General features: G+C 32.7%; 12 protein-coding genes, 2 long non-coding RNA genes and 1 pseudogene across 16 annotated transcripts; 9 read left to right on the plus strand and 6 right to left on the minus strand.

The window, feature by feature from the left end:
• The first annotated feature begins 13,047 nt into the window (after window positions 1-13,047).
• Window positions 13,048-15,832, plus strand: LOC107946896 (uncharacterized; annotated as a pseudogene).
• Window positions 15,833-18,299: 2,467 nt separating this feature from the next.
• Window positions 18,300-22,248, plus strand: LOC107946897 (calcium-dependent mitochondrial ATP-magnesium/phosphate carrier protein 2). The gene is made up of 5 exons (XM_016881387.2): window positions 18,300-18,667; window positions 18,797-19,368; window positions 20,467-21,252; window positions 21,406-21,496; window positions 21,586-22,248. The coding sequence occupies exons 2-5, from the start codon at window positions 18,921-18,923 to the stop codon at window positions 21,776-21,778; spliced, it is 1,518 nt and encodes a 505-aa protein (XP_016736876.1). The 5' UTR covers window positions 18,300-18,667; window positions 18,797-18,920; the 3' UTR covers window positions 21,779-22,248.
• A 13,031-nt stretch (window positions 22,249-35,279) lies between these two features.
• Window positions 35,280-38,314, plus strand: LOC107946900 (calnexin homolog). Of its 2 annotated transcripts, none has more exons than XM_016881389.2 (6): window positions 35,280-35,480; window positions 35,569-35,638; window positions 36,039-37,165; window positions 37,259-37,330; window positions 37,571-37,684; window positions 37,894-38,314. In XM_016881389.2, the coding sequence occupies exons 1-6, from the start codon at window positions 35,388-35,390 to the stop codon at window positions 38,032-38,034; spliced, it is 1,617 nt and encodes a 538-aa protein (XP_016736878.2). In that variant the 5' UTR covers window positions 35,280-35,387; the 3' UTR covers window positions 38,035-38,314. The 2 variants fall into 2 exon arrangements, with proteins under 2 accessions (XP_016736878.2, XP_016736879.2); XM_016881390.2 differs by having other exon boundaries at window positions 37,897-38,314.
• Window positions 38,315-38,943: 629 nt separating this feature from the next.
• Window positions 38,944-45,476, minus strand: LOC107946899 (ribonuclease TUDOR 1). Its single transcript, XM_016881388.2, has 17 exons — window positions 45,279-45,476; window positions 44,721-44,895; window positions 44,384-44,458; window positions 44,178-44,291; window positions 43,975-44,079; window positions 43,666-43,872; window positions 43,359-43,574; window positions 43,173-43,280; window positions 42,240-42,410; window positions 41,932-42,129; window positions 41,486-41,851; window positions 41,159-41,386; window positions 40,893-41,081; window positions 40,719-40,799; window positions 40,436-40,630; window positions 39,665-40,042; window positions 38,944-39,456 (listed from the first exon to the last, which is right to left on the minus strand). The coding sequence occupies exons 2-17, from the start codon at window positions 44,877-44,879 to the stop codon at window positions 39,262-39,264; spliced, it is 2,985 nt and encodes a 994-aa protein (XP_016736877.1). The 5' UTR covers window positions 44,880-44,895; window positions 45,279-45,476; the 3' UTR covers window positions 38,944-39,261.
• A 4,342-nt stretch (window positions 45,477-49,818) lies between these two features.
• LOC107946901 (uncharacterized) lies at window positions 49,819-50,944 on the minus strand. Its single transcript, XM_016881392.2, has 2 exons — window positions 50,419-50,944; window positions 49,819-50,150 (listed from the first exon to the last, which is right to left on the minus strand). The coding sequence occupies exons 1-2, from the start codon at window positions 50,567-50,569 to the stop codon at window positions 49,981-49,983; spliced, it is 321 nt and encodes a 106-aa protein (XP_016736881.1). The 5' UTR covers window positions 50,570-50,944; the 3' UTR covers window positions 49,819-49,980.
• Window positions 50,945-57,444: 6,500 nt separating this feature from the next.
• LOC107944411 (uncharacterized) lies at window positions 57,445-58,449 on the plus strand. Its single transcript, XM_016878248.1, has 2 exons — window positions 57,445-57,992; window positions 58,101-58,449. The coding sequence occupies exons 1-2, from the start codon at window positions 57,445-57,447 to the stop codon at window positions 58,447-58,449; spliced, it is 897 nt and encodes a 298-aa protein (XP_016733737.1).
• Window positions 58,450-58,863: 414 nt separating this feature from the next.
• Window positions 58,864-60,297, plus strand: LOC107944421 (uncharacterized). Its single transcript, XM_016878256.1, has one exon. The coding sequence runs from the start codon at window positions 58,864-58,866 to the stop codon at window positions 60,295-60,297; it is 1,434 nt and encodes a 477-aa protein (XP_016733745.1).
• An 8,147-nt stretch (window positions 60,298-68,444) lies between these two features.
• Window positions 68,445-68,780, minus strand: LOC107944434 (uncharacterized). The gene has a single exon (XM_016878267.1). It carries the CDS (start codon window positions 68,778-68,780, stop codon window positions 68,445-68,447), a length of 336 nt encoding a protein of 111 aa, XP_016733756.1.
• Window positions 68,781-75,157: 6,377 nt separating this feature from the next.
• LOC121211088 (uncharacterized) lies at window positions 75,158-77,107 on the plus strand. The gene is made up of 2 exons (XR_005906461.1): window positions 75,158-75,318; window positions 76,541-77,107. It is a non-coding gene; the product is annotated as an uncharacterized lncRNA (long non-coding RNA).
• A 20,631-nt stretch (window positions 77,108-97,738) lies between these two features.
• LOC107946902 (glutamyl-tRNA(Gln) amidotransferase subunit A) lies at window positions 97,739-102,268 on the minus strand. Its single transcript, XM_041084231.1, has 13 exons — window positions 102,005-102,268; window positions 101,397-101,479; window positions 101,202-101,298; window positions 100,828-101,052; window positions 100,658-100,740; window positions 100,461-100,561; window positions 100,072-100,195; window positions 99,934-99,976; window positions 99,589-99,732; window positions 99,298-99,468; window positions 98,866-99,090; window positions 98,280-98,513; window positions 97,739-98,122 (listed from the first exon to the last, which is right to left on the minus strand). Exons 1-13 carry the CDS (start codon window positions 102,185-102,187, stop codon window positions 97,985-97,987), a joined length of 1,851 nt encoding a protein of 616 aa, XP_040940165.1. The 5' UTR covers window positions 102,188-102,268; the 3' UTR covers window positions 97,739-97,984.
• A 2,636-nt stretch (window positions 102,269-104,904) lies between these two features.
• Window positions 104,905-107,065, plus strand: LOC107946903 (inositol polyphosphate multikinase alpha). Its single transcript, XM_016881397.2, has 2 exons — window positions 104,905-105,056; window positions 105,957-107,065. The coding sequence occupies exon 2, from the start codon at window positions 105,985-105,987 to the stop codon at window positions 106,900-106,902; it is 918 nt and encodes a 305-aa protein (XP_016736886.1). The 5' UTR covers window positions 104,905-105,056; window positions 105,957-105,984; the 3' UTR covers window positions 106,903-107,065.
• A 1,106-nt stretch (window positions 107,066-108,171) lies between these two features.
• Window positions 108,172-109,271, plus strand: LOC107946904 (germin-like protein subfamily 3 member 4). The gene has a single exon (XM_016881399.2). It carries the CDS (start codon window positions 108,340-108,342, stop codon window positions 108,994-108,996), a length of 657 nt encoding a protein of 218 aa, XP_016736888.2. The 5' UTR covers window positions 108,172-108,339; the 3' UTR covers window positions 108,997-109,271.
• Window positions 109,272-109,371: 100 nt separating this feature from the next.
• Window positions 109,372-114,511, plus strand: LOC107946907 (uncharacterized). 2 transcript variants are annotated; one of them, XM_041083308.1, is made up of 12 exons: window positions 109,372-109,671; window positions 109,766-109,876; window positions 109,961-110,084; window positions 110,326-110,459; window positions 110,541-110,685; window positions 111,159-111,337; window positions 111,408-111,648; window positions 111,855-111,953; window positions 112,183-112,328; window positions 112,504-112,611; window positions 112,935-113,023; window positions 113,943-114,511. In XM_041083308.1, the coding sequence occupies exons 1-12, from the start codon at window positions 109,603-109,605 to the stop codon at window positions 114,451-114,453; spliced, it is 1,956 nt and encodes a 651-aa protein (XP_040939242.1). In that variant the 5' UTR covers window positions 109,372-109,602; the 3' UTR covers window positions 114,454-114,511. The 2 variants fall into 2 exon arrangements, with proteins under 2 accessions (XP_040939242.1, XP_016736890.2); XM_016881401.2 differs by having other exon boundaries at window positions 109,380-109,671; window positions 109,754-109,876.
• Window positions 114,512-114,664: 153 nt separating this feature from the next.
• Window positions 114,665-120,764, minus strand: LOC107946906 (respiratory burst oxidase homolog protein C). Its single transcript, XM_016881400.2, has 12 exons — window positions 119,868-120,764; window positions 119,621-119,777; window positions 119,485-119,533; window positions 119,269-119,382; window positions 118,763-119,188; window positions 118,306-118,689; window positions 118,118-118,213; window positions 117,888-118,003; window positions 117,683-117,785; window positions 117,524-117,597; window positions 115,795-116,351; window positions 114,665-114,984 (listed from the first exon to the last, which is right to left on the minus strand). The coding sequence occupies exons 1-12, from the start codon at window positions 120,436-120,438 to the stop codon at window positions 114,875-114,877; spliced, it is 2,757 nt and encodes a 918-aa protein (XP_016736889.2). The 5' UTR covers window positions 120,439-120,764; the 3' UTR covers window positions 114,665-114,874.
• Window positions 120,765-126,866: 6,102 nt separating this feature from the next.
• LOC121211089 (uncharacterized) lies at window positions 126,867-130,893 on the minus strand. Its single transcript, XR_005906462.1, has 2 exons — window positions 130,709-130,893; window positions 126,867-127,090 (listed from the first exon to the last, which is right to left on the minus strand). It is a non-coding gene; the product is annotated as an uncharacterized lncRNA (long non-coding RNA).
• Window positions 130,894-144,179: the final 13,286 nt, after the last annotated feature.

A 144,179-nucleotide genomic window follows, 5' to 3' on the forward strand; every position in this document is an offset into this window, starting at 1 on the left:
ATATAATAATAATAATAATAATAATCTAAATTAAATCATAAAAAAAATCTTTAGATTTTTACATTGCTTTGCCACCTCATTTATGCTAAATGGCCTAATTCCCTTTTAGTCCTTTTTATTTTCTTTTAATCTATAATTAGACTTTTACCATTTATTCAATTTAATCTTTATACCTAATTAACCTCTATTCACCTATCCACAATCTAATTAACCTCACAATTAACTTCGTAAATATTTTTAATAAATATTTACGAATTCATTTTTCAGAAACAGAGACCCAAAAATACAGTTTTTTGATAACCGTAAAATTCGGGTCGTTACAAGTAATGTGTTTATATAAGCTATATAAGCTTAGAATAACTAACCTGAAACTGTTTACTGACTTGCTTAACTGACTAACAACCTGCTAACTATATGATCCTTAACAGATGCAGACACAGGACAATATTATGGTGGTAACTATGCTCTGGGCTGCAGCAGCTTTGATGGGTGTGGTAGCTATTATCGATGTTGTCGTTCATTATCGACTTAAACGTAAGGGAGAAGATGGCTATGAAGCAATTGGGATGTGAACGTGCTCTTATGAGCTCTACTCTGTAATGCACCTAAGAGTTCCAGTAGCTTTGTTGTCAAAATTAGTGGTATGTTCTATATTTGAGTAACATTTGAACATTACATTCATATGATATAGGCTTATGGAAGAAGCCATTTTACAGATAAAATTGAAAGATATAAATCATGGTTAAGGTATTTCAGTTGTCCAAAATACGATCTGGCAATGGCTCATCTCTTTCTGTGGCTTTTGCATATACAAATACTGTTGCAAAAAGTAAATAAGAAAAAATAAAAATAACATTCGTAAAAGACATCAATTAGGGTGGTTTAAATACAAAAGCAAGTATGCTATGCCAAAAATAATAGATTCTTCTTAAACATTTTTACGTTGTGTTGTAAAAGACAATTTTATAATAAGTTTTGTTTTTATAGTATAACTTTACACGTACAAAAATTATGTTTTTACTAATAATTATAATTTATTAGATATTTTTAAATAATAAATATTATTTTTTATTCACATTATAAATTATCAACAATTCTTCTTTAGCTTAAAATATTGGAACAAATATTATGCATACAAAATAGTATCTATCGATTTGATCTACGAAAGTAATTCAAACTTCTAATAATGTTGGTGTCTGAATATTAAACTACAACTCTTAGTATTAGAAGTGAAGACACACCGCACATTATATTTATATATATTTCTATCAAAGATTGTTCACTTTTAGCACTATTATGTCGATGTGCTTATCTTGTCCATAAGAAACATTTACAAGAGAGGTTCCCCTTTTGTTTATTGAAGCAACACTTCTTATGTTAATATAGGAAGGGTTCATTTATCGTCTCCATTGTCTTAGTATTTAAAGCATAGTAATAAATTTCATTAAAAGTATTCAAACTCGTCCTCTATATGTGATGGAATGCATTAGTTTTTATTAAACTTGTTTTAGATGAATTTTTAGTAATGTATCATATAAACAAAATGATAATTTATTTTTTATCCATTGAACTTCAAAATTAAATATTACTAATTAAAATTTAAATTCTGTCTAATAATATGATCAAAACTAATTTTAATTGATCAAACAAAATTATTTGCTATCTGATCACACTCATTACCTTACATTACAGATTGAATCTTTAATATATAATTAATTCACAAGCTAACATGTTTAAATTTGTATTTTACAACATGTTCTTGGAAATGCTCTGGCCACAACTTTAAATTCCATTAATATAGTTTTTAACCATTCTATTTCCATAACTTAAATTTAACTTGTAGTTGAATAAATTAATAGATTAAGAAATAATCCAATGACTTTTCTTTTAACAAAATAGCTAAATTTATTAGCTTATATAATTTCACAAATTATACCAAATCGTACTAACACTACGGTGGTATATATATATATTATTTCTATTAAGAAACCAACACACCCATCACGTGCAAATTCTTTTACTAAAAGAATTATTTAATTCAATAATCAAGATAATATATATTATATCATTATGTTCATTTATTAATATTTTCACTATTTGTAAGATCCTTGATATTATTGACATAGGAAGTCTCCAACTATTCACCCTACTAACATAACAACTCTTTGAAATATTGAAAATTTATTTATTTATCAACTTAAGATAAGAACGTATAACCATTCTCGAAACAAAACGTCAATATTTATAATATAAAACTATATTTATATTGTAACAATTGACACATCAATATTTTTACCAATAGACACTTTTTTTTTTATAACGAATACACCACACAATCATATTTATTTGACGTTTAATCAGTTGTAACAAAACAATAAATAAATATATTGTTTAGTAATTATTCCAACAGAAGGACAACTCCTTGCTTATAAATTTTCAATTCGATATACTTTGTCATATCCTATTTGTTCAAAGTTCACCTAGCAAATTATATATATAATTTATCAACGTATCTATCAATTTAACCGACTCAAACTAATAGTAGCAAGATTAGACATATATTATAGAATAGTGGTTATAAGACAAATATTTATTTACTGACGACAACAAACATCTCCATAAGCATAAAAATTATTGATAAAAGTTTAACGGTGAAATGGGATATTGCAACGAAATATATGTCATTGTTATAGTAGTCGTTAAGGAATTAGAATTTTAGTCTCATAATTACTGTGATTTTAGGCAATTTTTTTTGCTTCAAATTTGTTTAAATCAACCTAGTTCTAGAAAGATAAGAATTTTTACGAAAATTTTTTAAGGCACTGAAAAAATAGTGTAAGCAACTCAAAACGAAAGAAACTTGGAAAGCTACAAGAAAGTAATGCACACAAGGTGTTTGAGTAAATGCTCTTAACATATTCTTTAATTGAAAAATTTTCATCAACGACTGAAATTAGTACCTCTATAAGATGAGAGTCCTAAGGATTTAAACTCTATAAAATCTTTATCTTTTAGAATTTGCAATAATTACTTTGGTAAGTTTAGTTTTATTAGAGTGTTTCACTAGGCCACTAACACTTTAAATAGATAGACTTTTTCATCTATTCCACGAATCGGACCAGTTTAAGTGGAACAAATAAATCTCATTTAATCTGTTGATCTCCATGGGACGCTTTGTGTACATTCATCATAGGTTGTGATCAGCAGCCTGTGAAGTCACTATAACAACGTCATATTTTTCGTTGCAATATGCTATTTGACCACTAGACTTTTATAAATAATTTTTATGTTTATGGAGACATTTTTATCCATCAGTAAAGGTGAAACTAGGGGGCTAACAAGGGGCCCCGGTCCCCCTTAAAATAGAAAATTTTTCATTTAGGTTGTAACACCCATATACTCAGTCTGACAATATGGACCCGATATAAGACTATTACATTTGGTGTCAAAGCGGTTTTGGCTAGACACTATATAATTTAAACATTTACCCCATAGTGTATTAACTTATTTAACCCAAAAATTATTAATATAAACATCTGAGATCATTGATGGATGATCCATTGCATTTGGAAATGATTTAAAAGTTATTTTTACTCAAAACAGAGGCAAAGTATAGATACTTAAACAAAATGTATCGATACCTTATAAAAGGTATCTATACCACTACACAAAATCAATACCAAAATAGCATTTTGTAACTCCAAAAATTGTATTCTTGATGAAGGTATCGCTACTTGAGGCCTAGGTATCGATACCTAGCCTTCAATATCGATACCAACATAAAAAACGATACCAAAATTATATTTTGTTTTAGAAATTTTAAGTTTCAAAGCCTAGGTATAGGTATGCATCGGTACTTTAAGTAAATTTTGATAAAACTCAGCTGAAAATTTTGCTAAAAATCCCCTGTAAAATTTTTAACTCTTTATAACACTTAAAACCATTTCAAAATGCCTTCAAGCTATCTAAAACAACTCCGAATCAACCAAATCATCGCATTTTCAACCACAAACGCAAGCATACATATAGCCATCAACAATTCATTTTATGTAGAATCAAAATACTTCAGTTTAAAATACCAAAATAGATAAAGTTTAAAGAGTTTGCATTTTAGTCCATAACACTTGGGAACACATTTGGACTACCTATGTACATGCCATTTTAACTCAAAATGTAGTACCTACATTCGTTGCCTTTGAAGATGTGATGAGATGAAATGACTCCTAACTCTAGTTTAGCTCTTCACGTCTAACTGTACCTATGCGTTGAAATAAACGCGTTATGCCGGTGAAGACTTAGTATGCACTACAAGAATAAATAGGTAAATGAATCATAACATAATGTTTAATCTTATTCAATTAATACATACTTACACACATACAAATTTCTACAACTATACCTTAATTTAACAAAATTCAACCTACCTTTGAAATGTATTAAACTTACCTCAAAACTCTGATGATTCACTTTTGTTTACATTTCATATCCTTAGCCCATAGTTGACTTTTATAGAACATACCAGATATACGGAACAAATACAGAGGAGCATTATTATGCACTAATGAACAGAGAGCACTAAGGTGATATACAAAGAGCACGAATGTGCTAATAATTGGAGAGCACGTTAAAGTCCCTTAATGGCATGCCACTAATATCCTAGTAGTTTTACATTCTGTCTACTTGGGCATTAAAATCGGATTTAGTACAATTTCTCATAATAATTATATTGTAACACCCCTAACCCGTATCCGTTACCGGAACAGGGTTACGGAGCATTACCGAAATAAGCAGATCAAATACAGACATTTTATATCATTTCTCATTTATATTAGAAATCAATCATATTGTCCATTATATGAGCCTTCAGGGCCTAAAATATGGAATAGAAATAAGTCGAGACTAATCAAGGTACTCAGAGAATTTTTCGTGAAATTTTAAAATTTTTCCTAGGTGTAGGGCACACACAGATCTTATTCACATATAAAAAGCATAAGACTAATTGAATATTAAATATTAAACATTAAATGTACATTATTAGTCATACTACAAATACGAATCATAACTCAAAACTGTCTGAATCCCTATCAATCATAGAATTATATTCGCACATTAATAAGCATACCTAAAAGTCATACATAACATTTTTGGCTATATAAATATATACACAAATCATATGCTCATTATTAAAATAATATTTGAATACTTAATAAATAATCAAACATTTTAACTTCATAATTATACACATACAATTAAAAGACCAAACAAATCATATCACAAAACTTTATGTCCAATATCATATGCCGCATTGGTCATGGTCATACATTTACATATAATTCATTTAAGCAAATATGATTTAAGACTGATCTTACCTCTTTTCTAGTCACAAAACCATGCGCATATGACCATATTAATTTAAACCATTTTGAGAACAAATAACAACTACGAGTACACTCAATTCACATGCCAATTTACCATACCTAAATTACAAATGTATAACCAAAACACCAACCAAATTTTAACCATAATTCTCGTCCAACTTTAGCCATTAACTATGTACCAAAGTAACCATAAGCTTCTCCATTAATTCACATCCATTTTACTATTATACCAATCACCATTTTCGATCACAATTAATAAGTTCATAATATATTTAGCTTACTAGCATACTATTTTAACATACACGACATATAAGACATGTACATTTATACATATATAATACATATAAAAGGGACTTTAAAACTAAAATAAATATACATCTTTTATTATTACAACTTTATGCATATAAGACCATATCTATTTGGGCTATTTTCGAACTCCTATACTCAAACAATACATGCCAAAAACTAATTTTTCATACCCATCAACTTGAACCTAAATCCATAGCCGAATACTCATGTACATATTATCTATTATTTCCATCACATAAATCATGCCATAAAATGCTTTTAAAACAACTTACCATCATAGCCAAATATACATTTAATGAACATTACTCATTTACCAAATCAATTAATAACTATCACAAATACAAAACATATCAATATGTCAAACTCATTACCTCACCTATTTAGTCAAGCCGAATAATAATATCATTCACACTTAATCTATCCCATTATCTAATTTTTATCTAAAATGAACTAACCATAATACCGATTGTATATTATACCTAGCATTTCTCATTGCCAAATCACAAAACCAAACACCACAAGCATATTCACCATAAAACATATCTCCAAAATGAGTTGAAAACACAACCAAATAAACACAAACATTGGCATTATGCTCAAGCCATTTTCGCATGGCTAAATATATATACATACTTCAAGTTCAAACATACTATCTAGTCTATAAATGCCATAAGTTCAAAGTTCAAACTTATAGAATACCGAAAATCGATCGATAGTGTGACGGATTTCCTTGACAATCCCCGAGCTCGTAACCAGCTTCCAAAATCTATAAAACATTAAACAAACACATACTGTAAGCTTGAATAACTTAGTAAGTCATAAGCAAACAATTCATCAAATAAACATTAGCATTGAAATCTACTAGGCCGAATATGAACAATCTCAAAAAAACGTATATAATTCACTCTTGTATTAAACATATTTCATATCTTCATTACAAGTACTTTACTTACCTTAATTTCATAATCATTTACCTTCATACGTACTTGAACCATTTAGTTCGTTTTCACATTCGATCCTAACTCGATATTGCTCGTTGAACCATTCGGAATTAATAAGGATACTCGAATAGTCAAAAAGCTCTTACAACGCCAACATCCCAGACAAGGTCTTACATGTAATCACATATCAATACCACTATCCCAGACAAGGTCTTACACGGACTCATATACGATGCCAATGTCCTAAACATGGTCTTACACGTAAATTACAAATCGATGTCAACGTCTCAGACGTGGTCTTACACGAAATCACATATCAAAATCCTATGTCGTGACATATGTATCCTAACTATTCCTAAGGTTCATACAGGGCTTTCGAACATCGAAACTCGATTAATTTAAGCTCGTAAATATTGCTCCTATGTTTAATTCAATTCGGCATATACATATACACAAATAATAATTCAATTTGGCACTATTAAAATATATACAATCGAATTTAACAAGATTTATTTACTTATGAACTTACCTCGTACGAAGACGAATAGACCGAGTTGACTATTCATCAACTTTAGATTTCCCCTGATCCAAATCTGATTTTCTCTTTTCTTGATCTAAATTAATATAAATTAAACTTATATAATAAAATATTCAATCAAATTCATCCAAAAACACATAAATAGGAAAATTACACTTTTGCCCCTAACATTTCACTTTTTCACAATTTAGTCCTTATTTCACAAAACACAAAATATTCAAAATTTGAATACACCCATAATAGGCCGAATTTACCCCTAGTCCATATAAGCCCATATGTTTCATTTATTTCACATTTTGACCCCTCAATTTGCAAAATTTATAATTTAATCATAAACAGACATTTTTATCAAAAATCACTTAATTAAACTTGACAATCTAACAACATATATTTATTTTTCATTATCAAACATAAAAAAAATCATCAAGTTATCAACAATGGCAATTCATGAATACATCATCAAATTCAAAAATTCAAGTATGGGCTAGCTAGTACTCAAAGCAACGATCTCAAAAATGTAAAAATTATCAAAAACCGAACAAATTACATACCTAATTTGAATAACACAAGGGCCAAACCTTTAAAACTCTTTTCTTTCTCTTTTTATTTGTTATATTCGGCCAAAAGATGAACATTTGCATGGCTATTTTAATTTTTGTTTTCTTATAACATTATTAATTGGCATTTTTACCATATTAACCTTTTAAAATTAATAACCAAACTATATATTTCATGTCTAATACCGTCCATGCATGATTTCAAGGGTGTAATTTCATCTTAAGGACTCCATATCATAAAAGAAATAGCTATGTAGCACTTTAATAATTAGCTAGCCACTTTTACATTTTACGCGATTAAGTCCTTTTAATTAAATCGAGCACACAAACAATAAAAATTTCACACGAAATTTTCACACATATCAATTCACATATAATAAACATCAAAAATAATATTAAAATATTTTTCTGACTCGGATTTGTAGTCCCTAAACCACTATTCTAATTAGGGTCTAAACTAGGCTGTTACAGTGTAGCTCACACGGTTGAGAGACACGCCCATGTCACAGGCCGTGTGAGCATTCGAAATAGGGACACACAGCCGTGCCCCAGCCTCTATCTAAATTAGGGTGGTTACTGGCTTGGGTTACACGGTCAAGCCACACGCCCATGTACTAGGCCGTGTGAACATTTTAATTTATATTAAACTGGTGCAAGGGCTACATGGCCAAGTCACACGCCCGTGTGCCAAGCCGTGTGCCACATGCAGTTGAGACACACGCCCGTGTCTCTACCTGTGTAAAAATACCTGAGCATTCTGTTTTGCAATTAAAAAGATGCAGGGGACACACGGCCAAGATACAAGTCCATGTGCTAGGCCGTGTGTCACACACGGCTGAAACACATGCCCTTGTCTCTGTCCGTATGGACAAAATAAGGTCATTTCCAATCCTTATTTCTCACCCAAACTTGTCTTCCACCTACATTAACACTTAAACACAATCTCAAGCCAATTTTTAATTTTCAAGTCAAGCCAAAAACTAAGTCCTATGCATGATATATTATCACATTTATTCAAGTATTCAACTTACCAAGTTGACCATATAATCATTTAAGCATGTTCATAACTAATATACCAATCCAACCAATTCAAGCACATACATACCAAACATAATATAGTCTCATAAATATATATTCATCAAAACATGTCATCACTAGCCATTCCAATGGCTAATTACAACCAAAACATTCATTTATCAACATTAGTTCGTTAACCTATACATGCTATTATGCCCAAAGAAAATTTTGCTATTTATACCAAAATGAGCCAATAGATAGTGTGATGTATCTCTGACCAGCTTCCAACTTTCACGAGTTTCCAAGTACTATAAAACAAAGGAAATAGAACAAAATAAGCATTTGATGCTTAGTAAGTTCGTATAACGGGAAATTAACTTACCATTTATTTACATTTAAATTAAGCATGCAAAAATTCATCTAAAGAAATTTTGCAATAAGCCTAATCACATATAATCTCAAGAAACTTGTTAGTCATACATTTCATGTAAACATCAAGAATCAAGGATGAGCTCATCATGTAATAATTTTCATATACATAGCTTTTCCATAATAATTCATCTCAAGTTTAGATTATTCCATATTAGAACTTTACTTGTTGAATTTATTAGAAATATCGATGGATACACAGGTAATACACTTGAAGTGTACATACTATAATCTGTCAATTCATATTCAAGAGTGCTCATTAAAGCACATAATCGGGAAGTACTCTCTCAAGCCATATAACGGGAAGCTCATGTAAACTATGTAACGGGAAGCTTTTTCAAGCTGTATAAAATAAACTGTATAACGGGAAGCTCATAAGAGCCATAATCAGGAAGCTTATGCGAGCCAATAACAGGTAGCTCCAAAGAACCTCGGAAAGCTCCGGATAGCCATATATAGGGAAGTTCAAGCCAGCCATATCGGGAGAAGAGCCATTAACAGGAATCTTACAAAGAGCCATTAACAGGAATCTCACAAAGAGCCATATAAAGGGATGCTTATAAGAGCTGCAGCGTGTCCATAACACATGCAGGATCACAACCGATCAGAATGCTCCAAAGAGCTATTAACGGGAAGCTTACAAGAACCATATAACGGGAAGCTCGAGAAGGCTAATAACGAGACGCTCTTTCGTGCTATGGTGTGTCCGCAACATATACATGACCACAACCAATTCGGGAACCTTGTATCTATTGAATTTCATTTATTCAATCAAGACTTAATACTTGTCAAGCATTATCAGATATGTGATCGATTTTCATACATCTAAATTATACAATACAGATACATAACATTCAATTTAAACATATAAATGTACACAATTTAGTTACACGAACTTACCTTGACAAACGTTCATGTATTTGAAATCTACTAATTCGACACTTTTTTTTCCACGATTTAACTTTGTATTTGAGTTTATCCAGATCTAAACGAATAAATTTAACTCAATTTAATATAATTCAAAATCAATTCAATTCAATTCACATCCTAGGAAAAATTACCATTTTTCCCCTATACTTTTAATTAATAATGATTTCGTCCCTAGGCTCGGAAAATAAAATTCTTACAATTTAATCATTATTCGAAGCTTAACTAATTTTTACATATAACATTTCCACCCCATATATTTCACAAAAATCAAAACTTTTCCATAAATTTTATATCTTTTCAATTTAGTCCCTAAATCACAATTTCATGAAAATTCACTTTACAAAAGTTATTTATCTATCAACAATCTTTCATTTTCTACCATAAATTTCATAATTCATGCATATTCATCCATGAAAAAACTTTAATAATTTGATAACTTTGCAAATTAGTTCCCAAATAGCTAGATTAGATTATTACGATCTCGGAAATATAAAAATTATAAAAACGGGATAAGAATGCTTACCCAATTAAGCTTGCTTGAATTCTTTTCTCTTAGCTAGGGTTTCCATGAAAATAATTTGGGAAAGATGATGAAGTAAGATGATATTTTGTCTTTTAATTAATTATCATCTTTTATTTTTTTCACTTTTCAATTTAGTCCTTTTCTTTTCTTAAATTTCCATGGATGAATCATCAAACTTATCTACTAACTCCTCTTAATGGTTTATTTGTCATATAATGACCTCAAATTTTGAATTCCATAGCTATTTGATCTTTTTAGCTATTAGAATTTAACTTTTTCATTTTATGCAATTTGGTCATTTTCTCAATTAATCATGAAATCGATAAAATTTTCTTAAAAAAATTTTATTCGACATTCCTATTATACGATAGACCATAAAATAATATTAAAATAAATTTTCTTTTGAACTCGAATTTGTGGTCCCAAAACCACTATTCCGATTTCACTGAAAACGGGCTATTACATATATGTCTTGAAAATTTTTTCACATTTTTCCTATTTCACAATTTAGTACTTAATAAATAAGTCACATGTATAACATCTTTTTCACACATATATTCTTTCACAACATTATTACTTAGTATTCAAATAAATATACTATTTCATATTCTTCCCCTATAATTCTATTTACAAATCTCATGATTTTATAATTTAACCCTTTATTTAATATCTATTTATAAATATATATAAAATATTTCTATCCTAAGAAATTTCATATTACAACATAAGCATTTAAATAAAATAAAATAAAATCTTATAGTACTTACAACAAAATGATTGAGATGATGTATTTTCTTTTCTTCTCACTCCTTGGCCTTTTCTTTCCCTTTTTTTTCAACTTGATCCTTTCCCTTCCTTTCTTTCTCTTCAATTTTATATAAAACATATATCATTTATAAGTTAAAACTAATATCATATAACTTTTCTATGTTAGTTAATGAAAATAAATATGTAAGACATGATAATCTCATCATGTCTTACCTTAACTCCTTGAAAACCCAAAACTCTAGCTTGTGCTTTCTCTCTTTTAACACACTTATGGAAGTTTTCTCATGAGATTAAGATGCTCATTAGCCTTCTTTATAGTGGCGGAGCCAATGGGGGATTGGCAAGGGCCCTAGCCCCCTCCCCAAAATGGAAATTGTCCATTTAGGCATTTTATAATTTATAAAATTTTAAATTAGTAATTATAAAAATACACTTTGGCCCCTAAAAATGATAAAAAATTGATTTAATCCTTTAAAAATTATAAAGATATAGACTATTAAAATAGTGAAATTACATTTTCACTATCATAAAAATATATAATTTAATTCCGAACCACCACCTCAAAAAATTTTCTAGCTCCGCCACTACTTCTTTATAGTTTTTACTAAAGAAATTTCAAAGAAAAAGGTTTTGAGCTTGAGAACGATACAAAGGGAAATAAAAGAAAAGTTTGATAGAAACTTGGGGGGTGAGTGATGGTAGGCTTGGTGAAAAGATGACAACTTTTCATTTTTTCTCCATTTTTACACCATTTCATAAAAATATCTCATCTTTTTTGTATTGAAAAAGGTCAAATTGTTAATAGGTCCTTAAGTCATTCGTCTTTTCACTTTAGCCCTAATTATTGTCTAAAAATATCTACTTGGCTAATTATCATCTTATCCTTCTTCATCTTTTATAATTCCTAGGACGACTCATATCTCACCCTGGTTAAATTTATTCTTAATCCTTCCTTTCTTTCCACCACTACTATGTATCTCCTAACTTTTTATTTTTCCTTATTTGGCCACAACAAATTCTCTATTCTTTTAATTAAATCAATACTTTTAATCTCCTACTCGGTCAAAATACTTCCTAATTAGATACTCAAAATTCCTATTTGTTCTATTTCAAAAATTTTGCACTAATTTCTGATCCGATCCATTACTGTACTTAACTTCGAGTTAAAATGCGAATGTTACGTAGGCCCTTTAAAAATTTTAAAATTTTAAATTAATAAAAGTAAAATTACACTTTGTCCCCCTAAAAATATAAAAATTTGATTTAATCCTTTAAAAATTATAAAAATATAAATTATTAAAATAGTGAAATTATATTTTTATCATCATAAAAATTATAATTTAATTTCGACCCCTAATTTTTTTTTAATTTCACCCCTATCAATCGGTAAATAAATATTTATCTCATAACCACTATTCTATAATTTATGTATAATCTTGCTACTACCGTTTGGAGTTGGTTAATAGGATTATAAACTAATTTAGTTATCTTGGTTATATATGAAAACTTCAAATAAATATTAAAAAAGAAAATCATCCGAAAAACTATTATCTTGATAATAGTCCAATTATCCCAAATCGTCATGGCTAAATCATCCGAAAAACTTTAAATAAATATTAAAAAAGAAAATCAAATTATTGGCGTCATAACTCATAGCTTATGTTTGCATTTTGTTACGTACAATTTCCCAATTTCCCATTCCCATCCCATATCGATGTGTATGATATTCAACTTAAATATGTGAAGAGAAACGAGTGGCTCGTGGGGTAGTGGCTGAAGGGCAAGTAGCAGTAAACTCAGAACGCTTTGGTAAGCTTTGTTTTGTTTGATCGTCCCTATTTGTTTCCAGGTTTTCTGAAGATTTGCAGCTTTAAATTTTGTTTTCCTTCTTTGGGTTGTCTTTTTCATTTGGATTGATTTCATGTATGGATTTGGTAGTTGCCCTTGTCTGTATTTCTTCCCCCCAATTGCACTTACTCGTAATTTGCTGAAATCCCCAGTGGAATTTTCCAGTTTGGGTGGTTGATTTCGTTTTCATTAATAGTATACACACAGGCATACTGATTCAAAAATATTGCTTTCAAAATTGTTCCTCAGAACTATCAAAATAAACTGGGTGAAGATGAATAGTTATCAACTGACTATTTTAAAATTTTTTTATTGCAATGAACTGTTGCCAAAAACTATGTTGCTTCTGTACTTAGATATTTAGGTCGGATACATGTATATATCTGGTACGAATGATTACATCACGGGCACTGGTGACTACAACGTAATCTTATTAACTTGCTGATAATTCATCCCCTCCCCCATAGAACTAACTCTTTGTCTTATTACATTTATTTTTTAGTTCAAATACGTGAAATATATAGTTAGCTTTGAAGAGATTGTATGGTTTGACTCAAGTTGTTGAAATGACAGGGAAATGGCAAGTTATAATTCGGGATGGTTAATTTTGGTTGGGATTTTGGTGACGTTAAGTTTACCATATTCACATGCCTTTTGGGGAAACGAAAATAAGATACATACTGCTGTTTTCTTGTCACCCGAGTTCGTGCTCGGACCAGGATCCGTGGAAAATAGGTTCTATTTCAATGTCGACTTTCCGAAAGGTCATATTGCCTTGAAAAGTTTTGATGCAGAAGTAATTGATGAGGCCGGGTATCCTGTTCCACTGCACGAGACGTAACTGCATCATTGGGTTGTTGTTAGATACTATGTACATAAAGGCGTGGAAATATCGAAGTTGGATGACCTTAAAAAGCTTAACAGGTCGGACTATATTTCTGGGGGAAACAGTGGGATTTGTCAGAATGGAATTCTTAGTCAGTTCTTTGGCCTCGGGTCTGAGACACGGAAAACTTCAACTCATATTCCCGATCCATATGGAATAGAAGTAGGTAATCCTGCTGAAGTTCCTTCAGGCTTTCAGGAGCAATGGATGCTTAATGTTCATGCAATTGATACAAGGGGTGCGGAAGACAAGTTGGGATGTACAGAATGTCGTTGTGATCTGTATAGTGTTACGGTCGATGAATATGGAAGACCTTTGAGGCCATACTATAAAGGAGGATTGTTATGTTGTTACGATCGTACACAATGCAAGGTGAAACATGGGTTTGAGGCTGTTAGAAGAACCCTTTACGTTAGATACACTGTGAAGTGGATTGATATGGATAGGTCCGTCTTGCCTGTTAAAATTTATATATTTGATATCACTGATAGTTGGAAAAGGACCCCTAGTTCAACGGAGATTAATGCAGAGCACAAGTGCAAGGTAGATGAACTGTCTTGTTTATGTGCTGCAACACCATTTCTGTTTTGTCAAAAAAAATTTCTAGTGAAATCTCATCATTGAATACATTTGATGCAGATTGAATATGATATTGAATCTTGTGATGCCACTGGATTGGGCAATGATGGATGCATCGACACCAAAAGGATAAGCCTTGACATGCCATTTGGTGGTTATCTCATATACGGTGTTGCACACCAACATTCAGGTGGCACTGGTTCTGCTCTTTATAGAGAGGTATTGAAATGTCTTATTTCTGCGCAACACTTCTATACCATTATATAATTTATATGTATATGTATGTGTGCATACATGCGATCTGATGATGACGAGCTGTGTCTGTTTGATTTTGGTGAATTTCAGGATGGCCAACTTATGTGTTCTTCATTACCGACTTATGGGGAAGGAGAAGAACCAGGAAACGAAGCTGGTTACATTGTAGGAATGACCACCTGCTATCCTAAACCCGGAACTGTGGAGATATCTGAAGGGGAGACTTTGATTTTGGAGTTCAATTACAGTAGAATCAGACATCATACTGGTGTCATGGGGCTGTTCTACATTTTGGTTGCAGATGACTTGCCCAAGCCAATGCATAGCTTGCGCACTGTTGTTCAAGTAGGTTTCCAACTCCCAAATGGTGAACATTGACGAAGAAAATCCATTAGTCCAACCAGATGATCATTCATTATTTCAAATATACAAATGTTTAACTTCGATGAAACCAATAATGTTTTAATGAAACAATCATCTGATGCAGACACAGGACAGTATTATGGTGGTAGCAATCCTTTGGGCTGCGGCAGCTTTGATTGGTGTGGTAGCTGTTATCGCTCTTGCCGTTCATTATCAATTTAAATGCGAGGGAGAAGATGGCTATGAAGCAATTGGGATGTGAAGGTGCTCTTATGAGCTACGCTCTGTATTGCATCTAAGAGTTCCAGTAACTTTGTTGTCAAAATAGTGATATATATGTATCATATATATTTTAGTTGTCAAAATTGTTAAGAGTACAGCTGCAAATCAGTTAGGCAGTTCAACTTGTTAGTAGGTTGTTACTATTTGGTTAATAGCAGTTAAGGTCATGTACCTTAGTATTAATCAACAATAATCAAATCATGAATAATACACCAAATGATTCAGAATACAAGTATTCAATTGTTACCAGTTTAGCTTTAATAGTTTCTTTCAAAAATAGTGATATGTATTATATATATATATACATACATACATACATTAGCAACTTTTGAACGTTATGTTCAGATGAATTGTGCAAATCATGCAGAAAAAAATTTCTGGAAAATCACGCGCAAAATAAGGAGAGCAAAACAACGTTTTATAATTAATGAATTTAAATAGTAGTCCAGTGGATCTCAATCGAGCTCCTGTATCAGGATTTTAAGCTCAAGTTCAGTTTGAAGTTCGGTTTACCTTTAAAATTATAATTTTAGAAGAATATTTTATAATTTTAAAACATCTAATTTAAAATTTTTTTTTGAAACTTTTAGAACATTTTGTGATTTTTAAAAAAAGCATTTAATGTATTTTTTTTAATAATCTTAGCATTATTGTAACTTCAGAATAAATATTTTTTAACTTTGTAAGAAATATTGATTTTTTTTATAATTTATGAATTCTTTTAAAAAAATATTGTTGGATTACTGAGACATAAGCTTTTTAATAATAAAAAAATTTGATGGGAATAACATTACAAACAAAATGAAAGTTTATAGTGAGTGAAAAAAAAAATAGTTCTCTTACTCGTTTTAATATAAACTAAAATATTTTTTAAATAGTTCAATATTGTAACTTATAATTGTTAATTGATAAGTTACTTCCAATAAGTAACTTTTAAAATGATTCACTTTTTAAAATTTTATTTGGAAAGAGTAATCATGTTTAACTAATTAATAGTCACGCCATTATTGAATAATGGAAAAAAATTGAAAATATTTTAATAGATAAAAATTATAATAAAAATATTTTATATTATGTAGATTTTATAAATTTTGAACGTAAATGAAGTTGGAATTTTTAAGTATTAAATTATGATTTTAGTGGATAACAATAATTTAATATATAATTATAAATTTTTAACCTAAAATATTTTGTTTCAATATTAAGGTAAATAAATGTGCATAAAGATTATTTAGTGTTAAATTTTGAACATAAATCTAATAATAATTGATTTTATTTTTATTAAAATCTTTAATTATTTTAAGATTGATAAAAGAAACAAACAAATTATTTCTTTTTAAATATTTTAATTCAAATGTTAAAATAAATAATAACAATAATTTTAGCCCAACACCAACCTCAACGGTTACAAATCACTAATAGTAAAAACTCCAATTTACTTTCTCTATCTAGCTCATTCAAATAGATATTTAGACAAGTGTGTAACTATTCAAACAAATGTTTGAACACAAGTAGTAAGCAAATAAGAAAATAAAGAAATAAACATAAGAGATTTATTAATATGGCTTTAATGATTTTTATTCATAATATTCTAAATTATCTATTAATTTAAGCCCATTTATTTAAAAAAATTAAAAAATCAAAAATTTCCAAGTGAAAGATCACTTCAAGTAAAAATTTCAAGTAAATTGAAAATTATTTTACTAAATAGATTGGAGAAATTGTGAACCTTTTATTACTTTATGAGAATAAAATTCAAATTAGCTTAAGGGATTTGGACCCTACTCCATTACTTGAACTTATTTGAGAAATGATTAAAATATTAATATGTTTACAAATTAAATTTAAATTTAAACTTAATTCTTTTAATTTTATTATTTTAAACAAAATTTAATTTAATTCATTTAAAAAATTAATAAATATTTTCGTTCGTGTCATAACGTAGTATTATTTATTTGCTTAAAATTCATCTGAAACGTTTACAATTCATTTCCAGAAAAATCATCCAAAAGAAAACGTATCGTAATTAAATGAAAAAAAAAACCCTAAGATTTCATTAATTAAATTGAGAGTGTAGTCAGCCCAAATTATCAGGATATTAAACTCGAATTTGATCAAGGATGGTAACAACACGGGTGAGCCATTTTTAAGCTTAAAAACTCCTACTACTTTATTTATTTATTTATATTAGTGTCAAATTTTTAAAATTAAAATATATTTTAAGCCATTTTTTAAAATTAGTTTACGCACTCATTCCTTTGTATTATTGAATTAAATAAATCATTAATCAATTTTCTATCCTAGTTCAATTGGTCTATATTAGTTCATGGATTAATCAGTCTGATGTCTTTTTTCGGATTAATACATCGGTCAAATTTTAGTTTGATTGACTTGTTTGGTTCAAAGAATCATGACTCTAAATTTCTACAAAACTTAGTTCTCTTATTTTTATTTTCAATAATTTAATTCTTTAATTTTTTATTTAAAAAATCACTTTTAAATTATATATAATTACACAGTATTTTAATTGAGAAGTTAACGAAATTAAAAAATACATGAAAAAATCAAGTAATATATTTCTAAAATATTTAAGCACAGAGCAGCTGGGGTGGTTGTGTTCCTGGAAGGCAAAGCCCAGATATTTTAATTTTATCCCGACTAAGTTAATGCTCTCAAACTCCATAAAAAAAATAGAATTTAATTAATTTTGAATGTTTAAAGAGCTTTTGTGGGGAATTTGAACCATGCTCTTTGTTCTGCCTTCAATAATCTTGCACGTGTATTTTCCCAATTTCTCTTTCTCTCCCTTTCTTAGAACCGCCCTCTTTTTCCTTCCTTCATTCAATCCCGCTCTATTATTGTTTTCTTTGATTGAATTTGATATTTGGAACAGAAAAACAAAACACTGCATTCAAACTACTTGGAATTCATCTCCATTCTTTTTGATTTTATAAGCCTGTTCCTTTCGAATTTAGACTCTATTTTTCCTTCTTTTTTGACCTCCCTTACCCAAAAGAAAAGTCTACCTCTTTTATTTCTCTCACTAATTCCAGTCAATTTTTTTGTATCCTTTCCTTAATTGATTCTTGGGTATATTATTTGTACCCCTTTTTTCAAAAAAAAAAAGCAGGAAAAAAAAATAAAGGTTACTTATTTATTTATGTTGTTTGTTTCCGGTTTAATAAAAAAACAGATCTTCCCTTCGAAGCTCCATGATTGCAGAGAACAGTGCCGAGATACAACAACATTCACAGAAAAATAAGTGATTTTTGGATTAAAGGTAAATCAGAAACGTCATCGTTTTGCTGTTTGTTGTTATGCCTGGCGCAGCAGGGCAGGGCGTGGAACATGTAGGCTTGCCTAAAATGGAAGCGAAATCCAAAGCTGGATGTAGCAACCCCGTCAAAAAGAAGGGACCCGTCTCAATGGATCACGTTCTTTTGGCATTACGCGAGACGAAGGAGGAAAGGGATTTAAGGATTCGGAGTTTGTTCAACTTTTTCGATGCAGCCAATGTGGGATTCTTGGATTACGGTCAGATCGAAAAGGGTCTCTCGGCTTTGCAGATTCCGGCCGAGTATAAGTACGCCAACGATCTGTTGAAAGTCTGCGATGCAAACAGAGATGGGCGCGTGGATTATCAAGAGTTTAAAAGGTATATGGATGACAAAGAGCTTGAACTTTATAGGATTTTCCAAGCTATTGATGTGGAGCACAATGGGTGCATTTTGCCTGAGGAGCTTTGGGATGCGCTTGTTAAGGCTGGTATGCTATGCTCCTTTTTTTTGTAGTATTTTTTATATTAATTTATTTTTCTTGGTTTTGTTTTCTTTATCTTGACATGTTTGATTGGTGTGGTGAGGTAGTTGCATTAATTGGGGTTGATAGTGAAATCATTATAAAGTTTGCTTATAAATTGATAAATTGTATGTTGCTTTCAATCTTCCTATTGCCCCTTTTGCTCTAAAAACTTGCCATCATTGTGAGATTGGAGAAATTGCTTTTGCAGTGTTTTGTAAATCAAACCGCAGTTTGGTACCTTTAAGGAAAGTAGATAGCCTTATTCATCCAAATGCATTACTTCGGTTGGCAATTTGAATTCTTCCGGTATGTTTGTGTTGTTGGGGATAGGTTACATTGCGAGTTGTGGGAATGCGTTGTCTTGCTCAAATTTCTAAACCGAATTTGGAGTAACTTACAGTTAGGTGTTAGGAAGCTGCCTCTGCGGGTTTGTTATGTAAAAGCCCATGTTTGCAATGGTGTATCTTGGGACTGTTCAAAACCCGTCTAATATTATGAGAGGTTATAAAGCTTCACATGCCCGATGTGTTTGTCATGGTGTTGATATATTGAACTTTCATATTTTAGTTCTTAAATCAACAGAAACAAAAAGAAGGTAGTTGGGAATTTTTTATTATTATTATTTTGATGTTCTCTTGTTCAAGTTTGTGTTCTTTTTCTTACAAATTATTCTGAGACAAAGTTTTGCTGAGCTGAAATCTGAACGGTTTGTCCATTCTATTTTAAAGGAACTTCTAAAGGGTGTTTTCTTTCCTCCAAAATCTGTCAGACCAGAATCTGCATCTTTTTTTTTGTTTATATTTCCTTTATGAATGCATCTGCATTTGTTGAGGTGCCTCGGCAAATCCTACAGTCTGGCCGGTAAGGATCTATGCAAGCTTTCAAGAGAGTTTGCCACCATTTAAGGAAAGTGTTTGTCTGGCTTGATATCAAGAGACAGTTTCTTGTCAGTATAAAAGTTGTGTCAGTTTGTTTTTGCTGGATGCTGAGGGGCTGGTTGTTTCCATGGTTGTAATAACAGTTGTTTTCATCTTATAAGCCCTGGCAGTTTGTATTTTGCAGGGATTTGTATCGATGATGAGGAACTTGCACGATTTGTAGAGCATGTTGATAAGGACAACAATGGAATTATAACATTTGAAGAATGGAGAGATTTCCTTCTACTTTATCCTCATGAAGCTACTATGGAGAACATCTATCATCATTGGGAAAAGGTTTGCCTTGTAGATATCGGAGAAACAGCTGTTATTCCCCAGGGCATCAGTACACATGTTAAGAGAAGCAAGTATTTTATTGCAGGAGGAATAGCCGGAGCAGCTTCTCGCACTGCAACTGCTCCTCTCGATCGCCTGAAGGTTGTTTTACAAGTGCAAACGACAAATGCCGATATTCTACCAGCTGTAAGAAAAATATTGAAGGAAGATGGTATTTTGGGGTTTTTCCGTGGTAATGGGTTAAATGTTGTGAAAGTAGCTCCTGAAAGTGCTATAAAGTTCTATGCATATGAAATGTTAAAGACTGTAATAGGAGACAGTAGAGGGGATAAGAAGGGTGATATAGGTGCTAGTGGGAGACTTTTTGCTGGTGGAGTAGCCGGTGCTGTGGCACAATGTGCTATCTACCCAATGGATCTCGTAAAAACTCGATTACAGACTTGTGCTTCGGAAGGTGGAAAGCCTCCAAAGCTGGGGAAATTAACTAAGGATATATGGGTTCAAGAGGGTCCTCGAGCATTTTATAAAGGTCTTGTGCCATCTCTTCTTGGGATTATCCCATATGCTGGCATCGACCTTACTGTCTATGAGACCTTGAAAGATTTTTCGAGGTCATATATTCTTCAAGATAGTGGTATTTATACTATCTGTCTCTCTTATTTTATGCTTGTTTTTTGCTCTTTTTCTTATATCTTCTTTTCGGGTTTTTCATATTTCATTAATTTGTGTGTTTCTTCTGAATTTCTTACCCAATTTGCTTTCTGATGACTCTTTCTCCATCTTATAGAACCCGGTCCTCTTGTGCAACTAGGCTGTGGAACAATTTCTGGAGCTTTAGGAGCAACATGTGTTTATCCTTTGCAGGTTATTCGAACGAGGTATGATTATAACATGTAGAAATTCTTTTTGTGGTCATTCAGGTTCATCCGTACATCATCGTAACTTGTTTCTTTTTTTGTTCTCACAGAATGCAAGCTCAACGCACTACCTCAGGTGTTGCGTATAATGGAATGTCTGACGTATTTTGGAAAACCTTTCGGAATGAAGGTTATAGAGGTTTTTACAAAGGACTATTTCCTAATCTTCTCAAAGTTGTCCCAGCTGCAAGCATTACATATTTGGTTTATGAGGCTATGAAAAAGAGTCTAGAACTTGACTAGAGTCCACTGAAGTTCTGCAGTCGGGTCTAGCTGCCTTATATTTATCGCAGAACCGAAGTTAGAGTTGACGAATACAATGATAATAAGATGATTAAATAAGTAAGATGATTATTTTGAGTTAGGTGATAATTCCCCTTCAGAGAATGAGGTGCATAGTTTTGTAGTAAAATTTTTTTAGACCAGGTTTATCAAAACGAAACGTTGAGAATCGGGTTTAGTTTATATGACATAATTATGTCGGTCTTCGAAATCAATAGGTATGATACTGTTCAATTTTTTCTTCTTTTGCCCCTCTTGTTCAAATATTGTTCAAGGCGGATGCAGGAGATGAAGGGGATCTCTCATCTCATAGAAATTGATTTATTGAAGTTATAGGTTATGAAATGGATTGATCTGTATTTGATATGCATTCTATTTGTTAAGAACATAGCTTTTTCTTAATGATATTGTTGACTATATAACTGATTTTATGGCTGTTTTAATCACAATTTTTTCCATTTAACATGAAATCAGATATTGTTAGATTTCATGAAAAACACCCAACATGCCCGGACGAGTCTCTGTTTAATTTGTTTTGTTGAGGACGAGTAGTAGTTAAAGAGAAGCGAAGAGTTAGAGCAAGAATTCATGTCTTTTATAAACGAAAGAGTGGAGATTTTGTCTTGCACATTATAGCCGGCATGAGTATCTGCTAACTTATGTAAGACTGAACTGACAATTAATGAACCTGACGATGTTTTGTAAGATTTCATGTTTTGATGAAGAACAATTTATTCATAATCTGAAACATTTCAAACCCACCCATTTTGTCAGCTGAAAGAAATTCAAGCAATGAAGCACTAATTATTCAGATGAAATAGCAGACGTATAACCAACCATTTTTGTTCAACAAACTTTGAGGGGAAAAAACATAAAACAGCTTGGAACAACCAATTAATCTGCTACAAATTTGGACTTTCTTCATGTGTTTTATGCTCATTTTGATCTGAACTCTGATTGAAAACAAAGATGCAGAAATGAAGATAAAGACACAATAAAGTAAAAATAGAAAGAAAGGCATGGCCTTCCCTTTGCCTCAAATGACTTGCCTTTTAAGCCCCCTTTCAAATCCTCTACGAGGAGTAAGCAGAAGAGGGATGGTTACTAATGGTTGCAGTGTTCTTCTTCTTCTTCTTCTTTCTTCTCCACATGTTTTTGGTCTCAAAGTTTGAGCTCAAAACTCAGACAGAAGAAACAAAAACAACTTATTGCATTGCATTGCCATTGTTTGTGCAACAACCTGTATATTTATATACACCTTTGAGAAGTGTTTAAACCTGTGTCAGAAGTCCAACATTTCAGGTTTCTTTGGATTTTATTTTATTTTTAAAAAAAAGGAAAAAGAATAAGAGGAAAAAAGACAAAGGAAAACAGATCAAACCAAGGTGTCAAATTTGCTGTGGTCCCCTTTGGTATAATTCCTTCATTGGGTGATCTTATCTTCCACTAAGAATATTTACTTTTCTCTTGCTTTTGCATAAATCATGGTGAGAACTTCATGTTACATGCATAGCCTCCTTGGATTTACTCTTTTCTTATATTAGTTTTGTTGAGGGTTTCAACTCTAGTATTGTTGTTTTCTCTTAATTTTGTTGAAAATCTAAATGCATGAAGAGACAAAAAAATTTATGAAGTAAAAATATCTCGTCAAGTACTTATCACTTGTTGAAAGTACAAAACTTTGATAATGGTTTATACATATTAATCAGGTTTTTCACTTTTTTTTATGCTTCTACATATACCAGCTTATTATAATTGTTCATCACTAAACATGAACATAATTTTTTTAAGTAATGACTAGGAAAGATATAAAAGCAGCAATATCATAAAAAAAATGTAAAATATCATAAATATAATACACATTTGAAAAATAATACAAATACCAACTCAAACGGCCGGCCCAGTAATTAAGCAAATTTATCTTTATATTCATGTAGTGAGTTGAAATGGCTAAAATTATATGGTAGTAACGTGTGAGTTGTATAATAATATGTAAAAGATAGCTGAGAAAAGGTTCTCTCTCCAATGAAGAGGTCCAAAAAACAGACTGAAACCATAAACAAATGGAAAAGTTAGTTAAAGCAAAGTCATGGCCAGAAATGAAAGAATATGTATAAAAAAATGTAAATATATAATATACAAGTCTAAAGGGGAAAAGAATATTGAAGGAGATATGCCCTTTTACTTTGGACCGTCCACTTATTAGTTTTAGTCTTACCCTATCTTGGAAAATGGTGAGATCTGAGAATCTTTGTGGATTGGCACTAATCCAAAATTAGTGGGAGATTTTAACAAATAATATTTGAAAATATAAAACAACTTTTTTCCCTTCATTATTTAATTCATTTGGCTGGTTCCTTGGATTAATAATTGAAGTTTGAAGAGCTTTGGATATATTCTTTTTTTTCCTAAACTTAATAGAGGTGGTATATATTTTGTAACTACTCGAATTTTATGGTTATTGGAAAAGTATATCATTAGATCTTTGTTTTTGGAAAATGAATTTATAAATATTTATTAAAAATATTTACGAAGTTAATTGAGTGATTAATTAAATTTTTGTGAGTGAATTTAGCTTAATTTAGAATAATTAATAAAAAGAACTAAATTAAATAAAAGGTAAAAGTTTAATTATAGATTAAAATAAAATAAAGGGGATTAAATATGAAATTATGTCTATTTCATTAGGTGAGCGTCAAATGAGAAGAAAGATTTTTCTTAGATTATATATTATTATTAATTATTATTATGGTTTTATATTAAATTATTATTATTATTAAATTAATTAAGATAGTAACAAATGTATGGTAATGATAATAAACATGTGTAAAATACATGAAAATACACTTGCAATATATTGGTATATTTTCTTAAGTAATAAGTAAAAAATATTTATTAAATATTATTATATTATGAAATAAACTAAATTGTGACAAATGGATGGTAATGATGATATACAAAATAGTGATATATAAGTGTACATTTGTAATATATCTATTTATTTACTAAATAGATATTTATTATAATAATTATTATATTAAATTATTATAAAACTAACTAAATAAATAAAGAAACAAAGCAAAAGAAACAGAGAGCATTTCGGAGGTAGAAGGAAAGAAAGGAAAGAAGAAAAGAAAGGGAAATTAGGGATTTCAAGGTTCCAAGTTTAAGTCCTAACGTTGTTTCGAAAAATCTCGGCTAAGAAAGGAAAAGGCAAAGGCAAAGTCAATGAGGGTTAGTTCGAAAATTACGGTTTGTATTTTTATAATCCGAATTTAATTATTAATTGTTATATTTTAATTTAAATGTTTATGGTAAGAAAATTAAGGTAAGTGTAGTATATTTGATATTGAATTGAGTGTTTATGAAATTATAATTTATGTGATATTTGAGCATTGGTATTGAATTTAAATTGAATTGGTATTTAATCCGAATTTTAATTATTAATTATTAATTATTAATTATTATATTCTGGTTTATATGTTATTGTATGTAATTAAGGTAAGTATTAGTAATTGTTATTGAATTGAATTTATATGGATATATGTGATTGATGTGAAAATTGAATATTGGATGTATGTTATATTTGAAAAGTATATTGATTGAGAATGTGATGAATTAATATGAACATGTGATTATTGTGAAATTTGAATATTTATTATTGAAAAGTAAAGTGAATTGTATTGAATTGAGAATATATGTGATTAATTGAAATGTGTATTGGTTGAAAAATTGAAAGTGAATTGAATACCCTATTAATAGTGTCGGACTAAGTCGGCTATAGTTGGCATGCCATAGGATTGGAAGTGTTCAGGAATACGTCGACCTTGAGTCGATGAGGCACTATAAGTGTCGTACTATTACTTCGACTTCGAGTCGATGAGGCACCATGTATATCTTACTGCTACTGTAACTTTGGTTTAATCCGATGAGGTACTGAGTACCATACTGTTACTGTTTACTTCGGCAAAGCCGATGAGGCACTGAGTGCGGTACTGGTGTGTTGGTTGGATCCGTATATCCGTCAATGTCCGAGTCATGTTAATATGGGTAAATAAAGGTACTGAATGACTAATTGTTACTGAATGATATTGATAAATTGATTGATATTGAAAAATATTGACTGATATTGAGCTTGGAATAAAACGGATTATTGATTGAAATGTAAATTGTTGAATATTATATGTTGATAATGAACAGTGAACTGAAACATGATTGAAACACATGAATTATGTAACTCTAAATGGGATATAAGTGAATAATATTATTGTTCAAATGAATTGTGAACATATTGTGGAAAATTATACAGGTTAGTAGATGAAAGAATTGATTCAGTTTGTAACCCCCCTACCCGTATCCGTCGCCGGAATAGAGTACGAGGCATTACCTAGGAGTACGAAACACTTACAGATAATTTAAATATGTTTTCATAACAACTTGTCTCGATTTCATACTATTTCATATTTAAGCTTTATTCACCAAAGTATTTGAAATATGATCTTTATGCAAATAGAACACATGAGGTACATAATTCCATAATTATGAATGAACACATTTATCAAACATATTCCAATTCATATATCAATGTCTCATGTCTCTATATATCAATAACCATCATTTTTCTTGTTTTTCAGATAATTATATGTAGCCATTTATAAGCATGCAATTCACTGTTTCTTCCTATCAATCACAATTTCAAATGACAAATTCATGTGAATGAGCTCAACCTCATTAGGTGTTTAAATTCTGTCATTTTGATTCACATACTTATAATTTACTAACATATCCTGTCAAACACCAATCTCTGAATGACGAAATCACATAATTGAGCTTAATAATAATAATGATAACATTACTTGCATTTCTTTTTCCACACGTTACATTTACGACTTACCAACTTGTCCATTCAAGGAATGGCTTACGGATTTGAGTACATCGTGATCTGAAGCCCGAAGTCTAGCTAAAGCACATGTGCTAAGCGGAAGCCCGAAGGCTAACTGAAGCACACAAGTGCTAGACAGAAGCCCGAAGGCTAACTAAAGCTCATCAGAGCTGAACTGAAACCCTAAAAGGGTTAACTGAAACTCATATGAGTTAACGAAAGCTCGTAAGAGCTAAACGGAAAGCAAACACGAGAATTCGTAACAAATGCTGAATCTCGGTTTACTTGGGTAATTTACCGTCAATTCATCTTTTTCACTGAAAGATCATACTCATTTCTTACGTTCCGTTCCTCCGAAATACTCAGTTCAATTTCATAACTTTTGTACATAATTTACTTATTTTCAACAATTAACATACGTAAATATTAATCACCATTCATAAAATAATATTGAAATTTAATAAAACAAATGGTCACTAAAATTTAGTTATATAAACTCACAAGTTCGATTTTTGTATTATAGAGATAATCACAATTTCATAATAAATATTCCAAATAAAACATTATATCATTTCTAATTCAACATTTATCAATTATAATCGGGCATGTGATCAATTTATACACAAGTCATTCATATATATATATGTATATTTTCCTCCTCCTCCTCTCCATCCACATCCTTAGTATAAATAACACACTTGTAAGTAATATTATCCATAACTTTCACTATTTACTTATGTGAATATTCAAGCTATCCATCCGTGTCATAGTCACTAAATTATTTTTATCTTGAACTACAGAACTCCAAATTAATATCCGTTAATTTTCCCTGAAACTAAACTCATGTATCTTCTTACCATAAAATTTTCATAATTTTTGGTTTAATCAATAAGTACAGTTTATTCTTTAAAATCACCCTTGTTCTGCTGTCTGACAGTTCCAACCCTTTTTCACTAAAAATTAATTATCTCACCGTATAGGATTTTAATGATGTTCCTGTTTGTTTATCTTGAAAATAGACTCATTCAGGATTCTAAACATATAAATTTAAGCCCCTAATTATTTTTATTAAATTTTTTATGATTTTTCAAAGTTAGAACAGGGGACCCGAATTCATTCTGACCTTGTCTTACAAAATTTATTATATCTCATGATTTACAATTCCATTGCTATACCGTTTCTTCTATGAGAAACTAGACTAAATAAGATTAATTCCATATTTTTTCATCTTTTAATTCGATTTCTAAAATTTATGGTGATTTTTCAAAGTTAGCTTACTACTGCTGTCCAAAACTGTTTTAGTGGAAGATGTTTATTACCATTTTTCCCCTAAGCTTTTAATAAATAATAATTTCGTCCCTATTCAATTAGCCTCTCAATTGAGCTGATTTTTATTAATTAACACTTTATGCTATCACTTTAAATTACTTTATAACCTTTTGGAATCAAAACTTCAGCACTAGACTTTAATTCCAAACATTTTCACAATTAGGTCCTAAAAATCAATTTCTATTGAAATTACCTAATAAAATCATCTCATAAACAAATTAAAGCTTCAATTTCATGCTATTTCATCATAAACTTACAGAACTCAACCATGACGACTTTTAATTTCATCCATGAAATCAAAAACTAATGAATTTAATAGTAGGACCTAGTTGTAAAAGTCTTAAAAATACAAAAATTATAAGAAAAAGGCAAGGATTAACTCACTTGGTGCAAAAATTATGGAATACCAGCTTATAGAACCCCTTCTATGGTGTTTTGGCTGATGAGAATGAAGAAAAAATAAACAGAATTCTAGATATTCCAATTTGGTCCAATTTTTATTTAGCTAATTTTGGTAATTTTCCAATTTTTCCCTTCTTTCACCCTTTTCCTGATTTTTGCTCAGCTATTGCCGCCCAAAATATCTCCTTTGGGCTTATTTGCACTTTAGGTCCTTCCTCATTTGACAATTGAGCTATTTAATCCTTTTAGCAACTTTTACACCTTTTTCAATTTAGTTTTTTTTTTAATTAACCATCCAACCGTCAAAATATTCTGACGAAATTTTAATACTACCTCACTAACACTCCATAAATATTTTTAAAAATATTTATGGCTCGATTTATGAAGTCAAGGTCTCGATACCTCATTCTCGAACCAATTTACCTAATTAATTCTTTTAAATCACCAAATTCATTAATTCAAAAATACTTCTATATTCACATTTGACTCATAGATATTAATTTATTAAATTTTTTACTCACTCGTCGGATTTAGTGATCTCAAATCTCTATTCCTGACACCACTGAAAATTAGGCTGTTACAGAGTTATAAAGAATTTATCTATGAATTGAACAATTATATAATTGTGAATGTTATATGATTTTTAAGTGAACGTTATATTTTTATATTATTATGTGTTCGGATTATAGAAATACCACTGAGTTCATACTCAGCTTACGGTTTGTTTCCGTGCGCAGGATAAGTTAAAGTCAGACCGTTGAATCAGCATCCTAGGCCAATCCCGAACTCAACGTGAAGAGGTATATTAATTATTGGTAATGGCATGTACCTAAAATGTCTATATGTTTCATTTTGGATTGTCAATGTAAGGATGAAATAAGTAAGTTTAGATTTAGTAACAGTATATGGTAAGAATTGGCTTATTTGGAAAGAATTTGAACTATTTAATAATGTATGTGAAATACTTAAAAGATTCATCATATAGGCACATAAAATATCTAATTTGACATGTTTTAAGTAGGTTTGAATGTGATTTAAAGTAATTTAATGAATGGTTATTGGAATGTTTGGTATCTTAAATTGCAGGGTTGGTAAATTTGTTGTTTAAGGCTCATTTCGAGTCCACACGGCCTACCACACGGGCGTGTGGACTGACCATGTGAAAGCTGCACCTTAACACTTTCAAGTCAGAGAGTTACACGGGCTCTCAACATGGCCGTGTGACCTAGCGACATCGCCGTTTGATCTAGTGACACAACCGTGTGAGTCACACGGGCAATCCACACGGGTGTGGGGGTACTGTTCATAAGGAAAATTTTGAAATTTTGAGAAAAAATTGTAGTGATTTTAAATTAGTCCCGAATTGATTTTACTGTTCATATTGGGCTTTGTGGGCCCATTAAAGGGACGATATTAAATTTATGATAAGTGTAAACAATTATTTTAATTAATGACCGTAATTGAACTGTATTGACTGGTAATACCCCGTAATTCCTGTTCCGGGGACAGATAGGAGTTAAGGGGTGTTACACATTTTACATCCCTAAATTGTGTAATGATAAGCACCAACATGTTTTAACTTATTTTATTGTAAAATATTTAATCATTTAGTCGTATACAATAATCACACACTATAACAACATTTCGATGTAATAATAAAGGATTGAAACTTATGAAAATTTAATAATATGCTCTAAGAGACTATATGTAAGGGAATGAAAAAATAAAATTGATTCTTTTGATTTTGATTTTTGAAAATTTCTATTATGTATGGAAACATTCTTGATGAGTGTTTGTATCAAATGAAATCTAGTTATTTGGAGTTGGTGGGGAGGAAATAGTCTATAGAGCTATTGCAAATGAAAAACTAGTGCAGAAAAGTGGTCCTTCAACATGGGTGTTGATACCTCCTTTAAAAAATAGATTTTAGTTATTGTTGTAACATTTAGGTATCGATATTTTGAGATATGTATCAATATCTCTAGAGCATGTAATGATACCACATGAACAAGTATCAATACCCTTGCCTTTTGTTTTGTTCTATGACTACTGATTTGCCATGTATCGGTACTTGATCAACAAGTTGCTTTAGAAACACTTAAACACTTAAACACTCTAAAGTAACTTGATATTAACTTTAAAATATTTGGTGTAAGATGAAGCACATTTAAAACATGTTTCGAGTATTATAAGGTTTTGAAAATTTTAAAAGATAGTTTCAATAATGTTTTCATTAAATGTCTTAGTAATAAAATTTATATTAAATATTGTTGTATAAAAATTTAAGATATCAAAGCTAACACTAGAGAACAAAAGAAGAAGCATGAATTATATTTTTTTACTATGAATAAATTAATACCGAAAACTCAAATGAAAGAAAGGCTAATTTTAGCTTGGTATTTTTTTTCTTTCTATTTACATGGAAATGTAACTTTTCTATTAATTATTAAGAGAATAATTTTTTATTATTTGTAGGAAAGTAAATTCCAAGAGCGATTGGTTCATTGAATGTAAAATTATTATTATAATAGTATTACCAAAATGTAAGATTATTTAGTATATTAGAATGTAATGTAATTTCTTTTTATTTGATTGATTGAAGGTAAGATTATTTAAAAGCATATTTTACTAAATAAGAATGAAAAAAGTTATTAAACTATATTGAAAGTGAAAATTAACCATGAAAATATAGAAAAAAAAAAGATAATAATTTACAAAATGTTAACTTTTCTCAACTAATAAATAATTAATAATGAAAACACACTTATAATAATTAATTAAAAATTAGGAAAATATAATCGATAAAATGTAATACAATAAACAAATGTATAATTTTCTTAAATAATAATTATGGTTTTCGTTATCATATGTTATTAGGTTCTAAAGAAAATGAATTTATATCTTAAATAAAAATAATTCCAACTTAATAAATTGCATATAACATGAATTTAAGAGCCAACCTAAAAAAAATTTTGGGACCAAAATTAAATCGTATATTTTTATGATAGTAAAAATTCAATTTTACTATTTTAATAACCTATGTCTTTATAATTTTTAAATGATTAAATTAATTTTTTTATCATTTTTTAGGGGACCAAAGTATAATTTTACCATTACTAATTTAAAATTTTATAAATTATAATGAGTCTAAATAATAAAAAAATCATTTTAGGGGTTGGTGACCTTCCAACCCCTAAATCCGTCCCGGCATGAATTGAAAAAAAAATTAGTTATTAAATTTTAATATGGTAAAAATTAAAAAAAAAACAAGAAAATTATTAGAATAACTAAATGAATTGCATTTCACAAATGAGGAGATAAATTGCAAATACTTGAATTTAAATTTAAATTTAAACTTAAAAATAATTATATTGTATATTTATATTAAGCTTTTAATCGAGTTGGTATTACAAGTTAATCGGGCATTAATTTAGTTGAGAAATTAAAAAAAATTATATATCTATACATATATGAGCTTCTAATTAAGTTGATATTACAAGTTAACCGGGAACCAATTTATTTGAGAAATTACAAAAAAAATGTCATTTTTTATATACAAAGTAACAAATATTAATATGAGGGTGTTTTTATCTTTTTTGTATTTTTTCAATAAAATAATACAATGATAATATTTAAACTTGACACACATTTTTTTTGAGAGGTGAAACACATAAGTTTTAAAGTTTTAATTTAACAATTTCAATAGAGCTTAACTTGGTTGTAATAAAATTGTTATAAATATAATTTTTACATAAATTATTTTCATCCATATAATCCAATATTGAATAAGGAGATAAACCTTAAAAATAATTGCATAGCATGTTAATTAGGGGATAAATATATGATTTAATGGTAAAATGATAAAAATTGAAACAAAAATACCAATCATTTTAGAATCTTACATTAAAATATGGTAATGAGATTATTCCTATATTAGGGAATCCTGACAATCCTATATTAGGGAATCCTGACAAACTCAAAATAATTTTTGAAATGCACACACAAAAAACATATGATATAAAAATTCTTAAACCAAACATTTAATTAAAAATAAAAATAAATCACTTTTTTACAAATCTAGCATTAAAATCACATTTTAACTCATAAATTAAGAGGTCGATTGAGTTTTATCTTAGTTAGTATCAGCATTGTTGTCAGTAGACCTGTTCATGGGTCGGGTAGAGCCCACTCAAAAAGTGGGAGAGTTTGGAAAAAATATAAACTCGAAAAATAGGTTTGGGCAAAAAAATAAGGCATGTTTTAAAAATTAGTCGAGCCTCGGGTAAGACTTTTTTGCCCGAGCCTAGCCCAAATTTACTAAATGAAAAAAAACCTGCTAATTTTTTGTTATTTTAATGATATTTTCTTGTTGTTTTCTTCCTATTTTGCTACAATTTCCCTATTATGCTGTTATTGTTTGGATATTATATAATGCTTGTTTTATTATTAATTTTGTTATTATTTTAGAGACATTTTCTTATTAAGTTGCATCTGTCTTAGTATTATTTAAGTATACATATTTTTTTAAATTTATTTTCAATTTGTTCAAAAATATTTATTTTAATATTTTTAGTATTTTTTATGTATTATATATATTTAAAACTTATGTAAAAATTAATATAATATAAAAAAATTAATATGAGCGAGTTGGGTTGGGCCCGAGTTTTAGCATTTTTATCCGGTTTGGGCTTGGGCAAACTTTTAGGCCCATTTTTGGGTCAGTCAAGGCCTGGGCCTAGCAAATGGGCCTAATTTTTTTGTTGGGACCCAGCTTGGCCCAGCCCATGATCACCTCTAGTTTCCAGTATAGGAGGACGTAGGTTCGAGTGCGCTGAAGCACATTATCCTCCTATTTAAGAGTAGGGGAGGGGCTATGAGTAGTTCTAGGCATTGTATAACAAAATAAAGACTAGGAATCGTGATGTTACATTTATATGAAAGGAAGTAAATAAAAAAACAACAAATAATAAATTAAGAGTATATAACCTAAGTAGCCACTAAACTTTTACCATGTTTCTGTTTTGGTCATCCAATTATGAAAATTTTCAATTTAATCACCAAACTGTTTGGATTCGTTTTTTTTTTTTTGTCATTGTGCCATTAAGTCTAAAATGATTGGATGACACGGCCATTTATTTCTTAGATAAACTACATGAATGGTCACTCAACTATGAGTGTTTCTATTTTGGTCACCCAACTAATTCTTTTTGCGATTTAGTCACTAAAGTTTTCGAAATTAAATTCTTTAATTTCCATGGCATTAAATTGATAATAAAAGTTTGATGTAACATTTTTTATTGGCCTAATAACAATTTTTTTCCTTTAATATTTATAGGTTCTATCAATTTAGTTATAATACTCTAGAACTTCGTATTTTTATATGCTAATTGCATGTTTTTTTTTTAGTATGATCCTACTAATTTGGGCTACTTATGGTCTTTTCTCTTTTAGGGACTAAAATGAAGGTAAAAGTAAATTTAAAGGAGAAAAGCGTGAAATTAAAGATGAATTGGGCCAACATGCGAAGTAGGAGAAAAGGGTGGTGCCGAAAATGTAAACATAGAAGACCTAAGGACAAAAATGCAAAAGAAGAGATTTTATAGCACAAGAATCTATTTTAATTTTAATTATATTAGGATAATTATTAAGGATTTTATTTAGATTTAATCTTATGATTTATTTTCATTTATATTTATTTATCCTTAATTATCTTTATTTATTTATATTTATCTTTTAGAATTTAATTAGGAATAAACTAGGTTTTCTAGTACTATAAATAGGGGATGGAGTGGCACATATTTGATATCTCTTTTTTTATGTAAACACTCCCTCTCCCTCAACAGGGTATTCATTGCTTCTCCGCATTACGGGGCTGACGTTTCCGTCCATGTCCCTTAATAGGTGACCTTTTCAACTTGTGCAAGGAACGGCCGCTGTGTATGTTTTTGGAAGGTTGCACAGTCGGTTCGTTGGCTTTCTGCGTTAGAGGTCGGCGAATCCAAGAGACAAAATGGTGTGGTATTCGCCGTTGGGAAGTGATGATCTAGCAGAAGATAGTCCCACAAAAGCGATTATTGTCTAACGTCAGGTTTCGCATTAAGTCTAAATTTTTGGAGCTAAAAGTCGTAGGCGTCCTCTTCCAGTATAACTGGCTTATCCTACTCGAGAAAGGTTACTTAAAAACCAAAGATTGAACCCAAGAATTTGAACTAAATTGATAGAATGTATGAATATTGAAAGGTTAAATTTGTTATTAGATTAATAAAAAAGGTTAGGTCAAACTTAACAATTTGATGATTAAAAATTTTAATTTATTCGAGAAATAAAGAGACATGTCATCTAGTAGTTTCAAATTTAACCACACAATAACTAAAAATAGATTCAAATAGTTAATGATTAAATAGATAGTTTGATAACCTAAACAGGAACACAATAAAATCTAATAAAATCTTAGTGACTAATTTGGTTGTTTACCCTAAAATCAATTATCATACCAAATGTTTTCCTAAACAACGTGACAAAATGTGGGACCAATTTATATATATATATCGAAAAAGCAAAACAATAATAAGCGAAGAATCAGGAAATGTGTCGCTTTCGTGGTCCAATCAACTTTCGCCAAATGGGTCGCGACCCGAACCTTTTCCTCCTCTAGATTGGGTCAAGCTCCGAAAAACAATAATAATAAAAAGGTTTCCATTTCCAAGGTAAATTAAATATAAAAAAAGTTAAACCACAGATTAAAATCGTACATAGCGATTAACGAAGTTGCATGATTTGCTTACGTGGCGAAAAACGGTTGGTTGATTTCATGCAGCACGTAATATCATTGCATCACTGTCACGAAGATCTATAAAAACGACACGCAATTGAAGTTCTGATTTTGATTTCCAAATTTTTTTGAAGTAACAAAGGAGTATTTTCGATCGTCTTTAGAACAAGGGTTCTTGGATTGATATGATGATGGGGCGTTTTGCTCTTCTTCTCTTAGCTTTTGCGTCACTGCAGCTCTTTTGCGTCGCCGATGATGACAATAATGACGATGATGTGGTATTTTTTTTAAAAAAAATCTCGAATTGGTGAAGAATATTTTGATATGTAAAATTTGAAAATAAGATTTCTTCTGTTCTGTTTTTAGGTTTTTTATGAATCATTTGAAGAGTCATTTGAGGGTCGATGGATCGTCTCTAATAAAGATGATTATAAAGGTGAGATTTTCTTATTTAATTTTATGGAACTCTTCATTGGGATGTTTACTTATGGATTGATTTTTATCATTTTATAGTCTGATTTCTTCATGTTGTTTGTCCTGAAAAACATATGCATAAAACCAAGATGAAAAAATTGATCTTTGGGAAACTAGAGGGTACTTAATGATTTTTATAATCTAACATTTATGGGATCCTTAATTTTGTTTTTAAATCATAAATTTGATGATCTCATTGACAATCAATATGTGCGTTAGGGAATTGCTAATGGAAACTAGAAAAAGTATATGCTTTGTGATATGGATATGGTTTTAAAAGATAGATGGTTGTATGATGTTCATAATATATGTAGGGCTGGTAGCGTTGGGTGTAGATATTGATGTTGTTTTTGGAGCTGCAGGTTTATGGAAGCATTCAAAGAGCGAGGGCCACGAAGACTATGGTCTTCTGGTGAGTGAGAAGGCAAGAAAGTATGCAATAGTGAAGGTGGTTGATGAACCGGTGAGTCTGAAAGATGGAACCACCGTGCTTCAGTTCGAGACTCGGCTCCAGAGTGGACTCGAATGTGGTGGTGCCTACATTAAATTTCTTCGTCCTCAAGAGGCGGGTTGGAAGCCTGAGGAATTCGACAATGAATCCCCTTACTCCATCATGTTTGGACCTGACAAATGTGGGACAACAAACAAGGTGCATTTCATATTTAAGCATAAGAATCCCAAGAATGGGGAGTATGTTGAACACCATCTTAAATACCCACCTTCTGTCCCATCCGACAAGCTCACTCATGTCTACACTGCAACCTTAAAACGCGACAAAGAGGTTAAAATTATGATTGATGGAGAGGAGAAGAAGAAGGCAAACTTATTAGTAGCCGAAGATTTTGATCCTCCACTTATCCCAGCCAAGACAATCCCTGATCCTGATGATAGGAAACCAGAGGATTGGGATGACAAAGAAAAGATTCCTGATCCAAATGCTGTGAAACCGGATGATTGGGACGAGGATGCACCGATGGAAATCGAGGACGAGGAGGCGGTGAAACCAGAAGGATGGTTAGACGATGAGCCTGAGGAGATAGATGACCCTGAGGCAACCAAGCCAGAAGATTGGGATGATGAAGAGGATGGTGTGTGGGAACCCCCAAAGATGTATAACCCAAAGTGTGCAATAGCTCCTGGTTGCGGTGAATGGAAGAGGCCAATGAAGAGTAATTCTGCTTACAAAGGGAAATGGTCTCCTCCACTAATTGATAACCCCAATTATAAGGGTGTTTGGAAGGCTAGGGAGATTCCAAACCCCAACTACTTTGAGCTTGACAAGCCTGACTTTGAGCCTATTGCTGCCATTGGTATTGAGATTTGGACAATGCAAGAAGGAATACTGTTTGATAATATAGTGATAGCTAAAAACGAGAAGGTTGCCAAGTCATATCGAGAGACCAAGTGGAAACCCAAGTTTGAGATTGAGAAAGAAAGACAGCAGGCTGAGGAAGAAGCTTCTGGTTTAGACTTCCTTGCAAGCATCAAGGTCATGCTTTTGCAAGTTTATTTATGGAATTATTTTTCGTTTACTCAATCTTGTAACATTTTAACTTAAAGTTGGTGATTTCTTAATCTGCAGAGGAAGGTGTTTAATGCCCTATATCAGATTGCTGATATTCCTTTCTTAAGCAACTACAAGCCTCAAATTCTCGTAAGTTCACGTAATATGCTGTTTCTCATATGCAATATCAGTTTTTCATTGGTGGGGAGCGGAGAAAATTAAATTATAACTTTTATGATAGCTACAATGTAATTTTTAAAGGATTAAATAAAATTTTTTCATTTTTAGATAATTTACTAACTTAAAATTTTAAAAAATTTAAATGGTAGAGCCTGCCAGCCCCCTCCTAGATTCGCGGATGACATCTGAATTTTGAGTTTTTCATTTTAGGATCACATTAAGAAGGCTGAGAAACAACCAAATCTCACCATGGGAGTCCTAGTCTCTACTGTCGCCATTATCCTCACGATTTTCTTGAAGCTCATTTTTGGTGGCAAGAATCAGGTTGGTTTATGTTTCTCTTTTCTGCCGCTGTTTGTATATATGTTATTCAAGTTCGGATTTGATATTTATCGGGAAATGTGCCCGACATGGATATGTTTAATCCCCTTTCAAGAATGCAAGGTCCTTTGAAAATCCTTGGAAGATTATATCCGTAATGGATACTTTAAGAACTAGGGTTGTTCTTATTCCCTTGGTTAATATTTGTGCAGCAGTGCCCAAGAATAGAAACAAAACCAGTACCCGTGGTCGCTGAAACATCAGATGATCAAGGAAGCGATGGAGAAAAGGTTGAAAAGGCAGAGAAAAATGAAGCTGCTGCTGCTGCACGACGAAGGAGGCGTGAAACATAATATTAAAAGGAAAAAAGTCTTTAAAACAGAGTGGTCGGTGATCATCAGTACCAATTTCGGCTAATTTTTGGGCTTTTAGGTGGTTTTCTCTTTGTAGCTGAAACATAACATCCTTGGTCCTTGGTTTTTAACTTTTTGGATATTAGAAATTCCTTTATATTTAACATGTAATATCTTTTTGCTGTCGAGTTCAATGACATGAGGAATCCCCAATTAGGAAAGGATCGTTGGTTAGTTATATGAATGTTTTCTAAGTGAAACAGTAACTTACAAAATGGCTGAGAATTTGATGTAAATGTAGAGCACTCCATACATTGTTACTTTTCAACTAGATTTTTTTTTTAAATCTAAATTTTCTTTGTAACGACTTTTCACCAAATTGAGCTTTCCGAAATAATATAACTTCACAAAATTTTTAGCTCGTCAATTTATTGGTATAACTAAAAATTTTCGGGGTATACGAAAGGAAGAAAATTTCGGGTAACTTGCTGAACCCAACAGAAAAGAATGAATTAAACTAACTATCAGATCAAAATTTCGCCTTTTGATCCATGAATATGTAAAAACTACAGAAACCTTTATTAGGAACAAGCACCCCCCACCCTCTCACAAAAGATAATTTATATTCTAAAAAAACACTCTTCAAGACTTCAACCTAAAAACTATATGTTGGTAACTTTTAAAATTAATTTTGTGCTCTTGGTAATCACATGTCAGTACTATTTTCGTGTTTTTAAAATTAATAAATCTACTCAATTCACAATTATTTGATCAATGAGTTTCCCGCATTGACCTATTATCACATGACAATTAAGTTACTCTCGTCGAACTGTTACGTTGACTAAATGCATTCTGACATTCAAACCAATACTTACAAATAATTAAAAAGGAATTTCCGTACCATAGAAATATCCAAAATAAACATAGATTAAAAACTCTATCCAACGGGAATTTAAAAAAAAAAAATTGTTCTTATCGGTCTCCCACATGGAAACCAAACAGAAATGCTACAGTTCACCTTATTTAAACATGTATTAAAAAAATTGTCTCTCGTAATGTAAAACAAAAAGATTTTTAAAAAAAAGTGTCAAAATTTAAGCATGTTATGGTTGAGATTTTGCATTCGGGGAGCTCTTTAACTCTTCAAACGAGAATGATCCACACCTATAACTTAGAACTCTTTAGATGTTTAACCCCAAAAAGTGATTGATAAATATATTACAATACCTAACGCCGACCTCCGGTTTTCTTAGCCGCAATTGGCGGAAGTAAATCCTCATCATCCGACTCCACATCTCCATACTGCCACATTCCACGCCGACCAGTTTTCGCTTCCTCCTGACACTCTTCCAATTTATTAAGCATCAATTTTCTCTCCTTCGATTCCCATTTCTTCCTTTTCTCCAACCTAGCAAGACCGTCCTGCAAATAAAACAAACAAATAACACGCCTGTAAGATTAAAGAAATTCGATGCAGAAAATAGTAAATGGTTGACACTGTTTTGTCACAGCAACGATGACCTGGATATGACCCTCTAAATTCATGAAAATCAAACCTTTAAACATATCAGGATTTTTAACAGAATCAGAGGTTGAGTAGAACAGAGAAGGGATAATATATTGTTCAAACCTTCAGCATTGCTGCATTGATGCTATCCTCCGGATCCTCGGTAAAGAGGGTTACAACGAGACAAGTACCAGTTCCCTGTCCCTTGACTTTTCCCCCGGAAGTATCCCTTTCCTCTATCACTGCCTTGAATTGCAGTGAACTTCCTAGTGTCTGCTCACTCAAAAACTGGGCAGCCTCAGTACCAAATTCATCATCGAGGCTTGGAACTTTCACAAATGCAAGACTGCATAACTGAGCAAGCCCAGGTGTTGCTGATAATGAAGCATCAATAGGCCGTAATTGACTGTAGGGAACCAACTCTTGGTTTCCATAATCGAGATAAAACACTTCAAACCTGTCATTTGAAGACTGAACTCCTCCTCGAGGTGCATTGACAATCTTCACACGTCAAACAAGATGCATTCAGTACCAAAAATGAAAAGAGAAGTGAAAGGTGAAAGCACAAACATGTCAAATGGCACACGAATATGCATAATATGAGGGACAACCATGATTCTTAATTTTAGAACATTGAGAACCATTGTTTCACAATTTCTCCTGTTAGCTTCAAAATATTTTAGAATGCCTTTAGTATTTAAATCTTGTTATGGATTCAAAATTAACTGTGCCAGACGGACTTTAGGAAAATTTTGGCACTCCTCACCCCCACCATTCTTTAAACAATAACAGGAGGCACAATATGAAACCAGTTGAAAATTCTGCAGCCAAAACCATTCACATAAAGGATTACAAAAAAGAGAACATATTCAGAATCAAGTTTACTGAACTAACCAGTGCACGATTCCATGAGTTATCCATGCTAAACTGAGCAAGGACAATGTCGCCCTTCTTAGGATTAAAAGCACCAATCACAGGAGCCTCTTGGATATTTAAAGATGCAAGCTGTTTCTGAATAGAAGATACTCTCTGATCTCCAACTGTTTGGACGTAAAATTTTCCACCATTCAATACTTCAGTAATAACAACCTGAAAATAACAAGAAGAATAAGTTATTTCTAGTTAAGTTCATGATTAAGTCAGATAGGTATTATTTTTAGTTAAGTTCCTAGAGCACCTCCAGCAATTCCTTTTGTTTGTTCTCTACAGGGGCAGATCCATTGGAAACTTCCTCCCCTTCAACATAGTTCTCCCAAATCTGCATTTAGAAGTTCAAAGATAATAAAGCCAAAAAGTTCTATTAAGCACCAAAAGAATATGTGTGATAAAGATAAGTCCATCAGCTACTTACTTTCAGTTTCTGCCTCTTGGCAGATTGTTCAGCCTGTTCGAGAAGATGAGCATCAGGAATCCAGTCAGCACCAAATGAAGTTTGTAGCTTTGCCAGGCCAGCTTCAACTAGTGTCACAGCCATATTGGTTCTGGACTCCCACAAAGACCCCAAAAATGTTCCAGTTCTATCGACAGTTTCCACTTCAATCTATGTAGAAAAACATACATTTGTAAAAAGGGAAAAACAAGATCAAGGCAGACAAGCAATTAAAACAGAATCCATACCTCCACATCTCTCTGCATGATCTTCCGTCTCATTACTGCTATGGCTTCATCTGAATATGGTTCATCACGACCAGGACATCTGACACCAGAAAATGAGAAGGCAATGCTACAAGTTTCCTTAGGGATCAACAACTTAAAACGATGACCGCTTAGGACATATTCCACAATAGCTGGTATCCTCTTGTGAAGCAGGAAATGCAAGAAATCTCTAGCTTTCTTGGCTGGTGCCTGAGAGTAGGGAAGACAGTATATGGATATTAGAATTTAGATTAGAAATACAATATACAAACAAGAAAATGAATAACATAAAGAGACACAATTGCCAACCATTGTGAGGTCTTGTATGTGCGTGACTGGAGGATCCTTGGCAGAATGGATTCCTTTCTTTCCAGAAATCGCACGTGATTCAGCAGCCAAAAGGGCATCATAATAGTTTGATCTTTCCTCAAAATCCCTATGTCTTATCACTGTGCCAAAGCCACGTCCAACCACCAACTCTGCAACATTCAAGCCAGGTGGCTGACTACCAGCTGTGGATGGGAGTGCGGCAGGCGCATCATCACCATCACCCTTAACAGAAGACATTAGGAAGACTGAGCCAAAATCCATTACCCTTGAATCTGCAGGTGCAGCAGCAGCTATAGCACCATCAGCCATGGGAACCTTCCTTGAATATTCCATTTCTACAGTCACCTGAGAAAAGTATGTTGACATATGATGAATAAAGGTTCCTAACAGATAACAAAATAATATTTTAAAGAAAAATTACTAACCTGTTTTCCAGTAAGGCGTGTTCTCAAAAACTCTCTTGCTTCCCGGGCATAAGCAGCCGGCTTTTCATCTCTACGAGGATTGCCAATTTTTGGACACCTAATGCTTGAAAGATTGACTCGGCGCTCTGCAAGAGGACTGCCATATGGGGCAGAATCATCAGCCACAACAATGCAGTCCCCGCTAACAACCTCCACAACCTAAGTTGAAAAGTCATACTGTTATAAATAGTTACAAAAAAGCCAAAAACCATATACTAGTGGTACAAGAAACTTGCATGAAAAAGTAATTAAAAAACTGCTGCTGTTACCTTTCCTGTGAAGTTCTGGTCACGGATTGCCTTTGAGTTTGTAGCTGGGGGTACATAATTTGTCCAGATCCTTAGCCGAGTCTTCTTGGCTTCAAGCTCTGCAGCCTTCAACCGCCGTTTGGCATCATCTTCCATCATATTAGCACTCCATTCAACATATTTTGCTAGACCCTTTATTGTGAGAAGAGATTGTAAGATTCAGAAAGGAGGGGTGGGAAGCAAGCATAAAAGAATTCAATCATTCAGAATATGTAAACAAAAATTCAATATAAAAAGGATGCACATAGTGTTTTATACCATTTCTGGTATGAAAGAAATCTGCTAACCAAAGAAACAGTTTAATTGATTATATGCCCAAGGCATCACATAAAGTAGTATCATAACTACACTAAGATATAGGTACAGATAGCTTCTAACTTTAAATTTGCATAGTGGATAGGAAAAACAAAGTAAGCTAGAGATTTAAAACAGCTCATTGGAGAAAACAGCTAAAGAAATATTTAAGAGAGGATTAAAGATATAGAGAAAACCAATCTCAGTAAAAGATCTGAAATCAAGAAAATATTCTTTTAACAATAAATCATGACCAACAAAATGAGATAGAAGAGAAAAAAAGTTCATTGCACATAAACACTTAAGACACAGCCCCAACAACAATCTCAAACATAAGAAATCTTTTCTTTAACAAATAAAGGTGATCTTCTGAAGATAGTTCAAGCGTACAAACTTCTCCTCGAATGGAGAACTGCCAAATTATTATCAAGAAACTAATGTTTTGGAAATAAAAGTTTTTACAAGCAAAAATAGAACAAAAGAAAATTAATTCAAGTCTAAAACATGAATAATAGAAACCCTATAGTTCAGTACTCAATGCTAATATAACAGATTAAACATATTTTAGGCATGCACAGCAAAAGAAATCCAGGAACTTACATTTTCCACAAGCTCCAATGCAAGGTCTTTCGCAGTTTCACCTTCAGGATAATAAACTGATCCAATCAAATTGCTAAATTTGTCAACACCTTCAAGAACAATGCGGACCTACAACATCAATCTTGACTTTAGGATATCTATACAAAATGTACTCACACAAGTCGACCTGAAGTCTTTTTCACTCACATCTCTATTCAAGCAGCGAACTTCTGTAAAATGTTTAGCTTCTGGCCCAAATGGATCAGGGGACACTTCAGCAGCAGCTGCTGCAGACGCAGAAAGCTTCTGTGCAGATGTTAAGGGAGCCCGTGGCTCAGCTGAAGCATCTCCATTTTGATCATCGGAGGTCAAATACGTTTCAACAACAGTTTCTGCAGCAGCCCTTCTACCCATTGAAGGGGACTACACGAACAGGGAAAAGAAGGTAAATATTCACGAAGACAAATTAACATGCAATTAAAATAAAAAGGCAGAACTGCAGTTTATAGTGCACCTGGATACCAGCAACAAACACTTGCACAAACTGAAAATCTGGGAGCAGATAGACTCGAACAGTACTACCATCACGAACCTGCTCCACAATACCTTCCATTGGCTTACCCTTATTTGCAGCCAGAAGACCCATGGCATCCAAGTTACTAGGATCACCAATAGCAGATGGAGGTAGATCCCGGATAGAAGCCTCAGCAGCACCAGGCACCTACAACCATGATAAACGTTTTCATTTGATAGCTACTCATTGTTTCTAGGTCAGTTAGATGCCCAAATATAATTGGGCGTATAACAAGGGGAAAGAGATTACCTTGCTCCATCGACCCACACCTTGTTGTTTGGCCTGTTCCTCAAGGCGTAGCAGTTCAGCAAGAATAGGGCTTGCTTCACCTTTCTGCTGTCCTTGCTCCCTGACCTGCACAAGCCAGGCTCAGATAACCTAAACACCAATTTTTTTAAAAATTGCTGAATCACTTTCCCCAGTATCACGAAAAAAATTGACAAATGAATTACCTTTGCCCAGCCTTGAGAGACAACCAAAATTGCAGCATTTTTGTCACCGAGGTAAACTGAGCCAAATTCTCGACCTATGCTCGGTACAGCATATTCAACTCTGAAAGTGACTTCCTGAGTAAAGAACAAATTTGTTTAGGTCACCCTGATTTTAAGCAATATCATCAATAACTAAAATTACATGAATCATTCGAAGGGAACAGCACCTTCCCTATGCAGAGCTTCCTCAAAAATTCTCTGCTCTCCCAGGCAAATGGCTCATCAATACCGCCTCTACGTGCCTGTTAATAAAATAAGATGGAAAACATAAACACAAAGAAAAGCACCGACTGGAAGTTTGACTCAAACAGCTTGCAACAAAAAGTTTACAAGTTAGAACTTAACAATTATGAAATCAAGATACCAACCTACTCAAAAGTAACTCCCAGAATCATTATCCGAAACCAAAACTAAATTAATCAGCAAGAAAATGCCAAACAGATATTACAAATAAATTTAAAAGCGACCAAGGGAGACATAAAAGGATATTTAAATGAGTTTTACCAGTCTGGGAGCAATGAGAGATGCCAGGGTAATGGTCTTCTCGGGTGGAGGTCCAGGTCTGTTACTGGCCATCGCCGTTACCACCAAGGAATCCCCCGATGGAACTGCTTTGACTCTCCCTTTGTACCATCCCGTTCTCCCAGCTGCTGGTGCCGCCATTCTCAACGGCTAAGATCTACAACAAAATTGCCAACCACTTCACTTTCAAAATTCAATATTTCCGCAAACAAGCAAAAATATCGGTAACATTCTAAAGAAACATAATTCGAAATAAATTCTCCAGATCTGTAACATATGATCCACAGGAATTTCAAAACGATCTAAAATCCATCCTTTGAATATTCTAAAACGCTACATGCATCAACGGAACACTAAAATATTAATAACAGTATCAATTCAAAAGGTCTTGATCTATTAATTTCATCGAACGAGACCAATGAAAAAAATAACAAACAGTTTGAATAAGAAAGAACAAAATCGAAACAATTTCATCTAAAATCAGATTAAACAATGCCAAATATAATACCAGAATCGAAAATTATCGGTCTTGGCTTTTACCTGGATCAAACGAGGAAAACTCCTTATTGGATCTACCGAAGAACGGAGAATGAGAGACTTTATATAATGATGATAAGCTCCGTTATTCTGTATTATTTAAAAAATTAAATTAAATATAAAAAAAAACTCAGAGTAGGAGAGAGAGGGCGGCGATCAGAGACAGAGAGAAGTGGAAGATTGTGCGCGTAAGAGCCAATATATACACGCAGAGGAAGGCGAGTTGGGTGATAAAAATAGTCTCCGTTTTGGAATAAAATTACATGAAATGCCACGAGAAATACATACAATATGAAGTTGACAAAATTGATGCTGATTTCTGCTTTTAGAGATCTGTTAGATTTAGATTTTTAGTTATTTCTTCTGACCCATTTTGCCCCTGTTTCTTAACTATTTCTAAAATTGAAAACTCCGCCACTTTGACATCTCGTATCGCTCTACTATTTCCTTTAAAATATATGTAACTAATGTTCAGGCCTAAGACCGAATTTTTTAATTCAACAGTAATAATAATGTAAACAGCGTGCTGCTACAATTAATATCAAATTAATATTGCCAATTTTGTTTAGGAACATAGCCTTAAATGACCCGTTCGAATAGTTGGTTTACATATATTTTTTAAACTAAATAAAATATAATTTTAAACTCAAATGAACAAAAATATCTTATATTAAAAATGTATATTTATAAAATTATTTTAATAAATAATTATAGGTGGAATAGTAATATATTTTTATTTAAATTTGTTCATCTTATATTTAATTCTTAAGTAATATTTTGCAATTATTTTATTTTAAATATTTATCATATAAAAGTATGGAATAATAATTGTAATACTATTTTTTTAACAAACAATAATAATACTAATTAATTTTTAAATTAAGGATGTTTTAATAATTTTATAACTAAATTGATGTAGAGTCATGATATCAACTCAATCATTTTATATATAATATGGATTATAATTATTTTTAATTTAAATACTAATATAAAGATAATATTTTTATTTTTTAATTTATATTTGAAATAATTTAATTTAATAAAATTTAACAAAATTTATATTATGCTTTATATCATCGAAAATCTCTAAACAAAAATTAAAGATTTCAAAAAATAAAATGAATAAGTTAATTTAGCTACTATTAAACTATAAATATTAGCATAATTATTTATTATTTATTATTTATATGCATATTAAACAAAATTAAAAGAAAAATAAACCATTTTCATGCATGTATAATATATACACAAATATATATCCTTGAGGTAATTATATATTGTTTTCTTAAATATTTTACTTACTAAAACTACAAAAAATTATTTTAAAAATCATATGAAATTTTGCTAAAAGTCTAAGTTTATTTTATAAATTTTCAAGATAAAGTAAAAAATTAAAGATATACAACATATAGCAATTTATACAAATTTCAAAATTATATATAAATATATATATATACTGTTATTAAAACTTCAGACTGAGTAGGTATCAAGAATCAACTATGCACCAATTCAATTGGAAAATTACGATAATGTCTTTTTATAATTAAAATAAGGTATATTGTTCAATGACACTTTAATCTTTTTTATTAAAAAATCAATAAAAATAAAATGGATTTGAACTCAACCAATTGTTTTAATAAAACCTTGAATTCATCACTCAACCAAAGTTTTATTTTATCATATTTAAAACATTTTTATTTTAATATGCACAATTTATTATGTCCATCAATTGTATATTTATACAATTATTTAAACCTCTAACTGGGTTGATATCACGAGTCAACCAGGCACCAACACGATTAGGGAAGTTACAAAAATATTCATCCGTAATCAAAATAAATTATATTGCAAAAACCAATGAAAATATAATTTGAACTCACACCAATGAAAATATACTACTCAACCAGAGCTTGATTTTAATGTGTTTTTATACATATTTATTTTAATATATGCATGATTTATTATCTCCATTAGTTGTATATATTAATAATGTTATTAATTGAATTAGTGTCACAAGTCAACTTGACATTAAGTCAAAATTAAAGATGACACCATGATAAACAATTATAGTACATTTAATATTGTTAATTTAATGTATTTATATGTTTAATTTTATTTTACTTACAGTTTAATTTTTTTATTTTAATATTATACATATTTTATAAACTTATATATTATTATAATTAATTAATTTCAAATCATATATTTTATTATTTATTATGTTTTATTTTTAAACATATATCTTTTATCTAAATTCGTACAGCATAATTGCCATACATATACGAAAGTCTAATATATATTAAAAACAAAACCTCTAATCATAAAAAGCTTATCCCAATAGATATATAGTTTAAATCGTGCCATGTATATAATTAGAAAATGTAACTTATCATATATTTAATTATTTCGACTCAATTTAATTAAAAACATTTAAATGTCATATAATAAATTATAATTATTTTTTAACATTTTTAATTGACTTGCCTTATACATATATGTAATAGTATAAATAATTTTTTTTCTCTCATAAATCATTTATTAATAGACGTGAGTTAATTATACATAAAACTACAAACTAAAATCAGAACCATTTTTAAATACCATGTTAAGAACATTGAATTTCTTTCAAACCCAGCTTTAAGAAAGATATCAGCTCAACTATTCGCATAAAATAATTCTTATATGGGTTAGAGTAATATTTTTTTCAACACGTGTTATAAAATAGAGTTATGTAAAAAAATTCTAAATTTAAAATTTAAAATTTTCAGTTTAATCGATTTTTATGTTCGGTTGAATTAGTTTAATCAGTCAATTTTTAATTTTGATATTTTAAATTGAATAAGTCATAAGGCTAAGAGTCCATAATATTTACATACCTAAATCTAAATTTAAACTTTAAACTCAAATATCAATTAAAATTTAATACTCTTAAAAGCCTAAACCCATTCAAAATTAAAATCCAAATTGATAATTAATTTTTTTATAATATTCATTTTAATTTTTATTATTTAATATATAAAAAAACCCAAATTGATATATACCTATTAAGAATAGTAGAAGACGTGAAAGTTATATGTTGAGCATGTAAGAAAAAAAAGTATTTTTTTGAGTTCATTAAAATTATTTTGTTTATTTTTAATATTTTTATAATGAAGTAGAAATAAAATTATAAGTAATGCAATATACTAATTTGAAGAAAGAAGATAGTTATATGAAAAAAATAAAGAAAATAAATTTATAAATACTTCAATTAAAATTTTCTTTTCCAACTAAAAGAAAATTTAAAAGTAAAAAAATCAAACCGAATAAAAAATTTCGGTTCTAGATTGAATCAATTAATTCGATGTATTCGATTTTGGGGATAAAAATTAAACCGACAAAGTTATCGATGTTAAGATGAAAAAGAAATTATGAGAGAATTTGGCCTGCAATTTGTTGAACCCTTGTTACATATAACCCTAAGAAATCCATCATATGATAATGAAAGAATCACATAGCAAACCTATAATAATATTTGTAATTTTTCTTAAAATATTGAATGATGATTTTAAGAACTATATAGCATAGAGCGACGTTCATTTTTGAGTCTGAGTAGTATATCGTCTTCTTGTTAAAGAATGCTCAAACTGTTATTGATATCTTGAATGACATTAATCAAAATGAGAGCAAGGATAAAATCTATGCAGACTTGAATTCTCCAAAAACTGTTGACAACTCTTCCGTTAAGTCCAATAAAAAGAGGAAGACCAAAGAAAGCAATAATCTTATTGGGATGGTAGGAAGTATAATTGGAGTATTCATTGATAGAATTGTCCAAAAATCTAGGAACTCAAGCAATTTCAAGACTAGCCCAATATTGAAGGGCTAATTGAAGACGAAGTGATGATTGCTTCAAGGAAGATAATTAAAGATGTTGGAGCTATGCTTGTGTTGTTGAATGTTCCAGCTCATCAAAAAGTTGAAATGGGTCAGAGGATATATCTAGACTTATTATTATTATTATTAATTTAAGACATCATGTTATTTTTAAAAACTATGTTTTATGCACATTTTCTTATATTTTTAAAATATTGATGTTAAATAATCCGAGTATAATTTTAATTTAATTTTTATTTGAACTGTATTTGTAAAAAACAATGAAAAGAAGAATGATAATTTTAGTTTTACTTTGATGTGAATTGTTTTTAGTTGACTGAAGTGGAACTTTATAATTGTATTCACAAATCTATAATTATAGTCCTATTTACATTTTTTAATCGAATTTGATCCGTAATTTTAATCGTATTTGTAATTGTACTTTTGACACGTTTAATAATTTGTATTGTGTTTTGTGTTTACATTGTTGACATTAATAAATGCAACAATTTATAAGTTTTTCAAGGTATGCTTTATAATTCACAAATGACATTTAATAAAATAATACATTAGTATTGATATGTTTAACTAAACTAAGTCAAATACATGTATTAAAATGCCTCCCCAATATTGGGTTAATTATTTTTTGGATGATGATGAAATTTATTAATCTAAGAATGCACTTAAATTGTGACAAAAGAACAAAAACACAATATATAGTGTAGTGGGCCAAATGTGCCCGAGCCCATTACAAACAAACCAAAAACAAATAAATAAATATAAAAACCACAGTCTATTAACCCAAGCCCAATAATTAAACCCTGACCCGAATCTACAGGACCCAACAGGCCTAGAACACTAAAACAGGACAAAACCCTAGGACATCTCCTTTTCCTCTGCGCCGCAACCAAGCAACCCCCCATGCACGGCCTCCGTACCGTCCAGCAGCCACGCCCCGCGCCAGCACAGTTTCCGTACGCCACGCCCACACCCCCGTACACATACCAGCAGACCCCGTACCTGGAAAAAGACAAACAGGATGCAACAGCAAATAGAAAGAAAGAAAAAAATTGTATTTCATTTTTATTTTTTTTTTACATTCGGCTATAAAAGCCTATTGATAAGGGCTTTTTTTTTTTACGGGATATACAGAAGCAATATACAAACAAAGGTGATTTTCAGTCTCTTACTGGCTTTAGTTCTTTTGATTGGGTCATTTTTATTTTCTTTTCTCTTCAATCTTTCGTTATTATACTTGAAAATAAAAAGAAACGAAAGGGGATCTTACTTTGCAAATTCGCCACGGGTTCTTCTTTGCTTCGCTGAAATTGAAGTCTGAGGAGTGATCTTGAGGCTGCAAACTGATTTCTAGGTTCTAGAAGTTTCATTGTTGGCGGCGACATGCTAAAGGAAACCCTAAAAGAATGGGCTGATAGCATGATTTATTTCTAAGGGGAAGGATTTGTGTTTCAGGTAAAAAAAACGATTGAAAAAGGAGGGGTTTAGCAGCAGATCTAAACGGCGTCGCTCCAAAAAGGGGTAGGGTCCGCGTGTCTACCCGTTTGAAGACCCGGATCCACTCTTTTGCGCCTAGAATGGAATATTTGTGCTGAAGGTCCCTCCTCCTTGTGCTGCGTTGTAATCTGCTTCCATTTGCATTTGATTTGCTTTATTTTCTTTTAGATTATTCCCAAAATTTGAAATACTTTTATGTTGTAGTCCGCATCTCAACACAATGTTTCAGGATCAGGGATTATTTCAATCTTGATCCCTGTGAATTCATGTGTGTTATATATGAGTCTCCATTAGTAGTTTACTTATTTGGTAAATTATCTTTTTATTTTACTTTGATTTCAATTAAGTATTTTATTAGATTTATGTTATAAATTTGGGTTTATTCACTCATATATTTTCGGTTCTTTTATTAATGCATGTATATTCATCATTATTTTATTTTCATTTTTGTTTTTTATTGTTTATATTATTTGTAATGTTAATATTAATTGTATCATTGGTTACTTATTTGTTGTAATTTGGGTAATTGAAGTTCCACATGTTGCATACTATTTTATGTATTGTTTTATGAATTATCATACATGTATATACCTTATAATAAAATTGGCTTTATTCTATGAATAGAGGTGTGCATGGGTCCGGCCCATAAAAAATTTCGGTCCTTTTTCAAGGCCCAGGCCCGGCCCGGCCCGAAATATGGGCCTAAAAATTTGTCCAAGCCCGGCCCGAGAAAAAAATGGTAGGCCCGAGCCCAGCCCGGTCATATTAAATTTTTTTTTCTTTTTTTATTAAATAAAAAACTTTAAAATATAATAAATCAAATACATTTAAAACATAAAAACAAATATTAAAACAAAAAATAAATAAATAATGGGACTAAAATAATTATTAAAATAATACATAAATTAAAAATATAATAAAAAGTAATTATATTAAAATTAAAAAATTTAAACAAATTTAAACTAAATTAAGAATTAAATTATATTAATAACAAAAGTTTTACAATATCAAAATAACATCAAAACAACAAAAAAAGTAAAGTAAAAGTACTAAAGTTATTTAAAATTAAAATTAAAAATAATTTAATATTAAAATCGGGCCGGGTCGGGTCGGGGCCGGGCCAAAAAAAGCTTACCCGAGGCCCGGCCCGTTTTCTAAACGGGCCTCGTTTTTTGTCCAAGCCCGTTTTTCGGGCCTATATTTTTACCCAAACCCTCCCATTTTTTGAGCGGGCCTTTGGGCAAGGCCGGGCCGCCCGGCCCATGCACACCTCTATCTATGAACATTATTAACATTATTAACTATTTTTTTATATATCTGTTATGTGTATTTGTTTTTTTTTAAAAGAAATCGTATGTTATATGCATTAGTTAAATTTTAACTATACGTATACAAAAATTATTGATATATATAATTTAAATACATTTTTAAACATTAATATTTTTATACATATAATTTCTTTTAGACTTATTCACGTATCTTTCTTATTTAAAAAGAAAATCCCACATATTTCGTGTATAATTTAAATTATTATTAAACATATATTTAGAACTTATATTTAATTTGTATCCATTGTTAAAGCCAATATATTCTTGTACATATATATATTTTAAATAAACTCATATAATTATTTTTTTAATTATTACGCATATAAGTTGTGTTTAATTCTATAATTCATATTTTAATTAAATGATATCTTGACATATAATTATTTCTAACATTTCTTCACATGTATATGGTACATATTAAATTATTTTACTATGGTACATGTTATTATTTTCATATAACTTTATATAAATATTTATATATATATATCCCTATTTTTTAAGCTTGTCAACCTATATACCTAACTTATTAATATTATACCATTTTGATTTCTACATTTCATTTGCTTCACATATATCTTGTTGTTTTCTTTATATCTTATGGCATGAATATATATAACCATTGCATGGTATTCGTCTTAATGATTTGTTAATTGTTCTTCGTATGTGATTGAGATTTGATTATGATCTCTGGATTAATTATATTTAATTGCATATTCTGCTAGTCGATTAATATTATTATTCATCAAGCATCGTACCATTATCTGTGCCTTTTACCCTATATCATTGTTTCACTTAATTTTTGAAATGTGGTTCTATAAAACCCAAATTTTATGATTAATTTCGTCTTATTTCAAATCGAGTTAATACGTCTTAAGCTAGCTTTATAATCATTCATTCAAAAATTCTTCAAAACGAAGACGAGATTCGATGTTTGGCAATTCGCGGAATCGTGCCCTAACGTGTTGGGTTGCAATTTCGCGTTTGCTCAAAATAACCGAATATCACTTCAAAATTTCATTCAAGTCTTTTAAAAATTCTTTAAAATGAAGACGAAATTTGGTATTTGGCAATTCGCGGAATCGTACCCTAACGTGCTGGGTTGCAATTCCGAGTTTGCTGAAAATAATCAAATATCACTTCAAGATTTCATCATTCATTCAAAAATTCTTTAAAACGAAGACGAAATTTGATATTTGGCAATTCGCGGAATCGTGCTCTAACGTGTTGGGTTACAATTTCGCGTTCGCTCAAAATAATCGAATATCACTTCAAATTTCACTCGTATCTTCTAAAAATCCCTTAAAACGAAGGCAATACTCGGTGTTTGACGATTCGGGAATCATGCCCTATCGCGCTGGGTTGTGATTTCTCGTTTGGTCAAAACAATCGAATATTCCTTTAGGTTTTCACTCATTTTTTTAAGAAAACATTTTAAAACGAAGGTGATGTCCAATGTTTGGGGATTTGAGAATCGTGACCTATCGTGCTGGGTTGCGCATTTTCTTTGGTTCAAAACAATTGAAGATCCCTTCAGAGTTTCACTCACATTTTTTAAAAACTCTAAAAAATGAAAGAAACGTTCGATGTTTGGCAATTCGGGGAATAGTGCCCTATCGTGCTGGGTTGCAATCTCCCGTTTGTTCAAAATAATCGAATATTTCTTCGAAATTTCACTCGTATTTTCTAAAGCAAGGCAATGGTCAATGTTTGGCAATTCGAGGAATCGTGCCCTACTGTGCTGGGTTTCGGTTTTCTGTTGAACTAAATAGTGAGCATCCTCTTGTGAGTTTCAAATAAAAAATTTTCGAATGCCAAAACAAGAAGATTTTTGACAATCAACTCGGGTTATTCAACTGTTATTAAAAAGAACCACATTTCAAAAACATTTTTAATTTTAGACATAAGGACAGTATTTAATTGATTTTGTACCAATTTTGGGCGTAGTGAGGGTGCTAATCCTTCCTCATGCGTAACTAACTCCCGAGCCCGTTTTCTAAAATTTTCGTAAGCCAGAGTCGTTGTTTTAGTAAACTAAAAATGTTTTATTGAAATAACTTCATTCTTAGGTGATCCGATCACACCAAAATAAAGATCGGTGGCGACTCCATATTTCTATTTTCCAAAGAGTCGATCCCTCGTATTTTCATCGAATTTAAAATTTTAAAATATTTCGAAAAAGGGATGGTTTCGACAGCTTGGCGACTCCGCTGGGGATTGAACTTGAGTCGAGCCATAAAAATCGATTTTTTGCTGTCCTTTTGTCAAAAATCAAAATCTGTTTTAAAAATCATGTATCTTTCGATTGCATTTGATTGTATGTTTGTTTTGGTGCGGGTCTTGTAGAATAGCACTGCATTTCATTGCATGACCACTATGGTCACACCTTCTAAGTGGGAGTAAGTAGCTACGCTTTCGTGAGGTTTTCACCTCCGCATGGGCTAGTGGATTGCTTCCGGGGTACATCCGTACCTATGATTTCGTGAGATTTTCATCTCCGCATGGTCATAGGGAAATGTACCCCCTCGAATTGAACTCAATCTATATGAGCCTATAATGGGTAAAGATTGAGGAATCTGCTGGTTCGGGTACCCTTTTTCCTAGAACTAAACCACATATAGTGAACCTTAGGAGCTATCCTTGGGTGAAGCCGCGTCGAGCCTTAGTACTTACCCGTATATGCGTTATGATTATCGTTTATGTGCTTGCATTTTATCACTATTTTTTGATACTAACCGGTGTTTTGTTTTGATTGTCTTTTTTGCATGACATTGCATACTAAAGGAGGCGTTAATCCGTATTCAATTACTAAGTTAGAAAATTTGACATGGAGAATAAATTTCTTAGTAAAGTCGAGGATAATGCGGCCGTTCGTGCATGGTCGGAGAGGCTACAATCAGAGAGAGGGGATAGCTTGGTACAAGGGTATGTATCGGAGCTGTAGGATTTCACTCGCGTCAATATAGTACAGAATGAGCTGCAAGAGTTGAGAGACATTTGGGCTAGTTGGGATGAAGGGATCAAGCAGTTGTTTTACCAAAACTACGGTGACATATCCTACCTGCTAGACATTAGAGTGGATAAGCATTTATTTCGAGCTTTGGTGCAGTTTTGGAATTCTGCGTACAAGTGTTTCACTTTTGGAGAAGTGGATTTGGTACCTACCATGGAGGAATACACTACTTTACTCAGGTGTCCCAAAATTCAGGTCCAGAAGACTTATGCCCGGGTTTTTAGTAGTCAGACTTTCATGAAGAAACTGATGAGCATTTCTGGGATGAACGAGCCTTGGGTCACCGCTCGGATTCAGCAAAAAGGAGATAGCAAATGTATCCCTTGTGAGAATTTACGAGATTTGATCTTGACGCATCCAGATGAAAGAAAGAGGGTCGATATATTTGCCTTAAGCATCTACGGATTAGTGATCTTTCCTAAGGCTTTAAGGCACGTGGACGAGGCGGTCATTGACTTGTTCGATCGCCTTGAAAAGGGAATCACACCGGTACCGGCAATATTAGTAGAAACGTTCAGATCTTTGAGCTCATGTCAGAAGACAGGCGAGGGGCGATTCATTGGATGTGCTCAACTATTGATGGATGGTTTCATGGGCACTTTTTGAAGGTAGACAAGGTTTCCTATCGAGTCTTCTCCGAAGGATATTCCCCTTTGAAAGAAGAAGCAGCTATACAGAGGAGAGAGGATATCTCGGAGGAGAAGTGGATGGATATTCTTCAGAACCTCAAGGAGGAGGATATCGAGTGGAGAGCTTATTAAATGGTTCCTGATGAGATCATGTACCGATGTGGTAACTTTGATTGGGTGCCATTGTTAGGAATTTGGAGACCTACCGGATATACTCCGTTGATAGCCTTGAGGCAATATAAGTCGAGGCAGTTTGTACCCACGACCCACGGACTTGCTCAGAGTGAATTCTCTTTTAAGGGTGCTCATTATAAGAAGAGAGTTCGGGAGTTATCGGATGCTTGGAAGCAAACTTATTGGATGAAGAGGTTAGCCGTCGGTCCCATGGTAACACCCGAGTACAGTGAGTGGTTAAGAAGAGGATTAATGATAATATTCCTAGGCCAAGCTTGGAGAATGCTCGACCTATCGGGGAACAATTACAAGTCGCCCCATCAGAATTGGAGATTATAAAGTAAGATTTCGAGAAGAAGAGTTTGAAGCTTGGGAAGAAGATCGAACAATTGGAGGAAGAGAAGATGCACTTGAGATTAGACGCTGATGTTCAGAGGTCAAAGGCTGAAAAGTGGAGAAAAGAAAAAACTAAGGCCGAAGAGGATCTAGACAGCTTGAAGACGGACTACAAGAAGCTACGTCTATCTATGAGGACTGCGGGTTTAGGTAAAACTTCTGAACAATGGCGCCATGAAATTCGAGAAGAAAAGGCTAATACCAACCGGTGGGAAAGGAAATTCCGAGAAGCTTAGGCACGAAACGAAAATTTGGAGAAGAGTCTGTCGGAAAGCAGAAATGAGCGAGGGGAATTAAGGGCTAGAGTGGCAGAACTCGAGAAGTCTCTGCATCAATACTGAAACCGTAACACCGCAATGGAATTGAGGGCAAGCTTGAGCAAAATAAAAGAAATGAATGGAAAAATAGAATAGTTAGAGGCGTCACTGCAAAACTGCGAGATGCGGATCCAGCTTTTCGAAACAAACGAGGATCGTTGGAAAGCATAACTTCACCATGTGCAAAAACAAGTCAGAAACAGGGATTACCTTATGGGGGAGGCTATAACCCAGATCCGGGAGGTAGCGGACTACTTGCAAACTCTAGCGGTTCAGGCAGACACACTAAGCGTGAAATATGAGTTGAAGTCAGAGCGCGGACAGGAGCCGGCCTCATTGCTTAGAAAAATTAGGACTTTGAGTATTAGAGCGAAATTTTATTTGAAACTCGACTTTATGTAAAAGATTTTATTTTCAAGTGAAATTTTCTAAGGGCAGTTGAATCAAAATTGATGCCTCCTTTGCATTCATGCATTTGCATTACATCATATTATTATGCATTAAAGGCCATAAGAGTTTTCTAATTAATTAATTAAAAATTATTTCAGTAACTTGGAAACCAACGAAAACCAACCAACCACGCACCCCTACGGTACAAGGAAAAAATCAATGGATAAAAGACTCGAGAAATTGGAGCAAATGCAAAATAACATGCAAGATCAAATGCAGTCTCAGATGCAAGAGCAGCTAGCCAAGATTCAATGAGAAATGAAGGAGCAAATGCTGAAGTCCTAGAGAGAAATGATGTCCCAGTTATCCAAAGTGCTGTTGGGAGGAACGGATAAGGGAAAGGGCCCCATAGACAAAGTTGAAGAAACTAATGAGGATCCTCAATACCCCCCTGACTTCACTCCGACACATGTACCGATGAAGCCCGAGATTAATCTACCGAAACCATCTGTCACAATCATGCCCCAGTAGGTTCAGGCCGGAGCTTCAATACCAATGAATTTCCAAACCGGCTCAGGCTCTAACTTTGTCAACAACCTGAACTATCCGCCCGTTCTCGACTTGGATGAAATTGCTGAAGAAGAAAAGACGAGGATGGATTCGCAAAAACAATTAGAAGAACGGTGTAGATGGCTCAAGGAGAAATTCAAAGCCATGGAAAGCGCGGATCATCATCAAGGGATTGATGCCAAAGACCTGAGTCTAGTCCCAGATTTAGTCCTTCCCTCTAAATTCAAAATGCCCGAATTCGAGAAATACAATGGAACGAGCTGCCTTGAAGCCCACATCACTATGTTTTGCAGGCGAATGACGGGATACATTAACAGCGACCATCTATTAATCCATTGCTTTCAAGATAGCCTGGTCAGGGCGGCGTCTAAGTGGTATAACCAATTAAGCCGAGTTAAAATTAACTCATGGAAGGACCTGGCTCAGGCCTTTATGAAGCAATACAGTCATGTGACAGACATGACCCCCGACAGAATCACTCTCCAGAATGTGGAGAAAAAGTCAAATGAAAGCTTCAGACAGTACGCACAAAGGTGAAGAGAAGTGGCTATACAAGTTCAGCCGCCATTTCTAGAAAAAGAGACGACAATGCTCTTTATTAACACCTTGAAAGCCCCTTTTATTACTCATATATTGGGAAGCGCCACTAAGAGCTTCTCCGGCATAGTGATGACAGGGGAAATAATCGAAAATGCCGTGAGAAGCGATAAGATAGAAGCAGAAGAAATTACCAGAAAGTCAGCTTCGAGAAAAAGAGACAATGAAGTGAACAACACGAGCACATCTAACAAAGGTCAGTCCAAGTCATTCACCGTAAATCAACCCAAGACGGTGACCACCAGTCAGCAAAGTTCTATAAGACAAGAATCCAACGCGAGGGAGAACACAGAAAGGCCACAATTCACCCCTATACCCATGACGTATAGGGAGTTGTACCAGAACCTGTTTAACATTCATGTGGTGTCCCCTTTCTACCTGAAGCCACTGTAGCCCCCGTATCCCAAATGGTATGACACAAACGTCCAATGTGAATACCACACGGGAATCACCGGGCACTCTATCGAAAACTGCATTGCATTTAAAAAATTAGTCGAAAGACTCATTAAGATGGGGATCGTGAGATTTGACGACCCAGCCACACCCAATGGAGCAGAAAACCCACTCCCCAATCATACCGACCAAGGAGTGAATAAGATAAGTGAAGGCTTGAACAGGAAGACCAAATACGAAGTGGCAGAAGTCAGGACCCCGCTGAGGCGAATATGGAAAGAGATGGCCAAGAGAGGATTGATAGCGTTGGATTTGAGGGAAGAACCCGAAGAAGAGAGAAACTACTGTGAGTTTCACGACGAGGTGGGGCATAAAATCCAAGAATGTGTGGAATTTAGGGCCCTCGTGTAGAACATGATGGATAACAAAGAAATGGAATTCTATGAAGAAGCTAAAAGCCCCGTAGAGGGAGATATATGCGCATCCGAGGAAGGATCGGCAGCGCAGAATCAAACGACCAACTATCCTGTGGTTATCATATCGAAACCTAAAAATAATGAAGCTGGAGTTCAAATGCCACCGAGGGTCATAATACAAAGACCTGTAATCTTCTCTTACAAAGACAGCAAAAAGGTCCCATTGAATTATGATTGCAGTGTGATGACGCCGAGAAAAGAGAGCTCGGTTGACGCTTCAAGAGGGGATCAAAACAGGGGTTCCTATACACGTAGCGGGAGGCGTTACGATACGACGAATGAGGAGGTACAACCCACAAAAGGAAAAACCCAGGTGGTCGAGGAAATGAAAGGAAAAGTAACCAAACCTGTTAATGAGCCAGTTAACGAAGAGGAGGCCAATGAGTTTTTAAAATTCCTAAAGTATAGCGAATACAGTGTCGTGGAACAGCTACGTAAACAACCAGCCCATATTTCGGTGCTGGCCTTGCTTCTGAGCTCGGCAGTCCATCGCAGCGCACTAATGAAGGTCTTGAATGAAACGTATGTTGCCAATAATATCTTCGTTAACAAGTTAGACCGCTTGGTTAGTAACATCAGTGCCGATAACTATATCTTCTTTAATGACGATGAGATACCACCCGGGGGCATGGGGTCGACTAAAGCTCTGCATATCACCACACGCTGTAAAGGGTATACGCTGCCAGGCGTATTGATTGAAAATGGATCGGCTCTGAACATCCTGCCATTGACCATGCTAAACAAATTAACTGTAGACAGCTCTCACATGAAGGAGTGCCAGAACATTGTGAAGGCATTAGATGGCACAGAGAGAAAGGTGATGGGTAGAATCGAGGTACCTCTTCAGATTGGGCCAAACACATATGAGGTGGATTTCCTCGTAATGGACATCAAGCCCTCATACAATTGCTTGTTAGGGAGGCCCTGGATACATTCAGTTGGGGCAGTGCCTTCCTCGTTGCATCAGAAATTGAAGCTAGTATCGGAAGGGAGGTTGATAACGATCAAGGCTGAGGAGGATATTATTGCAACTGTGAGCAATAACGCACCCTATTTGGAGACAGATGACAAAGCAATCGAATGCTCATTTCAATCTTTGGAATTTGTTAATGCGACGTTCATCGCCGAGGGAAGTAAAATTCTGGTGCCGAAATTGTCCAAAACCACGAGGATGAGCCTCCAGCTGACGATTGGAAAAGGGGCCCTACCCGGAAGGGGACTTGGGAGACATCTGCAAGGAAGGGTTGAAACGCCAATGCTAAAAGACAAGAGAGACCGCTTCGGCTTAGGATTTAAGACGGATGCGAAACAAAGGAGAAAGGAGCTCGAAAAGAAGAAAGAAAGAAGAAAGAAAGAAGAAGAGCGCGATTAACGGGGGAGGAAATCAAGTGGAAACCAATTATATTCCCCTATATATCGAAAACATTTGTGTCCGGGGAAATCATTCATCCTGAGAGAGACACGCCAATGATGGGAACTATAGAAGAAAGGCTGGAAAGCTTGGAAATCAATGTCATGTACGAAAAGGAGACTGGAAAGGAAAATTTGTCGGGCATTTGCCCCTACACACTTGGAAGTTTTCTGGACAACTGGACTGCGGAAGAGATTCCTGTAGTTTTTAGAACGGATTCAAAGTAATGTCCAAAACACACTTATTGCTCTAAGCCTAGGAGTGATAAGAATCTTTTGTGAAACAGGTCGATGTTTAAAAATATTGTTTCAATAAAATGCACAGTTATTATCATTTTGAGCAAATGTTCTCTCGTCCTTTCAATTTCATTCATAACCATACAAATGATTACTTTCAGATTCTTTTATTCTTGAAATATTATTCTAAATATTCTTTCATTCGTCATTCATAATCATACCACGCAAATAAATGTTTCGAATTCTTTTGATTCTTTGAATCTGCCTTCGTCCTCATCACAGGTCCCCAGATATTAATGATACGAGTGACACTGCTAGCGACTCAGAATTTCCTTTCGAGTAAGATGTGTGTATAGATGATTCTCAGGATTTTGATGATGACCAAGGCTGTAACCTATCTCCTAATTTGTTGAGGATGGTAGAACAAGACGAGAAACAAATCCTACCCCACAAAGAATCAATTGAAATTGTGAACTTAGGAGAAGGACAAGAGGTGAAGATCGGAACGTGTATCACTACGGAGATGAAGCGAGACCTCATTGAATTGCTTCAAAAATTTAAAGATATCTTCGCATGGTCGTACCAAGATATGCCCGGGTTGGACAATGACATCGTGGTGCACCGACTCCCTATAAAAGAAGAGTGTAAGCCAGTTCAGTAAAAACTCCGAAGAATGAGGCCCGACGTCTTGCTAAAAATAAAAGAGGAGGTTCGAAAGCAGTTTGATGCTGGATTCCTGAAGGTGGTAAAATACTCAGATTGGGTAGCCAACATCGTCCCCGTCCCTAAAAAAGATGAAAAAGTGCAAATGTGTGTGGACTACAGAGATTTAAATAAAGCCAGCCCGAAAGACAATTTCCCACTGCCTCATATTGACACTCCTGAAGACATCAGAATACCTTTGTGAAAGATGAGGATCAAGATTTTGAGACTTAGCTAGACCGGGCAAATTTGGTCCTTTTTATAGTCTTTGCTCTATTCTCGTTACACGACAATGAGCAAAGAGGGGCAGCTGTAGTGGGCTAAATGTGCCCGGGCCCATTACAAACAAACCAAAAACAAATAAATAAATCTAAAAACCACAGTCTATTATCCCAAGCCCAATAATTAAATCCTGACCCGAATCTACAGGACCCGACAGGCCTAGAACACTAAAACAGGACAAAACCCTAGGACATCTCCTTTTCCTCCGCGCCGCAACCAAGCAACCCCCCATGCACGGCCTTCATACCATCCAGCAGCCATGCCCCGCGCTAGCACAGCTTCTGTACGCCACGCCCACACCCTCGTACACATACCAGTAGACCCCGTACCTAGAAAAAGACAAACAAGATGCAACAACAAATAGAAAGAAAGAAAAAAATTGTATTTCATTTTTATTTTTTTACATTCGGCTATAAAAGCCTATTGATTTCGATTGTAAGGGTTTTTTTTACGGGATATACAGAAGTAATGTACAAACAGAGGTGATTTTCAGTCTCTTACTGGCTTTAGTTCTTTTGATTGGGTCATCTTCAATCTTTCGTTATTATACTTGAAAATAAAAAGAAACGAAAGGGGATCTTACTTTGCAAATTCGCCATGGATTCTTCTTTGATTCGCTGAAATTGAAGTCTGAGGAGTGATCTTGAGGCTGCAAACTGATTTCTGGGTTCTAGAAGTTTCATTGTTGGCGGCGACATGCTAAAGGAAACCCTAAAAGAATGGGCTGATAGCATGATTTATTTCTAAGGGGAAGGGTTTGTGTTTTAGGTAAAAAAAACGATTGAAAAAGGAGGGGTTTAGCAGCAAATCTAAACGACGTCGCTCCAAAAAGGGGTAAGGTCCGCGTGTCTACCCGTTTGAAGACCCGGATCCACCCTTTTGCGCCTAGAATGGAATATTTGTGCTGAAGGTCCCTCCTCCTTGCGCTGTGTTGTAATCTGCTCCCATTTGCATTTGATTTGCTTTATTTTCTTTTAGATTATTCCCAAAATTTGAAATACTTTTATGTTGTAGTCCACATCTCAACACAATGTTTCAGGATCAAGGATTATTTCAATCTTGATCCCTTTGAATCCATGTGTGTTATATATGAGTCTCTATTAGTAGTTTACTTATTTGGTAAATTATCTTTTTATTTTACTTTGATTTCAATTAAGTATTTTATTAGATTTATGTTATAAATTTGGGTTTATTCACTCATATATTTTCGGTCCTTTTATTAATGCATGTATATTCATCATTATTTTATTTTCATTTTTGTTTTTTTATTGTTTATATTATTTGTAATGTTAATATTAATTGTATCATTTGTATCATTGGTTACTTATTTGTTGTAATTTGGGTAATTGAAGTTCCACATGTTGCATACTATTTTATGTATTGTTTTATGAATTATTATACATGTATATACCTTATAATAAAATTGGCTTTATTCTATGAACATTATTAACATTATTAACTATTTTTTTAGATATATGTTATGTGTATTTGTTTTTTTTAAAACAAATCGCATGTTATATGCATTAGTTAAATTTTAACTATACGTATAAAAAATTATTGATATATATAATTTAAATACATTTTTAAACCTTAATATTTTTATACATATAATTTCTTTTAGATTTATTCACGTATCTTTCTTATTTAAAAAGAAAATCCCACATATTTCGTGTATAATTTAAGTTATTATTAAACATATATTTAGAACTTATATTTAATTTGTATCCATTGTTAAAGCCAATATATTCTTATACATATATATATATTTTAAATAAACTCATATAATTGTTTTTTTTTTAAATTATTACGCATATAAGTTGTGTTTAATTCTATAATTCATATTTTAATTAAATGATATCTTGACATATAATTATTTCTAACATTTCTTCACATGTATATGGTACATATTAAATTATTTTACTATGGTACATGTTATTCTTTTCATATAACTTTATAAAAATATTTATATATATATCCCTATTTTTTAAGCTTGTCAACCTATATACCTAACTTATTAATATTATACCATTTTGATTTCTACATTTGATTTGGTTCACATAGATCTTGTTGTTTTCTTTATATCTTATAGCATGAATATATATAATCATTGCATGGTATTTGTCTTAATGATTTGTTAATTGTTTTTCGTATGTGATTAAGATTTGATTATGATCTCTGGATTAATTATATTTAATTGCATATTCTGCTAGTCGATTAATATTATTATTCATCAAGCATCGTACCATCATATGTGCCTTTTACCCTATATCATTGTTTCACTTAATTTTTGAAATGTGGTTCTGTAAAACCCAAATTTTATGATTAATTTCGTCTTATTTCAAATCGAGTTAATACGTCTTAAGCTAGCTTTATAATCATTCATTCAAAAATTCTTCAAAACGAAGACGAGATTCGATGTTTGGCAATTCACGAAATCGTGCCCTAACGTGTTGGGTTGCAATTTCGCGTTTGCTCAAAATAACCGAATATCACTTCAAAATTTCATTCATGTCTTTTAAAAATTCTTTAAAATGAAGACGAAATTTGATATTTGGCAATTCGCGGAATCGTACCCTAACGTGCTGGGTTGCAATTCCGAGTTTGCTGAAAATAATCAAATATCCTTTCAAGATTTCATCATTCATTCAAAAATTCTTTAAAACGAAGACGAAATTTGATATTTGGCAATTCGCGGAATCGTGCTCTAACGTGTTGGGTTACAATTTCGCGTTCGCTCAAAATAATCGAATATCACTTCAAATTTCACTCGTATCTTCTAAAAATCCCTTAAAACGAAGGCAATACTCGGTGTTTGACGATTCGGGAATCATGCCCTATCGCGCTGGGTTGTGATTTCTCGTTTGGTCAAAACAATCGAATATTCCTTTAGGTTTTCACTCATTTTTTTAAGAAAACATTTTAAAACGAAGGTGATGTCCAATGTTTGGCGATTTGAGAATCGTGCCCTATCGTGCTGAGTTGCGCATTTTCTTTGGTTCAAAACAATTGAAGATCCCTTCGGAGTTTCACTCACATTTTTTAAAAAATCTAAAAAATGAAAGAAACGTTCGATGTTTGGCAATTCGGGGCAAAGTGCCCTATCGTGCTGGGTTGCAATCTCCCGTTTGTTCAAAATAATTGAATATTTCTTCGGAATTTCACTCGTATTTTCTAAAGTAAGGCAATGGTCAATGTTTGGTAATTCGAGGAATCGTGCCCTACTGTGCTGGGTTTCAGTTTTCCGTTGAACTAAATAGTGAGCATCCTCTTGTGAGTTTCAAATAAAAAATTTTCGAATGCCAAAACAAGAAGATTTTTGACAATCAACTCGGGTTATTCAACTATTATTAAAAAGAACCACATTTCAAAAACATTTTTAATTTTAGACATAAGGACAGTATTTTATTGATTTGGTACCAATTTTAGGCATAGTGAGGGTGCTAATCCTTCCTCATGCGTAACCCCGAGCCCGTTTTCTAAAATTTTCATAGACCAGAGTCGTTGTTTTAGTAAAATAAAAATGTTTTATTTAAATAACTTTATTCTTAGGTGATCCGATCACACCAAAATAAAGATCGGTGGCGACTCCATATTTCTATTTTCCAAAGAGTCGATCCCCCGTATTTTCATCGAATTTAAAATTTTAAAATATTTCGAAAAAGGGATGGTTTCGACATATAGTAAGTTTAAGCTATACAAACAAATTAACCAATGATACCTTAATAAGCACAAAGTAAAATATTAACAGGATCAATTCTATTGGTTGGTCTTCCTCCTAAGTAAGCCCACACAATCTCTTTAATCTGCATCAAAATAACATTTTCAGTCAAGAAAGATACACCAAAATACCTCTTGTTCTTTTGTCTCCATATCACATACAAATATGCACTCCAAGCGAGCTTGAGTATAGCAATAAGTAAGGACTTTTCTTTAAGTTTCAATATCGCCCAAGCTAATTCTTAACTCTAAGTTCTCACAGACCTATGAATGGAGGAAATGAGCAAAATTGACTACCACACATTCTGTAACACCCTTAACCTCGTCCTGTTACCGGAACAAGATTACAGAGTATTACCAGTCATTATAGTACATTTGCACATAAACAAGTATAAATGCAATATTATCCATCTAAATATAACTTTAATGGGTCCACAGTACTTTACAAGTGTAATTAAAGCAAACCGAGATTCGATCGGAAGCTTATAAACTTTTTTCATAAAATTTTAAATTTTCTTCTTTTGAACAGTACCACACACCCGTGTGGCTAGTTTAACATGCCCATACAGCTTGGGACACGCTCGTATCCTCAACCCGTGTGCAACATTGACTTTTAAACACGGTCATGAAACATGTCCGTGTGGCCTGCCCGTGTACTAAACTGACTTTAAGACACGGCTGTGGCAACCAAGGCACACGCCCGTGTAACAAACTATGTGAACTCAAAATGAACCTTGTATTTTAAAATTTACCAATCCTGCATATTGTAGACAACAAGCATTTCAAAATTTCTCCATTCAATCAGTCCAAACATGATTAAACACACTTAAGACATCCTAGGTACATGCCATTATCAACAATTAATATACTTTACCTTATTGAGTTCAGGATCGGCATGGGATGCTGATTCAACGATCTGACTTTAACTTAACCTGCGCCACGGAAACAAACCGTACGCTGAGTATGAACTCAGTGGTATTTCTATAATCCAAAATTTAAAATATAACATACACTTATTATCCTATAATAATCATAAATATTCATTTATTTATTTCATAGATAATTTCTTTACAACTCATTTAACCTTCATCATCTAATAACTTAATTAGCTTTTCCATTTAATTCATAACAATAATATTCTCTATTCATATGTCTTACTTATGTTTCTGTTCACTATTAAATATCAGTAAACATATTTCAGTATCGATTAATTTATCAGTTTCTTTAAGTAACATTTAGTCATTCGATAACAATTAGTTATCCAGTAACGATTATTCGTTCAGTAGCGATCTTTTACTCAGTATCAATCAATTATTCAATGACAGTCAGTATTTTTCAATAACAATCATTTAATCATTATTATTCAGTATCAGTAATTTATTTATTCAGTAATAGTCAAATATTCGGTAGCAGTAAATTTTTCAGTACCTTTATTTGCCCCTATTAACATGACTCAGACCTGGATGGATACACGGATCCAACCCACACACCAGGGATAGTATACAGTGTTTCATCGGCCGAAGCCGGAATACACCGTAATGGTAACAGTAACAGTAGCAGTAACAGTAACAGTCAGGTACAGAGTACCTCTTCGGAACAAATCCGGAACAGTCACAGTAGTCGACACATATAGTGTCTCATCGACACACAGTCGAAATATCCCTGAACACTTCCAATCCTATGGCATGCCAATTATATCCGACTAGCCCGACACTGTCAATAGGGTAATCAGTAAACTTTCAAATTTTCAATTTCATTCATAATTTAATTTCAATTCAATTTATTACATCTTTCCATATCAATTTACATGCAATTCAACTGCAATACAATATACATTTTGATTCATTTCAAAAATCATAAAACACAATAATGCTTGCCTTAATTACTTACCATAACATTCAATCAAAATATAATAATTAACAATTAAATTTCACTTTTCAATGCATCACCCTATACATTAAATAATAAATTCAACAATTAAATATTAAATTCGGATTATAAAAACACAAATCGTGATTTTTGAGTTAACCCTCGTTGACCTCGTCTTTTCCTTTCTTAATCGAGGATTTTCCGGCACCCCGTTAGCTACGAAATTAATACAATTTATAATCATTAATTCAGTAAAATTTTCATATTGAATGTTTCAATTTTTATTCAACTTTTGTCTAAATTTCAATTTAGTCCTAAACCGAGACTAACTTTTATTCTTCACATTTAACTCAATATTTTCATTCAATTTTCACTTTAAACTAATTTCAGCTCTCTAATTTCAGCATAAAACCATAATTTTGAAATTCTTTCATTTCAATTTAGTCCCTACTATTCAAAACTTATGAATTACTTTACAATTCAATCCTTTAATCAATTCTAACTTGAATTTCTATTAATTTAGCCTTTAATTCATCTTTTTATTCAACATGAACAATGTCTAATAATTAACTATATTTCAAATATCAACTTAACTTCATCAAAACCTTGTTCCAAAGCTTCTACAACATTAAAATTAAGTAAAAATGGCTAAATTGACTTACCTATTAAACTTCCAAGCTTCAAACCTTTAATTTTTCCTTTCTTCTTTCTTTCTCCTTTCCTTCCCCCATTTTCGTTTAAACATTTTGTTTCTTTCATTCTCTTTTTCTTTTCTTTATTTCTTTTGTTTCATTTACTTTTATGTTTTAATTATATTATAATATAATATTATTCTTAAATAATAAGTAAGTATACATTTATATTACAAATGTATATATATCATTGGTACACATATAAATTATTATTACCACACACTTGTCTTTATTTAATTATTTACTTGAATTAATTAATTATAAAATAATAATATTTACTTAAATAATAAGTAAATACATACATGTATTACAAATGTATGTACAATATTTATTACACATGTATTTTTTTTTATCACACACTTGGCATTCACTTTGGCTTATTTACTTATTTAGTCCATTCAATTTTCTTTATTCTATAATTAAACTTTCACATTATACTCATTTTAATCCTTTTTCCTAATCACTCTTAATTAAATTAAATTCACTTAATTAAACTTTAATTAACCACTCATTTTACTTCATAAATAATTTTAATAAATATTTACGAATCCGTTTTTCTGAAACAGAGATCCGAAAATACACTTTTTTGGTAACAGTAAAATTCGGGTCATTACACCTTCCTTGAAAAATTGCACTCAAAGAAAATGTAATCACGTTTCTCTACAGCATCTATACAGAAAAAGCAATATGTGTCAACTGAAATCCCAAAAGCAAGCAAACGATCCCAAGTTGGGAGTCTATTAAGAATGACCATCCAAGCAATAAGAGAATGTTTGGGAACATGTAAGGGGAACCATAGCAAACAATGCCATTCCACCTTTATACCACGAGTTCTAATTGCCTCCAGCAATCGAGAAGCACTCACTTTAGCATTAGCAATTTGTTGAGAAGTGACAGTAACCAAAGGCTTCAACTTAAGCATCCTTCGCCAATTCCAGCTACTCATTGAAGTAGGAGCCACGTCCTAAAAACTGTTACCCTTTAACATATATTTACTAACCCAAGTGATACAAAGAGACCCCTCTCCTGCAAGCAAGGAACGGATAAGCTGCAAAATACAAGCTTGATTTCATTCTACCACATTTTTTAGTCCCAAACCCCTATCAGATTTAGGTAAACAAATCACCTTCCAACAAACACAAGCTCCTCAACCCAAACCAACCTTCCATTTCCAAAAGAAGTTAAGATAGTATTGATAAACCTTATTAGAACACTTTTAGGCATTAGAAATTAATGACTCCAATAGGCTTGCACACTAAATATCACAGCCTTAATGAGTTGTAGTCTACAAGCATAACTCAAGTGCTTAGTAGACCACCATTGAATCCTATTGGTTAAAGCAGCATAGTCAGATTGAGACAAATTTTGAGAAACAAGAGGAACACCAAGGTACCTCATCGGTAGCTGATCAACTTTAAATCATGTGCAAGTAGTCATGAGAGCCAACTCCTCTTGAGGCACCCTAGCAACAAACAATTCACATTTGGAGGCATTGAGTTGCAACCCAGAAAGTAAGTAAAACTGCTGAAAAACACAATAAACACTAGCCATTGAATTAGCAGTACCCTTAGAAAAGTAAGAAAATTATCGGCAAACATTTGATGAGTCAACCGCACTCAAAGGCACTTAAGATAATACTTGAAGAGAGCATTTATGACAACAACATCCTATAACCTGAATAACACCTCCATTGCAATCACAAAGAGGTAGAGAGAGAGAGGATCTCATTGCCTAATACCTTTCCTCCCTCGAAAGAACACCACAAGGCTTCTATTAATGGAGATAGAGAACCGATGAGTAGTTAAACAAACTTTAATCCAGTTCAAGAACTTTTTCAAGGAGCCCTTGACCTCGAAGTACTAAAAATAAAAAGTCCTAGTGCAAAGAACCAAACGCCTTTTGAAGATAAACCTTAAAGGTACATCTAGGAGAAATATGTCTTCTACTATACCCTCACATTAGCTTATAAGCCAACATGGTATTATCATTGATACAACGTCCTCTAACAAAGGCACTCTGACTATTAGAAATGAAAGCAAGCAAAAAAGGAGTCATTTTATTAACCAAAACCTTGGTTATGCACTTATAAACTGCACTGCAACAAGAAATAGGCCGAAAATCCTTTACATAGCTAGTATAATCACACTTGGGAATCAAGGAAATTGAAGTTGTAACACCCCCTAACCCTAAACCATCACCGGAATGGGGTTACGAGGCATTACCGAACATATCGAATAATTTACAAATAATTTACAGTTAATACAACTTTCATAGTATAATTTAATAAATAAGTCCCTATATTGGACTCTCGAAGCCCAAAACACGTATTAAAAGTAGAACGGGATTTGTTCGAGTATTCTGGAAAATTTTCGTAAATATTTTTTCATTTTTATTTTATAAAAATTTCGACAGTATTTCTGCTTATTCTTACCTAAAACCCCCTGCAATTTCAAACCAAAAACAACCAATACCAATGTTTCAAATTCACCTAACTAATATTTATATCATTAACATAATTTTAACTTAAATAACTATCATAGCATCATTCAAAATTGATTGAAAACTTCATTCATTTAACAACTTAATGTTCATGTGTCAAAATATCATATACCTTTCTACCATTTCATTTAACAATCTAAACCTTATAATTCATCCTTCACAACCAAAATAATATACATATTCAAGTGATCACACAACACCTATGTACATGCCACTTTTACTCAAAAGAAAAAAATACATCACCAAGTTGTGTTGGAGTCAGGAATGCTCTAGATGCTGAGCCAAGACACTTGACTTTTACTAACCTACGCACAGAAACAACCGTACACTGAGTATGAATATACTCAGTGGTATTACCATAATTCAAATTATAATAGCAATAAAGAATTATAATTACCGAACATGTAACTATCCAATTTCTCAAATATCAAATCATTCTTAAACTTCATTAATTAATAATAACAATACAATTTTTAACTATTCTTCAATTTCCATCACATATCACATGTAACAATTTCAATCACTACATGAATATTAAATTCATGCCTTTCATTTTCAATCTTCATTTCAATTCATAATTCAACTTTCTCATTTCTTTCAATATTTCAATAATATAATCAATCAATTTATTTTAAATTTCTCATTTTAGATGTTCACCCTATTAACAGACCCGGACTTTGACAGATACACGGATTCCAACCCAAACACATCGGTGCGGCACATTGTGCCTAAAATGGTACATAGTACCTAATCAGAATACGACACATAAAGTGCATAAAACGACACACAAGATGCCTAATACGACACATAAAGTGTCTGATCGACAAAGCCGATAATTTCTGTACTCTTCCAAATCCTATGGCATGCCAATTATATCCAACTCAGCCCGACTAGTTAATAGGGTATTCCATATCACTTTTCAATTTCAATTTCAACTCAATTCAATACACTTTTCCATTTCAATCCACAAGCAATTCAATTTCAATACATATTCATCATTCAATTAAATTTTTATACAATTCAACAAATATACTTACCTTATAATTTACTTACCATATACATAAATTAAATCAAACATTTAATGAATAAATAAATAATTTGAATTATAGTAATACGAACCTGAATTTTGCGATTACTCCTCGATAACTTTCTTCTTCCCTTTTCGTGCCAATACTTCAGGTTCTTTGTTGGCTACGAAGATAATAGTAATTTACATTATTATTTACAGCATTAATTAAAATAAATAATTAAATTTCTAAACAATTCCTACCTTATTCCCAATTTAATCCTAACTAAACTTACTTACTTTCTTAATCCAATTCACTCTCTTTTCTATTCAAATTTGTCTAAACTCATATTTAACTATAAAATTTCCAGCATATTTTCCTAATTTCGAATTTTCTTTAATTTAGTCCCTACAACATAAAACTTATAGCCTAGTTTTCAATTTAATCCCTTAATCGATTCTAACTTAGAATTCATTCAATTAAATCTCTAATTCCATAATTTGTCCAACATGAACCCTATTTGGAAACATGTGAACTCTTGAACTATCAACTTAATTTGACCAAAATCTTGTTTTAAAGCTTCTAAAACATCAAAATTAAATAGAAATGACTTAAATGACTTACCAATCAAAACTTTAAACCTTAAACTCTTACAGCATGTTTGGTTGGCTGTAATACCTATGCATTACAGCTCAATTCAGTGGGCCCATTATTAAACCATTGTTTGGTTGGCTGTAATAAGCTATTACAGTCCTATTCGTTACAGGCTTATTCAGGGCAAAAATGCTGTTTAGCATTCAGTGGTCTCCCCACGGAATAACGATTCGGAGAATGGGTGGGTAAGAAATTAGCTGAAGCTTTCAATTTTACCCTCACCATTATCCTTTCTTTCTCGCGTCTGACATATTTTCCTTTCTTTTTCTTGCTTCTTCCTTCTACTGTAATATCAACAAATTCCCAATTTATCAATTTAAACCTTTTTTTAATCCCATTTCCTCTGAACTCAATCTGCATTTTCTCTTCTTCTTCAACTCTTTCTCTCTTCAATATATTGCCATCCCACTTGCAACTAACTAGAATCTTTCCTTCACCAAACGACTTTTCCTTTGAAACCTAAAGATCCCTTCTTCTTCTTCTTTTTTTTTTTTGCTTCAACAAGTTTCGATCTCTTTTTTTTTAATTATTGATTTATTCTTATTGATAAAAATGGCACTTGAATACTCAATTTTCAACCGACCCACTTTCATTTATTCAAAAAATTCCTCATATTTCATTTTTTTAATCAAAATTTGAAGAACCAATCAAAGTTTTTACCCAAAACCAATCACTACCCATCTCCTGTTATCTCCACCTGTTCAAATCCCCAAGCTTTGAAAGCTTTTGGATTCCCCAAAAATGGTAGTTTTGGTCACGTGGGATCGTTGAGGGAAGAAAATGAATGTGTGGGGAATGATCAAAAAATGGTTTTGGTGAAAAAGTGTATTTTGGTGGCAATGGTTTGTGGTGTATTGGTGTTTGGATGCAAAAGAGTTTTTGCTATAGATGGAGTGGCTAATTGTAACGGCCTAATTTTCAGTGGTGTCGGAACAGTGATTTGAGATCACTAAATCCGACAAATGAGTAGGAAATATTATTAATTTAGTGAGTATAAGTTAAATGTGAAGTTAGGAAAAATTTGAAATAGTGAAATGTACAAAATATATATTTTAAAATAATAAGAATTGAAAACGAGGTATCGAGACCTCAAAAATTTTAAATCGAGCCATAAATATTTTATAAATATTTATGGAGTGTTAATAAGTTAGTATTAAAGTTTCGTCAAGAAATTTTAAAGTACTGATAGCTAATTGAACAAAAAGGACTAAATTGTATCAAATGCAAAATTGTGGGAAATGATTAAATAGCTTAAATGATAAAAGAAAGAGGGTTTAAAAGGCAAATAGACCCAAGGTCTATTTGTGCTGGACGGCAAGAGCATGAATCACCAAGAAAATAAGGGCAAAATTGGAAAATTGGAAAATTTACTTAATAAAGCTAGGACTAAAGTGGAATTATCTAGATTTCTCTTTATTTTTCTGCATTCTCATCAGCAAAAACACCATGGAAGAGTTCCTTAAGCTGGTTTTTCATATTTTTACTACAAGTAAGTTCAATTCTTGATTATTTCTTGAAATTTTTGTGTTTTTGTGACTTTTACAACTAGGTCCATTTGTTGAATTCATTAGTTCTTGATTCTATGAAAGAAATTGAAAGTTTCTATGAATATGTGCTGGAATTATATGATGATTTGATATAGAATTAGAGCTTTAAATTGTTTATATGCTGATTTATTGAAAGAATTGAATAAAAGTGAATGTTTGGGACCTAAATTGTAAAGAGTTTGAAGTTAGAGTTTTATGTGGAAATTCTGAATTTCAATAGTTATGAAATAACTTATAATGTCTAGGAAAGTATTAATTGAGAAATTAGTTTAATTGAGGGGTTAATTAAGTAAGGACTGAATTGTATGAACTGTGAAATTTGGGGCAAAATGAAAATCAACATTTTGCACTAAAATAGTTTTGGACAGAAGCAATAGTCTAACTTTGAAAAATCTCCAAAAATTGTAGATATCTAATTAGAGGATGAATAAAATATTAAATTAAAGGTTATTGAGCACCGTTTCTTATAGAAGAAACGGTGTAAGTAATGGAATTGTAATCATGAGATATAATAAATTTTGTGAGACAATGTCAGAATGATTTCGGGTTCCCCTGTTCTGAACTTGGAAAATCATCAAAAATTGGAGAAAAATAATTAAGGGATTACATTTATATGTTTAAAATCCTTAAAGAGTCTATTTTCAATAGAAATAAGCGGGAACATCATCCGAATCTCGTACGATGAGATAATTAATTCTTAATGAAGAAGGGTCGAAACTGCCAGATAGCAGAACAAAGGCAACTTTAAAGAATAAACTGTACTTATTGGCTAAACCAAAAATTCTGAAAATTTTATGGTAATAAGATAAGTAAGTCTAGTTTCAGGTAAAATTAGCGGATCTTAATTTCGAGTTCTGTAGCTTAAGATATAAATAATTTAGTGACTATGACGCAAATGGATAGTTTTGAATATACATAAGTAAATAGTGAAATTATTGATAATGTTACTTGTTGCATGTTATATAAATTAAGGATGTGGAATGGAGAGGAGGAGGAGGAAAATATGTATGAATATTCAGCTAGCATGGCTAATTTGTATGTTTTAGGCTCATGGACTAAATTGAATAAAAGTAAAATTTTATGGGCAATTTTGTAAAAAATGTTAAAATGACCAATTTGCATGAAATGGATTATTTATTATTTAAATTACAAAATTGAATGAAATTATTAATTTAGCTCAAGATCAGGGAAAAACATGTTTTAAGGATTAAATTGAAAAGTGTTGAAATTATGGAAAATTCTGACATTTATATAGAATTCATAGGTTGTTATAAATTTGTGTGAGAATAACGGCTGGAAATAAGGATTAAATTGCAATAATTTTATTTTATTTTAACCTAAGGATGAAATCGTCATTAATTAAAAGTTTAGGGGTAAAATGATAATTTGGTTTAGAGCATTAGTTGAATGTATTATAACATGAAATAAATGAAAACGACGATCAAATTTCTTTATAAAGATCCGGATGACTTGAATACGAGACTTGAATGTGGAAAAGAAAAGATATCGGATTAATGAAATATCTGATAAATGAATCGGTAACTCCGGTAATGCTCCGTAACTCTATTCCGGTGACAGATTCAGGTTAGGGGCGTTACACTAATGCTGGTTATAGAGTTATTGGGCAGTGCATATTGTTGTTGAGGAATGCTTGGCCTAAGGCATCTATGATTCTTAAAGTGTTTAAGGAACAAGGCTAGTTTTGACAGCTCTTTTGGGTCTTTCAGCTTTCTTCTCGATGGCAGAGACTGCTATAACTACATTATGGCCTTGGAAGGTAATGATTTCTTTAACCCTGGGTTTGATAGCTTTTATACTTATAAATGCATATTTGTTGTTATGGAAATCAAAATGAATAGGATAGGGATTATTGCAAGTTGAAAAGAATGTAGATGCTTTAGTCAGTTTATAAATACTGTCTTGTGTTACCAGCTCTTTATGCCTGTGTTTGACACATATATGGACACAAATATGTAGTATCATCGTCCAAATATATGGAAAAACTTCGAAAAAAATGAGTATACCTGTGTAAGACACGTACTCATATCCAATGCTCACATATATTAGTATCATAGATTTTGTCTTTTGATTTTCATTTTTGTGACTGCTATGCAGATTCCTTGGTGACTTGAGATATCATGCTTAAGTTAATATAAGATTAAATCTTGGTTTGCCATGTGAACATTCTATATGAACTCCATTTCTTATTATTAGTTTATCATGGTTGAATTTGGATGATAATCATCTCTTCTAGATATGAGCTTAATCATTGTAACTTATAAAAGGAAACAAACTGTTAATGGTGAGCAACAGAGGAAGAAAGATAGATGGAAGCACCTTAGAGTGAAAAGGGAGAAGAAATATGAGTGAAAGACGGAAAACAAAGAAAGAGAATAATAGAGAAAAACAATTTATAGAATAAGCCAGAGAACAACTTAGAAGTATTTACTATTTCAACTATTAAACCTAAGTCTACATTGATTAAGTAGTATTGCATTTTGGTTAAGCCATCAGGCAATCCTTTTGAAGTAGTATTGCATTTTGATTAAATAGTATTGTATTTTTGGATGGTTTATATGATAGAGAAGCTATATTAGAATTGGATTGTAGAACTGTATTTTTTGATGGTTTACGTTAGATTCGTGCTTGAGACATCTTATGGAGGTCAATGAACAAAGTCCCGTAATGTTTGAGTTCAGTTAGGTTTTCATTTCAATTTCCCTTTTTAGTAGAACTTGTCTGGAGGTAGCATGGAATTTATTCTTTGATTTCTTTTTCCCCTTGCTGCTCAGAGTCATCTGTGACTGCATTTTGTTTTATTTTGTTGTTGGCACCAGGCCAAGGTTCAGTTGTTAAGGAAGATATTAAATTTTCAACTAAAATTTTTTAGGCTAAATTTCTCTCCTCTCACATTTTCCCTCTCTTATTTTCCTGGTATTATAGTTTATTTTGTTGAATTTTACATTGTTTTGATGTTTTCTATGGAAATGATTTAATAGCAATTGCTGCAATAGGAGGGATGGAGACTTTGAGGTCTGCTTTACAGAGGTTATACATGACAAGGGCTTCTGCATATAGAGATGCTCTTAAGAGTTTCATAGAAGGATATCAAGAAGGTATCCAGCAGATCATGGATAAAAAAGGAAGATTCTTCTAAAGCACATCAAGAAGGCAATACTGATAAAAATTCAACTTGATGGCTGATAAGTGCATAATCAGATATACATGTGAGTACTTCTCCAGGATACCTATTGTAGATACAAGTTTAGAAATTTGGTGGAGCTGAGTTGGTATGAAATCACAAGAATAATACATGTCCTGAGAATTTTCCTGTATTGAGAAAGTGACCTTTAAAAACTACAAAATAATGGGAATCTCCATTGACAATGGTGATGCTATTTCCTTCTTGTCATTTGATGTTTATTAATTTTTGTTGTAGTTTAATATTCAACGTGCTTGAGCTTGGAGAAAAGTAAAAGAACTTTAATGCTTTATGTCTTTGTTAAGTGCAACTGAAGAATTACTTAGATATCTGCTGCCAGCTGCTTGATGATCTAGTCTGATGAGTGAGTTTCAGTCTGTTCATTTTTGCTACTTCTAGTTTCAATACATTAACTCTGTTAATCTAAGTTTGAGGTGATGTAAATGTAGTTAGTTATTTCTTTGCTGCTCGTGGATTAGTAAAATAGTTTGATCTGTTAATTATTGATGCTCTTAAGTAAATTCAGTTTGGTAAATGGATTTGATCTGCTGTGTAATCTACTGTCTTTGATCAGAGTAGCTATTGAATTATTTTCTATTGCTCTCTATCTGCTCGATAGTTTATTTCTTTGAAGCTTATTGTTACTTAAAGGTGCCAAGATTGCTTTAGAAGGATTCACATGCACTGTGTTTGAGATCTAAATGGATGATCTTCAAGGAGAATGTGTTCATTAGGATCCACTACTTCATACTTCATGTGGTGCTATACTGCACGATCATGTTTCATCATCTAATTAATGCCACAAGTTCGAATATGTAAGGTGGATCAATTTCTTGGACCATCTTATATATGGTATGGTCAATGAAAGCAAAAATGCTAATGTTATTGAGGCGTCTTTGCTGCATGTGAAAAGCTAGTATTCTAACGGTCTAGCTTCCATGTTTTTTGTTCTAACTCTAACAAACTTAGTTATGTTTGTGAAAAGTTAATTGCTTAATAGATTAGCTGTGAAAAGCTTATTACTTAACAGCCTAGCTTTCAAGAATAGTTTATATGTATGTGGTGTTTAACATTTTTTCTGTCACAATTAAATGAAATGAAAATGTGAAATGTAACATTATAATGTTTGTTATATGTAACAAAGTATCGATTAAAATTATTACTTAACTAATAAATTAGCATTTAAATTCTATCATTATTTCTATTTTAGTGTCTAATTTTTTTAATCACAAGCTATTTATTACTTCTAATACTTTAGTTTTTTTATTATTATTGTAGAAAAATTATTTGTTTCACTAATGATATTTTAGCGTATTAAATATGTATTGCAGTTTAAAAATAAGAAAGTAGATTATATATTATTTTTATAGTATTATATATTATGATTTTTTAATTCATATAATAATAATTATATTAAGAATTTTATTAAATTATATATTATTTTATTAAATTATATTTAATAATAATTATGTTAAAATATGGTTAAAATATTTATTTTTTATTAATTTTTTTAACAATAATCTTATTAAAATTTAATAACAATAACAATAATCATCTACCTAAAAAAAATTCTGCTAAGGGTATTCTGGTCATTTCAGTTTTTTTTCTTATGCTATTACAACATCATTTCATTCAACTAAACACAAGAATACTATTACAGTTCTATTCCATTCCATTCAACCAAACAATTGAATTACTGATTACAGTTCTATTCAATTACAGCCTTATTCCATTACAGCCAACCAAACATGCTGTTAGTTTTTCCATTTTCTTTTCTTTCTCCTCTTTTTCCTGCTCTATTTCGAATGTCTCTGATTCTTTCTTTTCTTTGTTTCTTTTTATTTCATTCTTTTATTCTTTTATTTACTTTGTTTATTTAATTAACATATATTAACATATATTTGTTTTAAATATCTATTAAGTATTTAATCATATACACACAAGTGTACACCATCAATACCATACATTTGTCACCATTTATTTTATTTTTCACACAAAAATCTAATAATTTAATTATTTAATTAACAAATATCTTTTACTTTAATATTAAGTAAATTAGTTATTTTATTACAAGTGTACATATCTATTTATTACAAATGTACCAATATTTTTTATTACAATCGTCATTATCCAATTTGTTTGTCAAACAAAAATCTCATAAATTAATTATTTAATTAATAAATATCTTTAACTTAATATAAAAATAATAATAAATATCTATTTTAATATCAATTAAATATATTACATTTGTACATATACATATTATTACACATATATATTTTTGTTACCATACAATTGTCTACTATTTAATTTATTTAATAATAATACCAATTAAATAATTATAACTTAATATGAAACCATAATAATAATAATAATAATAATAATAATAATTTAATATAAAACCATACTAATAATTAATAATAATAATAATAAAATCTTAGAATTTTTTTAACACATACCGCCTCATCTTTTGCAAATGGCTCAATTGCCATTTTAGCCTTTCTACTTTCTATTATTTTATAATTAAATTTTTACCCCTTATTCAATTTAGTCCATTTTTACTAATTACTCTAGATTAAGTTAATTTCACCTAATTAAAACATAATTAGACACACCACTAAACTCATAAATATTTCTAATAATTATTTTCAAACTTATTTCACTAAGACGAATGTCCTATAACTCACTTTTTCGGTACCCGTGAATTTTGGGTCATTACAGAAGTAGCATTAAAGGAAGCCAATAGAGTGGAGGATGCAAAAAAAAAAATACTGAACAACCTCAAGAAAATCAGGCCTCATTATACCCCATGCAATTTTGAAGAAGAAAGCTATGAAACTGTCAAGACCAGGAGATTTCTCTTTCCCTTGCCCAAAAATAGCTATCTTTATCTCCTCATTGGTAATAGGGCTAGTCAACATACAATGAACATTGTTAGATAGTTTAGGCAGTAACTCTTGAAACAAAGAATTTGGGCACTCAACAACATTGGAATCAATTGCGCCAAGAAGATTCTAATAAAACCCCAAAATATTTGCAAAAATTTGATTAAGAGATTCCAATCGATTACCAGCTGTATAAAAATAGAAGTAACATTGGGTTAATTATTCCTTTTGTATTAAGAGGTAATTTAATTATAATGTAATAAATAAGCTTTTCTTTATGTTATTATTTAAGTAACAAAACTGGACAATAGTTTATTGACACTATTACACCTATTTAATTATTTATATTGTTAATTCTAAAAAAAATTATATACATTATTATTTAAGCCTCTCACTAAATTGTTGTCACGAGTCAATCGAACAATAACCCAGTCAGGAAAATTATAGAAAAATCAATAAAATAAAATAAAAATCCATATGGTGAGATTTGAACCCACCTAATTGTGTTGATAAAACCTTAAATTTACCACTTAACCAAAATTTATTTTTATAAGTTTTATATATTTTCATTGGCATAATAACTTTTTTGACCCTTCAACTTTACAAAAAAAAAGTCATTTAAACCTCTTTTTAATTTTTCGTCTATTTTAATCTTTAAACTTGCATTTTTTTTATCAACTCACTACAAAATGGATGGAAAAGTCAACGTTTGCTAATTTTGTTGATGTGACATACATGTGAATTGCCATTTGGATTGTATGTAAGCATTTAATTAAAATTTTAAACTTAATTTTTATAAAATTTATAAAAAAAATATTTTTAAAAATTAAAAATTCTTAAAATTATTAAAATATAAAAATACATTTTTAAATGTTTTAAAAAAATTAAAAATTAATTAAATGTTAAACGTTTTATTTATATGGCAATCCACGTGTATATCACTTCAACAAAATTAACAAATGCTAACTTTTCGATCTGTTTTGTGGTAAGTTGACAAAAAAAATACAAGTTCAATGACTAAAAGAGTCAAAAAATTAAATGAAGGCTTAACTGATTTTTTTTCTGTAAAGTTAGGGGGCAAAAAAATTATTATGTCAAATGAAAATGTATAAAATTTATAAAAAATAAAGTTTTTGTTAAGTGGTAAATTTAAGATTTTACCGCATGGGTTTAAATTCCACCATATTCAACCTTTTTATTTATTAATTTTTATTAAATAAAAATATTAAAATACTCTCAAATAATATAAATTATTTTAATTACAACCAACTTAATCATAGACTTAAATAATAATATAAATAATCTAGCATCCCTGTTCTTGCTACCAAGATCTATTCTAAATCAAAAGTTAACAACATCATTGATTTCAATGTCCACGATTGATATCCATTCTCACAGTATTATATTTTGCAGCATTATGTGAATGTGTGATAAAATTGATATATTTTCTTTAATTTCTTATTAACTTTAAAAAAATTAGAACTTCAAAATTGTGGATTAAAATAAATTTATAAAAAATTAATTGAAAGATTCGAGATATGTAATCATGACACTTTTTAAAGTTCTATTTGATTTTACTTAGATTTTAATTTGCAAAAGAGTTATAAATAAATGAACTTAGAGATAAAATAAAATCCAATGACTATCTGTAATACCCCCTACCCGTATTCATTACCGGAATAGGGTACGAGGTATTACCGGAGTTTACGAATTATTATTATTATTATTTTTTAGGAAAACTCAATATAATCCCTTTACAGATATCTAAACTTCCCTGCAATATTATATCGAGACCAATCCAAATCAACCAATCCAATTCAACATATTTTCAATATAGATTCATGCATTTTTATAAGATAACCTCATCACATAACAAAACCAAGATTTGTTAGCCATACCATTGGCTGACCTTACATTCATTTCATAGAATCATTTACTTTATTAGCTTATACATGCCATTAATTTCCAAAATAAAGTTTCTTTATATACCGAAGTCCTGAAGTTGATAGTGTGATGTGTCTCCGACCAAATCCGATCTCCGAGCTCTTAACACTACAAAATAGAGGAAAAGGAAACGGGGTAAGCATTTTGTGCTTAGTAAGCTCATGTAACAAGAATTATACTTACCTAATATTTTCAATACAATACAATAAACATTCCTATATCCATTCAATGCATTATTACCCTAATATGCACAAACTCAACATTCAAGTTAGTACAATAATTTCCATGTACCAATAATATATACCATGATTGATGAGCTCGTCAATACCATGATTTCCATTTCCTTGTTATTTTTCTATATTTATCCCGATGAATTTATCGGAATTTCGATGGCTTTTTCAGAGGTACACTTTTAGTGTACAATTCTGGGTCCGTCAATTCACATTCATGTGCGCACATTTCCATTTCAGAGAACACACTCCCACGAACCTCAACCTTGCAGCGGGATTACCAGTCCAGGCTAAATCCCCTGCAATATAAACTCATAGAGTATTGTCGGGATTACCAGACCAGGCTAAATCCCCTGCAACGACAATTACTCTAATGAGTTTGGATCTGAATTACCAGTCCAGGCTAAATTCAGACCCTAATTCGGATTACCCGTCCGAGCTAAATCCATTTTACACATATTCTTCGGGAGGGCTATATCAGAATAGGATCACCCGTCCGGGCTAGATCCTTTTTACCGTCAATTCCTTTTCAGAGATCCATCGAATTTTCCTTTCATTCAACCGGGATTTCTTCCCATTTTTATCAAATATATCAATGTTTCATCAATTTTCATACAATGAACATTCAAATCATATTCACATCAATAACATACATTTCAAGCATTTAAGAATATAATTCAAGTTACACGAACTTACCTTGATACTTGTTTGTAAACAAAAAATCTACTAATCCCGAACTTTTTCCTTTCCTCGATCTAGCTTCGTATTTGAATCTTCTGGATTTGGTGCAAAAATTATGAAATACCAGCTTAGAGAACCCTCCTATGGCGTTTTAGCTGCTGGAATTGAAGAGAAATGAAGAGAAATCTAGATATTTCCTATTTAGTCCTAGCTTTATTTAGTTAATTTTGCAATATTCCAATTTTACCCTTAATTTATCAATTTTTCTGTTGATTTCATACCCTTGCCGTCCAGCGCAAATAACTTTTGGGTCTAATTGCCTATTAAATCCTTTCTCATTAGACTCTTAAGCTATTTAATCATTCTAGCAACTTTTACACCTATTACAATTTAGTCCTTTTCATTTAATTGACTACCCAAACATTAAAATTTCCTAACGAACTTTTAATACCACATTAATAACATTTCATAAATATTTATAATATTATTTTTGACTCGATTTTACGAGATAGAAGTCTCGATACCTTGTTTTTACCCAATTTCTTCAATAATTTCTTTTTCTAACTAACCACTAAATCGATAATTTTTTTTTCTATCAATATTTTCATACGATTTTCCTATCATATCAATTTTCATGCAAAAATATTGAAATAAATTTCTCTTTAAATCGGATTTGTGGTTACGAAACCACTGTTCCGATAACTTTGAATTTAGGCCATTACAACTCTCCCTCCCTTTTAGGATTTTCGTCCTCAAAAATCTTACCAGTAAAGAGGTTTGGATATTGTTTCCTCATTGCCTCCTTTGGTTCCCATGTCGCTTCCTCAATCCCGTGCTTTTGCCACAATACTTTCACCAAATTTATCTTTTTATTTCTAAGCTCTTTTGTCTCCCGTGCCAATATCTTGACCAGTTCTTCACTGTAAGTCATATCCGGCTGAATCTCCACTTCTGTCGGAGAAATAACATGTGAAGGATCTGATCGATATCGTCGTAACATAGATACATGAAAAACATTATGGATTCTATCAAGTTCCGATGGTAATACCAATCGATAGGCGACCGGTTCAATTCTTTCTATGATTTCATATGGCCCGATAAATCTTGGACTCAGTTTACCCTTTCAGACAAATCGGAGGACTTTCTTCCAAGGAGACACTTTCAGGAATACATTGTCACCGACTTGAAATTCAATCTCTTTTCGTTTAAGGTCAGCATATGATTTTTGACGATCGGAAGCTACTTTTAGACTATCTCGAATAACCTTTACTTTTTCTTCTGTTTCCCAGATCAAATCAACCCCATGCATCTTCCTTTCGCTGAGTTCTGTCCAATATAACGGTGTTCTACATTTTCTACCATACAAAGCTTCATACGGAGCCATTTTAATACTATACTGATAACTGTTATTGTAAGCATATTCAATCAAAGGTAGATACCTCTCCCAATTACCTTCAAACTCTAGTATACAACATCAGGGCATATCTTCCAATACTTGAATTACACGCTCAGATTGGCCATCTGTCTGAGGATGAAATGCAGTGCTGAAATACAACTGAGTACCCAAGGCTTCTTACAATTTGTCCCAGAAACGAGACGTAAATCGGGGATCTCTATCTGATATAATGGAGACAGGCACTCCATGTAGCCTGACAATCTCAGATATGTACAGTTCAGCTAGTTTATCTAAAGAATAATCCATACGTACCGGAATAAAGTGAGCTGACTTTGTCAATCGGCCAACAATCACCCAAATAAAATCTTTTTTCCTTGGAGACAAAGGTAACCCCGATACAAAATCCATAGTGATTCTTTCCCATTTCCATTCCGGTATAGTAATTGGCTGAAGTAACCCCGAAGGTACCTGATGTTCAGCTTTAACTTGCTGACATATTAAACACCTTGATACAAACTCAGAGATATCACGTTTCATTCCCGACCACCAGTACATCTTTTTCAGATCATTATAAATTTTATTACTCCCCGAATGTACAGACATAATACCGCTGTGAGCCTCGCGTTGAATCTTCTGTATGAGCTATGAATTCTGAGGTACACATACCCTACCTCTGAATAATAAACAACCATCAGAACCAATCTAAAATTCAGAATAATTACTTGACTCACACTGTGCCCGTTTAACTTGTAACTTATCATCATTCTTCTGAGCTTCACATATTTGCTATAAAAATATCAGTTTACCTCCTAATTCTGCTAGGACTGAACCATCATTAGTCAATGATAACCGAGTATTCATAGCTCGTAAAGCAAACAGAGATTTTCGGTACAAAGCATCAACTACAACATTAGCTTTACCCGGATGGTAATCAATAATCAAATCATAGTCCTTTATCAGTTCAAGCCACCTGCGCTGTCTCAAATTCAAATCTTTCTGTGTCATCAAATATTTCAAGCTTTATGATCAGTATAAATATGACATTTCTCACCGTACAAGTAATGCCGCCATATCTTCATTGCAAATACAATAGCAGCTAATTCAAGATCATGTACTAGGTAATTTCTTTCATGTGGTTTAAGTTGTCTTGAAGCATAGGTTATTACTTTACCTTCTTGCATCAAAACACAACCTAAACCATTTAATGAGGCATCACTGTAAATAACAAATTCCTTACCCGGTTCAAGCTGCACTAATACAGGTGCTTTCGTTAATAGGTCTTTCAATCAGTTGAAACTTTGTTGACATTCATCAGTCCACTAGAACTTTACATATTTCTGCAATAATCGAGTCATTGGAGAAGCTATCATAGAAAATCCCTATGCAAATCTCCGATAATAACCAGCTAAACCCAAGAAACTTCTAACTTCAGATACATTCTTCGGTGAATTCCAATTAACAATAGCTGAGATTTTATTTGGATCTACCCTGATGCCTTCGGCAGATACAATATGTCCTAGAAAACCCACTTCTCGAAGCCAAAATTCACATTTACTAAATTTAGCATATAATTGCTTCTCTCGCAGAATTTGCAACACAATTCTCAAATGTTCTGCATGTTCTTCTTCATCCCGAGAATAAACCAAAATATCATCAATGAATACTACCAAAAATTTGTCTAAGTATGGTCTGAATATCCGATTCATTAAATCCATGAATACTGCAGGTGCATTAGTTAGCCCAAACGGCATAACTAGAAACTCATAATTCTCGTACCTGGTTCTAAAGGCTGTTTTTGGCACATCTGACTATTTTACCCGTAACTGATAATAACCTGATCGAAGATCAATCTTTGAAAACACAGTAGCACTTTTTAGCTGATCAAATAAATCATCAATCTGGGGTAACGGGTACTTATTCTTTATGGTTACTTTATTAAGCTGTCGGTAGTCGATACATAATCTTAAGGACCCGTCTTTCTTTTTCACAAACAGAACCGGAGCACCCCAAGGTGAATGACTCGGTCGAATAAAACCACTATCAACAAGCTCTTGCAACTGTGTATTTAACTCTTTTAATTCTGTATGAGCCATCCGGTACAGAGCTATGGAAACCGGAGTAGTTCCCGGAATCAAATCTATAGAAAATTTCACTTCTCTTTCTGGTGGCAATCCTGGTAATTCCTCTGGAAACACATCGGAAAATTCACATACCACTGGAATTGCCTGTATTTTTGACTCAGATACTTTGGTGTCAAGTACATAAGCCAAGTAAGCGTCATACCCTTTTTTGACATACCTCTGTGCTGCCATTACTGAAATCATATCAGATAACCCCTCTGTCTGATTAGATTTAACCCGGAGCAACTCACCATTCTGACATTTTAGCACAATATATTTTTGTCTGCAATTTACCACCGCATCATGCTGGGTTAACCAATCCATGCCCAATATCACGTCAAATTCATCAAATGGCACTAACATCAAATCAGCCGGGAAACAATAATCTCTTACCATCAGTGGACAATTTTTACAAATTTTATCCACCAACACAGACTTGCCCAGGGGGTTCGAGACTTTAACCACAAATTCAATAGGTTCAATGTAATGACCCAAATTCCCGGGCACCGGAAAAACGAGTCGTAGGGCCTCCGTCTTAGGAAATTAAGTCCGTAAATATTTATTAAAAATATTTATGAGGATAATTATGAGTTAAATTAGAGTTTAATTAAGTGAATTTAATTTAATTAAGAGTAATTAAATAAAAAAAACCAAAATGGCAATTATGCCATTTGTCCTAAGTGAGGCGGCATAAACATAAAAATCTGAGATTTTTATGTGTTAAAATATATATTAAATTATTATTATTAAAAGTAAAGTAAATAAAAAGGAAATAAAAGAAAAAGAAAGATAGAAAAGAACAGAGAAGCTCACGAAACAAAGAAAGAAAGGAAAGGAAGAAAGAAAAAGGAAAAATTGGAGAATTGAAGCTGGAAAGTTAAATTGGTAAGTTAATTAAGCCCTTTCCTTTCTAATTTTGGTATTTTTGAAGCTTTAGAGAAAGATTTTCTTGAATTCATGAGAAAATATACAAAATTAATGAAGGTTTGATTAGGGTTTATGTTGAAGAAATGATGAAATCAGGGATTAATTTGATAAAATTTTGAATTTGAATGGAATTAGGGACTTAATTGTAAAACAAGCCATAAGTTTTGAGTTTTAGGAATTAAATTGAAAGAAATTCGGAATTATAGAAAAATGATGAAAATTTGATAGTTATATGAATATTTTGATGGAAATTGAATAGAAATAAGGTGTGAATTGGTGTTATAAACTTGGTTATTAGCATTTTACATCAAAACAGTTTTGGGAAGTAGCAATGGTCTGACTTTGAAAATTCACTAAAAATTTTAGGAATTGAATTGGAGGATGAATAAGATATGAAATTAAAGATTATTGGGTCTAGTTTCTTATAGTGGAAACAGTGTAAGCAATGAATTTATGAATCAAGAGATATTTGAAATTTTGTAAGACTGGTTCAGGGTGATTTCGAGACACTCTGTTTTGACTTTGGAAAACCATTAAAAATTGTAAAAAAATTATTATGGAGTATAATTTATATGTGTGAACTCCTTAATGAATCTAGTTTTAAAAGAAATAAATAAGAACCTTATTCAAGTTCTGTACAATGATATAATTTATTTTTAGTAGAGAGAGGTCAGAACTGTCGAATGGAGTAACAGGGGAGTATTTAATGAATAAACTGTACTAATTGGCTAGATCAAAAAATTCTGAAAATTTTATGGTGAGAAGATATATGAGTCTAGTTTCAATGAAAATTTACGGATATTAATTTGGAGTTTCGTAGCTCAAGATATAAATAATTTAGTAACAATGACTCAAATAGATAGCTTAATGGTAAAATTATATATCTTAAAAAAAATGGTCAAATTTGCATGTTTATACTCATGAATTAAATTGGATTGTATTATATTAATTAATTATAATTATGCTAATTTTCGTAGCAAACAAAGGAACCGAGGCATCCAATACAAAGGGGAAAGAGAAAGTAGTTGAGGAATAGCTCGGGAAAAATCGGTTTGTATTATCATAATTCATAGTATTTATTATTGCATATTTAATTGTAATATATATATGAATGTGCGTGAAAATGACTTGAATGTGAATTGTTGATTAGTTGTGATTACATTGAGAAATATAAGAGAATTGATTGAAATGTGAAAATGTTTCGGAAATGGAAATATGATGGAAACCCTATTAACTAGTCGGGCTTAGTGGATATAATCGGCATGCCATAGGATTGGAAGAGTTCAGAGATTCTTCGACCTCGAGTCGATGAGGCACTAGGTGTGCCATAGATTTACTTCGGATAGTTTCGATGAGGCTTTGGTAGCCACATTGCTTCGGCTTGGCCGATGAGGTACCGAAGACAGATTTGAGATCGGGTTACTACCAACTGAAAGTAAAAGAATGTGATGTACCGAAGACAGCTTTCCGTACGAGGTATGGTCATTATGAATTTTTAGTAATGCCATTTGGATTGACTAATGCTCCAGCTGCTTTTATGGATCTGATGAACCGTATATTTCAGCCGTATTTGGATCAATTTGTTGTGGTCTTCATTGATGATATACTTGTTTATTTGAAGACAGAAACAGAGCATGATGAGCATCTCAGAACAGTGTTACAGATTTTGCGGGAAAAGCAATTGTATGGGAAATTAAGTAAATGTGAGTTCTGGTTATCAGAGGTTGTATTCCTGGGACATGTAGTATCAGCGGAAGGAATCAGAGTTGATCCGAAGAAAACTGAAGCCATAGTTCAATGGAAAGTTCCAAGGAATGTGTATGAGGTACGTAGTTTTCTTGGTTTGGCTGGATATTATAGAAGATTTGTAAATGGATTCTCGAAAATAGCCATGCCGATGACTAAGTTGCTACAGAAGAATGTTTCTTTTATATGGGATGACCAATGTCAGAAGAGTTTTGAGACATTGAAGCAAATGTTAACCGAGGCACCAGTTTTAACATTACCCGAATCAGGAAAGGATTTTATTGTGTACAGTGATGCTTCTTTAAGTGGTTTGGGTTGTGTACTGATGCAAGACGGAAAAGTTATTGCTTATGCATCTCGTCAGTTGAAACCACACGAGTGTAATCATCCGACACATGACCTGGAGTTAGCAGTTGTGATTTTTGCTTTGAAGATTTGGAGGCATTATCTTTATGGTGAAAAATGTTACATATTCACTGATCATAAAAGTCTAAATTATCTTCTTTCCCAGAAAGAATTGAATTTGAGACAGAGACGGTGGATCGAGCTCTTGAAAGACTGTGATTGTGTTATAGACTACCATCCGCGAAAAGCAAATATAGTAGCGGATGCATTGAGTAGAAAAGCTGCAATTGAGTTGAGAGCCATGTTTGCACAGCTCAGTATCACTAATGATGGAAATCTGTTAGACGAGTTAAAAGTAAAACCGGTAATATTTGAGCAGATTAGAGCAGCTCAGTTGGGAGATGATAAGTTGGTGAAGAAAAGAGAGATGATACAGAGTGGTACAGTAGAGAACTTCAGTATTGATGCACATGGATGCTTAAGGTACCAAGATCGAGTTTGTATTCCAGATAACTCTGAATTGAAAGAACTAATACTTCGAGAAGCACATGATGGCTCATTTGCTCTACACCCCGGAGGTACAAAAATGTATCGTAATTTACGAAATTTGTATTGGTGGCCCGAAATGAAAAGAGACATAGTTGAATATGTTGGTAAATGCCTTACATGTCAACGGGTAAAGGCAGAACATCAGGTACCGACTGGTTTACTTCAGCCTATTAATATTCCTGAATGGAAATGGGATCGTATCACAATGGATTTTGTTACGGGACTACCGTTGTCAGCGAGTAAAAAGAATGCTATTTGGGTGATAATTGATAGACTTACTAAGTCAGCACATTTTATAGCAGTTAGAACAGATTGGTCGTTACAGAGACTTGCTGAGGTATATATCCGAGAAATTGTTAAACTACACGGTATTCCAGAATCAATAATTTCAGATCGAGATCCTCGGTTCACATCGAGATTTTGGAGGCAATTACATGAATCCTTGGGTACACGGCTTAATTTTAGCACAGCATTTCATCCGCAAACTGACGGACAGTCTGAACGGGTAATTCAGATTTTAGAAGATATGCTTCGAGCTTGTATTATGGAGCTTGAATCAGGTTGGGAACGTTATTTGCCTTTAGCTGAATTTGTTTATAATAATAGTTTCCAATCTGGTATTCAAATGGCTCCGTATGAAGCATTATATTGACGAAGATGTAGATCACCCGTGTGTTGGACAGAGCTGAATGAAAGAAAAGTGATTGGGCCAGAATTGATCCAAGAAACTGAAGAAACAGTCAAGAAGATACGAGAGAGATTAAAAGCAGCTTTTGACAGATAAAAGTCTTATGCCGATTTAAAATGACGGGACATTGAGTATTCGGTTGGCGATAAAGTATTTCTTAAAGTCTCTCCTTGGAAGAAAGTGTTGAGATTTGGCAGGAAAGGTAAATTGAGTCCTCGTTTCATTGGACCGTATGAGATAGTAGAGAGAATTGGACCAGTGGCTTATCGGTTAGCTTTACCTCCAGAGTTACAGAAAATACACGATGTTTTTCATGTTTCAATGCTCCGAAGATATCGATAAGATCCTTCTCATGTCATAACTACTAAGGATATTGAGCTTCGACCAGATTTATCATACGAAGAAAAACCAGTTGAGATTTTAGCCCGAGAGGTAAAGGAATTAAGAAATAAAAGAGTTCCTTTAGTAAAAGTACTTTGGAGAAGTCATAAAATGGAAGAAGCAACATGGGAACCGGAAGAAACTATGAGAACTTAGTACCCTCACCTATTCTCAGGTAAATTTCGAGGACGATTTTTTTTTAGAGGGAGAGAAATATAATGACCCAAATTCCCGGGCACCGGAAAAACGAGTCGTAGGGCCTCCGTCTTAGAAAATTAAGTCCGTAAATATTTATTAAAAATATTTATGAGGATAATTATGAGTTAAATTAGAGTTTAATTAAGTGAATTTAATTTAATTAAGAGTAATTAAATAAAAAGGACCAAAATGGCAATTATGCCATTTGTCCTAAGTGAGGCGACATAAACATAAAAATCTGAGATTTTTATGTGTTAAAATATATATTAAATTATTATTATTAAAAGTAAAGTAAATAAAAAGGAAATAAAAGAAAAAGAAAGATAGAAAAGAACAGAGAAGCTCACGAAACAGAGAAAGAAAGGAAACGAAGAAAGAAAAAGGAAAAATTGGAGAATTGAAGTTAGAAAGTTAAATTGGAAAGTTAATTAAGCCCTTTCCTTTCTAATTTTGGTATTTTTGAAGCTTTAGAGAAAGATTTTCTTGAATTCATGAGAAAATATTGAAAATTAATGAAGGTTTGATTAGGGTTTATGTTGAAGAAATGATGAAATTAGGGATTAATTTGATAAAATTTTGAATTTGAATGGAATTAGGGACTTAATTGTAAAACAAGCCATAAGTTTTGAGTTTTAGGAATTAAATTGAAAGAAATTCAGAATTATAGAAAAATGATGAAAATTTGATAGTTATATGAATATTTTGATGGAAATTGAATAGAAATAAGGTGTGAATTGGTGTTATAAACTTGGTTATTAGCATTTTACATCAAAACAGTTTTGGGAAGTAGCAATGGTCTGACTTTGAAAATTCACTAAAAATTTTAGAAATTGAATTGGAGGATGAATAAGATATGAAATTAAAGATTATTGGGTCTAGTTTCTTATAGTGGAAACAGTGTAAGCAATGAATTTATGAATCAAGAGATATTTGAAATTTTGTAAGACTGGTTCAGGGTGATTTCGAGACACTCTATTTTGACTTTGGAAAACCATTAAAAATTGTAAAAAAATCATTATGGAGTATAATTTATATGTGTGAACTCCTTAATTAATCTAGTTTTAAAATAAATAAATAAGAACCTTATTTGAGTTCTGTACAATGAGATAATTGATTTTTAGTAGAGAGAGGTCAGAACTGTCGAATGGAGTAATAGGGGAGTATTTAATGAATAAAATGTACTAATTGGCTAGACCAAAAATTCTTAAAATTTTATGGTGAGAATATATATGAGTTTAGTTTCAAGGAAAATTTACCGATATTAATTTGGAGTTTCTTAGCTCAAGATATAAATAATTTAGTAACAATGACTCAAACAGACAGCTTAATGGTGAAATTATATATCTTAAAAAAATGGTCAAATTTGCATGTTTATACTCATGAATTAAATTGGATTGTATTATATTGATTAATTATAATTATGCTAATTTTCGTAGCAAACAAAGGAACTGAGGCATCCAATACAAAGGGGAAAGAGAAAGTAGTCGAGGAATAGCTCGGGGAAAATCGGTTTGTATTATCATAATTCATAGTATTTATTATTGCATATTTAATTGTAATATATATATGAATGTGCGTGAAAATGACTTGAATGTGAATTGTTGATTAGTTGTGATTACATTGAGAAATATAAGAGAATTGATTGAAATGTGAAAATGTTTCGGAAATGGAAATATGATGGAAACCCTATTAACTAGTCGAGCTTAGTGGATATAATCGGCATGCCATAGGATTGGAAGAGTTCAGAGATTCTTCGACCTCGAGTCGATGAGGCACTAGGTGTGCCATAGATTTACTTCGGATAGTTTCGATGAGGCTTTGGTAGCCACATTGCTTCGGCTTGGCCGATGAGGTACTTGGTGTGCCATAGATCTGATTTACTTCGAACTATCCGATGAGGCATTGGTCGCCACTCTGGTGTGTTTGGTTGGATTCGCGTATCCACCTTGGTCCGAGTCAGGTTAATAGGGCCTATAAGTGAAATGAGCAAAATTATCTGAATCTGATTATCTGAATTATCGAATGAAAGGTGAAAGAAAATGATGATACGAAATGTGAAAAGAAATTGTGTTGTGAAGTTGAAAGCATGAACTTTATGTTTATGAATTATGTATACATGAAAGTGTTATGAATTAAGTGTTTACATGGTGAAAATTTTATAATCATTTGAATGTCATTAATATGACATGAATTGGCATATTCAATTGACTACTTGTGCATTTATGTTTTGAACTTGATTTGATGTTATGAATTGAATTATGATAATACCACTGAGTATTTTCAATACTCAGCGTACGGTTGTTTTCCGTGCGCAGGTTAGGTAAAATAGAGTTCGGTTCTGCATTCAAAATCATCTCCGACTCCAGCTCATTTTGTGGTAAAAATCTTATCTTTTGGTAATGTGGCATGTACTAGGTTTTAGGTGGTCATTTGTATATATTTAATGTTTTGAATGTAAAAGATGGTGTATAAACTTTAAGGAGTTTGACGTATAAAGGGACGATTCCTAAGTTTATGAAATGAATGGTATATAGTTACATGTTATGTGGAAGTGAATTGGATTGGTTTGTATAATTGTGTTTAGTGTTTCAGGGAGGCCTGTAGAGTTAGGATTCGAATCCTAACCCCACGAAAGGTTCATATTAGGTCCGTAGAACCTCGATAAGGGTAATTAACCTTATTTTGAGTATAAATTTGTGGTTATTTTCAATTTGTAATAATAAAGTTTGTCTGTTTTCAGTAATGCCCTGTAACCCTATTCCGGGGACGGTTTGGGGTTAGAGGGTGTTACATTCAATAGATAAATTTTTAATAATTGCAAGTTTAACACATATATATGAATGCGTAGAACCAGGATCAATCAATGCAGTAATATCAGTATCAAGTAAAGAAAATGTACCAATAATAACATCGGGTGCTGAGGCATCTTCTCTGGCACGAATGACATATGTCCTAGCAGGTGCTCGTGCCTCAGGCCTACCTGCAGTATCTTTTGTAGCTCCTCGACTACCACTAACATTACCGGATGGTCGAGGTGGTCTACCTCTCGAAACTGGATTACTCAGCTTCGATATCTGTTCAGCTTCTTTTTCACCCATTTCTGGACAATCTCTGAGGAAATGGTCAAAAGAACCACATCGGTAACAAGCCCCGCTCTTTAATCGACATACACCAAAATGAGCTTTATTACAGTACTGGCATCTCGGTTTAGGAGTGCCAACACTGCCAAGGCTGGTCACTGATGGAGTAGAAGGCCTTGGATTAGTGCGTTGAGAACCTCGCTCTCTGCCCGAATACCCAATGGCTGAGGTAGAACGATCCTGATACTTCTTCAATTTCTTTGAAGCAGAAAACTGGGATTTTCCCATCGGTTTTTTACTAAAAATTCGAGCTTCCCTCTCAGCCTGTTTCTTTTCTTTGCTCAATTCTTCTGCTTTATAAGCTCTCTCTGTCAATGTAGCAAACTTTCGAATTTCAAGAATTCTGATCAGTAGCTTAATGTCTTCATTCAACCCTTTTTCGAATCGTTTGAACATTTCAGCTTCTAACTGTACCCATTCTCGAGCATATTTACTCAATCGAACAAATTCTCTTTCATACTCAGATACAGATCTGTTACCCTGTTTCAGCTTAAGAAATTCTTTTCTCTTCTGATCGAGAAACCTCTGGCTGATATATTTCTTTCTGAACTTGGTCTGAAAGAATTCCCATGTAATTTCTTCTTTCGGAACAATTGAAGCTTTAGTATTCCACCAATGGTAAGCTGTGTCTTTTAGCAGTGAGACGGCATATTTTAGACATTCTTCTGATGTACAAGATAATTCCTCCAAAACGCGGGTAGTGTTTTCTAACCAGAATTCAGCCCGTTCAGAATCATCATCAATTGCTGCTCGAAATTCTTTGGCCCCATATTTTAGAATTTTATCTACTAGAGCTTTCCCTTTTTCTGACAGATTCAGTACCTGTACCCTGTGGGATCTCGGGAACCGGTGGAGGAGTAGGAGGGGGAGCTTGAACTTGCTGCACTACAGGGTTAGTTCTTAAGTATTGATTAAACTATTCATTCATCATTTGAAAGAAGGCTGTTTTTGCCTCCTCCCCTCGACCTTCTGTCTCGGGCCTTCTACTGCTAGTTTCTTCTCTTTGTACTGAAGCCGGAGCATGACTCCCAGCTTCCTCAGATTGAGCTTGGTCGGATGACATTACTATAAGAAAAACACATTTTAAATGGTCAGGAGATATCACACTATTAATAATAATTTAAATGGCATGTATAGCTAATCCCGTATTTACTACATCGGTCCTAGAACCGGCTAAACTGTAGCTCCGATACCAATAAATGTAATACCTCCTACCCGTATTCATTACCGGAATAGGGTACGAGGTATTACTGGAGTTTACGAATTATTATTATTATTTTTTTTAGGAAAACTCAATATAATCCCTTTACAGATATCTAAACTTCCCTGCAATATTATATCGAGACCAATCCAAATCAACCCATCCAATTCAACATATTTTCAATATAGATTCATGCATTTTTATAAGATAACCTCATCACATAACAAAACCAAGATTTGTTAGCCATACCATTGGCTGACCTTACATTCATTTCATAGAATCATTTACTTTATTAGCTTATACATGCCATTAATTTCCAAAATAAAGTTTCTTTATATACCGAAGTCCTGAAGTTGATAGTGTGATGTGTCTCTGACCAAATCCGATCTCCGAGCTCTTAACACTACAAAATAGAGGAAAAGGAAACGGGGTAAGCATTTTGTGCTTAGTAAGCTCATGTAACAAGAATTATACTTACCTAATATTTTCAATACAATACAATAAACATTCCTATATCCATTCAATGCATTATTACCCTAATATCCACAAACTCAACATTCAAGTTAGTACAATAATTTCCATGTACCAATAATATATACCATGATTGATGAGCTCGTCAATACCATGATTTCCATTTCCTTGTTATTTTTCTATATTTATCCCGATGAATTTATCAGAATTTCGATGGATTTTTCAGAGGTACACTTTTAGTGTACAATTCCGGGTCCGTCAATTCATATTCATGTGCGCACATTTCCATTTCAGAGAGCACACTCCCGCGAACCTCAACCTTGCAGCGGGATTACTAGTCCAGGCTAAATGCCCTGCAATATAAACTCATGAAGTATTGTCGAGATTACCAGTCCAGGCTAAATCCCCTGCAACGACAATTACTCTAATGAGCTTGGATCTGAATTACCAGTCCAGGCTAAATTCAGACCCTAATTCGGATTACCCGTCCGAGCTAAATCCATTTTACACATATTCTTCGGGAGGGCTATATCAGAATAGGATCACCCGTCCGGGCTAGATCCTTTTTACCGTCAATTCCTTTTCATAGATCCATCGAATTTTCCTTTCATTCAACCGGGATTTCTTCCCCATTTTATCAAATATATCAATGTTTCATCAATTTTCATACAATGAACATTCAAATTATATTCACATCAATAACATACATTTCAAGCATTTAAGAATATAATTCAAGTTACACGAACTTACCTTGATACTTGTTTGTAAACAAAAAATCTACTAATCCCGAACTTTTTCCTTTCCTCGATCTAGCTTCGTATTTGAATCTTCTCGATTTGGTGCAAAAATTATGAAATACCAGCTCAGAGAACCCTCCTATGGCGTTTTTAGCTGCTGGAATTGAAGAGAAATGAAGAGAAATCTAGATATTTCCTATTTAGTCCTAGCTTTATTTAGTTAATTTTGCAATATTCCAATTTTACCCTTAATTTATCAATTTTTCTGTTGATTTCATAAATATTTATAATATTATTTTTGACTCGGTTTTACGAGATAGAAGTCTCGATACCTTGTTTTTACCCAATTTCTTCAATAAATTCTTTTTCTAACTAACCATTAAATCGGTAAATTTTTTTTCTATCAATATTTTTATACGATTTTCCTATCATATCAATTTTCATGCAAAAATATTGAAATAAATTTCTCTTTAAATCGGATTTGTGGTTACGAAACCACTGTTCCGATAACTTTGAATTTAGGCCATTACACTATCAGTCATTCACACTAATAAAAACAATCCACTAAGCATCAATAGTGTATAACAAAACCAGCAATTTCTATAAATAACTTATGTAATAATTCTATATAAAAGATGAAAGAAAAATAGATTTTGAATTTTTTTCAAATCCCGGAAATGAACTTTAATTCTTTGAGTTATCATGTATCTACACATAAACATGATAAAAAAAATAAATTATTCGATACACTCATTTTTTAAATAAATATAATTATTTCATAAATATTTTTTAAAATAAATAATATAACTTTTGGTATAGAGAATAGTGAAATAATAATCAAATGATATAATTGTTAATATAATGAAAAAACTTTTGAAAATGAAGCATGTGATAAATGAGTAGTGAAGTTGGTGTAAGTTAGTTGTATTTTGTTCGTCTGTCAACAACAGTAATTAGCTGCACAAGTCCATGTATGTAGATTCTTATTTCTCTCAATTCATTATTATTTATATTCTTTCATTAGTTTTTTTAGTAATAACTATTAGTTACTTACAGTATTCCAACAAAAGCTAAGTATAATACAAATAGATGGATTTCCTCTCGAGCGAGGTAATATCTAATCTTGAAATCAACTCTAAAAACATAAATTAACATTAAAAAGTTTTTAACACTTTTATCCACACTAAACATTTCAACATAATACAAAATATGCTGCGTATTTATTCCCAATATTTTAGTTAATTCAGATGTGTATAATGTAAACACGGTAAAATACTCGATTATATATTGTTATTATTATACCAATTATTAGACCTAAAGAAGGAAATGAAGTTCTGGGGTAAGTAATACGATGGATTAAACCTGCAAAACTTCCAGCTGAAAATTGAAGTTTCAAACTTTCAATACATCTTATGGTTGCCTACTGAATCAGATGTTTAATAGAATCGTTATATGGCGAAAGAAACAAGGAAAAAAAAAACCTAGACGTGTTATCCGTCAAATCTTGCCATTTTGAACGATGATATTGTTCTCAGGTACAGGTTACAGTCTGGAGCAGGCTTTGACAAATGGTAAGCACTAAAGGGTTTCTTACAAACTTTGTTACATATGCAAGCGTCTAGGAGGGATGGGAACGGTAGGGGGATTGGATATTGTGTCGTTTGGTCCCAGCTCATCTATCGGGGGCCGCTGCTTATGGTGATTTGTTGCAGACTGGTAAGCCATTGCTAAGGCTAATGCCTGCAGTGAGAAAATGGGAGGAATAAAATGAGACACAAAACAGTTGCATTCTGAGATTTCTGATGATTATAGTTACTTTCTATATCCACTGTATGCTACAATCCACATTAGAACTAAAAGTGGATCAAGTCCATGGATCATGGATCCGGAAACTTACGATGTGATCATGGTTAGGAGGAGCATATATGCCCGTGTTGACTGTGGTTCGTCTACGAGTACCAGTTGGAGGTGGATTAGGTATGTTTTTGAACCCAGTCGGAACAACAATTACTGGCAAACCTACGAGATTTCCCATGCATACTCGCTCCCAATCCGTTGCATTTCCAATGAATGCATCAACATTGAAGTTTTCTTTCACTTCTTGGATTAACTTTCCACGAGCTCTTTGTGCCTGTGGAACTTTATAAAAATAGTGAAAATAGAGGGGAAAAAACATCACGAGAAAAAATGAAAAATGATTCTATCTTTTCTCTCTAGATTTCGGATTAAGCGCTATCCACTCCAGTGCTAAATGATCAGACGGGCTACTTTTAGACCTAAATCCCCGATTTCCATGCATTCCTGCTGATGTCCCACATCCTAAATCTCCATATCTTTGAAGACTGTTTCCGGTTTTCCTACTCAAAAATTGAAAGTAAAAGAAGTACGTGTCTTCTAATAGCTCATTAGAAAATGTTTTCAAAAGTTGTATGATTTCATCCAAACTATAATATCAACCAATAATTAGAGAGTAAAAAACAGACCTGCAAATAATCTACAGCTGAAACCACACGTGCACGACGTAACTCAACAGGCCATTGATCTTGAGCTTCATAATCATCATCCTTCCCAGATCGTTGCCATTCATCAAAATGTGCTAACATGTCAACATCCATCGTGAAATTTAGGATGCCTTGAACAGAATCGACAGTGTAGTTCAGTTTGAAAGGAACCACTTTAACACCTTTTGATTCAAGCACATGAACAACCTGGTTTTAGAAAAAAGTCAAGACCTTAAGAGTTACTTCAATAGTTACTTTATATCAAAGTTATTTCTAAGAGAAAAAGATATAATATTGCAGTTCAATCAATTAATTTATAGCAATTCTGACATATGTTTTATTTATTTATTATTGTGCATCTGTTGCGGTTGCATAACTAACTCAAGTTTTAGCCAGATGTTTATGAAATCTAACCTCCATGTCAGCATCGTCAAGATAACCAACTGTAAGCTTTGTGATATCAACAGAGAATGGGTCACCAAAGGGAATGTCTCTTGAAGAAAGATCATCTGGATCTTTCCCTCGAATGACATCTAGAATAACCGCACAATCAGCAGCATTTCGACAGAATGGACCAAGCTTGTCCTGTTAAAAGGAGCGCATAGAAAGTTATTGGAACATCACACCCACTGGCTGGAGCAAAAATGGGGGCTGGATAATTAAATACTTTCAGTCAAAGAAGATTCCTCTCCCTAATGGTATTACCAAGCTTTCTGATAGGCTCATCACACCGGTTCGTCCAACTGAACCAAAAGTTGGCCGCAATGCTGTCACACCACACTGAGATGCAGGGTAAGTAATGGAACCGGCTGTTTCTGAACCAATTGCAAATGGAATCATACCTGTAATGAAAATTTAATTTCTTAGACGAAGCAATGTGCATCTGGTTTAGGTTCAATACTAGATCAACATGTTTGATCATGAAAAAGATTGTTAGACCTAAAAATAGTATGGCTTATTTCATGTTTAGGATAAATACTGGAGGAAATGAATGATAAATTGAACTTAAAATAAAAAAATACCAGACATACCGCAGGCCTGAGACTATGCCAGACTAAGCTTTGCAACAAGAACTGCCCCTGCAGATTTTAACCTGCATTGACAATTCATAAGAGTGAATAATGTCATCTAACTAAAAAAACTTTCCATAAGCTCACAATGATTTCAGTTTTCACTGATGCATAATACCTCTTATACACCCATGCTTCAATATTAAGCACTTGATTTTTGAAAGTTGTTGAACCCCAAGTTGTCTTGTACAGAGGTACTGAGATTATATCCTTCAATCCATAAGGGATGCCATGTAGAGGTCCTAAAATACAAAGTAATATATAACTCTCAAACCAATAAAAAAATTGACAATAAACTAATACAAAAAGAGCTATTTTTTTTTTTAACTTCGTTAAGCAGGCAAGCATTTGCCACCATTCTAAAAAGTTGGATAAAATAATGTAACCTGAACAAGAACAAATTGTGAGCGAAAGAAGTAGAAAATTGCAGCAAATTTATTCTAAAAGTTATTAACATTATGGCCGAAGGTGATAATTGTATAGTGCAGCAAGTTGTTTAAAAGGTACCTAAATGCACTCCTTGAGAGAGCAACTTGTCAGCTTCTTTCGCTTGCTGGTAAGCTAAATCTTCAGTATAAGAAACTACAGATTCAAGTACCGGATTGTATCTGGTATTTTAGCAATAAAGAATCAATGTGTTTGAGGGAAAAAAAGGGTATTAGACATTATAAATGCATAAACATAACCGGATTTTTTATTTCTACCTTCTCAATCTCTTAAGAAAAATTCCCGTAAGCTCCTCAGAAGTAATCTGTTTTTTCTTTATGAGTTCTCCTAGTTTGAGAACCTGATAATAAAGACCGGGAAAGTCGCATACAATAATCAGATCAAAGCCATTTGTTTTCTTTTATAAAAGCTATATCAATTGACTCACACTCATAAAGGCTATATCTTCTTCATTGTTTGGCCTTTGAATGCCGGAAGCTGAAGGATGATTAAACCTGCTGGCCTTGCCTTGTGATTGCTCCTTGCTCCACTCGGGGTTAAAAACCAGAGGAGAAGGGTTATGCAGCCCTCCATTAATAGAAGCAACTAACTTCCTGTTGGCTCTAATTATAGGAATATTGAACTCTTTTGCACCCTTTGCAATCTCAAGAACCTGAAAGAATTAATCAAATTAAAGATGATAATATTAGATAAAGCATACCCACTTCAAGCAGGATTATCTGAAATGAAGTCATAATGCTAAAATTCATCACCTTTATATCGTTAAAGAAATCAGCATCCAATAATGCTAAAATTCATCACCTTTATATCGTTAAAGAAATCAGCATCCAATAAAGTCAACCCATGTCTAATTTGTGAAGCTTCAGTAATGTTTTTCGGACATTCATTGCCATTTTTACTGTCCTGACAAAAGCACAAGTGAAATGCCCATAAAAATAAGGTTAGGAAATAAAGCATACCCACAATGCCTTGCATTTGCTTGTGATGTTTCAATACCTGGGTGCAAGGCTACGAGAATGAATCATAAGGTCCATAACTTTCTGACAAAACATATCCCAGATTATTTTATAGTTTTTCACCTGTTTTACAGATGTTAGGTAAAAGGGGAAAATATCTCCTATAAAAGTGAGTGAAGAGAAAAAAAAAAAGCATAGCACATATGATCATGATCTATGTTTCTCGCACTAAGGTCCAAGTGTTCGACATGAATACGTTTCTAACATTGGTATGCTCAGTTTTTCATGACTTCCCCTATATTTCATTAGTTCATTTTTTGGGTTAAAGTATCTAGGATGGACATATATTAAAAAAGGCTTGATTCTCGAAAATCTTAATAGATCATGGAACCCAGATAAAATAGCAAATTCAGACGTGCCTAAAAGAAGATTCTGACAGTAACTGTAGCTCCTTCAACTGTAAGTATTATGTTCAAATATCAATCATATGCTTTAAAATTATAAGGCAGAATTTATGTTCATAAAGGGAATAAATTTGAAATATCAAATTCAAAGCACGCATCCATCAAGCGGCCTCTCCTCTACAAGTAGATAGACATTGACTAGCTTATGACAACAGCTATAGGAAGACACGGCGAGGGTTTGTACCATTTCTAGGAGAGTGGCTGCTCGACGGCAAGGACAAGTTGGTAAAATAGCTGACTTGTTGACGTTGGTCAACTCTTGTTGGGCTTGAAACTGTGACGGCAAATCTGCAAAAGAATCGGCCAAGGAATAGAAGAGTAGTAAAAAGAGGGAGGCCAAGAAACGTGTCGAAGGCCGAGATGACATGTTCCGACAATTGTCGTGAAACCAAGTCGCTGTGTTCCCAGCGGGTGTTGGGCTTTGCCTCTTCAATGACCGACTGACCGTCAAGCCACTGAATTCGCATCTACATAACTTTATATAAAAGGGACCTTCCATTTTGTCCACACGTGGCAGATTTTTATTTTTTTTACATTTTAGGTCTCTTAGGTTAAATTTGATATTTAATTTTAATCTTTATATTTTTATAATATTATTCAATTTGATATTTAATTTTAATTTTTATATTTTTATAATATTATTAATTAATCTAGATAATTAATATCGTTAAATTTTTATTAAAATCCTATAAGATTAAATCTAATTTAAAAATAAAATTATAAATTATAAAAATCTTAAAAATATAAATAAAAAATTAGATTTTAAAAATATAAAAATTAAAATAAATTTTAATCTCTAAATATTTATTCTATAATTTAATATAATTAAATAATCAGCCTAACCCGAATTATAAGTGCAACATGGTAATTAGAAGTTATTGAAAAATTTGGTGTCTGTGAAGAGCATTTATTTACTTAATTGGCTTTCAACCGAAAAAAGTACTTAATTGGGTTGATTATGGGTTCAATTAAGCTTAATTATGGTAGGTGGAGTGTGAACTGTGAAGGCGTTTAACCATGGATTAAAGCAATTCATTTGCCTCCGCTTGGCATGTTCCTTGACCGACATTGCGCTTGAAATTGACGCCACTGTGGATTATTTAATTTGCACGAAAAACTTAATTAGGGCCCTTCGGATTCCCAGCAAGTTTCAATGAGATGTGTTTAGCACTTTTAATTGGACTGAAATGGTATTTGGGTTGGGAAACAATTAGAGAGAGACCACCACAAGTCATTTTCATTATGCCTACTCTCACTTTTCCTTTTTTAACCATTTATTTTGCATTTCAAACTTTATAATTTTTTTTTATCAAATCACTTTAAAATTAATAAAAAATTATTTTTTTAAATTTTATCGACGTAACATGTATACAGATTGTTTCATAAAATGACATGTTAATATTTAATTAACTTTTAATATTTTTAAAAATAAAAAATAAAAAAATATTTTTTTAAATTAAAAATTATTAAAATTATTTAAAAAGTATGAAATTTATTTTTTAAAAATAATGTTTTTAAATTTAAAAAATTAATTAAATACTGACATGTTATCCACGTGATAATTTATGTGTATGCTACGTCATGAAGTTAACAAACATTAATTTTTTTATTCATTTTGAATTGATTTGAAAAAAAAATTACATGTTCAAAAATTTAAAGAAGCGAAAAATTAAACGAAATACTAAAATAACTTTTATGGTAAAATTGGAGTGCCAAAAAAATTACATTATATTTAGTTCGCTGTAATAAAATAGAACTATAATATAATAGAGCTGTAATCATTAATTTAATTGTTTAGTTGAATAAAATAGAATAAAACTATTATTCTACCATTTTTCTATTATATTTCCAGCTTTTTCACATAATGTCTTTTCTTTCTAATTTTGAAAAATAATGGTAGTTAGTAATTTTTTAACTTAAAAAAATAAGATCTATTTTTATCTAATAAATTAATAAAATATTTATTATATAAGTAATATAGCTTAACTATAAATAAAGAACAAAAATATTATTTAAATAAGATTATCATTATCAATAATTTTTTATTTATTAAAAATAATACTTCATATACAAATAATTTGATATTTTATAATTATTAATTTTAAAACGTTAAACATTTTTTTATTGAAAACGTTAACCATTTTTGAAAAGTCTATTATATATAAAAATTTTCCCTCCTCGCTATTACAATTACAATTTCTGACTTATTTCAAATTACTAATTCTAATTTCACCTTATAGTAATCATTTCAATTTTGTATAAAAAAAATATATCTAAATCATTTATGTTTAAAGTTTTCTTCCTAAAAACTTAAGGTTGTAAATCAAACAATGAATTTGTTTACACTTTCAGTATCATTAATCAATAGATAAGTGCTATAAATTTTCAATACAAAATTTATACAAGTCCCTTTAAATATATATGAATTTGAGACTTACTAACATACTCGGTAAGTATAAGAAATTCCTTCAATTAAAATGTAGTTAAAGATAACATATACAATAGAATAAAGTACAAGATAAAATAGGATCACTTGAAATATGTCTTCAATGCAATCTTAATCCAGTCTTGTATAATCTTATTACTTAATACAATCAAATCCTCAAAATATATTGCTTCAAATGGATTATACTTCGTAGATAAACTATCATATTTCCACAATACAAACCGAACTTATAACCCAAAAAATTTGTTTAAAAATTATTAATTTTTAGACACAGTAAGTTATAATATCTGTCATAGTGTTAGTTACAATAGCCACTTTCATTGATACTACGCAACATACTTAAAATAAGCTTTCCCCAACAATATTAATATTCATACTATATAAAATTTTAATATATGTTTAATTTTTAAATCATGTAAAGTTAATTATACCAAAGATGAAAATATTTTGGAACTTAGTTTTTTCAATTGGTGGTCTGTCGTATTATTAAATAATTTATTTATTTAGTTTCCCCATCACCAAAAACAAATCAACCTTTCTGGATTATTTCAGCTGAAAAAGGAAGGGAACTTTGGGAATCAAAATAAAAGATTTAACTGTTTGACTTTTTTTTTTTTTTTTTTTAAACTGCCTAACCTGCACGTTCATACACTGGATTACTTCAAAACAACGGCCTCGCTCGGATCCTCTCTCCTATTTTCAACCTGGATTTAAATGCAACTCACTTTAAAATTAATAGACACTTGTCCTTATCATATTTCAACCTCCCAAGGCCTCCATCTCTCCCTCCGTGAGTTATTTTTTTGGTGGATCTCTTTCAATTGTGCAGATTTTCATTTCGTTCTTTTTGTTTTTTTTTCTTTTTTGGGTTCGTACGATTCTTGGTTTTTTTTTTGTTGGTACAAACGATTCTTGGTAGTTGATATTAGCTAAGGTCTCCAGGTTTTCGATTAGTCGGTTAGATTCTAGGATTGGGATTTCTTGAACAACGATGTGATTCTGGAGAGATTAGCTTTAGATCTTAAAATATGTAGCCCATGTTTTATTGATTTCTTTCCTTCGAATTTTGGGCTGTTAAATACATTGAATGGGTATTAGCATCACAAAAGAAACAAAACGCCTAAAAACAATGCTATTGCATTGGTACTGCTTTGATGAAATCTGCCTTCATTACTAGCTTAATTGAACTTGAATTTTGGCCAAATATCCCTTTGTTAATCTGACTTCTTTATGCACTTTTTTTTGGGTTAAGTGGGGCTGGTGCTGAAGAGTGTTTGTATAACATGCGAATAAAGTTTCTCTTTTAATGGTTCTTATTGTAGTTTAGAAGTTTAAGACTTTGTATATGTATAAAATAAGTAGTGAGCTTTAAACAGTTTGTACAACTTGAAGGAGACAGTGTTCTCTTAGGAGTTGGGATAGGTTGTTTGCTGCTCATTCCATTTTAGCTGTCTTCCACTTGCATGATCTACTATCTGTAAATGTAAGAAAATGTCTTTTATCTATGCCTTTTATGAAAAGAACTCCTTATCTCTTGAGTTGGTTTCTAAAAGTTCTATCCTTGAAGCACCTTTGGGGACTGGGTTCCTAATTGTTTAAGAACCAAATCAATTGACATTCTGATGGTCGTTTTTCAATTTATGAGTAAATGGAATACTAAGTGAAGAATAAATTTCATCTGTGTTATCAGCTCGACTGCACATTCTAGTTTCTACAGCATGCTTAAGGTCCCAGAGCATCAGGTTGCAGGTCACCTAGCCATTGATGGAAAACTTGGTCCCCTCGTAGATGATTCAGGACGTTTCTACAAGCCTCTCCAGGGTGATGGACGTGGTAACAAGGAGTTGGCTTTCTATGAATCTTTTTCTTCTGATACACGGGTTCCAGAACACATCCGCAAATATTTTCCTGTTTGCTATGGCAGTCAACTTTTGGAAGCATCAAACGGATCTGGCTTGCTCCATCACCTTGTTTTGCAAGATATAGTTTCAAGTCATCGCAATCCATCCATCATGGATGTTAAGATTGGTTCCAGAACATGGTACCCTGAAGCATCTGACAACTACATCCAGAAGTGCCTTGAGAAGGATAGAAGAACCACCACTGTGTCCCTAGGCTTTAGAATAGCTGGTTTGCAGCTATATGAGGGAAAGGAATCAGGATACTGGAGACCAGGAAGGAGGGAAGTCCAGAGTTTTACAGTGTATAATGTCAGATCTATTCTTAGAAGATTTGTTTCATCAAATTCTTCCATTGGTAATGAGAGCTCTGATTGTTTGTTTGCTCCTAGCATATATGGTGGTTCAGCGGGGATTTTGGAACAATTATTGGAGCTGAAAGCATGGTTTGAGGATCAAACGATTTACCATTTTCATTCATGTTCACTTCTCATCTTGTTTGATAAGGAATCTGTTTCAAAGGGAAGTACTCCAGTTCCTGTAATTAAACTCATAGATTTCGCTCATGTTGTGGAAGGTAAAGGTGTTATTGATCATAATTTCTTGGGTGGACTCTGCTCTTTGATAAAGTTTGTTTCCGAAGTTCTCTCTGATTCAAAGGAATCCTTAATCAAAGATTGTGTGGAATCTGAGAAGCCAGGCATTTGTACCGATAATGGAAATTGCCAACAGAGTTAAATTGGAAGGACACCGTTTCCAGAGTTCTTAGTTTGTTTTTTGCTCTGTTTTGAGTGTTGGTTTTTTTTACCCGGGAAAATTGTGATTTCTTTCTTTTTGGTTTAGAGATCGATATTTATGTTTCAATAAAAATTTTCAGAAATGAAGATCCCTTTCTCTTTAACTGTATCACTTTTTGGCATGGTATTAGACATTCAATTTATTGTTCCTGGAGATTGATAGTGGTGGAAAGGCTAAAAGCCAATAGATGCTTCACTGTGATGGAATGCTGTCAAAAAGGTTTTAACAAGCCATGACGGTGGAGACCTTAAGTATGATCCACGTATACCATAACTTAGTCGCTTTTTTTTCCCTTTCCTGTAAATCAATGCCACTTTCGTTTCAACATCATTGCTATGGTCCATTATCTGTCAACACTATTAAGTTTGCTGGAATGCCTGGTTAACAGGTACTAGCAATGTTTGATATGAAAGTCTGCAATATGTGTAAAGATTTCCATCATTACAATGCGATGTTCCAGTAGCTGTTTTGCGATGTATAGTCTTTTATCATTGATGTTTCACTGCAATTGTCCATGTTAACACATAAGGGCATGTGGATGGTTTTTATTTAGTAGTAGAATCACGAGTCATAAATAATACCTACTCAACATAGAACCGAAATATATTCGAATTCATATCAGGATGAATTTAAACAAGACCTCCAAATGACATTGGGCGATCAAGGCACCATGACGGTTTTATAATTACTTTCCATTTCATGGGGCCAGGTTTGACTTGAATGGCCACTAAGTTACCATGATTAAGAAACTGTCAATAACAGAAGGAATAAAGGACATAGAAGAGTAAGCTTTAAGGTTTAGCTTAAAGTTTAGGACACCAAGACTTAGTAACGCCATAAGTGTCTAGATATAGTGCTCCCAGAATTGACTGCACATCTTATTAAAATCGTTTCACTACCAGTGCCCACAAATTATAATTAGACTCATGTCATGTTGCTTCTGCAAGTTGCACTAAGAAGGCAAAGGCCAAGGTTAAGGCTAAGACCTTCGGCCTAAGGCTATCCTGTAGACTCTTTTTCCTTTCCCATTATGGCAAAGAAAAGTTGCAGAGTCAATTAACATCTGAATCATGTTTAGACAAGTTGAAAATATTGGGCCCATGCCAGAGTTTGCTGTTGTTTTCATGAAAGATTGAAGGGAATTATCAGAAAAGAAGACCCATCCTAGTATTTGAAGCATAGATAATCTTTTCTTTAAAGCAACGGACTTCTTGAAATGAAATCCATATGAAACCCAGTAGTGAACTCCAAGCCTAAATGAATAACTTTCAGTTCTTCCAACCTCTAAATGTTATTATATATACAAACACTGCCAATAAAACAAGCTGACATCCATAGTTTCATAAAAGAGAGAAAAAACAGAATAGAAAACCAAGTATGAATCCAACTCTTGTTTTCTTCATCATCATCTTATGCAGTACTTCCATCAGCATTTGCCTAGCAGATAATGATAATCTTCAGGATGCTTGTCCGACCAACACGACAGTTACACGAATGGTGTTCATAAACGGTTTCCCTTGCAAGAACCCTTCAAGCATCAGTTCTGCAGATTTCATGACATCAAATCTAAAACATGCTGGAGATACAGACAACTTTCTTCATTCCTCAGTAAATATAGTCACTGCTGCAGATTTCCCAGGCCTGAACACCCTCGGCCTATCCATCGCTCGAACCGACCTCGATCTGGATGGTATGGTAATGCCTCATTCTCACCCCAGAGCCACTGAGTTATTCTTTGTTCGCAAAGGCATCGTTCTTGCAGGTTTCATTGACACCAACAATACTCTCTTCGAGTCCTTAATCAATGAAGGAGATGTGTTCTTGTTTCCCAGGGGCCTGCTCCATTTTTGCATGAACGCTGGTTATGAGCCGGCCATTGCGTTCTCTGTGATGAATAGCCAGAACCCTGGTGTGGTGAGCATTGGTGGCGCCGTCTTTGAGACTGACAAACTACTGATAGATAAGATTATAAGAAGATTGATCTCTGTTCGGGGAACAAATATGGCTAACTTTTCCAAAATTCATATCCAGTAAAAGCCTTGGAAACATGTGTTTTAAGTACATGGTTTTTCTACTGCACGAGGTCAAAAATTGCAACCTGTGATTTAAAAAGTGCTTAATTATTTGAGTGATTTGATGTTTCACTTTGTAGAAAAGAAAGTTCTTTCTTGGGAATCTGCCTTTTAGTCGATGTATAGTATTAATTTTCTCTTGTATTTAGAGTCATAATTAATGTCTCTAAATCTTGATTTGTTTGAAATGGTATTGTGTTGAATAATGATTTTTTTTAAAGAAAAAATTTATATATTCGAAAAGAAAAATAATTATGTAAGAAAAATATAAAGTTTATGTAAAATGAAAAAGAGTTTTGATAAAAATATCATCTCATATTTGGTAAATAAGTTATATTAATAGTGTTTTTTTTAAACAACTGAAAAAGAGGGGAAATGCGTAAAAAAAGAAAAGAAAAAAGAGAGAGCCATATTCTTAAAACCAATAAAATTCAGGCGGTGAAACAGAAATATTTTATCCTCTGTATAAAATAAAATTTCAAAATCGACATTTCGTCAAGCAATATTACGCGCCAAACCATAGCTCCGAAAATCAACTGAAAGAAGAACCGAGGCAGAAGAAAAGTCAATGGTTCTCGTTTGTTTTTTGCTGGATCTACGAAGCCTCTCGCCTCCATTGCTTAGAGACATAAAGCAGGTAACCGATCGCACAACCTGAAAATCGGAATTTGCTTTAAATTGAATCGATCAATTAAGAAATTTAGTTGCGATTTTCGCAGTCACTGTTACAGATGGCTAATTTCTACACTATTTCATCGAATTGGAGGAATAAATTAGATTCTCTCAGAGATAGAATCGGTTTGTGCTACGTCATCAAAAACCGCATTTCTTCTTCCGATGAGGTAACACGTTTTGATTTAATTGGAGATTCCAATGGATGAGATGTTTTTTTCAATTTCGACTTAAATCTGATGCATTGTCAACAGCTAAAGGTGGCGTATGGTCCGAGAGGAGACTATAGTCTTCGTGATTTTCACCATGCTGTTAATAGTTTGCCCACCGATTCGTTTTCCCCTGTGATCAATGAGTCTGGATCTATCTCTTGCTACGGTCTAGCTCTCTCTCTCTCAAGATGCTTTGGTTAGAAAACTGGAAGTGAAATGAAAAATTTATTAGGTTTTGATATAAATGTAACGACAATTTTCAAGAGTTAAAAACTATATGTTTCGAAATTTCAATTTTATGAAAGCAATATATCGAAATCAATGTTACATGTTATTTATTTATTCATTTCAAATCAAGTATAATTTTGTTTGTGTTTGCTGATTTTTCCTTAGATTATATTTAGCAGATATGAAACTTGCAAGTGTTTTGAGTGATCAAGTTCTATATTCGTGGGGAGGAAGAGATATCGTGCGAAAAGTTATTGTGTTGAGTTCATGTTTACCTGAAACTATAGACTCTGCCCTGAAAGAAACTCTTACGGTGAGCAATATATTACCACAGTTGGGATTTGTATCCCTTCGGTTTTGTTGAAATCACTTTCAACCTCGGTTTTCTGGCCAGGATGCTGCAGATAAGTGTGTTTCTGTCGAGTTCATTTTGCTTGAGCAAAGATCAAACCATCTTAGTGATATAAGGGCGAATATCAACACCTTTTCCAGATGTATATCTGATCTTGATAACTGCTCCTTTCAGTGCTGCCTTCCAGGTTACTCTTCCCCTGCATGTCATTTAGAAAATCGGCTCTAAATTTCAAGGTGTTTTAAGTTTTAACATTTATGATCAGCTTTAGAGTTCAACAAGTCTTTAACATTTATGATAACAGATTCAAATTAAAACAAAATATGGGACTTCTATCTTCGTAAGTGTCTTGAATCACCATTATGCTTGCTGTGGTGAAATTGAAGCTTCAGTTGGAGGCAAATGCATCTTTCAAAGTCTTGACCAGGTTTCACAGAAATATTGAAATCCTTAAAACTGATTGAGGATTTCGTTCCAGGCACTGTCATTGTTGTTGAGATATTTTGCATCTTGTGCTTGAACCCTGATTTCAAAACAATTGTGTACTATTGTTAACAATTTCAAGCTACATCAGATGTTTAGTAGGTTAAGCCAACTGAGACACTAGATTATCGTATAAATATGTAAACCTTTGATTTAATATTTTATCAACTTTGACAGAGGTCAAAGTATTTCATGGCTTGGTGAAACGATGGCTACAAGATCTAAGGGATGACATGGAAGAGCCATTGCAAGCTCATTTTATCTTTAATAGTAACCTTGCAGGTTCGGTGAAGCAGATATCCTGCAATTTATCTGCTTCTGTCAATCATATAATTGATGGATTCAACCCTTGTAAGGTACTCAACATGTATCTTAATTCAACCCTTTAGCAAGCAGAATAACAGTCCTTCGATCCACTACCTATAGACATGCAGGTGCCATGGTGTTCCATTGGGCAATTCAGAAAAAACTAGGATTGAAAGGCCTTCTTGTCAAGTCTCTGGCCATGAACTTGGGGCTTTTGATGTGATTCAAAATTCTGTGAAGGTTGGAGAAAACGCTATCCTATTTATGCCCTCTTTTCAGAGCTCTATGAAACTACAACAGGCTTCTTCACCTGTCAACTTCAATATAATAGACAGAACCAACTTAGGGTCTTTGAGTGAAGGTAAATCTCAGTATGAAGTTCGTTTTGTCATCTTTGTGGATATCTTGCAGTTATTGCATCTTTTAAAAGGATTCTTGGTTATTAGATAATTTAAACTGCTGGTCCAGGCAATTTCCCTGAAATATAGGAGCTTGATGGAAATGCTGCTAGTATTTTATTTATACGATGCCTTGGTTCATATTCTCCTTTATTGGAATTCTACACAGGACTTATATTTGGAAATCCCTATTTTGTAACTCCATCGGCTTCTCCAGAGATAGAAGCTGCTTCAGATGAAATGGATCAGCTAGAATTGAATGCTCAAGGTGCGTGGAAGTCCTTTTGTTTGCTATCATTCTGCAATGTAAATGTTTAGTGAGTTAGTTTTTCTGTGATTTCTGACTTTGCCTTAATTGCAAACTTACCTCGAGTTTTAATACCATTAGAAGTTCTTGTTATATACAATTGTGAGAAAGAATTTTAATGTAAACTGTTCTTCCTTTCTTTTCAACCTTTTTATTATTTCATTTTCCTGATCCAAATACAATTTTTCAGTTTTCAAAGGGCTTTGCAGTGCTCTACATTCAATGGATCAAGGCTTGATATGCTCTTCAAATTGCAATGTAGAAACTATGAGGGAGGCGACATTCAATTGCTATTATATTCTTCAACCTTCAGATAATGGACCAATGCTTCTCAGGGTGCACATTAATCTACTTCATTATTAGTTGATGTTCTATCTGTTCATTTCTAAATAATATTTGTAGTCCGGTATCTTCATTGTAATCCAGTAATCCTCCAAATAACTTTTTGCTTCTTGCGAACAGAGTTAAGCTCAGCTGGTAACTATGTTGTTTGATGCTTTAAAACTTTCAGCGCCTTGCTGGATCAGAGGAAGTCTTGCCTTTTTCTGACGTCAATCGATTTGTTGCTCACTCAGTGCCTAAGGAGATTGAGATTTCCATTCAGTCCTCCTTATCCAAGGTAAAAAGTTTTCCTTTGACGTTTTTCTTCAGTCCCCGTTCTTTTATTTGTTTAATTTCACGTTTGTTCAGAGTCAATGTTCTTTGTTGTTCAAGCTCCATAATACTCACCCCCGAATCTCAGCAACTATAGTTAAAATATTATGTATGAATATCGAGTTGTGCCACTTGGATTTGGTATGGAAGCTGTAAATACTTTCGATGTATCATGGGATACAGCTGCACTCACACACTCCATGTTGTTCTTACTTTTGCCAAGTTAGTATTTGATTACTGGCATGTTCAAATTTTGCTCCAATTTCGTGATTTTTGACTCTTTGGCAGTTGGAATCAAGAGACTACAGTCCAGTCCTGTATGATAGAGGCTTCCATCAAAAACTTAACTTGCTTGTAAAGGAAAGCTTACAATTTGGGTAATCTCACTTGCATCTTCTTCGAACTGCCCATACACATGGTCATTAGAAATCTAGGTTGTTCCGACTGTTTAATTTTTTGAAGTACTCATATTCACCTGGTGCATATTTGGACATAGATATAGTGGTATGACCCTCCAAAGAATCTTAATATAAGAAAATACTTAGAAAAAATTTGAATATATTCGTATCCAACGCTCTCTGTCTTAACATGCTTAGAAACAAATGCATATATGCATGCATTTGTTTTCCCCATTTTATGACTCAAGATCTTTTCTCTTTTTATTTTTCTCCCCCACTTTATTCGTTGAAGATTTCTAACAACTTCAGAGTAGATGGCGAGTAATTATCAAGGCCTAATAGTGGTTAAAGATCTTTTCTGTAAACATTCAGATCATAAATTTTAGAAAGAATAATGCCTTATGTTAGTATAATTTTGTTTGCAAGGAAAACGAGGTGGGTTTTATATTACATGGATACTAGAAGATTTCATAATATTGCCTCATTTTCAGCAAAGATCTTGTTTTAGATCAGCTTCCTGCCTAGAGTGTTACTTGGAATACAAAATTTGTTAATTTTTTAGTATGTTTGTGTTGCAAATTGCTGTTATTATTGCATTATTCGGATAATTGATTTTTTTTTATTAACACCATAACATGAACTAATTCCTTTATTTTCGTAACTATATATCTAAGCTTTCTCAACTCATCACTTATGTTATCCGGACCTGGTTGAGTACCGGATAAAAGTATGAGTATTCATTTGTATTTTTGTATCAAAATGTGTATGGCATTTTTTTAAAAGAAAAACAAAAAAAGTTTAGGTATTACAATTCAGCATGGAGTGAGATTGAAGGGTGAATGACTGAATGCTGAATGATTTCTGATATTTTGTTTCATTGATGACGTGAATATTCTAGGTGTGTAGCTCCTAATCGGAATGATGCAACATGTGAACCAAACCCAACCAACCCTGACTCAACCGAAGTGAATGCACGACCAATTTCATCAGTCGGTGTCATGGTAGTATACGATGAGATGTCACAGCTAGATCAAACAGCTGAAGAACGCAAAAAACCAACTTCAATTGCTGAAGAATGGGAGCGGCTAGTTGCCAATGAAGCTCCGGTCAAGTATTCTCCCACCAAACCCAAGTCAGGTCAATCGGTTATACTTCTATCCTCACCGGACAACAGCAAGCTGCTCGATATAAACACGACAAGGATACTAGAGAGGCTGGAGTTGCCAAGACAGTTAAAATCAAAGCAAGGCTCTCCCGGCAACAACAGCAGCAGAATCTTAGATGTTGCCAACATGTCAATGAAGAAACCTCTGATCCCTTTCCAGCCCAATCAGGCTGCTGATCAAGGCGTGACATCAAGCCAACTAATCAGGCCCAGTTTTCAGAGGCTAAAACGAAAACACAAATAAAAGGTAGAGCGCCTAAAGCCCCTCGTTAAAAAAGAGCATGTTTTGATGTGCAAAGTGACTATGGGTTACGCACTAACGCTTACGTGCTTTCTTCTCATCAAACACCAGAATCTCTTTTTAAATCTCAATCGACCAACGCACTATCGTTTGTTTGCCCTCAATTGTTTTCAACAGAAAAGAAAGGCAATTTTTATATTGAAAAAGAATAGTATGAACATGCGAAAATTTTAAATTTATTGGATTAGAAAACTTAGATGCAAGATTACAAAGAAGAAAAGCAATTTGTAAACGGAGGGGTCCAAGATCTTTGTACAATTGAGAGACACAGTGGGATGAAGGTGCATGTAACTGTCTCTAGAGTCTGGTGAGCTCCAAAGCATTTCTTTTTTAGGTTCTCCTTATCCGGGACCCTGGCATGGGATTAAAAGTTCTCTTTATGGAAATCAAACTTGGTGGACGTCTTGTGGGAGAAATCTGAAGCTAGCTGGCGAAGGTCTTTTGTCAGCGCCGGTGCCCCACAATAAAAAACCCCTGCCAATAACATTCCGCAACGTTATTGTCCGATTATTGGTTGTGTTGTTTATCTTTATCATGAAAAGCACTAACATCCCATGCGAATGTAAGAAGCAATGTATTTTTTAATATATCAACAAATCACGTGATATTCATTTGTTAAAAACAATGTTAACTTGACCTTTAAAAAAACAGTGTTAACTTTATATATTTTCACAAAATTTTGTTGAGATTGCATCATATGGTTGTTCTATACACTAATAAAGCATTAATTTACATATTAATAATATAAAAAATATAAATCAAGCTTTTTTTTAAATAAAATATAAATTAAGTTATTAATTATTATAAATGTGAAAATATTTATTTGTTAAATAAATATTTATATTTATGAAAAATCATAGTAGATATTAATATCATAGTTGTAACAAGCAATGGCAACACAGTTGCTAATATTAACCTTTTTGCAAAGTATATCTTTTGTTCATTTTCAAAAGGTATATATCTTTTTATTGTTTTTTAGACAAGGGACAAAAGAGCTAGCAAAACATTGCTTTAATGAATAAAGCAGCTAAATAAAAAGATAGAAGATAATGGAGTATCTAAAGTTAACAGTTAAGAGGAGATCTTTTTAAAAGCAAGGTGATTTCTTCCCTAACTCTTTTAACTTTATCAATTATTTCATGTAAAAGTATGTTAATTAATTCCATGTTAAGTTATAGGCTTATAGCCATTGATGTAAGCATTTTTAATTAGGTCTAATGTAGGATAATATCTAAGTGTATGAAAAAGAAAACAAAGGCTTGGCGAAGTGGTGGGTGAACGTACCCACTCGAGAGTTGTTGTGATTGACAGCAATGTGCTTGTAGACACTGCGCCAATTAGGCTTGGCGAAGTGGGATTTTACTCTCGTACCAGAGACGATGTCGACCCCATTTTTAGCATGATTGAGTGATTGAAGCATAGTAATGAGAGCCGAGCGAGCATCGCCTTCTTCGTACACACTTGTGCAGTAATTATGAAGCTCGATTACATGGTTACGGTCCATTTCAGCCACTTCATTCATTATCCCTTTGAACCAATCGAAGGAACCTTGTTCCCTCGTCACCCAATAAAAGTATGCCCTCCTTGTCTTGAAGTTTTCTTTCCTTTTTGAACTTGGTGATGTAGAATTCGTTTTATTAACCCCGTTTCCTTTCTCTATACCACTACTTTTCTCTTCTTCTTCCTCTTCTTCCATGGCCCTGATGTTATTCACTATGTCCTTCACAATGCTAATCATGGGGGTTGCTCCAATCCCCAAACCCACCAACAAAACCACTTCGTATTTCTTGTAGTCTTGTGCCGGTGCTCCATATGGTCCATCGATTAACACTCTTGGGAAACTGTTCAAAATCATCAATCACATTGAAGTGTATTACATTCTCTTTCTTAGCATATTACTTGTCACGTGAAATTCACAAGCACCAAGCGCAGAAAATGACATTTTGATTACACTTTCCAGTTTCCATTGTTTTAAAGCAGATAGACACCATGTTACCAATTTTTTTCTTCATTACCAAACAAATGATTATTAGTTCATAATTCAGAGTTTTGAAATTGTTGTCTTTAGCTTTCTTAGGAAAATCCAAGTTTTCAATGGCCTAGCTAGAAGCCTAAAGCTGAAATTTATATTCTCTTTTATGATCTTGATGCTGAGATTCTTGTCTTCTTGCTTATAGCCGACAGATATTTAATAAAAAAAGAGAGAGAGAGAACTAATGAAATATAGAAGTCATTTCTGATTTCATATGGCATATAGCATCACATGTCAAGGAGAAATGACGGAAAAAAAAGAAGACGAGAGATTTCTAAAGCAGCCAATGTCAGGGAGCATGAACATTGAACACCATTCCTTAGTAAAAAAAGAAAAACTAATTAAGATTATTAAATTAAAGTTTGGGTTTTAAATAAAAATCTGAATTGATCATCGACTTCCTTATTAAACTATCTTTTGTGCTAATCAGAAAAGATCATAAGGGTCCATATGTGCTGTAAAAGAAGCGCAATTATGAAATTGAGTGGGGCCAGATTAGTTGTGATGGGGTAAGGTGAATTATTATCATACATTACCTTCATCAATTATCTTTTATTCTATCAAACAAGAGACTGCCAAATCTCATTTCTGATTAGTTGCTAGAATTTGCTTGCTTTTCTTCAGCCATTGACAAGCATTAATATGTGTTGTAAAAAAATTGAGTAAAATTATTTGAAAACAATCACAAGTTAGGTGTCATGATTCTCTAAACAAAGCATAAAAAGGAGTTGTATAGAACAACTCCTATTCAATCTGATTAAATTAATAAGGTTTGTTTGACCTAAATAATGCTTATCACGTATGCAGCATTAACCCCAAATTGTTTAAGCCTAAAGATCGATATTAACCTTGACTCCTTCAGACATGCCTTACATCACGTTCTTCTGTTTATTCTATTTTCTTCTTTATTTTTTGGGGTTACTGTTGTGTTGGCCATGTTTTTGTTGATATAAAATCAAATTGCCAAGTTGAATGACTTACTCTGGGATGTTAGTTCCATGCACGGAGTCGGCTCTAAGGAGGCCACTTTTTCCATTAGTAGGTTGTTGACACACCTGGAAGCACAATGTTAGTTGAACATAAATCCCTGACAGGCGACAGCCATTGACAATATGTTCCAAGATGGTTGTTGAAACATACCTCCGAAAACACTGTCCTGAGTTGTCGAGTCCAGTCACCAAGTGTCCTAATATGCACACTTAGATAGTCATCTCCGGGAGCTGAAGTAATAGAAAAGGGGTGCCTGTTTCTCATGTGACAAATCAATGTCATTTTAATGAAGATCAGACAAAAAATGGTCATTAGTTACTGGATATGTTCTGTTTTGAAGGCCAAGGCAAATTACCATTCAAATGGAGACACTGCAGCACAGTTGACAAACATGTATTGTCCACTTTTGTATCTAAATCCATGGGGCCTTGACATTTGAAGTGCCAATACATTTCCAGGATAAACAGCAACCTGTAAATTTTCTACGACATATTAGGAATCCCCAATTCGAACCCGCAAAGTTGTTGAATGCCACCTGGGGTTAAACTTGAGTTCGATCATATGTAATCATGATAGATTGCTTACCTTTTGTATTGTAACAGCCTTGATGCTTGACCTAAGCAGCCTTGTCAATCTTTCACATGAATAAAGAATAATTGGAACTGCCAAGTACATCCAAGTCTGTCCATTTCCAATAAAAATGAAATTAGTTTTGGATAAATTAATATCAATTACCTTAACAGAGATGTTTGGGGATTTTGACCATTGCTTACCGTTTTCTTGTACCATTTCTTGGTCAAGAAGAGCTTAATTCCATGTACAATAAGGAGAGTGTAAACAATGACAAACAGATGGTGGGAGTACCAGAAGGCATTGAAGCCACTTAGTTTCTTTAGATGCTTTGGGAGGTTGATCCGACCCCGCCTGAAACACGGTGCTGCTAGCGTGAATGCAATGGCCATTAAAATCACCATTAGTACCCCAGTTATTCCTTCAACGTGCTCCACAAAATGCCAGTAACTTTTGGCTTGTTCACCAAAATATTGTTCCATTGGTACATATTCATCAGGAGTGGCATGAAGCAGGCGAGGGAAATCACATGCTATATGGGCAATCCCATGTATGGCAACCCCAAATGCAACCCCCACTGCTATAACCTGCAATATGTTGAGAGCAATCAAAACAAACTTCATAGTTCAACTTAGCTTATAAAGACATGTTCTTTGTTACCTTGTGGAAGTTAAGGTTATCATCGAAAGGAACGACAACGCCTAGTTTCGTCTTGTTTCTTAACCAGGTGAGGGTGTTACGACATACCGGTAGCAGTATCAGTGCCATGTTCAGTTTAATTGTCTCAGCTGCACCTTTGGCAAAGCAAACACAATTCCCCAGTACTTTAAATACATCTTCCCTCCTTTGATATTCGATGTATTTGTATGCAAACAACCCACACATAACTGCAATCCATAAAACCATCACCCAAGCTCTCTGCCAGTTATCTTGCAAGAAATACTTGGTGTTCCTGCAGAATCTCCTAACTGGATTACCGTCATATGTAGGCTTAAGCTTTTGGCTTAGCATTTGGCTCAATTTCCGGCTTTCGCCTCGTACTGACTGGTTTGGTGCTTGCAGCAGAAGCATTTCTAAGTTGTTTATCTGTTTAAAACATAAGATTTCTGGTTATGGAATTGAAGCTAAAAACCAAACAAAAATTGTAAGCAGCGCTTGAAATTTACCATGATGTACCCCAGGCGGTCTGGGTCTAATTCTTCCATAATCAAAGCTGCATATTCCTCAGCTTGTTTCTGGATATTTGAGAGTCTGTTTGCAGATGCACTGAGACTAATAATCTGTAAAAAGTAAATCAACATTTCAGAAATATATCAGGTTCTTGGTAAATCTATCAACATATTACTTTTAATAGCCGCAAGCAATTGATTCATATGCCATACTTCTTTGACTTCTTGTTCTGTTATTCTTCCATCTGCATCTTTATCCACCCTGCATTCTATCTTGAGTGAATCATTTGATTTAAGACCAAACTCTAAATAAAGAACTTATGTAAGAAACCATAATTAACAACTTTACATGTCGAAGAAAGTTTGAAGGCGAGCATCGAAGCTTTGATTCGAGATCTGATCCCAAAACTCTTTCAGATGAGCCTTATCGATGGAATCACCATGAATTTTTCGTTTTCGAGCAAGTGCATCGAACAACTGCAGCGCAAACTCCTTAGACTCCATTCCTGCCATTGATTTTCACTCAAAAATTCTCACTGAACTAAAACACTTGCATATCATAAATACTCAAAAAAAGTTGAAAGCAATCTGCATACCTATGCATTCGCCGAACCGGGAACGAGGCAAAACTCCATTGTTGGAAGCAGTGATATCATCAAACCGCTTCTCAACAGCCTCCCATCCATGTCCACATTCATTCTTGCTAATGAACTTTAGGCCCATGAGAGCATGAGCCGCAGCGGATTTAGTCCGATCGAACCGAGCAGGCTTCTTGGAGAAAGATGTCAAGCGCTTGAGTTCGTGTCCCACCTGCCTAATCTTGGCCGAAGCATTCCTCACCACGTTAGATTTCTTCTCCAGACCTTTAGCCAGCAAACTCAGCTCAGGATCTTCCTGCAAATCACCACCATTTGCAGCCTTTACGCTCTGAACCGCCACCGAATCGGCAGTAACATCGAGGGTGATCTCAACGTAACGGTCGTCCTTGGAAGAGCTGGAGTCTGGAATGTTAAAGTGGGCAGTTTTCTTCCCTGCTGCAAACTTTTTGTTTAATGGTCCGCTCAATGGACCACTATGGGGCACTTTCTCGGACCCTAAAACATCTGTATCAGAGTAATGATGTCGATGGTGGTAACGGTCTCCATCCTCAGAACTCATTTTCTCCATGTTCCTCGATTCCCAATTCGCCAGTACAATATTTTCGACAGCTAGATATGATATAGCTATAAACAATCTGAAAACTGGAAGAAAACGAACACAATATGCACAACAATTCCAATTTGCTTGGCCTGTTCTGAATATATATATTATTTCTGGGTTCTGCAGGTTTTATCAGTATATGTATATATAGGGCTTGAGCTAGAGAAATGAAAGTTTGACCAGGGAATGATCAATGTATTCCTTTGTGACGGTTAGATGGGTGCGCCATTATCATCAGACAATGACTTGCATGGGCTTGATAGTAATCTCCATTTGAGCTTGAAAACAAACTCGTTAGATAGATGCAAATACAGATAAATTATATTATTTTATGGACGATTTTGTTATTTTTATATATTTTACACAAATAATAGTATTTGAACTAAAGTTTCTATAACTTTCAACAATCTAGTATTTATTGTAAGAATTAAATGATAAATTATTTCATTTTTCTCATCATAATATTTATTGTTTTAGTGTTCTTTAAACCAAAAATTTACTAAAAAGTAATCAACTACAAGCTGCCATGTGGCCTAGAAAAACAATATAAATATCAATATGAAGAAAAAGAGATATAAGTTGAAAAAGCAAATTATTAATGTTGATAGGAATCTTAATTCAATTAACATTACATTGTTGGAATTTAAATGTATAAAAATGCATTTATCTGGAATTGTGGCTAAACTTTTTTAAGTATGGTACAAAGAAAAGGTTAATTTATTATTGAAACTTATTTTGTTCTACATAATTGTGGGAATTGATTAGAAGAAAAGTAATAATTTTTTATCTAAAACTTTTCTGTTCAACAACTGATTTGGAAGATTCATATTTTAGCTTTTCTACAACCTGCATTCAACATTCTATTTTACTTTCTTTTCTTTTTTTTTTAACATTTTTCCACCCTAAAGAGTTTAGAGTAAACTTTAATGGCTACTTTCTTTAAAAGGGTAATGGAAATTACTGAGAGAATCGATGGGTTCTTTTTTTTTTTTTTTTGAGTTATAATTGTATTTAATGTATATGTTATATATATTTCCAACTTCTAAACGAGTCAATGAAATTAAAGGGGGATATAATTATCATTTATTATTTTAAATAAAAAATAGGATATTATCATTTACTATTAAAATTTATATTTTTTTCTCTCAAAATTCAAAAGAAAAACCAACAACCCTTTTAGAAATTTAATGTTAAAATATTTAATACGCGATTGTTATGATAAATAGTATTTTAATTTTGGTATAGTGTTTTATCTTAGTTCATAATGTTGATATTTTTTATTGGATATTTTCTTTTCTTTTATTAATATACCCTCTTAATCACTCATTCATGAAATCATTGTCTGATTTTAGTAACCCAAATTTATGTCGTGTTTGATATTTTAAAAAGAAGGGTAATTAATTTAATCAATACATTAATTATAATCAAAATTACTTTTGTAATAAATTTCCAATTATTTTGTGTTTTATCTTAAATATAAGTTATAAATATTTTATTTTCACTTTCTGTTTTTTTTATAAATACCTCTCCATCTAAATTTATTATCCTAACAAATTAAAAAAAGAAATTTAGGTTTATGTGTAGCATATGTTTAATTAAGTTAGTTATTACGTTATATTTTTCATGGTTTTGGAGTAAATAGATGATAATAGTTTTTCTTCTTTTATATTTTTTTACGTTTTATTATTAATAATTATTTTTTTTACTTTTTCATTTAACTTAGATATATGATATATTTATTTTTAACTGCTATGAGAATCTTATAATTAAGTAAAAAGGGTCATCATAACCTTTTTCTTTATATATATTTTATTTTTTTTGTTATTAATAATTATTTTTTGTCATTTAGCTCAATATTTTGATGAGATAAGAAATCGTTGAAAAGATTACATATTATAAAACCGTATTCACATATATATATATATATAAATTAAGGCTTAAGAGTGTAAAAAAACTTTAAACTTTTTTAAAAGAGCAATTACGTTTTTCTTATTTTTTCATTCAATTGAGCACTTAAACTTTCAAAATGCATCAAAAAGGCCCTCAAATTTCTTTAAAAAAAGCAATTAAGCCCCTATTTTTTTCACTCAATTGAGTACTTGAACTTTCAAAATGCATCAGAAAGACCCTTAAAATTTTTCAAATAAACAATTAAACCCCTGCTCATATTAAAAATTAGAAAAAAATTATAAAATTTTATAAATTCGTAAGAAAACTATACAACATGTGAAGAAATATAAATTTCGTAAATTTTTTTATAAAAATTATCGTACCAAAAGAAGCATTTTATAATTTTTCTATAACTTTTATTGATTTTTATTTTGCTTATCTTTTTTCGCTACATGTCATGCTGTGTTGTGACACGTGATGACTTTAATTAAAAAAAATTAGGGGTCGTTAATTTTTAAATTATTTTTTTAAAAATTTACAATTTTTTTATTTTTTATTTTTATAAAGAAATATAATTTTTAATAAATTTATTGTTTTTTTATATTTTTTCTAATTTTTAATAAGAACAGGGGCTTAATTGCTTTTTTAAAAAATTTTGAGGTTTTTTTATGTATTTTGAAAGTTTAAGTACCCAATTGAGTGAATAAAAAAGTAGAGGCTTAATTGTTTTTTTGAAAAAGTTTGAGGGTCTTTTTGATACATTTTGAAAGTTTAAGTGCTCAATTGAGTGAAAAAAAAAAGAGAGGCTTAATTACTTTTTAAAAAAAAAGTTTGAGAAATTTTTACACCTTTTAATTTTTTATACATTAAATTACAAGTAATTATAAAACTAGAAAACAAAAAGCACACATTCTAACCCACACAAATTCAATCAACTCTCTTTGTTTACAATACCAACTTTATATTACTTTTGGGGGGGGTTGTTTTCTTCTTACTTCGTAAGTGCAAACTACAAAGTAAGCTTTATTAAATCCTTATCTTTAAGTTTCAAGTCCTTATTTATTATTATTAATTTTACCTTTTAAATGCTTAGATGGAAGAATTGAATTATGTGGCATGGGTAAAAATAAAAAAAGACTTACACCAATTTAACATTTTTGTGTTTTAATTTTTAACAATTGAATTGTCATGAAGAAAATAAATATAGTTAGAATTTGTAGTGTTTTTAGATGTTGATGGTTTTAGAATTGAAGAGAAACACTTTGGAAATGATAAAGATGTTTTTTCTTCTTTCAACAAATAATTATAAATAAAAATACAAATAAAAGAAAACATTAAAAGAAAAATTAAAATGTAAGAGTTAATTCTATTTTTCATTTAAATATTTCAGATTAATATTTTGGGTTTGTTACCAAATAATAAAATAAATATTAACAAATTCACACTATGTAACTTAAGGGGCAAAGGTAAGGGCAAGCAAGTACCCTAACTAAAATTTGTCCATAGGTCGAACTTGAATAAAATTTTTTATTTCTCGAGTTAATTTGCCCTTACTCAAATTCAACTTAAATAATAAAAAATAAATTTAAATTTAATTATAAAATGTAATATATATTATATTATTATTTTTGAACATATGAAATAAGCTTTTTGGGTGGGTTTGGCTAGGCCGAAAACGAACTTAAGCTTGAATTTTTTGAAATCAAGTCATGGTCTGGCTCAATCCATGGACAGGTTTAGCCGTGGTCCCTTTTAAAAAGGAAAATTTTTGCTTTAAACCCCCCAAAATTTATAAATTTATAAGTCAATACATATGGTAAAATTATAGATTACCCCCCAATGCTAATATTTCAATTAAGTTCTTTTGAAAATCATAGAGATATAAACTAATATAATGGTGAAATTGCATTTTAACTTTCATAAAAATATATAACTTAATTTTTCCTCCTCACAAAAAAAAAAACTTTCTCGTAACTAAGGCTATAAATAAACTAAGCTTGAAAGAACAAACTTTTGTTCATATTCTTTTAATTATTTTTGAGATTGTTGATGTTTTGTTCATTTATCATTAAAAATTTCAAATTTTATTTATGTTCATTTATTTAAAATTATATATGTTCATATTCACGTTGGTTCATTTAAATTAAACAAACATATTTGTGAACATCTTCACGAACAAACAATTAATAATCATATTTGAAACATCTTATTTTTAGGTATAAAAAATTAAATATTAATATTATATTATAAAATAAAACAAACACACAGACAATAATAATATTATTGATTATATAGTAATTGAATAATGAAAGAAATTTAAGTGAACATAAACAAACTTGTTCCTACATATAAATGAACTAAATAAATTTGATCCATATTTAATTTATATTGTTGTTCAACTTTTCTTTTTTCAATTCGGTGTAATTTTCGACCTAACAAAAGTTGAATCACACTTTATAGGATTTGAACCTACGACATTAAGTTTTAGAAACTCACGTCCTATCAAACTGAACCAAGAGCACTTTCTTATCATAATAAATAAGACTATTTTAAAAAAAAAGACTCTTTTATTTTATAACATAGTTGATGAGAGTTACTTTAAAAAAAAGTAGAGTTAATCTTTTTCTTGTTATTCTTTCAATTCGAACAAAATGTAACTGGATCTAATATGTATGACGGGATCAAAATCTATATGGATAGAATTTATAGTGGGATATCAAAAAACAAGTAATTTTTGTTGGGCCTTTATCCTTTTTTTTGGTCCATTAGAGTTTTTAGTAGATAGAACTTTTAGTTATCTTGATAGGAATTTGATATATTTATTTTTGTCTCAACAAAAAAGTGATATCTATCTATGGGATTGCAGGCATCTTTATTAGTCCCTATTTGTGGTTCATAAATTTTTTGGAATGTAGGCAATAATTTTGATTAATTCAATATAAATGAGGAAATAATATGTATATTTCGTTGGGGTTTTCTGGGGAAAAAATCGTTGCATCTTTCTACGATTCCTAATGAAAATATTCGGTCCATCAAAATAGAAGTTAAAGAGGATATTTATGTTCATCGTGTCCTTTATATGGATATCAGATGTTAGGATGTCATTCCCTTAACTTGTACTGATGAGAATTTGACTCCACGTGGAATTGAACAAAAAATTGTTGAATTAGCCTATTTTTGTGTATACGGATTGAAGCCTTATGAAATAAATTGTAGAATAAAAGCTTTATTGCCGGGACGAAAAAACACAATCCAAAAATCCTTCTTATTTTTTATTTATAGAAGAAGTAAATTAAAGTTTTTTTAGAATGCTAAAGCAGACGTATACGAAAAAATTATAATATAAAAGAACTATTTTTTTCACAAAAATTATTTTTTATGTGTATAAAAATATAAAATCGTTCAAACAAAACAAAAAAAATCGAAATAATGGATTCATGTATTTTAAAATAAACAAATCTTAAAAAATCTTTTTCATTTCATTAATTTAACTTGAACAAACACCGTTGGTTTACAGTGTTATTTAAAATGAAATTTGGAGAAAGGTCCAACATGAAAGTTGGTGTCAATAACATGGGTAAAACAATTCTCAAAAATAAAATAAAAAGGAAGGCATAATTTATAGGATTTAAGAGTTGTTTTCAACAACCCAAAGGCCAAAAAGCTTGCATAAGCCAAAGTAAACATTTGGATATTAGTATATAATTTAACAATGCCAACTTGGAAACCATTAATAATCTACAAATCATTCCCTTCAAAATAAATCAATAAACACAACCTTCTGTGTCCCGCTCTCCCATTGGTCCTTTGCCTATTTTATTTATTTTATTATCTAATATAATATTTAATTTAAACTTGTCAAAAATTCAGAATCAGTGTTGTATGAATAAATAATAATAGCATATCAATTAAAATTTTTGAAAACATAAGTATTATTAAGCTGATAACTTTTACCTTTTTTTTTTTAAACAAAAAAGACTTGACTTTTTTTTTGAGTAAAAAAATTATTATATCAAAGTACTAAGTAAAGAAACTGAACTTGTTGTTTCAACATTCAAAATATCTATCACTTTCGTAGGTATTTCATTAAACACCTAGATACTTTCCTTTCGAGCAAAAGATATTTTAGCTAAAAAAATCCACAATTTTATTATCTTCTTTAAGAATATACTATAGACGTCATTTTTCAAAACTATGTAAAACTTGAAAAATCATTTTTCCAAAAAGTTGAATTTGAGCCAATCAAATTCTGAGCATAATAGAATAAAAAAAAAACTAACTTTAATCAAGATTAAAAGACCTTATGAATTAAGTTCTTTGTTAAGTCAAATTGTGCACTTCTAAAAGTTACTTTAGAATGTTGTACATTAATGTGCTTATCTGTTTTTGAATTATTATAATAATTGTTAGGGATTAATCTATATAAGTAACGAACAAGTAAAATAAAAAAAATTAAACACATAAATATTTACGTAGAAAACTTCTCTGAAAAAGAAAAAAAAAACTACGGGTAAAGGAGACTTCACTAAATGAGAAAATATGAAGAGTACAAGATGGAGAAAATAACTTAAATGAGTAAAACTCAAAACTCGATGTAGGGCCCAATTTATGCCCGGGTCTAATCAAATAGCCCAAAGCAGAAAGCCCAATTTCCCTAGTCCTAGCCCACGAATGGATTCTCCCCACGCTAGCACACCCACGAATGGCTCCTCCTCCACGTCTGCACGACCTGCGATTTGAGCAGGAAAATAGCAAAGATACAACTTGTATTCGGCTATAAAGTCTACAAATTTTCATTGTAAAGGGACCTTTTTTTTTCCCTTTCATTTTTCCAGAAAAAAAGAATACATATCTAAAAAACCAACAAATATACAGAAAAGAATTTAGAGAAATCAAAAAGCAAAGGTTGCGTTTATTTTTTGTAATGACCCAAATTTTACGGTTATCGGGAAAGTGAATTTTCGAGTCTCCATTTCTAAAAAAATAGATTCGTAAATATTTATTAAAAATATTTACGAAGTCAATTAAATGGTTAATTAGACTTTAATTAAGTAAATTTAGCTTAATTAAGAGTAATTAGTGGAAATGATTAAATTGAATTAAGTGTGAAAGTTTAATTATAGAATAAAGAAAAGTGAAGGGACTAAATAAGAAATAAGCCAAAAAGAGGTGACAAATATATGGTTAAAATAAGTTAAATGTGTACAAATATAAATGGTACACATGTATTATACATGTGTATTTACTTATTATATAAGTAAAATAATAATAATTAAAATATATTATATTAATATTATTTTATATTAATTAATTAAATAAATAAAAGTTATGACAAGTGTAAGGTGAAAAATTAATATATGTGTATTAATAAATATACACATGTATAAATAATAAATATTATAATAGTTTAATAATAAAATAAAGAAATAAAATAAAGAAATAAATGAAATGAAAGAAATGAAAAAGAAAAACAAAGCAAACGAAACAGAGAAGAACACGGGAGAAAGAAAGGAAAGAAAGAAAGAAAGGGAGAAAAGTGAAAATCAAGGTTTTGAAGCTTTAAACTTTAATAGGTATGTTAATTTAGCCATTTTTACTTAATTTCGATGTTTTAAAAGCTTTAGAACAAAGTTTTGATGAAATTAAGTTGATATTTTGAAAGTTATTAAATTTATAAATATTGTTCATGTTGAGTAAAATGATGAATTAAAGGCTAAATTGATAGAAATTCAAGTTAGAAATGAAATAAGGATTGAATTGTAAAGTGATTCATAAGTTTTATGCTTTAAGGACTAAATTGAAAGAATTTTGAAATTATGATTTTATGATGAAAAATAGATAATTATGTCTAAGTTTGGTTAAAAATTGAGTAGAAATAAAGTATGAATTAAGATAGAAAAGTAAGTGAATTTAGTTAGGATTAAATTGAAATTAAAAGTAGAAAATCAACATTTTGCACTAAGACTATTTTGGACAGCAGCAGTAGTCTAAGTTTGAAAAATCACCAAAAATTGTAGAAATTGAATTAGAGGATGAATAAAATATGGAATTAAAGCTTATTGAGTCTAGTTTCTTATAAAAGAAACGGTTTAAGCAATTGATTGTAAATTATGAGATATAATGAATTTTGTGAGACAAGGTCAGAATGAATTCGGGTTCCCCTGTTCTGAATTTGGAAAATCACCAAAAAATTGGAGAAAAATAATTATAGGGTTAAAGTTATATTTTTAGAATCCCTAATGAGTCTATTTTTAGGAGAAATCAACGGGAATATTATTCGAGTTCTGTACTGTGAGATAATTAATTTTTAGTGAAGAAGGGTCAAAACTGTCAGACAGCAGAATATGGGTGAATTTAAAGAATAAACTGTACTTAATGGCTAAACCAAAAATTCTGAAATTTTTATGGTAAGAAGATTTGTGAGTCTAGTTTCAGAAAAAATTAACGGATCTTAATTTATAATTCTGTAACTCAAGATATAAATTAGTAATGTATTAATGATTATGAATTGTATTAATTTCGTAGTCAATGTGGTACCGAAAATCTCGGCTAAGGAAGGACAAGACAAAGTCGACGGGAGTTAGCTCGAAAATTACGGTTTGTATTTCTATAATCCGGACTCAGTCATTATTTGTTATATTTATATACATATGACAATTGTTAGTGTTAGAATTATGATGTTTTACAATCGAAATGGATTGATTTTGGTATGTGATGAATTTATCAAATTTATATTGATTGAAATCATTTTGATTGAATTTATATTGATTGAAATATATATTATATATATGATTTATGTAAAAATTTGAATATTGAATGCATGTTATATTGAAAAATTATATTGATTGGAATATGAGGGAATTGATATGAATATATGAGATTTGTGATAATTGAATATTTGATATTGAAAAGTGAATTGAGTTGTATTGAATTATGAATTAATGTGAATAATTGAAATATATTTGTTGAATTGAATGAAAATATATGAAATTATGAAAATGTGTGAATATATATGATTATTAGAATGGTATATTGATGAAAGATTTATTAAATTGAGAAAGTGAATCGAATACCCTATTAACAGTATCGGACCAGATTGGATACAAATGGCATGCCATTGGATCTATGATGTGATGAGGAGATTTGTAGTTCGGCCGAGAAGATGTTTCTGTTATTATATACTTCGGTTTATCTGAAGAGGCATTTAATGCCTTATTGGTGTGTTTGGGAGGATATGATATACTGGTGTGTTATGGAGGATTTATAATATTCCGGGTGTGTTTGGGTTGGATATTCTGGTGTGTTTGGGAGGAATCCACGTATCTATCAGAGTCCGAGTCTTGTTAATAGGGGTAAATAAGTGAAAAGATAAATCGAGTGAATTTGATTGATTGAGTTATTGGAATGAAATGAGAAATTGAATTGAGAATTGAAATTGAGATATGAGATTGAAAACATGAACCAAAAGGTTCATGAAATGAATGAAGTTCAAATGGACGATGATTGATGTTAGAATGAATTAAAATGGTATATTGTTAAGAAGTAAAGTGTGAATACAAATGAATTGTGAATATATTATAAAGAATTTATAAGGTAAGCAAATGAAAAGAATTGAGCAAATATGTTGTTGTGTTTGTTATATGGCTTGTATAGAATTTTTATGGTAAGTAAATGAAACTTATCTATAAAATAAATGAATAGTTATATTTGTTATTGTGATTTTAAGTTTAATTGTTATATTATCAAGTGTTCGGATTATAGAAATACCACTGAGTGTATACTCAGTGTACGGTTTGTTTCCGTGCGCAGGTTAAGTTAAGGCTAGACTGTCGAATCAGCATTCCAGGCCTATCCCGAATTCAATGAGGTAAAGTATGTTGAGTATTGATAATGGCATGTACTTAGGATGTTTAATGAGAGTCATTTAAGTTGTAAAAGTATTGATGAACTAAGTAAATTATGGCTGGCAACGGTATATAGTATGGATTTTGAAATATAAAAAAAAATTCGTATTGATTCTAAATTAGTTCCAAATTGAATTTACTGTCCATATTGGACCGCGATGGCCCATTAAAGGGACGACATCTTAAAACTAGGATGAGTATGAATATTTATTTTAATTAATGACTGAAATTGGACTGTACTGACTAGTAATGTTTCGTAACACTGTTTCGACGACGGTATAGGGTTAGGGGACGTTACATTTTTTTAGATTTCTTTTGCTGTTATTGATGTTCTCTTTTCATGGGTTTATTTTGAGTTTTTTCAAAAATGGACATAGAGTTTGAAGTTTTTTCAAAAAAAATATATATATAAAAAAAAGAAAGCGAAAAGGGGTCGAAGATACCTGGTTGTAGCTCCTCCAGTTGGATCGAGGCGGATTAGTAACAGGGGGGCTGATCCATTTGTGCCCTAACAGAGTAGAAAGGGTAGCAGAATAGAAAGGGAGAAAATTTTTTTTTTCCCTTTTGGTTCGCGACAGATAACTTTTGGGAGGGGGGAGTTTTCTTTTATGCATAAACCAAAAGGGAAATTTATTGCGTTAGTTCCCTTCCCATTTGTGCTGGCTTTTGATTAAGCCTTGATTGCATCTTATTTATTTTTAAATTATGTCTGAAATTTATGCGCTACTTCATCTAGGTCCTCCTTTAAATGCTGCGTCTCAAGACTTGGGATATTTGCGTTTTAAATCCTTGTTTATATGAGCATATCCCTTTTTAGCCTTTGACTTTGTTTTAGTAATTTTCTTAATTTGTAAATTGTCCTTTAAATTTTATTTTGGTTTCAATTGAGTTTTTTAGTTTATGCTTTATTCTTTGTAATTCTTTCTCTTTTTTTTTCCCGTCTAAAAATTTGCTATATATATTATTATTATTCGTTTTTAAATTTTTTTTCTTGATATAGTATTTTAAAACTATTTCATAGACCTTATGTTGTTTTAATTTGTTATTTTTTTGTTTGTATAAACTTTTAAATTGTTCTATTATAAAATTTTATTTGTATTTTGAAGTTTTCTTTTATACATATCTCTTTATTTTGAAAATTGATATGATATTTATTTTAAATAATTTTATGCATTAATATGTTATACATTTTTGGGTATATATCTTTGTTTTTGTATTCTTTTGTGTATATATATTTTCTTAAATAAATTTATTTGTGTTTTGTATTTTCTTTTTTTAAAATCTATATATATATAATTTACCCCTTTTTTAAAGAACCTATTTCATTATGTATTATTGTTTATTTTAGACCTTTTATATTATTATTTCTGCATATACATATATTTTTACAATAAGCCTTTCTTCATTTTATGCAAATTATTTATTTAAGTTGGTATGTTATATAGAATGTATTCTGGTTTCCTTTTACCTAATATTCATTTTAAAATTCATGCATACATTACCCTTTGATATATTATTCGTTTTCCTTATTTTTTATCTATTTTTTTTCATATGCTACTTGTTTTTAAATTTTTTACATGTAATTTGTTGGTTGTATATAGATGATTTCCAATTTCTTTTTCTTCACATGATTCATCTTTTATTTATTTATTTACTTGTTACATCTTGCTTGTATCATAATATTTCTTTTAAAATTGTCTTCTAATTCATTGACCTTCGAGTATTAATATTAGTATTTATATAGTTTATGATATGTTGCCATTCCATGTACCCTAATTTGTTCATTTGTATTTCCTTATTACTTTTGATTATTCATGTAATATTATTGCCACGTATTTTTATTTCATGCTCCATATTATGCTTGTATGATTATTATTATATTAAATTTTAAATTCTAAATTTTCGTTCAACATCGATTGCTTTTACCCTTAAGTAAACCAAATGAATTTATTTTGAGCCGGTTTTATAATTGCTCATTTGGAAACTCCTCAAAACAAGGCAATGTTTCATGTTTGGAAATTCGTGAAATCGTGCCCTAACGTGCTGGGTTTCGATTTACCGTTTGACCAAATAACCGAATACCCTTTTAAAATTTCAATATGTGAGATTTGGAAACCATGAGGTGATTTTGATTTCGAGGGTTTAAGTTGTCGTATCCTAACGTGCTGGATATGATATTCTATTCCTTCGGAACAAAGGAATCTTAATTTCCAATTCGAGTTATTCAAACGTTTTAAAAGAAATCGCAATATCTTTTAAATTTTAGACATAAGGATATTGTTTAATCAATTTGGTATCAATTCTAGGCGTAACGAGGGTGCTAATCCTTCCTCGTACGTAAACGACTCCTGAACCCATTTTCTCAAATTATGTAGGCCAAAATTGATATTTTAATAAAATAAAATGTTTTATTAAGTGATCCGATCGCACTTAAACAAAAAAGATTGGTGGCAACTCCAAACTTTCATTTTAAAAAGTTGATTCCCGTTTTTCAAAATAGAAAATGGTTTCAACAACTTGACGACTCCACTGGGGATCTAAATAAGAGAGTCAAGCCGTAAAATTGATTATTTTCTGTCCTTTTGTCGAAAATTGAAAATTTGATTTGAAAATCATGATTCTTCTGTTGCATTTGTTTGTGATTCTTATGTTTGCTAGAATACTTTTGCATTGCATTGCATTACCGTTGAGGTCACACCTTTTAAGTGGGAGTGAGAAACTATGCCTTCGTGAGGTTTTCACCTCCGCATGAGCTAGTGAACTGCTTCTGGGATACATCTGTACCTATGTCTTCGTGAGGTTTTCACATCTGCATGGCCATAGGGAAATTTATTCCCCTGAACTGAACTCGATCTACATGAGCCTATAATGGGTGAGGGTTGAGGAATCTGCTGGTTAAGGTACTCTTCTTAGAACCGAGCCACATATAGTGAACTCTAAGAGCCTGCCCTAAATAGAGTTATGTTGAACCCTAGCGATTACCCAAATAGGTATTTGATTATTTTCTATTTCCTTTGATTTTTATTATTCGATACTGACTTGTTTTGTTTTGTTGTGGCAATGATTGCATGTAATTTCATATTAAAGAGGTGTCAATTCCGGTTCAATTACTAAATTAGAAAGCTTGTCATGGAGAGCGAATTTCTTGATAAAGTAGAGGATAATGCGGTTGTCCGTATGTGGTCAGAGAATGTGCAACTTGAGAAAGGGGATAGCCTAGCTGAAGGGTATACGTCGGAGTTGTGGGACTTCACTCATATCAGTGTGACACAAAATGAGTTCCGGAAATTGAGGGATATATGAGCCTGTTGGGATGATGAGACTAAGCAACTATTCTACCAAAATTTCGGCGACCTACTTTACTTGCTCGACATCAAGGTAGACAAGCACTTGTTCCTGGTTATGGCTCAGTTTTGAAACCCTGCATATAGTTCTTTCACTTTTGGGAAGGTGGACTTGGTGCCAACTGTGGAGGAGTATACAACTTTGCTTCATTGTCCAAAGGTTCAAGTCGACAAAACTTATTCTAGGGCTACTAATGGCCCAAACTTTGTAAAGAAATTAATAAGTATCACCGGGATGAGTGAACAGTGGGTTACAGCCCGAATTCAGCAAAAGGGTGATGGTAAATGCATTCCTTGGATGAGTTTGAGAGACCTGATCGTTGCACATCCAGATATAAAGAAGAAAGTTGACGTCTTCGCCTTGAGTATCTATGGTTTGGTAATTTTCCCCAAAGCTTTAAGGCATATAGATGAGGCAGTTGTTGACTTATTTGATCGACTTGACAAACGGGTCACACCGGTGCCGGTAATTTTAGCCGAGGCATTTAGATCTTTAAGTGCATGTCGGAGGGCAGGTGAAGGTAGATTTATATGGTGTGCGCAGTTACTATTGGCTTGGTTCCATAGCTATTTTTAGAAGGTGGATAAAGTTTCCTATCGTGTTTTCTCCGAGAATTACTCCACGTTAAAGGAGATAACAGCCACGCTCAGGAGAGATGACATATCAGAAGAGAATTGGATCGCGCTCCTTCAAAATCTCTAAGAAGAGGACGTTGAGTGGAGAGCTCCTTGGTTGGTTCCCGACGAGATCCTCTATCGGTGTGGGAGTTTTGATTGGGTACATCTGCCTAGAATTTAGGGAGCCGTTGGATATGCCCCTTTGCTCGTTTTAAGACAATATAGATCAATGTAGTTTATACCGGCGACACATGGGCTAGCTCAGAGTGAGTTCTCCTATAGGGGGACAATTATAAGAAGAAGGTTTGAGAGATTTCTGATGCATGGAAGCAAACATGTTGAATGAAGAGATTGGTTGTAGGTTCAATGATGACTCTTGAATACAAGGGGTGGTTGAATAAAAAGATTAATGATAATATCCCTGAGTCGAGTTCAAAGGGTGTTCGACTGATGGAAGAATACTTGTAAGTAATCCCTTCCGAGCTAGAAATCTTAAAGTAGGACTTCGAAGAGAGAAATTCGGAGTTAGGGAAAAAGATAGAACGATTGGAGGAGGAAAAGATGTATTTAAGGTTAGATGCCGATGTTCAAAAACTCGAGGCTGAGAAGTTGAGAAAAGGGAAAAGAAAGGTTGAAGAATACTTGGATAGTTTGAAGACTGATTACAAGAAGCTGCGTATGTCGATGAGAACTGCTGGATTGGGAAAGATATCAGAGCAGTGGCGACAAGAAGTTCAAGAAGAAAAGGCTAAAGCTGATCAGTGGGAGAAGAGGTTCCATGATGCTCGAGCACACGAAAATGTCCTAAAAAAGAGCTTGGTTGAGGGCCAAGATGAGAAGGATATGTTAGTAGCTCGGGCAGCGAAGTTAGAAAAGGCACTGCATTAGTATCGTGGTCATAACTCTGATATTGAATTAAGAGCCAGCCTGAGCAGGATCGAGGATTTGAAAGAAAAGGTAGAAGAACTCGAGACTGCGCTACAGAATTGTGAACTTCGAATTGAATTCTTTGAGTCGAATAATGAGCAGTGGAAGGAACAGCTCCGTCGGTCGTAAGACCAATGCCAGGGATAAGGATTACGTCATGGGCGAAGCTATAACTCAGATACAAGAGGTGGCCGATCATGTACAGACCTTAGCAGTTTAGGCTGACGTGCTAAGTGTAATATGAGTTAGAGTTAGACCGGGGTCGTGAGCTAGCCTGCCTTTTTAAGAGAGTTAAAACTTTAAGCATTAGGGCAAAGCCGTATATATGATCTATTTTATGTAAAGGTTTTTGTTTTCTAATAAAGTTTCTAAATGAAATTGGAGCAAAATCGATGACTTTTTTAGTTTTGCATTCATCTCATGCATTTGCATTTCATCGCATCATGTGCATTAAATTTCACAAATGAACCTTAATTAATTGGAAATCATATTATAGTTACCCTGGAACATCAATACTACACAGAAAAAAGCCAAAGCTATGGATCAAAGGTTGAAAAAATTAGAGCAAATGCAAAAAGAGATGCAGGATCAACTGCAAGTACAGATGCAAGAACAGTTGGCCAAAATTCAGCAGGATATGAAGGATCAGTTGCTAGAATCTCAAAAGAAGATGGTAAGCCAATTGACCCAGTTACTAGTTAGAAGGTCGGAAAAAGGGAAGAGTCCCATGATCAATACTGAGGACGACAGCAAGGACCTTGCTTACCCTCCAGGTTTCACTCCAACGAATACCCAAGCTCCATCTCAAAGGGTGTTTGTCAATTTTAGACCCTAGTGTCAGACTGACACTTCGGCACCGATAAACTTTCAAACGGGCTCGTGTTCCAACCCTGAAGACAATCGGGAAAATCCTATAGTCCTTAACTTCGATGATGTAGCGAAAACAAGAAGGGCAAGAGCGGAACTCCCAAAACAACTAGAAGACCGATACAAATGGCTGGAGGAGAAATTCAAGGTGTTGGAAAGCGCTGATTATCATTGCGGAATGGATGCCAAGGAGTTGAGCCTGGTCCTAGATTTGGTACTCTTTCCGAAGTTCAAAATGCTAGAATTTGAAAAATACAACGGAACCAGCTCCCTTTGAGGCTTACATCACAATGTTTTGTCAGAGGATGACTGGTCATGTCAATAATGATCAGTTATTGATTCATTGTTTCCAGGACAGTTTGACTGGGGCTGTGGCCAAATTGTACAATCAGCTGAATCGTACCCAAGTTAAATCATGAAGGATTTAGCACAGGCCTTTATGAAGCAATATGGCTATGTGACGGACATAGCGCCTGACAGGATCACATTACAGAACATGGAGAAAAATTTGAGTGAAGGTTTCAGGTAATATGCTCAGAGGTGAAGGGAAGTTGCTACACAAGTCCAACCGCTACTATTGGAAAAAGAAACAACCATGCTTTTCATTAATACCTTGAAAGCACCTTTTATCAATCACATGCTAGGAAGTGCAACTAAGAGTTTCGCGGACATAGTGATGTTCGGTGAAATGATAGAGAATGCGATAAGGTGCGGAAAAATAGAGGCTGAGGAAAACACCAAGGGTCGGCCCCGAAGAAGTGAGAAAATGAAGTCAGCAATGTGAGCATGGGTTATGCAAAACCAATCATGGTAAACCAACTGAAAACAGTAGCCACGGGCCAGCAAGCTTCGCCAAGGTAAGAGCCCAATACAAAGCAGAACACGGAGAAGCTCTAGTTTACTCCCATTCTAATAACGTATCGAGAGCTGTACAAAAGTCTATTTGATGCATACGTTGTATCCCCTTTCTAATTAAAACCGTTACAACCTCCATACCCCAAGTGGTACGATGTAAGTGCTCAATGTGAATATCATACGGGAATTGCGGGACACTCGATAGAGAACTGCACCTCTTTCAAAAGGTTAGTTGAAAGGCTCATCAGTGTTGTGAAATTTGATGATGCACCTGGTGTAGGAAATTCGTTACCTAATCATACTGATAATGGGGTAAACACGATAGTCGAGAATATGGGGAGGAGAATTAAGTTGAATACTGTAGAAGTAAGAACCCCGTTGAGAGAGGTTTGGAGGAAAATTATGGAAATAGGGTTAATCATGCAGGATTTGGGGAACAAATTTTGAGAGGCGAGGAATTACTGTGAGTTCCACAATAAGAGAGATCACGAGATTGAGAGATGTAATGAATTTAGAGCCCTGGTATAGGGTCTTATAGACAACAAAGAGTTGGTGTTCTTTGAATTTACTAAAGAGGAAGATGTATGCATATCGGAGGAGGGGGCGATGGAGAAGGTCTCTGAGGTCAATCATCCGGTGGTGATCATTTCATGACCGGGAAACAGTGAAGCCGGAGCAAAAATTACACCTAGAGTTGTAATTTAGAAACCCGTGGTTTTTCTTTATAAGGATAGGAAAAGGGTGCCTTGAAATTATAACTGCAATGTGACATCATCAGGAGATGGGAGTCCGGTCAGCACGCTAAATACAAAAGCCAAGTCTATAAAAGGAAAATCTTTGGTGATTGAAAAAGGGAAAGAGAAGCTGGAATTATCTATTAATAAACCTGTAACGAAGAAAGAGACTAATGAATTCTTGAAATTCCTAAAACACAGCGAGTATAGTGTGGTGGAACAATTACACAAGCAACCGACGCGCATATTGGTGCTAGTTTTGCTCTTAAACTCAGAGGTATATTGTAATGCGTTGATAAATGTGTTGAACGAAACCTATGTTGTTGATAAATTTCGGTAAACAAAATAGACCGCATTGTCAACAACATAAGCGCCGATAACTTCATCTCCTTCAGTGACGATGAGATACTGCCAGGGGGCATGGGATCCATCAAGGCTCTGCACATCACTACTCACTGCAAAGGGTATACATTACCAGGAATATTAATTGATAATGGACCGACATTGAACGTCTTGCCCCTGTCCACTTTGAACAAGTTGCCTATAGACAACTCTCATATGAAGATATACCAGAACATAGTAAGGGCATTTGACGGTACCAAAAGGAAAGTAATGGGAAGGATGGGAAGGATTGAAGTACCTTTTCTGATCAGACCAAACGCATACGAGGTAGACTTCCTAGTGATGGACATCACGCCTTCTTATAATTGTTTATTGGGGAGGCCTTGGATTCACTCGGCAAGGGTAGTACCATCATCATTGCACCAAAAGCTAAAGTTGGTGACGGAGGCCCGGCTGATAACGATAAATATGGAGGAGGACATTATTGCATCCTTCACTAGTGATGTGCCGTATATAGAAAATGATAGTAAGGTAATAGAATGTTCTTTTCGATCATTAGAATTTGTAAATGCAACCTTCATCATCGAAGGGAGTAGGGTCCCAATGCCAAAAATATCCAAAGCTACGAGGATGAGCTTGCAATTAACAGTTGGAAAAGGGGCATTGCCTGGAAGAGAACTTGGGAAGTATCTTCATGAACGAGTTGAGGTGCCGGTCTTGGCTGATAAACAGGATCGCTTTGGCTTAGGGTATAGGCTAGATGCAAAGTAAAAGAGAAAGGATATGGAAATGAGGTAGGAGAGACGAAGAGAACGGTTGAGTGGGGTAGAGGTCAAATGGTAATTAATGACTTTTCCCCATATATCCAATACATTTGTGTCAGGAGAAATTAACTATCCTAAACTGAAGATTACAGGAGAAGTAACGGCCGAAGATTTGATGGAAAATTTGAGTATCAACGTCATATCTGAAGAGAAAGTGATGGGAAGAGATTTAGCAAGCATTCGCCCTTATGAGCTTGGAAGTGTTTTGAATAACTGGACTGTGGAAGAAATTCCTGTAGTTTTTAGACCTAATACAGAGTAATGTTCAAAACATACTTGTTGTTTTAAAGCCTAGAAGCAATAAGAATCTTTTGTGAAATAGGCTCATGTTCAAAATGTCTTTATTTCAATATAAATACACTTTTATGTCTTATTCTGAGCAAATGATCTTTTATCTTGAGCAAATATTCTTTTCTTGCATTTCATTTATAATCATGCCATACAAATAAGCTATTCTTAGATTCATTTATTTTTTGGATATCCTTTCATGTCTATAATAGGTCTCTAGATATCAATGACATGAGTGATGTTGTTACGGATCCAGAGTTCCCTTTTGAGCGAGACATGTGTCTGGAGGGATCTCAGGATTTTGAAGATGATAGAGACTGTAACTTACCTTCAGATTTGTTAAGGATGGTAGAGTAGGAAGAGAAACAGATCCTACCCAATAAAGAGTCAATCGAGAATGTGATATTTGAAGAAGGGAAATAGGTGAACATTAAAACTTGCATAAATGAGGGAACAAGACGGGACCTCATTGAATTACTGCAAGAGTTCAAAGATATCTTCGTGTGGTCGTATCAAGACATGCCTGGGTTAAGCACTGATATTGCGGTGCATTGTGTCCCCCATAAAAGAAGAGTGCAAGCCTGTTCAACAGAATCTTCGAAGGATGAGACTCAATGTTGCAGTAAAAATAAGGGAAGAGGTTAGGAAACAATTTGATGCTAGGTTTTTACAAGTAGTTAATTTTTTCAGAATGGGTAGCCAACATTGTCCCCGTCCCTAAGAAAGATGGAAAAGTGCGGATGTGTGTAGATTACAGAGACTTAAACAAGGCCAGCCTAGAGGACAACTTCTCACTGCCTCACATCAACACTTTGGTGGAAAACACGACAGGTTACTCACTGTTCTCCTTCATTGATGGTTTCTTTAGGTACAATCAGATAAAGATGTATCCTGAAAACATGGAAAAGACCACATTCATAACCTTATGGGGAACTTTTTGCTATAAGGTGATGCCATTCGGGTTGAAGAATGCGGGAGCAACATATCAAAGAGCCATGGTAACCTTGTTTCACGACATAATACACAAGGAAATTGAGGTTTACGTCGACGATATGATCGTAAAATCCTGAACAGAAAAGGGGCATGTACAGGTTTTAAGAAAATTGTTCTTAAGGCTGAGAAAGTTTCAGCTAAAGCTAAATCCAACAAAATGTACATTTGAGGCTAGGTTAAGAAAGTTACTCGGTTTCATAGTCAGTGAAAAGGGAACTGAGGTCGACTCTAATAAAGTCAAGGCTATACAAAAAATTACCTCCGCAGCGCACTCAGAAGGAAGTTCAAGGTTTCCTGGGAAGACTAAATTATATCACCCGATTCATTTCACAACTGACTAAGAAATGTGACCCCATATTACGCCTTCTCAAGAAATACAACCCAGGTGTGTGGGATGATGAGTGCTAGAAAACCTTTGACAAGGTTAAACAATATTTTTCCAACCCTTCAGTGCTAATACCACTTAGCCCTGGTATGCCATTGATACTGTATTTGACAGTATTTGAAAATTCAATGAGATGTATGCTCGGCCAACACGATGAGAAAAGAAAGAAAGAAATGGCGATATATTACCTCAGTAAGAAATTCACTGAATGTGAAATGAGATGCTCGCCAATTGAGAAATTATGTTGTGCTTTAGTTTAGACTACTCGGAGATTGAGACAGTATATGTTGTACCATACGACTTGGTTAATCTCGAAACTGGACCCTCTAAAGTATATGACAAAGTCAACTGCTTTAAGTGGAAGGATGACCCGGTGACAAATTTTACTTTCCGAATTTGACATAATTTATGTGAACCAGAAAGCTGTGAAGGGGAGTGCAATAGTTGATTTTCTAGCCAGTAGAGTTTTAGAAGATTACGAGTCTTTAAACTTTGATTTGCCTAACGAAGATATAATATATGTGGCAACTACCGAAGATGACACTCCAGAAGGTCATCCTTGGAAATTGAATTTTGACGGAGCATCAAACACCGCTGGTAATGGAATTGGGGCAGTCCTAATATCCCCAAGTGGTGATCATTATCCATTCACTTTCAAATTGGATTTTGATTGCACAAACAATATGACAGAATATGAAGCATGTATCATGGGAATCCGTGCAGCCATTGAACGGAAAATCAAAGTACTGGAGGTGTATGGGGATTCTGCGCTAGTAATCTATCAACTTAAGGGTGAATGGAAAACAAGGGACCCCAAGTTGATTAGTTACCGGAAGTTGGTCCTGGAGTTAATTGAGGGGTTTGATGATATCACTTTCTATTATCTCCCATGAGATGAAAATCAGATGGCTGATGCCTTGGCTACGTTAGCTTCTATGATCAAAGTAAATGGACGAGAGGATATGAAGCCGATCCAGATGAGTATTTGTGAGACTCCGGCTCATTGCTGCAATATTGATGTAGAAGAGGAGAGTGATGATTATCCTTGGTATTATGATATTCTACGATATGTGAAGAACCATGAATAACTTGATCAGGTAACTGAAAATGATAAGAGAACGTTGAGGAGGCTGGTTAGTGACTATATCTTAGATGGAGAGATCCTGTATAAAAGGAGGAAAGATCAGGTGCTGCTAAGATGTGTTGACACTGTTGAAGCTAAGAAAATCATGGAAGAAGTCCATGAAGGTGTCTGCGGGACACATGCTAATGGGTTCACAATGACTAGACAAATCATGAGATTCGGGTATTACTGGTCCACGATGGAAGAAGATTACATTAATTATGCCAAGAAATACCATAAGTGCCAAATTTATGGAGACAAGATTCATGTGCTTCCTTTACCTCTTCATGTCATGACTTCTCCATAGCCTTTCTCAATGTGAGGCATGGACGTCATTGGGCCAATTTCGCTAAAGGCTTCTAATGGACATAGATTCATATTTGTGGTCATCGATTACTTTACCAAGTGGGTAGAGGCTGCTTCATACGCCAACGTCACAAAGTCGGCGGTCAGTAAGTTCTTGAAGAAGGAGATCATATGTCGATATAGCATACCAAAAAGGATTATATCTGACAACGAGTTGAATTTGAATAACAGCGTGATAGTAGAGGTCTGTAGACAGTTTAAAATTAAGCACCAAAACTCATCACCATATCTCTCGAAATGAATGGTGCAGTTGAGGCGGCTAATAAAAATATCAAGAAGATAGTGAGAAAAATGACTGAAACCTACAAAGATTTGCATGAAAAGTTATCATTTGCTCTCTATGCCTATCAAACATCTGTCAGAACTTCTACTAGGGCAACACCTTACTCTTTGGTTTATGGGATGGAGGCAGTTTTACCCATTGAAGTTGAAATTTCTTCTCTCCGGGTTTTATCAAAATTGAAGCTGGACGAAGCAGAATGGATCCAATCTCGGTATGATCAGCTGAACTTGATTGAAGAAGTCAAATGTACCAGAAGCGAATGATACGAGCTCACAATAAAAAAGGTTCCGCCCAGAGTATTCCATGAGGGGAACTTGGTGTTGAAAAAGATCGTCCCTATGCAAAAAGATTTCAGAGGGAAATGTATGCCAAACTGGGAAGGATCTTATATGGTAAAAAATACTTTTTCTGGAGGGGCACTGATATTAGCTGAGATGAATGGTAAGAGCTTGCCTAACCTAGTAAATTTAGATTCAGTCAAGAAGTACTTCACTTAAAAGGAGGCTAAGGTGAAAACTCGCAAAGGCGCCTAAAAAAGAAAAGGAGAGGTCGAGGTGAAAACCCACAAAGGCCTCCTTGAGACTAAAGGGGTTTTGAATTGAAAACCCATAAAGGACAATTCAAATTTTGACCAAAGATGAGGCGTGTGGTAGGCATGTGGTAGTTTTGCTATGCTGGAATTAACGAAGAGGAAGTATGATACATCTTGGGATATCGACAAAGTACTCTAGATCTTCTAGGCACATGATAAAACTCAAAATGGTCTTCGTAGAGTTTGTACGGAGGAGCTCAGGCTGCAAGATCTGGGGCACTCATTTTTGTCCCCCTTTACCTTTTTTGTACTTCGACAGTATTTACTTTCTTTAACTAATTCATTCTTTTCGAATTTTATTCCTAATAAATTTTAGTTTTGTTTATCTTTATAATCTTTTTCAAGTGCTCGTATTGAAATAACGATTATGGACTAATAATACTTTCACAAAAGAGGTTCTGAGTATTATTCTGGAAGTTTCTAAATGGTATAGGAACCTGAAACAAGTTTATTGTTTAGAACTTGCCAAACCTAAGGGTTAGGAATGTTTGAGAAGGAAGGGTCCAAGTTGAGACTACCTCTTAAGATTTTTTGTCAAAAGTATCAGATACAAAATATTGCATCGGTGATACAACCTCGACGAATAACGAGCAGTGTTCACCCAAGCATTAAAATGGGATCATACTCTAAAAAGGAAAATTGATATTCTGCATACGCATCTAATCATGTTACCCAGAGAGGAGTGTAACAGCTCATTTGATTGAAGAAGATAGTGCAAATCTTATACCCCTGAGTTGTAGTGGGATGTGTTGAGGAAGATGATTTTCTGTCAAAGATACTAGCCGAGCAAGAAGGCAATATAATACGACAGTGATAAACTCTGATAAATAATGAGTAATGACACTTTAAACATTTAAAAAAGGAATCATTCTCATGACATTTCTACATCCACATCATTCATAGCGCATTTGGTTAGGAGCATTTGATTCATTTTGATCATAGCATCCTAATCATTTGGCATAAACATAGGCATACGAAACCGAGTTTACATGATATGTCCCTCACAGGATGGTGTAACAGACTGAAAATTGCAGATATTATCTCCCTAAGTAGTAGTAGAACAGATCGAAGACGGTGAATCTTATCTCCATGTATAGGCAATAGAGCAGATTTAAGCCACTAGCCTTATCTCCCTGAAGTTGGCAGTGGAGCAGACTGAAAATTATAGATCTTATCTCCCTAAGCAGTAGTGGAGCAGATCGAAGACTGCGAATCTTATCTCTATGCATCGAAAATGGAGCAGATTTAAGCCATTAGCCTTATCTCCCTGAAGTTGTAGTGTAGTAGGCTCAAGATACAAGTCTTATCTCCCTGAAGTTGCAGCGGAGCAGACTGAAAATTGCAGATCTTATCTTCCTAAGCAGTAGTGGAGC

This window comes from Gossypium hirsutum, chromosome A12 (assembly GCF_007990345.1).
Source record: "Gossypium hirsutum isolate 1008001.06 chromosome A12, Gossypium_hirsutum_v2.1, whole genome shotgun sequence".
NCBI classification, from domain to species: Eukaryota; Viridiplantae; Streptophyta; class Magnoliopsida; order Malvales; family Malvaceae; genus Gossypium; species Gossypium hirsutum.

Bases quoted from the DNA above. Each gene is read 5' to 3' on its own strand.
- LOC107946901 (XM_016881392.2), bottom strand. From the start codon at position 50,569: ATGCTATCAGCCCATTCTTTTAGGGTTTCCTTTAGCATGTCGCCGCCA. The intron at 50,151-50,418 runs GTAAGATCCCCT...GTCTTTTTCCAG, and splicing joins ACCCGTGGCGAATTTGCAAA to GTACGGGGTCTGCTGGTATG.
- LOC107944434 (XM_016878267.1), bottom strand. From the start codon at position 68,780: ATGAGTAGCTGGAATTGGCGAAGGATGCTTAAGTTGAAGCCTTTGGTT.
- LOC107944421 (XM_016878256.1), top strand. From the start codon at position 58,864: ATGATGGATAACAAAGAAATGGAATTCTATGAAGAAGCTAAAAGCCCC.
- LOC107946897 (XM_016881387.2), top strand. From the start codon at position 18,921: ATGCCTGGCGCAGCAGGGCAGGGCGTGGAACATGTAGGCTTGCCTAAA. The intron at 19,369-20,466 runs GTATGCTATGCT...TGTATTTTGCAG, and splicing joins GGATGCGCTTGTTAAGGCTG to GGATTTGTATCGATGATGAG. The intron at 21,253-21,405 runs GTATTTATACTA...TCCATCTTATAG, and splicing joins ATATATTCTTCAAGATAGTG to AACCCGGTCCTCTTGTGCAA.
- LOC107946900 (XM_016881389.2), top strand. From the start codon at position 35,388: ATGATGATGGGGCGTTTTGCTCTTCTTCTCTTAGCTTTTGCGTCACTG. The intron at 35,481-35,568 runs GTATTTTTTTTA...TTCTGTTTTTAG, and splicing joins ACAATAATGACGATGATGTG to GTTTTTTATGAATCATTTGA. The intron at 35,639-36,038 runs GTGAGATTTTCT...TTGGAGCTGCAG, and splicing joins TAATAAAGATGATTATAAAG to GTTTATGGAAGCATTCAAAG.
- LOC107944411 (XM_016878248.1), top strand. From the start codon at position 57,445: ATGAATTTCCAAACCGGCTCAGGCTCTAACTTTGTCAACAACCTGAAC. The intron at 57,993-58,100 runs GTGAAGAGAAGT...TATATTGGGAAG, and splicing joins TTCAGACAGTACGCACAAAG to CGCCACTAAGAGCTTCTCCG.
- LOC107946904 (XM_016881399.2), top strand. From the start codon at position 108,340: ATGAATCCAACTCTTGTTTTCTTCATCATCATCTTATGCAGTACTTCC.
- LOC107946903 (XM_016881397.2), top strand. From the start codon at position 105,985: ATGCTTAAGGTCCCAGAGCATCAGGTTGCAGGTCACCTAGCCATTGAT.
- LOC107946902 (XM_041084231.1), bottom strand. From the start codon at position 102,187: ATGTCATCTCGGCCTTCGACACGTTTCTTGGCCTCCCTCTTTTTACTA. The intron at 101,480-102,004 runs GTACAAACCCTC...TCTGTAAAACAG, and splicing joins CAGCCACTCTCCTAGAAATG to GTGAAAAACTATAAAATAAT. The intron at 100,196-100,460 runs GTACCTTTTAAA...TTTGTATTTTAG, and splicing joins CTCTCAAGGAGTGCATTTAG to GACCTCTACATGGCATCCCT.
- LOC107946899 (XM_016881388.2), bottom strand. From the start codon at position 44,879: ATGGCGGCACCAGCAGCTGGGAGAACGGGATGGTACAAAGGGAGAGTC. The intron at 44,459-44,720 runs GTAAAACTCATT...TTTTATTAACAG, and splicing joins CTCTCATTGCTCCCAGACTG to GCACGTAGAGGCGGTATTGA. The intron at 44,292-44,383 runs GTGCTGTTCCCT...TTCTTTACTCAG, and splicing joins GGAAGCTCTGCATAGGGAAG to GAAGTCACTTTCAGAGTTGA.
- LOC107946906 (XM_016881400.2), bottom strand. From the start codon at position 120,438: ATGGAGAAAATGAGTTCTGAGGATGGAGACCGTTACCACCATCGACAT. The intron at 119,778-119,867 runs GTATGCAGATTG...AATCAATGGCAG, and splicing joins CCGGTTCGGCGAATGCATAG to GAATGGAGTCTAAGGAGTTT. The intron at 118,214-118,305 runs GTAAGCAATGGT...GGAAATGGACAG, and splicing joins AGAAATGGTACAAGAAAACG to ACTTGGATGTACTTGGCAGT.
- LOC107946907 (XM_016881401.2), top strand. From the start codon at position 109,603: ATGGTTCTCGTTTGTTTTTTGCTGGATCTACGAAGCCTCTCGCCTCCA. The intron at 109,672-109,753 runs GTAACCGATCGC...CGATTTTCGCAG, and splicing joins TGCTTAGAGACATAAAGCAG to TCACTGTTACAGATGGCTAA. The intron at 111,338-111,407 runs GTACTCAACATG...CACTACCTATAG, and splicing joins ATGGATTCAACCCTTGTAAG to ACATGCAGGTGCCATGGTGT.